Below are 144,179 nucleotides of genomic sequence, written 5' to 3' on the forward strand. Positions count from 1 at the left end.
AGGTCTAAATCATTTTTCTTAATTTATATCTCCAAGATTATAATTATTTTTTTTCATTTCATCATTAAAGTATTAATTTATTATATTTAGTTTTTAAAATTTTTAATTTTAGTTAATGTGATCTAATTGGAGATGAGTGTCCAAACTAATAACAGTTAAAACCTAATTAAATGAGTAAAAATGTCATTTTAAAATTTAAACAATTTAAACTAAACGACTAGATATTCAATTTTTTTTACTCACTATTTTGAGATGAGAGGTGAAGAAGAATATAGGTTTATGATTGTACGTTATAAGTCATCTGATATAGCTTGTATGATTTAAGTTGTTTTAATTGTAGAATTATCATTTGTGTTCATTAGTTTAGATTTCCATCATTAATAGTTTGAATGGACTATCTTGAATTAGATTATGAGTAATACGGGTCCACACCCATGTGAGACATTTGGTAAAACTTTTGGTAGAATTTTTGGACCTCTAACATTTTTGTTAGATTATATAAACTAGAATTTACGGACTAAATAGGTAAAATTAATAATTTAGAGATGAAATATATAAATAAAAAAATTAGCAACAGTTAAAAGAGAATAAAAATGAAATTAACCCTTTTCCAAATGTCTATCTTATATGAATAATGCTTGGGACCCCCTTTTGGGGTCACCCCCTCACCCCCCTTTGCCACGTGGCAGGGGGTGATTGGTGGAGCAGGAAAAAAAAGAAAAAGAAAAAGAAAAGGTAACCAATGAGAGAGAGAGGGGGTCAAAGGGGGGTGGGGAGAAAAGGGGGATGAATCATTACTCATCTTATATTCCTATCTTAACCCTTTAGTTTAGTAACACCTTTCACTTCGTTTTTCCCATTTTAGTAAAATTAGGTTTCAAAAATTTGTAAAAAAAATTATAATGTTTTCTACAAAAAAAAAAAATGTGTTAAGAGCTTTTCTTTTTCAAAAAATATTTTCAAAAATAATTTACCAAATAAATTTTTTACATCAATTGATAATTTTTCTATTTTTGGGAATAGAATAGGTGCTCAAAATGTTTTTTTTTTTTTTTTGTTTTTCTCTCAATGCTTTAGCTATTCTATTTTATTTCATTTTTTTCAATACAAATTGTATTGATCTACTACTTCATTCGTTGAGTACTAAACAATAATATATTTATTAAGAAATAATTATACATTATTACATTACAAAATCATGTTACTGCCATTTATTTATGCTGTGCACTATTATCAAGTGTTACAAAATATTAAAACACAAAAATATTGGGGTACGGCCCACATGTTTTTTTCTTGATCGACGAAACCAATCCAATGTCATTAAATCACAAGCCTCTCTATAAGCGCCAATAAAAGACAAGACACCCACTCGAAAGGCAAAACCTCGTGTAGACAGCTACGGCCCACATGTTTAACCAACCAACTTAACTCAATTAGCTACTCTTGCCCATCATATTTGTTTGGCAGATTAAATTAGATAAAATTATAAATACGATAAGGTTGAGTGATAGAATTATTAATGTGATAGTATTAAATTAAAAATATAAAATAAAATATATGTGTTTATATACTAGTGTGAGTATTATCTGATTGAGATTAAATGTATAAAATTATATAAAAATTCACATTTCACATTTTATAAAAATATGATTTTATTGATTTTTGTAAAGTGGGGCAAATTTTTTTACCCTCAATCCCTCCATTGGGTGTCGACTTTCTTTGTCATTATTGGACTATTTATTGTATTGGTTTTGAGTGGAAAGCACAACACTTATTGTTGTACGATTAATGGGAGTTCATTCTGAACGATTTGAATCATCGAAATAAGATCTTACATAATTAATTAGTCAAATTAATGTAATTTCTCTTAATATTTATATTAATCATTGACCCAAAAAAAAGACCCACATGTTTAAGGCCTGACACTAACCACGTTACAAGCCTAATCCAAGGGTTGAAATTTGAAAATACAGAAGTTCAAACATGTATGGTTGTTTATGATATAACAAGAATTTATTCCATGGAGATCAACACCAATTAGGTTGAGAGCTTGCACTCTCTCCTTATCTCCCTACTTACAATGGTAGAGATGCACCCTAAGATGATGTAACGGTTTAGATTTGACTATTTTAAGTAGGGAGGGAAGGAGAGAGCCCGTAGAGGATTCTGATTCTACTCCTGCCTGCCCACCATTGCACTATAAGAATGCATTGAATTTGAAAGAGGGCCCAAATCTAGAAACCAATGGACAATGGTCATTATTTGGTCTGAAGGCCTAATCAAAAGAGCACTTTCAATTAGTAATTCATAGCGAAAGCTATTTATTTGATTAGATGTTTCGAAAAAATCAACTGCGGCTAAACTAATAGTGAAAGTGATTAGCAATGTAATTCCCTCTCTCTCCTGCAAACCATTTGAACAGCGTTGAACTTCTATGGCTAAATTAATAGTGAAGAGTAAATTATGGCTAAAATAAACATTATAGTATCGTCGAATCTTTTACTGAATAAAACATAAAGTTTGGCACACGTAGAATTTTCTTTCTATCGCATTGCGATGAGGGTTCACAAAAATAGCAATATAACTCTCCTTTGCACCATTTGAACAACATTGCTAAAAATAACATTTTAACTCTTTAACAAGCCAAAAATTACTTTGGCATACCATTTCAACAATAACACTTGTGTTATATTTGGTTCATTTGAACAAAAATGAATAGCATGATAATTTCAGCAAGTATGAAAACATACATCGCAAATAAAATTGTCATTTATCATTATAAATGAATAATCATTCTGTAAGAAAGATAAAGAATGATCCCATTTTCAATTGACCTCCATTCCAATGAACCCAAGAAACAAAAAGGCTTTTGGAACACAAGAAGTTCCTCTTCCACTACAGCTTGAATTCTTATTGCCAAGTGTGCTCTTGAATGAATGCTCAGCATTTCTTATAAAAATTCAATACAAAAGACCGAAGATATATTACCAGTGCGCTCCTGAATGATTGCTCAGCGACAAAATTCAATACAAAATACCAAGGATTATTAAGTTCACAATGAAAAAATTGTAAGACGGATTGTGAAATTGTCGACAGCCAACAAAAAAAAATTATAGAACTAGTAGTATATCCGAATGGGAAAACATGCATCACTAGTTTCTTCATTCCAAGCTCATCTGTGCAACCCCAACTTACATTCTTCACATTGCTACTATTAAGTGAAAATCACATAAATGCTCGAAGCAAATCACACAGTATGCAACTATTTCATCGCATCCCATTCCCGATCACACATGGAAAAACTCATCAGAGTCGTGGACAAGTATGGTGCACCAATTCCTGCAAGACAGGAGTATGGTCTAAAAAGGCCAAATAACTATGGAGCCTGTCATCGAAACCGTTTGTTCTTTCTCTACTCCAATCTATATCCGGCTTATATCACGGCCAAAAACAAAAGTTGTAGCCCAGTTGATTGCCACATAGAATCGGTTTCTCCAGCTTAAGACACGCGTGAGATACGCAGAGCGCCAAATAAACCAACTAACAAACCCTGCCATAGATAACCCTTTCCCCTCCTACAGAAAGTGCTCCATAATTCAGCAACACTACGTTTGTTAATAGCATAAAGAGAGTGAAGGCTGTGAGGTGTCACGAATTTACCTTGCTCTGCCTGAGGTCCACGAGAGCCTTGAAACTGCCAATAGTTGCCATGCTCCCCAAATGCTTGTAGACAAACGGTTCTCCTAATTCATTATCTTTTGCCGCATTTGCATGTCCCCCACCAGCTTTACCAATCTTGTTCAGTTGACTTGCTAGATATTTTCCTTGCCGCTCTGCAACCTGTTTCAAGCACCCAAATGGAAGATCAGAGAACCAGAAATAGCTGCAACGAGTCTGCTGAAAATTACACCTGAAGCAACTGTCACTAAAAAATGTCTGATGCAGGGGGGAAAAAAAAATCACATTCAAAATAGTCTGCCAGAATAATATTTGTCTGTATTGCAAATCATTGTTTAGGATATCCACTGATCACCATCGCAAAGGGAGTCAATGTTTGTAATACTCGAGCTCGGCTTGTTTGTTTATCAAGCTCAATCTCCGCTTAAAAATTAGTCCAGCTCGAGTTTCCCTTGAAGCTCAATAATGAAGAAAAAGTTTGCCTATATAATCAAGCTCAGGCTTGTTAAAGTATTATTCTACATTAAATATACATATATAACACATTTTATATTATTTAATACATAAAAAATATATTTATCCAATTATTTAAATAAATAATAAACGAGCCGAACTTATTGTAGCTCAAGCTCGGCTCGTTTATTAAATGATCCCAAAAATCAGGCTCAGGTTCATTTATATACATAATGTTAGAATTTACCATTCACACTCACCTACTACACTCCACCTACCACCAATTTACCCTCACCTACTCCTCACCTACTACCCAAACCCTCTCCTATATAATGCCCCTCTGATTTGTAATACAATATATCAAGATCAAACAATCAATAATACAGTATTTTTAAAATGGTATCAGAGCGGGTTTAGAACCTAGTATTTTTCGCTTCACCGGCGGGCGGCAACCTCACCTTAGCCGTCCGCCGGACCTCCATCTAGTCCACAAGAATTTTCTACACATACCTTCACTCTTCGTCATCACCTCGCCGAACAAACCCAAAATTTCTTCTTCAATGGCAGATTCTTCAACAACACCACCAACAGGCACTCCATTCTCCTCCTCATGTACTCATATTCCTCCTACCCTTACAGGGGCCTGTAAACTCCATGCTGAAGCTAGCAAAACTTCTATGCCTATCCGGACTCCACGTCACCTTCCTGGTCACCGACCACATCCGCAGTCGTCTCCTCCGATTCATCAACATCCCTTGACACAGATTATCCAAGTGGTGGTTGCGTCCATAATAACATCTACTGTAAAAGTTCCTGACGATAAGTCTCTTCTTTATGAGACTGCAGATGAGGAATGTAACATCAAAGGAAGCCGCAAGCTCAAGCACACTGAAAAGTTTAGATTTTTCGACAAGGCTGCTGTTGAGACCGAAGCTGACCGTGTCAAAAACTCCGCAGATCCATGGCAACTCTGCACCGTAACCCAAGTCGAGGAGCTCAAGTCCATCATCGTTTGCTGCCGTACTATCCGCCCTTGTTCTCTCTGGCTTTTCTTCTGCCTTCCCATCCTCCTTCAATCTGGAGAATTTCCTTTCCAAGAAAATGAGTTGGATGCGCTGACATCACGCATGCCGGGCATGGAAGGTGTTCTCCGGCGTCGAGATCTTCCGAGCTTCTGCCGAAGAGGCGACCTCGATGACCCAAACATCCGACTCTACATGACCGGAGACATCAAGTTCCTCGAGCTGACGGCCTCATACTCAACACATTTGAAGACTTACTCTCTCAGATACACACTCTCTGCCCAAATCTCTCTCTCTCCATGGCCCATTATCACAATTCGAATGATAGACATAGCTGTGAACTTCACAGATAACATGTTCAGAGGTATCTACAATGGCAAGCAATGCCACATACCTGATATTGCAGCAGTTTTGACTAGGGCTTGGAGTGCTGGTGTTGACCGAATCATCGTCACTGACGGGTCACTTGAGGAATCAAAGGAAGCTCTTGCTATTGCAAAAACAGATGCAAGGCTTTTCTGTACCGTTGGTGTGCACCCGACAAGATGCAAAGAATTTGATGAGAGTGGGGATCCAGAAAAGCATTTTCAGGAACTTTTGAGTGTTGAAAATGTAAAGAAATACACATGCAGCACCTCCTCTCTCTCTCGGCTGAACCACAGGGGGACATAGCACACACTTTCTCTCTCTTTTTTTAAAAAAAATATTTTCCAACCCACCGCCCCACATGGGCATGTCTCTCTCCACCTTTCTTTATTTTATATATATATATATATATATATATATATTTTTATTATATTACTCCACCAGCGTTGTTCTCAATTTTTTTTATTCTCTCAGTGCTTAGTCCACCAACTCACTTCCCTCTTTTCTTTATTTCTTTTAAACACTTTTCCACGAACAGTGAGCCAGCTTTTTTTCAAATAATTTTTCATTCCATTTTTTTTTTAAAACAAAAAAAAAAAAAAAAAAAAAAAATTACAGATTTGCACAACACTTTGTTTTATTTATATTAGGGATCAACCCCGATCACCATTTTACACCAAAAAAAAAAAAAAAAAAAAAAAAAAAAAATACAAACACACACACCCACACCCACAGTGGGATTTTTCTTCTCTACTCTGCTGCAGGTCTCTTCTTCTTACCTCCGTCCTGCGCGGCCCTTGACGGTGCTGCCTCCGTGTTTTCTACGCCACCGAGCACGTTCACTCCCCCATACTCCTCCACTGCAGCATATGGAGGACCTCCAAATCGGAACATCACGGTGGCCTTCCGCTTCAGCTCCTTGTTTTCTGCCCTTAGCACGCTTATCTCTGTTCGCGCATCCTTATACATGCGTTGGAGCAGAGCCAGCTGGGAGTTTACATGCTGCACCTCATTTGTCCTACTCTGCAGCCGGTTCGACAAATTTGTGACCGCCGTCATGGTTTCCACGCATGACTTCAGAGTATACTGATTAGCCTCAATATCAGTTTGCATCGCCATTTTTTGCTCCACCGACCGCATCGGAAAGTTCAATGGAGCAAAACCAGAGGTGTTTGGTTGCGGTTCACTGGCCACCGCACCAGTTATTTCTCTTGTGGGCTCGTTCAGTTCTGGAAAGAGCGTGAGCAGGTTCTGGGTAGCTGGACGGGAAGAAGAGGCCATGTTTTTGAGTTGCTAAGTGTTTCAGAGAAGGGTTAGTTTCCGGGTGTTTCAAGATTTGCAGAGACAAGCTCTCCGAGCGTTCAGAGGTTTCAGACTCGTATGCACAGCCTTCGCCTCAACCTTGTTTTAAATAGCCAGGGCCAGCCACGCGCATTGCGCGCCTCTTGCCGCCCGACAAACTGGCACGCCTTTTCATGGCACATCTTTTGATAAAGTGGGCACGCCTTTTGATGGCACGCCTTTTGATGGCACGCCTTTTGAAAAAATTGGGCACACCTTTTGAGGGTGCAACTTTTACAACGGTCCGACATGACCCTATAAACTGTCCCGACATTTGATTCCGGTTAGTTTTTTCAACGGTCCGACAAGACCCCATAAACTGTCCCGACATTGATTCCGGTTAGCTCCTTTATGGGTCCGACAAGACTCTGTAAACTGTCCCGACATAGATTCCGGTTAGTTTCTACATGGGTCCGACAAGACTCTGTAAACTGTCCCGACATTGATTCCGGTTAGTTTCTACAAGGGTCCAGCAAGACTCCGTAAACTGTCACAACATTGTCTTCTACAACGGTCCGACATGACCCCATAAACTGTCTTCTACATCGGTTTGACACCCCCATACAGTGTCCTCTACAACGTTATGACACCACCATTCAGTGTCTTCACCAATGGTCTGACACGACCCTACAGTGTCTCCTATCCTTTTTTATTATTTTTATGTATTTTCTTGTTTTGTAACTCTCTCCAAACTCAAGTTGGTTAGTTTCTATCCTCCTTGAGTTTGCAGGGGGCTGTTAGAATTTACCATTCACACTCACCTACTACACTCCACCTACCACCAATTTACCCTCACCTACTCCTCACCTACTACCCAAACCCTCTCCTATATAATCAAGCTCAGGCTTGTTAAAGTATTATTCTACATTAAATATACATATATAACACATTTTATATTATTTAATACATAAAAAATATATTTATCCAATTATTTAAATAAATAATAAACGAGCCGAACTTATTGTAGCTCAAGCTCGGCTCGTTTATTAAATGATCCCAAAAATCAGGCTCAGGTTCATTTATATACATAACAAACTGAGTCAAACCAAACCAAACCGAGCCGAGCTCGCAAGCAGCTCAATTCATTTGCAGCCCCTATCCACAATGTCCTTTCACTATAAGGGCCAGTTGTCAGTTGTCACAACAAAAAGCATTGAAGAGTTCATTTGACTTTCAAAGTATGACCTAAAACAAATGTATGGTTATTGTCATTATAAACTTTTGTTGCTTTAAAATGTGAGATCAGACAAACCAAGAAATTGAATAAGCTGATATAAGCTATTGTCAGTTGTCACAACGAAGAGCATTGAAGAGTTCATTTTATTTTCAGGGTATGACCTAAAACAAATGTATGTTTATTGTCATCATAATTATGTTGCTTTAGAATATGAGATCAGACAAACCATGAAATTGAATAAGTTGGTATAAGGAAAGATATAAAATGGATTGAAATTTCCAATAAAACAACAGTAATTAAAAACTTTTAGAATGATAACTAAGAAGCTACAATGCAATTTCCATAAGGCAACATCTAATTTGAAGATTTTAATTTGTTTCTCATAAACTTATAACTTGATGCCTCAACCCACTGGTTTAGAATGTGAGATCTGAAATTTTGCTATTTTAGCATCAGGCATCAAGTTATAAGAATTAACTCGTAATTTTCAGAGAGAGGATGTTTTCTTTGGCCCTGATGAGCAAACTAATTTGTGCTCTCAAATTCGCCAATTGACATAATTCAAGGGATTATCACTCGTCAAACAATAGACCGCATTTGTAAAGTAGAGAGCAGGCCTTCGTGCAACAATAAGGTTGCGGACATCTGACCCCTCTGGAGTCCTTGACCCTGCAGTGGCAGTAGCCTTTTGCATTGGGCTTCCCTTTACCATATTTTTAATGTACACTAATTTAAACACCTCAGTTTCAAATATTAAAATATTTAAAATTTCATCAACTGGTAGAAAATCTGATGAGCTGAATTTCTTCACAACTTACCTGGGCCAAAGCTGGAAGGGTTGGTCTGCCCGTACTTTCAAGGAACCCACTACAGTCGCCAATTGAGAACACATCCTGAACAGAAGGGACACGTAGCCACTCATCAACACCAATCCTGTAAACATGAATGTTTTATTATTCTCTTCCAGTGAACACCAACAAAAATCCATTTCATCAGACAAAGCATAATGTTTGGAAACTAATCCGGCAAACAGTAAAGGCAGAAAAGGAGTTTACAAGAACATACTGATGTTCAAGTGTTCAACAGTTGGATGGAAAAAGTAGGCATGAAATTTGGACTGAAGCCCAGCCCAATTATTTAGAAAAATTTTGAAAAGAAAAAGAAGCGTGTGCCCAGAAAAACACCAAGTTCCTTGGGTTGGGCCCAGGATTTTGAGATTGACTCGGCCTGGCTGGGCTGAGTCTGACCCAGCCCAGGAGAAGCTAGGATGAGCCAGCCCATTTTGGATGCCTAACAAAAAGTACGGCAAATATGAATAGCTGAAAACAGAACTTATAATTTACCTGCCACCAGGAGCTTTGGGAAGTTCAAGATTGTTTACGAAATCTGAGGGACCAACACCAGTAGACCATACTAATAGCCCATAGGGAACGTCAGTACCATCATTAAGTATTATCTTCTCAGATTGAACATCCTTCACAATACCACGAACAAGTCGAACTCCTGACTGAGAGAAACTTACAGATTAAAATGAAACACTCCGAAAAAAAGAAGAAGAAGAAGAAGAATTTTTTAACATGTGATGCAAGGATGACATAAATATGACCAGTTAATAGATAAAGGCTTTGTTCTCGTAACACATGTCAAGTTATGGTAGCAAAGCATAGAAATCACAAGGAAAGATGTCATAGTATGTCATAGGAAGCAGAAGACATCCAAATGGTACAAGATGAGCAGAGACTGCGAGAGTAAAAATGATCTTGTGTCCAGAGCAATGTGACTGCCACAGCATCATGTACAAACTATCCAAAGTAGACCTTACTGGGGCAGGAAAGTGTTGCTCTGGCAATAGTAGTTCTGCTTAACTTTCTTCCTGGATTTATGTTTCCTGTCTCATGACTCCAACTTAAGTTCATAGTTTTTGAACTTAATGACTCATCTGCTTGATCAAAAAAAAAAAAGGACTCATCTGCAAAAATGACTCTACCAACTAGAAGAGACCTTGAAAAAAATATGTAAACCCTCTTAAGAACTCTTGGTTTGATAAGTAAGTTACCCAAACACTAAAGAGCACAGTGCCCAAAGTCAAACAATGACATGCATGTCACCTCTGACACTTCCACTTTAGGACAGTCCCAAAATGATGTGTACACTGTAGAAACAAAAGGAAAAATAGTTTACACAAATTTTGAAGAATAACTTCTAAATTTGTTCCTCTAGTACATAGATAACTAAAATAACCCAAATCAAACAAGGATGCATAGACTTCAGTCAATCGATGAAAGCCAAAGATGAAGAAAACCCCGTCTTCATGCCCTCAGATTTACCCAAAGACACACCAACTACGAAGCACGAGTACGGGTATGAGTACTGGTACTAGTACCGATACAATACAGGTACGTTGATACGGTAAAATTCAAAAAAAATAGGGTACGGGTACGGGTACGGCTTGGTACGCTTGTAAAAAAATATTTATTTTTAATTTAGAGTAATGCAAAAATTAATTAAATGGTTTAATTGTTAAGGTCTAACCTATAATTAACATTTAATGTCAAAAGTAAAGATATAAATCAGAATTAAATGTCAATATATTAAATAACTTCCAAATTATAGTTTAATTTTAAAATCATGCTAAGCATAAAACAAAAAATAATAAAAAAAAATTAGTGAAAGGAATTTTATCTGTATAGTAAAAGAAAATATTATTTCAACTGAGGTATGGTACGGTACAGCTTGGGTATATACTAGGTACATCTAGGTATGCCAAAAATTAAAAAGAAAAAATTTGAGTACGTGTTTCGAGTATCTTGTACATATGCAGAAGTACCATACGCCGGTAAATACCCGGTACGGGTACGGCATGTTTTTTGAAGTATCCATGCTTCATAACACACCAACAATGTAGGACATGTAATGCTTGTAATTTTCTGTTTCCTCAAGAAAAACTGAGGTCAATAGAAATGGTGAGTGGATGTTCAGCACGTTCATCTCTTGTACCAAATTAAGGATAATTTCATCTCAAAGGTGTGTATATCTAAAGTTCTCAACGCACAATTAAGAGAGGGTAGGCATTTTTCCTATCACACTAGTACATAAAATTCATGCCCATACAGTAGCAAAACTCCATTAAAACAATTGAGTAACTAATTTCTAGTTGTAGCCACCCCATGACAAACATTGCACATTAAAACATGTTTATTTCCCAAAATATATAGCACAATCACCACTTCAATTATTGACACACTAATTACTCACAGTAGGAATCTGTGCCTAGCAAACCATGTCATCACCCACAGTATAAGGCATACCTTGGAACCTCACGTTGACTCTCTGCTCCTCCCATGACTAGGTGCTGCACATCTTGCCTCAGCTTGCCTCATCCTCTCACCGGCACACCTCGCCTAACCTCTGATCAAATTCAGAATCTCACTGTGATGCTATATAGTCTGCTTAGGCAGGTCAGTGCCTCAGGATGCCGAAACAACCCATCACCCATGTGGGATTACCAAAGACTTGTGGATGCCTAGAGTTGAAGGGATCATCAATATTGTTTGTTCCACCCCCTTGTGACGACTCCACTTTGACTAGTGTCAGACAATATCAAGACCTCTACAAGAAGATAACCATACCTTAATCAAGACATGTGATACCTCATAGGGTTTATCACACCTACCCACTATATCTACTTGATACAACTCCCAAGGTTTGATCATTGGTGCAGTTGGGTCGGGCCAACGCCCCTGCACACAAATTAGAGTTCCTCTCTTCCAACAAGCTCTTTGGCACTTTTTAGTGAAACAATTTATTCATCAACAATTTTTTCTTAAAAAGAGAAGTCAGTTAACAACCTGATCAGAGTGTACAGCAATATGCTAAGCAGCAAGGATGTGATCTCTCTCTCTCTCTCTCTCTCTACAGGTTATTTCAGCTACGATGCAGCTTGTGTAACAGCATCCATGCAGCAATCATAAAACAGCAGCACAAGACATGAATGACAGAAACAGCCATAAACAGACTACTAACCATGATAAAAAGCAAATCAAATCTGCCCTATGCAGGATGATATTTTTTAGACCAACTGATATAGAATGTGCAATGAATGCTGTCCTACATGCCTTAATGCCAAAGTTGGAGGTAAAATATGGGCTTGCCTGGCACTGCATGGTACAGCTGTGGTTCCTCCGTATCCACGAATTAAAAAAAATAAAAAAATAAAAAAGTTGTGCGTTTGAAAATTTAAAGCTAGATGATATAATGACTTCAAAATTATTATTTTCCAGATAAGAGTGAATGCATCTATTATGCTGAACAAAGTGGTAGTCTCAGAAATTAGTACTTTTTTTACTTGAGTGAATGCATTAAATTATTGTCATCTTATCTTAAAGGTTAAAATCTCAAAGATGCAATAAAACAAAAAAAAAAAAAAACCAGAGAGAGAGAGAGAGAGAGTGTGTGTGTTTGTTCTGGGTTGACAAAATGAAAAGGTCCTTTATATGTGGCACACTAGAATGGAGATATTTCAAGTTCCAATATGAAACTATGCAGTAAAATCAACTTCTAAGACAGCCAATTGTAGTCTTCGCAAATCCTTCTACCCAGTCAATTATCTCTCACCTTTACTAACTGCTTTGTCGCATATTTCCGGAGGCGATCATCGAAAGAAGATAATATCTCGTTTGCCTGTAAAGACGATGGTATTCAAAACATTATCAGCACAGCTGTGGTATGTCACAAATAAGTAGTAATAACATCATTCCCTTATGGCTCCCAAAACAAATTAACAATATTGGGGGCCAGCAACTCTAGTGAAGGTAGCAACCCAATGCAATAAAATAGGTTAATGATAAATTCACAACCAAACTCGATTGAGGGTTGTGCAAGCATCAAATTTGGCTGTAGATTTAGTGCCCTCATAAAAATATTAACAAGATCAGTTTGATCAATTCCATTGCAAAAATTTCCAACTGACTAACCTCAATCAACGTAACATGAATATAATTTTTCACATGGGCATATCTTTGATGTACATCCTTGATGATAAAATCACTAAGTTCACCACTGAACTCCACTCCCGTTGGACCACCACCAACAACAACACAGTGTAGAAGTCTACGCTTTTCTTCCTCAGTAACTCCTGTCTCAACTCACACCAATTAGAAGAAGTTACCATAAGAGTCTACATTAGATGAAAGAATTCTCAATGTTATCAATATCTTAGTAGCATACCAGGCACGTCAGACAACATCAAGTTTAGGAGTAATTTCCTCCGGATTTCCTGAGCATGATAAACTTCACGAAGGAAAACTGCATGCTCAGTTACACCCTTAATTCCAAAAGTCAAAGGTTGAGATCCAGCCGCAATGACTAACTTGTCATAAGAGATTTTAAAATCCCATGGATCCAAGCTATCTGCTCCATCAGTGACAGTTTGGCAATGCACCTAGTATAGAAAACTTAAATTGCGTCATCATTATTTTCAGGACTGAAAACAAAATGGCCATTTGTTGTGCCGGTTGCCAAGAAATTATAGAAAAATAAAACCTGGTATCTCAAAACTACTTGCCGCTAATTTTTATTTTCTTTAAATTGGGTTCTTTTTTTATACCAATTTCTTATATAATAAACTCTTTTATCTTTTGTTTTCTCTCCACCATCTATCTCAAACCAGAGGAAAGGATAGCACTATATTTTCTTCTCTTTTGTCCCCTTTCATTATCCAAACAAGACAGAATAATAACAATCTCCTTTTTCTTCTTTTCTTCTCTCCTAATTTCCCAACCGGGGGAAGTTTTTGGGTGTTGTAAGGTATTTGCAGTACTCAAAGCTCTAAAGGCATTATTGAGGCACCCCTTGAGATGAGGCAAAAGTATAACACATTGAGACTTATTTTTGAAGGAATACTCCCCAAAGTCTTCCGCATCACAGTCTGAGGAGGCGTGCCCCTCAATTGCACTTTTTGCGCATAAATAATATGAGGAGTACGCATGTAGAGTGTTTGTCTTGGATTATTGTTAAGCTAGTCTAATACATGGTTTATACAATAAAAAGAAAAATATCTTTTGTATTTGTAAAAAAATAAATAAATAAATAATAAAATAAATTAACTAACCAACAAAGAAAATAGGTACTTACCAATTAATCCTATTAACTAGACTTATTTACCTCCAGGTTAGGACTGATAAATTTATCACTGTAAATTTATTCATAAAGATCAGAGAGACTACTAAATTTATCAATAGGACTTAATGGATAATAAGGCCAAGTTTGGCATCTCCCCAAAAAAATAAAAAGTCAAAAAGTTACTCAAAAAGTTAAAAAGTTATCACTATTCACTAAAAAAAAAAATTAAAAAATTAATTTTTCACACAAAAGTACAACTGCAATCACTGTTGTTCAGCTCTGTGCTGCGTGTGGCCGAACAAAATTGCACAGTTTGAGTGCAATTTTCACGCAGTGTTGTTCGGCCCGTGGGGACCCATCACGGGTCCCATTTTGATTATCTGAACCGTTCAATGTGTAGAACTCGTCGAGTACTATATGTCTGTAAAAAATCACATTGATCGGATATCAATAACATCATGATCAAATCAGTTTTGTATAAAAAAAAATAGATGGTGTTATAAGTAACGATTGAAAAAAAAATAAAGCTGATCAGATAGCTATCAATATCTGATCAATATGATTTTTTATAGGTATATAGTACTCGACGAGTTCTACACATGGAACAGTTCAGATTATCAAAATGGGACCCGTGATGGGCCCCACGGGCCGAATAAAACCGTCCAGTGCAATGCCCGAAAGTAGCCAATAATTTCTTACCACCAATTCGGCTCAACAGATTGTACGGCTGTACAACACACATCTCTAATCTTCTCCTACACACTTCTTTATATAATTTTTTAATACACATTTTTCTATAAAAAGTCAAAAAGTTAACTCAAACATCCATATATTTTTTCCTCAACTTTTTAGTCTAAAAAGACAAAAAGTGTACTTATTTAAGACACCCCAAACAACCCCTAAGTCTCAAACGTAGGATCTATTGGTAATTTACCCCAAAGAAAAAACAAAAAACTAAGGCTCAAGTAAGAAGCTCAATAATTGAAGCAAAGAAGGTCAATTTCACCTTCGATGGGACATGTTTCCTTCTTTGCATTGAAATGTTCAACACCTTGAGAAGAAAAGTATTTAGATCTTTATATTTCATTTATAATAATTTTTTCTGTTTTAAAATATTTTATTTAATTACTAAATATAAAAATTCAAAATTCGCAATACTTACAGTTTGACTTGTAGAGGTTGTCTCACCTCACATGGGGTAAAATGACTTGCGTTACACATTTGCCTTTAAATACTTTGGTGGTGTCCAACTTGAATGTGATTGGTTTATATAGTCTGATCCATCACTTTTATGCTATTATTTTACCTAACAATATGAGGGATGACAATTGATGATTGGTGTGGGGGCAATGACATGTGGTGCCATATGGGAACCTTAAAAAAAATCCTTTTCCCAAAGCAAAATCAAAGATTTGCAAATTACGAAGAAAAGGTTCCCGTCACAATGATAATCATGAAACTCTAATTTGTTCACTTATTAGTAAAACTGTCATACCTAATTCACAAGACTCCCACTTATGGCAGGGGTTGAGGAGAGGTTATAGGTGCACAAATTTATACCATTTTTGTAGATATGTTGATTCCATGGATCGAACCCACACCAAAGGACTCAGGACGAATAGCACTAGCCATTGTGCCGCCAAGTGACAATTTTCTATTCATTCACTTTATTAGTGCTACCCATAAAATGTCCCCAATCACCCTAGCTTTCCCCTCCAACCAATTCACAAGAAAATTAAGCAAAAGAAAAAGAAAAAGAAAAAGAAAAGGAAAAGGTTCACTGTGCCATGACTTGATTTTATTTTCAGAAAAATTAAAAGCCAATACAATTAGTATCATGTATGTTAGCGTTTTACACTTGTTTACTGATTTATGAAGCTTCTGAAAAGTCAAAAGCAATGTCAATAGTTGTCTGTTTACCCAATTTCACTGTAACAAAACATTAAAAATTCAGAACCAATTTATTTTCTTTTCTTTTCTTTTCCTTTCCCACACTACAGAATCACCGCTACCAAACAGACTTTCAAAACAAAACAAAACAAAAAAAAAAAAAAAACACACAAAAGGGGCAAAATTGGGATTACCGCGTGGTTATGGGGATCAAGGCCAGTGCAATTAGCGAGAAGGAAGTAAGAACCGGGTTCAGAAGAAATGGCAGGCTGAATCCGGCCAATGGGCTCGGCGACGGAGCGGAACTCGAGAGTGCCAACGCAGGTGGAAGCCAAAAGGGGAGTGAAAACCATATGGTTCCTAGGTGATACGCAAACCACGTCGTAGAGATTGGTGTCAATCCCCTTCATGAACCTACAACCGGCCCACCCGGATCCCAACACCACCACCCTCGGCTTCTCGTCGGGCTTCGTCGGACCCAACCCGGCTTGCCTACTCGTCGTGCTGAACCCCCAAAACGAACCGGCTAGGGCTAGAGAAGGTGTCACACTCAACTTGGGCTTAAGTGATGATGATTGTCTGGCTGTGGAGGAGAGTTGGATGAGCTTTCTGAACAAAGCCATTCTATCTCTCTCGAATTGAATTGAATGGAATTGTGTGTGTTTCTCTCTCTCTCTCTCTCTCTCTAGAAAAAAGAAGAGAGACAATAATGAGGTGAGTTTGTGGGGAGGGAGATCGTTGACTCGGTCGAAAACGAAGAAGAGCGAAGCGCCGATGGCTCGCTGAGATGGTCACAGGTGGAGTTGTCGTTGAGTCGTGTGACTTGATTTCGTACGCTGCCCAACCATGACGCCCACAGCGACTTCTTGAAGTTAAGGCTCTGTTTGTTTATGTTTTCAACTAGTTTTTTGCATACAGGTTTGAGCATGATGTTTAGATGGAGTTGTCGAATTAATTTTTCACAACTCTGTAAAGAACTCTGTCAAATAGAGCGTGTTTTTCAAATTTTTTTTTAAAATTTGGCTTAACCGGTCGTTCGGCCGGTTAATCGAAATAGTGAATTTTTTTTTTTTTTTTTTGCAATTGATATATTAATATTTATATATTCGAAAAAAATATTTTTTGAATTTTTTAAAAAAAATTATGTGTTTTAAAATAATTTTGAGTTGTATGTTTAGTTATGTGTTGTAAGTTTGTGTATCAAATATCAAATGTTACATCAAATATTCTCTACTCAATACAAAACTCTTTTCAAAACTCTTACCAAACAAATTTTCTACACTCAAATCATAATTTCAAACCTCACAAACTCAAAATACAACTCATACTCTCAAATCATAATTACAAAACTCTATCAAACGCAACCTCCTCCTACACGCAGGGCCGGCCCTGAGTTATTAGAGGTTTAAGGCGAATTTTTTAAATTGAACCCTTTATGTATCATTATCTTAAAAAAAATATATTTGGATAAAATAAAAAGGATAAAAATTTATTTCTATTGCATTATAATTTAACAAAATTTAGATAATATATATATATATATATAAAATAGTTGAAGTTCAATTAGTTGAATTGAATATTACTTTTTTACCTTGCCAATGCTATAAGAACTAAAATTAATTGGGGGTAAAGATGAGAATTTTTTACACAACTCAAGCAATATATAAAATTAGTAAGTTAGGATTGATTATTTTTTAACATGAATCTAAGTATGACATGACTCAATAATATGACTTATTAATTATATATTTTAATGTTCACTAAGGGATGCCATGACATTTTTTTAATCTTTTATTTAACTCCATTTAACTGAATAAAAAAATATGTAAAATAATAATTAAGGCTCATATCTTTTTTTCATTTAAGATATGTATTTGTTTGTTATCTATTTTAGAATCAATCTAATAAAAAATATATAGTAATAAGGTACAATTTTTTTAATTAGAAAAATGCAATTGAATTAAAATCAAACATTCTATAAATAATTTCATTTAGTAGAAATAAATTTTATAATATTCAACTTATGGGAAAAATTTTAATCTCTTCATACACTTGCTAAGTTATTTTTAATTAAAAATAAAAATTTTCACATTAAATATTAATCAGACATGAATCAAAATAATACCATACAATAACATGAAAATAAATAAATTAAATTAATATTAAAATAATTATGAAATAATACAACAAGATATATTGAAGACCCCAAACTTTGTTCAAAATTAAAAGACCGAAGAGACGGCCTTAGTGACCTCACTAGGCCGGCCCTGCCTGCACGTGCAAACTCCCTAGGCAATTTTTTTTTTTTTTTTCATGTGCAGCCAGCCACACATTTTGGGTTGTTTTGGGAAGATGGTAAAAAGTGACTTTTTAACTTTTAATCAAGTTTTTAGCTTTTTTAGATAAATGATTTGAAAAGTTGGTAAAAAGTGACTTTTTGAGTTTTTTAGTTAATAATTTTTTATGTTGTCATATCATCATGGCATAGTGTAAAATGACCAAAATACCCCCTTCTCATTTGCAAATTACAGAATTTCACATGCTCTAACTCCTTGTACTGTCACATACTCATCTCATGGATATGCAACGTTTTTTTTTTTTTGTTTTTTTTTATTTTTACATAAAATAAAATAAAAAATTCAAAATATTTCATTTTTACCTTTAAATGTCTTCCTAAAAAATAAAAATACAAATTGTATAAAAATTCACCAAGGATAAAAAATTTTTTAAAAAAAAAAAAAAAAAACAATTGTCTTATGATATTCAGCTTCCAGCTTCCCAAATGGGTTTCAAAACAGAAGTAACTCCTCATATGTAAATTAAAAATAAATAAATAAATAATTTTAAAAAATAAAAATTGTATATATAACTCATCATAAAAATATTAAGAAAAATAAAAAAAAAAAAAAAGCTTCACTAGGCCAAAATAACTCCTCATATGTAACCGTATATATTATTCGTACAGATTGATTACAGCCGTAGCTCACGGCGATTTTGCACCAACACATTTCTAATAGATTTTCTAAATTCGTTCATTTCTATATCATCATCACCCACTGGGTCAAGCTCATCATCATCACCAACACCTGCTGCGTTGGGCATGTCGCTAAAAATAAAATGTTCCGCATTAGCAACCCTGTTGAATGCTTCATCTTCGTTTGAGTTGCGGCGTATGAAATTATGTAGTGCCATTGAAGCCCCAACCAATGGCACTTGCACTTTCCCAAAATCATACCGAGGCATGTTATGTAGAAAACCCCAGCGTGCTTTCCACACTCCGAATGTACGTTCAATTGCACTCCTTAATGAGGAGTGCACTGTGTTAAAAACTTCGTTCGCGTTGCGTGCTCGTCCAGTCACACGGAACTGTTCTTGGTGATACCGACATCCTTTAAACGGTGCAAGAAAGCCTTTCTGATTCTTGTACCCTGCATCAACAAGGTAATACTTTCCTATGTGTGTCCAAATAATTTTAATTAGTAAGAAATGTTAATAACAAGACAATAAATCAGTCATGATATTGAACAATGCCACTTCATTTTACCTTCTACTGGGTGTGGAAATTTTTTCACCGGATCTTCGGTAACTTCGTTAAATACTCTACTGTCATGCATACTACCCTTCCAGCCGCAAGAGATGAACGTAAAACACAAGTCAAAATCGCAAACTGCAAGGATATTTTGCGTGTGTTGTCCTTTACGACCAAAATATGGCGGTGCCTCACGCGGATTCAAATTTGCCTCCACATGCGTCCCATCCAACGCCCCAATACAGTCCTGCATGCTCATATAATGCAAACATGCCATAAGTGACTAGTAAAATTACATTTTGGACATACACAACTATTTTGACACATGGCAAATTAACGAACGTGTTACACCTCACCCTGAATGGCAAATATTTTGGTTGCGACTCCAAGTATGGATGTCTACTATTTTGAGGCCTTGTCGGTCGACAGTGGGCTCATGTAAATTCCTTCATTGCTCTAAGAACACGCTTAAAATGACGCCACAACTCCCCTGAGTGTTGGAAGCGGTCTTCAATATCCCAACTTGGGAAGCCTCGCAACACGTATATAAACATCCCCACACTCTCAACTACATCAATACCATGCGGACGCTGCGGGAGTTCGAGACCAAAATCGGCTACTAATGTGTTACACAATTTTATGAACACATCCCTTGGCATCCTAAAATTACGCTGAAACGCTTCTTCTCGGCCTGTAAGCATCTCCTGCATCCATAATCTCCCAGTCAACGCAGATGTGTGAAATGGAGTCCTGTCAACGTATGCGTACTCATTGGCCACGCGTGCAATTTCTAGCCATATCATTGATGTTGTCATTTCCATCTCCCCGATTGTCTCGCGTATCCACGTATTAATTTGGCCATTGCACACAACACCCGCGCTACTACCCTCTTGCGGATCCATTGATGCTGTATAACAAATTCAACCAAGAACACAAAAAAAAAAAACAAAAAACAAAAACAAAACAAAAAAAAACAAAAACAAAGAAAAAAAAAGAGGTGATTCAAATGCATAACGTATGTTACTCTTGCAACCATGCAAGCCTATTGGAATCAAATTTGAATAACAAGAACACACCTTTACTAGGGGACGTCAGCTGAAGTGTGAATATCTGAACTGCTACTGAAATTGCTTACTCTTGTGATGCGCATGTATTGGACACCCCTGTGTACAAATAAATAGGTAGGCTTCCCCAACTACAAATTCATTCCCGTGGGCACGTGAATACCTTGGCCAAGTATTTGTACACCATCACATGGGCAAGTGTATCCCCCTTTAGCAGAAATATCAATTCACATAACTTTTACAAAAAGTATAAGATTCCAATTGCAGTCAGCATGTACAAATAGGTTTCACTTTTTGGATTTATATTAGTTTTTTAATTGAGAACATGTCTGTTTTTTTTTTTTTTTTTTTTTTTTATGGGAAACCCATAACAACTGGAAAAAATTAAAAAAATAGAAAAAAGCTTATAAATAAAAACATCCCAAGTTCAGAAACATAAGTAAATAAGCAAAACAAAAGTTAAAAAAAATAAAAAAATTGTAACTAAAAAAAAATGATCATACTCTACTGTCCATGCATAAGCTCCTAATTTTTGGAATGGTCACACACCTACCATTCAAACGTGTTTAACGTTCAACACTGCATAACAGCTGGGTTTTACACACCATAATAGGAAACACAAAAATAAAGAAAATAAATAAACATATCCCAAGTTCACAAATAGAAGTAAATAAGAACAGAGAAAAAAAAAAAAAAAAAAAAGCACAAAGTAGTTAACATTGCACTTGTTCCTTCCAAGCTTTAATTAAGGTCAAGCACCCCATCCCGCCCAAATAAAAATACACCGCGGGTTCCACTGACAACAGTTGGATGACATATGGCACGCTTCTCTTTTAACCACGCAACAATGCAATCAACGGGGAGGCCCATCATGACGTCGCGGTTGTCCGGTGAATCCATTAGCGAGCATGCAAACGAAAATAACGGACCACCCAACTCCAATCCTGAAACATTCATAAGCCTCGCAAGACAATCCCCAACAGTGTTCTCGCCCCTTCCTGTCACAACATATTGGGTGACTTTCAGCTCCCTGCTTTGTTTGCTAACAGCCTCCACAAGGTTGTCCATGCTACTGGCCACTGTACTAGGGGCTGCCCTCTTTCAACGCTTTGCGTTGGCTGATCCATCTGCAGTGGACTGTGGGGGAGCATCATCAAATAGCGAAGAATCGACCACGTTTTCGCCGCCTCTATCAGGCACAGTAATAGGTGGTGTGCCATCACTAAGAGGTGCCATGCCACTGTCAGCGTCTGCATCATTGGCGACCACATCATCATCACGGATTTCAGTTGGGGTCCATGCATGTTTTCCTGTTGCAGAAGCGCCCGAGTACACCATTTCCATAAGCTCCAAGTGCTCCAAGGGCTTTGTCTTGAACTTTGCACATCGCTGGTTCATCTAACAGAGTTAAAAAAAAAATGTCAAGCAACCCAACAACAATTACTTTGTAAACAATAAAATGAAGAAGGCAGCTATTATTTGGAAAAGTAAAGTACGTCATACCGCTTCCATTTTCTCCCACCAATGCTCAGGTGCTGTGAACAAACCCGTGGCCTGGTCATATCCTATTCCTGTGAAGCCTTGACTAGCATCTTGCAACTTTTTCCAGGCAACCCAATCTTTTTTCAGATTGTCATATTTGTTTTTAATTTGTTTGGCCGAATGTCGCATTCCGGTTTTCTCATAGAACTTGTTGGCAATATTCTTACACCCAGTGCTAGATAAGGCACATAGTTGTCGGTTACCTTTCTTCATTTCACCAAGGACAAGTTGTAGGTACAGCTTAGTGTTGTCACTATCCCAAGTGCATTTGTGGACAGGTGACTTTTGGCTTGATGTCACACCCTTGCCATGTGTTTTTGAAGGGGTACGGGGTGAAGTACGAGTGGTTGCCATCACACTACGAGTGGGTCATAAGTGTAGTTCACAAGAAAATGAGCATACAGCGCAAGACAATTCATTACATGTATAGAAGTAGCAATACAACAACGCATGCAATCCAATTAGTTAATTTCTTTACAGTACAGCAACGTAGCAGTGGTCGTAGACAACAAAAAATAAGGTTTCTTGAATATGAAAATACATACAGTCATACAAAAGTTCATAATGCATTACATCGACATGTCTAATACAGTGAAAGAGGCATAATATGCAAGTTACACATATAACTACGTCCAACGTCAGGGTGTCCGGTCTTGAAAATAATACAGAAACCCACAAAATGAGCATGACTCACATACGAAACAACAAGGCAATCACTATGACGCTCAACGCACCGACGACTGTCCAAAGCAAACGTAGGCTCTGATCTATGCGATCAACGTCACTACGTAACCCCAGATCGACGTCATTCGGAGGGAGGTCATTAGCAACCCTTTCTCCGCGAAACTCGTCACACCAACCTACCCATGAAACACATTTCTGGCATACACAAGTTCAGTAGTTAGAGTCATTTATTTATGACATAACCGTAAATGACAAGTACAGGAGTACATGCATTGAATAGCGGTAATACGCACCGTTGGACTAGGGCAAACATAGTATGCACGACCTGGGTTTTTGTTAGATCTAGAAATCTTTACAAAGCAGTGTCCAAAGCCACATGCACACATCCTTCGTGGCCATGAAGAAGTGGCAGTTGACATCGAGGAAGCCATTTCTGTGGTGTGTAGTGGAATAAGAAATGTTAACATGTCTCCTTATAGTGGTGTGGAACAAGAAATGTCAATGGATGTGTTTCTTAAACCCCAAATGCATGTGTCATCATATGGGTGTCGGAAAAATGTAACCCATGGACAACTTGTGACTTATTACATGTAGAGAACACCTAATACAGATAATCTGAAAATGAAATTTGTGGCTTTTTTGGCTGTTATACCATTTCCTCAATTCATGTGAAAAATGGAAACATGCAAGCCATCTTTGCACTTCCCAACAGTACTACCACATCCACCATATGACAAAAAATTGAAAGAACTAGTTGGGAGCATAAGGACCAATTTCAACATCAGCTTTTCCCGAAAAAATAAAAAGGGAATGGAGGATAAGATTTTTAAACTATTTGAAGCAATTGTTTTCTAATTGCAGGATAACACATACTCATCTTATGAAGTTCCACTGTTTTCTAATTGCAGGATAACATTTGATCTCTTAAATGGTTTAGAGCTTATAAAAATAATGGTTTTAAGGTTTGTGAAGACAAAAGAACAAATAATGGGCTTTGAATGATTTTTTTTTTTTTTTTAGAACGGATGACACTTGGTGGATTATAAACTGTAATTTTGCTGGAAAAATATCTTCGTGGGGGTTTTCTGACAGCAATAAAGAGAAGTAGAATAACAAGGACAAGGAATGGAAGCGAACAAAAAGCACACTCTTTGTCAACCAAACTTTTCAAACTTCATCAAATTACTGCAATATCATTTGGCATGGTAGCTTCAATAAGAGATGTAACATAAGGAGGAAAATTTGAGGATGTAAGATAACTAACTTAAAATTTTGAAGAAAAAAAAAAAAAAAAACAAACCACCAAGTAACAGATTCATGAGGCCACCTAATCATATAACATCTGGAAAAAAAAAATTCCAAGTATTGAAGCTTGTGATCAACCACAAAACAAATAAAAAAACAATAACAAGAACAAAAACACACAGAAGTAAAAGTGTTATGAGGTCAACATAATCAAATATAACTCCAGGCAATCCAAGTAGGTAAGCTTGTGATCAACCACAAAGGCAGGAGATTGGAGAAGATGACTCATCTCAAAGCTGTTTGGCAGTACAATGCCTATGTATGAACCTTCCTTGTTTATTACATTCATTTTTTTCAGCACATTATGAGAAATTAAAGCATATGATCCATACAGAAAACCCAGTAGAAGAACCAAACATCCCAATGACATTAACCTTATATGAGTATCCATGTCTCTGTCTCTCTCTGGAAATTGAAAAGCTTTGGAGAGCATTCAATGGTGGAGACACAGACAGATTTGTGAATCTAATCAATGTGAAATTAACGAAAAAGAATATAAAATTTGTTTTGCACCATCTATAAAAAAAAAAAAAAATTAAAAACAAAAATCTTTATTCATCAACTCTGTTTTTCCTGTGGTTGGAGATGCAGTTCAGTGGCTATCAATACCAACAGGCCTTTTTTTTTTTTTGGGTGTAGTCGATAGATGCAGCCATGTACACAAGCAGAATGAGTCATTGGTTTTGTACAGAACCAGGTATATAAGCAGAATGAGTCATTGTAAGCTTCCCCAACTCATTGTTTTTTGTTGTTCAAAAGCAAAATAAGCAAATCTGAAAGGGGTATCCATAGGTCGCAATTAACAAATTTCTACTAAATTTGTTTCATCGCAAAATAAGGCCAGCAGAAGTAGTAAAAATAAAAATGAAAAATAAATACATAAAAAAATAAAGCACACAGTGGGTAAGAAGATGGCAATCAGACCAGTGTTTACCCAAAAAATCCCAAAAAAACAAAAAGAATAGCAGATGGTAGTCAGAAAGCCAAATAACACTTGTAATGTCATCAACGGAACTGAAAATTAACAGATCTATTTGTAATTTAATAGTTTCTACACATGTTGCAAATCACGGGTAGCAGATTTGCAGCAGAGGGAAGAGGCTTACATGATTGTGTAGATCAACCGAGGAAGACGACTTTGGTAGAGGGAATTCAGTGGCGATGTCGATGGCCGACGCTAGGAACACGTCTTACGCGGCGTCCACAGCAGCGGTGCAACGGAGCGAAGACGATCTGAGAAGGGGAGAAGAACAAGAGGCGTGAGATGCAAAATGGTGAAATGTTTTGACGAAACAAACCCTAAAGTGAATGGAGGGTATATTCGTAAATACCCCCTCCTGCGTTTATCCAGCTTCCCAAATGAGTTTGACGAACAAAAAAGCCACGTTTAACGTTTTCATCAGACGCCCAAACGCGGCTTTTAACCACGTTGCCAAAACATGATGTTTATTTATTTTAATAATTTATATTTATTTCATATAAAAATGAATTAACAATTTCTATATTAATAATTATCAAAATAAATAAAATTTTACTTAATTTTTTCGCTAATAATCTACTCATAACTTTTTTGTTAAGAAAATAGTGAAAAAAAGATGTATGTTTAGAATAATTTTTTGACTTTTTATAAAAAGATATGTAATAAAATATTGTAAAAAAATTAAAATGACAATTTTACCCATTTAACTTTTTGACTTTTTGAGTAGTTCAATTCAAATGACAAAATAATAATTTTACCCTAGTGATTTCTCTACAAGCTACTCTTGAATAATATAGACTTTTTAATTTTTTTAATAATTTTTTTTATTTTTTAACTTTTTTAATTTATCTCAAACAAGGCCTAACAAACTCTTTCATTGTATCTCTGAAAACAAACCGTATCTAAATCATTATATCAAAACTCTCCAAAGTGAAGTGAGTTGACATAAAATATAATGTCATTTTTTAATGTAAGATTTTTTTTTTTGTATTTTTTTGGTACAAATTTTAGGAATGGCTTCCTCTGGTGTAAGATTTTTTATTTTATTCTTTTGGTACAAATTTTAGGAATGGTTTCCTTCGGTCCGTGATTGAATTGGAAGATATTGTTGAACTTATGGAGGGTAACCACGAGTCTCGTTTTAATAATCTAAACTATTTAATGTGTAGAACTCGTTGAGTATTGTATGTTTGTAAAAAATCACTTCAATCGGATATCGATAGTTATGTGATCAAATCAGATTTTTGTAAGTCATTTATTTTTCACGGTCTATTTTTTCATACAAAATTGATTCGATCACATACCTATCGATATCAGATCAATATGATTTTTTTACAAACATATAATACTCAATAAATTTTACATATTAATAATTTAAATTATCAAAATAAAACATGTGATATACCTCCTTAAATCTCACCCTCCCGTGTGATTGGATTGGAGGAAGCCATTCCCCAAATTTTAACATACGATTTGACAAACGAGTAAAGTGAACTTTTTTAAAAGTTACACAGTAGGCAAAATGAAAATGACTTGGCTATATCACTCACAAAATCAGTAGTTAGGATAATATAGCAAATCAAAAGGCAAAATCAATCACACAAAGATACAACCACAAAATCTCTGGATTATTAAATAGGGCTATGCTTTCCTCTAGTTGGATCGCCGCTTAGAGGATACTGTTGAACTTATAAGGGTTTATCATAGGTCTCGTTTTGATAATTTGAACCGTTCAATATGTAGAACTTATCAAGCACTATATGTTTATAAAAATTCACATTGATCGGATATCGATAGCTATTTTATCAGATTAGATTTCTGTCAATCGTTTATTTTTTATCGTTCATTTTTTTTATACAAAACTGATTTGATCACATAGCTATCGATATCCGATCAACGTGATTTTTTATAGACATATAATATTCGATGAGTTCTACACATTGAACAGTTCAGATTATCAAAATGGAGCCCGTGACAAGCCTCCACAGGCCCAACAGTACCTTCCAATCACCGACCGTAAGGAAGCCAGCCCCTATTAAATAATAGTCTTGAAAAGTTAACTATTTTAGTAAGTTATTTTAATTTTTGATTATTTTAATAGATTAAAATTTGTGTGTTTAAAAAAGTGATTAACTTTTTTTATAATTAGATATAATGTTTGTAAGAGAAAAAATAAAATAATTATAAATAAAATGTAACTTTTTATCTTATTGACTATTTTAATCTATTTTATTATTTCATAAATTTTAAGGAAAGTTACCCATAAATCCTAAATGTTGAACTTGTGTTCCATTTAGTCCCAAAATTTTTCTTGTGATCCATTTAGTCCTTTGTGTTGGAAAAAGACGGAATTGCCACTAGTTTTTGTTTATTAGTGTTACAGCTGTGATTTACGTGATATTTGAGCCCCGCGTTTATTGAGAATGTGCAACGGTGTACGCGTGGATTTGTGACACACATTGTGAAAGTACACTAAGGGCTTTTATACTTTTGTATTGTTTTTGTTTTAGTGGGCTAGTAGAAGGCGCGTGGTACACAAAGCAATGGACCACTTTTTACCCGGATTCGACCCGTAACACACGCAAATAAACGGGTACGCGTATATGAACCGTTCCCACATTGAATGTGTGTTGTTGTTTGAAACCCTATTTTGTTGGGATTTACATTATCGAATTCCCCCAAATCTGCGAAAATACCAAATTGAGCTTGGTTGTCGTTTTTGACTGGAGGTTTATATGTGAGTCAGTGACAGGAGGATCATGTGACTATCATACAGTGGGGCATTTTGATTTTGGTTTTCAGAGAAGGTGCTGCAAGGGGACCACACCGTACGAGGGATTTGTTGCGTGTCATTATTAGTGGTCGTTGCTGGAACGATGAAGACGACAGGTTCTATATCACCCATCCCTGTGTATTGATCATATGTTTTCGTGTGTTAGGGTAAAAGATTTTGGGGTTTTTACGATTAAGATGTGTGTGTATAATCGTCGTGACACATTCATTTGTGTTACCATGTTTGGTCATGTTATGCATCGTGTATGTTCGTCGTGGTTTGGGTTTGTGTGTTGGTTTTTTGCTTGTGGTTGTGCGACAGTTATTTGTTTGTTGTGTTGCGTGTAATCGTGGGTGTAACCCATAATGTTCTAATTTGTTTTTTGTTTTTCTTGCGTTGGGGTCTAGTAGTTGTTTTTGGATTGTACATTGGGAAAAAATGGAAAACTGTGGTCCTTGTGTTGGTGTGTGTGTCCTACGTGGGTGTGTGTTTTGTTGTGTGTATGTTGACCAGTCTGGTTTGTAGTCATTGGTGGGTGTGTGTTGCGTCATGATTGGGGTTTGTCTGTAGGTTTATGTCTGTGGTTGTGTGACAGTCATTGGGTTGTTGGATTGCACGCAACTGTGGGGGTAAACCTTAATGTTTTAAGTTGATATTGTTTTGTTGCGTTGGGGTGAAGTAGTTGTTATCGGAACCGCGTAGTGTGGTAATGTGTGTGTTTTACGTTTGGTTGACGTATGCTGTGTTTTGTTAAGTAGGTTTTTAATTTTTGTTTGTTTGTATTGTAGGTACTGACATTCAACGAAGCCCATAGACACGTTCATGTGAGCGAAAACGAATTGATGGGGTGGGGGGCCAAAGATGAACAACATGGGTGTGAACAAGATGCAGGGTCCCATATTGTTTAAGCAGATGAAGGTCATTAATAATACCGGCAGCGAAGGGAATAGCAAAGCTGCAGCTGTTGTGCCATGCACTACGACAACACGGATTAATTTTCGTTCGAATATTGCGGGCATTGTGAAGATTGTGACAATGTCCCCGTTGAGGGCGGGCCATTTCGAACAGTTGAGAAGAACCCCTTTTTGGATAATGATCGAGGCAATCAGTGTTAACAAGCTCAATCATAATAGTTTTAGAAAGTACGATGAGCTTGTATCGAACATTATTCGGACCTATGATGAAGAGTGTAATGCATTCAAGGTTGGTGAGAAGCATGTAAAAATTGGTAGAGGTGACATAAGGCTGTTATTTGGAATACAATGCGGGATTAGGCGCCTTGATTTGTCTCCTTGCCAAAGGCCGGTATCGGATTTTGTACAACATAGATGCCACAACGCCGTTCGTATATCCTCGAAGCTGGTAAAAACGTTGTTTGAAGAAGCTGTGCGTGGTCGGACTCGGGTGGACGAAGAGGACACGGTGAAATTGCTGGTGCTGTATATGTGTGGGAAATTGTTTTTTTCTAATTCAGGTGAGACGATAAGTTGGGCCTTTGTGCGATATATTGATGACTTGCATCATATACGGACATATGATTGGACCGGGGCAATATTGCAAACACTGATGGGTTCGATCAAAGATTCCTATCGTACGCCAAAGAAGGTGACCGGATGTGTGGTCTCCTTGTTGGTATGTCAGTCATCCCTATATGTATGCATTAATTATTTTATCACGTTGTTGGTTGTTGTATGTAGGTAACTGTTCTGTTAAATTGGTTGTTTGCCATCCAGTACTGGTTTTGTGAACATTCAACAATATGTAAACCCGAAACAGAGAATATGTTCCCTCGGTTCCGCAAATGGGATATAGGGAATTTGCTGTCCAGGTCACGGGGTTTTGATTTTGCTGCACCAGGCAAATTCGAGGTACGTTATACGTAGTTGGTTGTGGTTTGTGTATCTGTACATGTATTGGGTTGTATATTTTTATATTTGGTTGTAAGTTATATTAATGTGTGGTATGACCTGGACAGGTACGTGTCGACCGGTTGAGGTCGTTGGAGTTTGAGCGTGACATGTTGGCAACAGACATTGAAGTACAGGGTGGGAATGGAGAAAAAATAAATGACACTACGTTAAACAATGGTCCTGGTTGTGGTGAAGCTGAAGCAGTGAAAAGTGGGAAAAATGAGGGCTTGAGGGAGGGAAATGTAGGGCTGTCAGAGGATGTTCTTTGTGGTAGTGGTGGTGGGGTTGGCGTGAGGTATGCGGTAGGGACTGTAATGGGGGGGCAGGATAGTGATACGCGTGGCGAATTACATTCGTTGAAGGGAGGTGTTGGTTATGCAATAGCGCTGGAGGATGCGTTGAATGCAAATGCAGCACTTGAAATGCAAAACAAAAACAAAGATGTTACAATAACAAAACTGGAGGAAAAAGTTGAAAATTTGAGGAAAAAATTGGAGATACAAGCTATCAACATTGTTAGCGGGTTCGGGTGTGTGTTGAAGGTAAAGGATGATGAAATACATAAGTTGACAACTGAAAATAAGGAATTGAGGGAGGCAATATCAGTACTTGAAGATTAGCTGGCTGATCAACAGGTTCACTGTGTTACGCAAGCGTACCGTAACGTTAACACTGGCGATGATGATGGGGTTAACTTTTTTGGTGGAAGTGGGATTGGTGGGACGGTGGTTCACGATGTCACGCCGATTGCAGCTGCTAAAACTGAAAATGCTGAACAAGCATTTGCTCTCGTACACACGTTATCAGATTCTAGCCCGGTGAATGTTTGTGGACCAAGTGCTGTAGATGTGTCAGATACTGAAATGGAAGTTGTACCGTACATGGTGGAAGGCGTCCAAGGTATGGGTATACACAATTCGTTCGTCCGCAACATCAAGAACAAAGTCAGAAAAGAACGAAAATTGTCAGATTATGAGTATCCTTTGGCTTGTGAGCGTGGGAGAGAGTCTGGTACACACGTGGATGCTATTGGGGTCAGTGACAAATGCAGTGTGAATGATGTCGTCGTTGATGTGGAAACCGTTGTGCTTCCTGAGAAAAATGGTCTGGTTTTGACATGAACAACCGGTTTAGGGCTTGGAAAATGATGACGACAGACGAAAAAACAAAAATAACCAAAGCGTACGAGCAGGATAGTGACGGGTATGCATTTGTGTGTAACCATGTTTTTGTGTTTAATTTTTTTTAACGTCATTATGTTGATTTGTTGTGTGGTTTGTGTGTAGGGCCGTAATGTGGGCTGGCAAGTCGAGTGGTGTTGTTGTTTACTTCACTGATGTTAAAGATCTTGTACAGGGGGACAGCCTATGTGGCAATGTAAGTTGGGTTCGATGTTTTGTTTTGTTTGTTTTTTATTTTACTTGTTTTTGTTGTATGAATATAACCTATAGTTGTGGTATTAAAATCTTGTGAGATTGTGGTCAATGTGTATTGAATATGGTGAGATGTTGTGGCAGGTGATTGATGTGTATGCAGAAATGTTGTTTATGAACCAGTCAAAGGTAGATGGAAGGGGAAGATGTGGTTGACAAATCGTATTTTTTTAGCAGTGTGTGCATGGTTAGTTATTTTGTTTTGTTGGTAAACAGCATAGTATTGTGTGAACTGTTAAATGCGTATGAATTGGCTGTGTTGCAGGACATGTTGTGGAATAGCAACATGAAGTCAGTTGAGAAGTATGTGCTGAAAAAAATTTTAGCATCGAAGGAATGTCGGTACATACATTTTCCTGTGTACCACAACACGCACTGGACTCTTGTGGTGTATGACACGGAGGATGGAAGTTGGCAACATTTTAATCCAATGAGACAACGTTCATCAGCTCGAACAGATGTGCATCATAATGAAGCACTTGTTTTGGTAATGTCAACGTTGCATTTGATTGTGAATTTTGTTGGTTGGGAATGAGTGATGAAGAAAAGTAATTATGTATGTAATTTGTTTGGTTAATTTGTTGTGTGACAGAAAGAGCGTGTGTCAAATGTCATGAAGGGATCGTTACGTAAGGATGGGATAGACGAGATGAGCATTGCGGAAACTTTCAACCACCCTTTGGAGGCTGTTGCAAACTGCCCCCAACAGAAAGTGGACTTGTACGTATATTTAAATTTGTTACAACAACCAGATAGATTGATTTTTTTATTTTTTTTTTGGAAGATTGATGGTTGTCACACTGACATTATATTATTTGCTTTCCCCCTCCACCCACCCCCCTGCGTAGGCTAGATTGTGCAGTCATTGTCTGTGTTATTATGAGGCAGTACGTGTACCATGCGGATGTGGGCCGTTCTCTGCAAGGTAACAATGGCTGTGTTTTACGAGCGAATATGGTTAAGGGGTTCATCAATGATCCGGTTATGGGGCTGAAAGATTGAAGATGTGAAGCTGCTATAACAATCTCTTTTTGAAAGTAGGAAGTTAATATTAATATCGAAAACTTTATTTTTGGTTTTAGAAGTTTGATTATGCTTTTTGTTTTTGTTATGTGCACAAGATGTGCCAAATTATAGTTTAGTGGTATTTATGACGTTGATACGCGGTTGGCATGCTTAGTTCTTTTTGGGTTGCTGTGTGTCAGTAAATATGGCTTTGGAGAAGTCTAATAAGAATTACATTTTTGGATGCACATTATGTTTGCTGTGTGTTTCGGTGTGGGTTGCGGATGTGTTTATGTTGGTGGGCGTAATGTTGTTCTATTTGTGGATGACTTATGTAAATATGCGAACATGGTTTTTGTGGTTATGTGATGTCTTAACAATCAATGTATTAGCCATTGATGTGGAGACTGTTATTGTTTGTTAATGGCCCGATAATATGGGCATATATACTTTTCATTGTTGTGTAATTAAACATGTCGTAATGACGAAGTAGTGGAGGGACGTTTGCATTTTATGACAAACAATTAGCGAGGCGAAGTACGTTTGGAAATGAAATAAGAAGCATTTAAAAACACACAGACACGAAGTGTAATGCAGTTAAAGTAAGCATTGTGATTTGGACGACCTGCAATCAGGGTTTGGATGTAATTGTTACGTATAAAAATGAGAGTTGGTTGTAATTGATGACGAGGAATTATTGAGAAGAACAATACATTAGTGTTGATAGTTAAATGGTCGGGTATGATATGTGTTACACAATGTTGTTTGTAAAATTTGCACAAAAATTGAGCATGTAAACGGACAAACAAACACATGTTGATATGGTTTTCATTGTTGTGTAAGAAAACGTTTGGCAATGACGAAGTACTACATGAAAATTTTCCTTGTATGCCATAAAAGTGACGAGGTAAAATGCGTTAATAAATAAAGTAGGAAACATAAAAAAATGCACAACAATGAAATGAAATGACCTGTAATAAGCATTTGGATTGAAGGGATCTGAAATAAGCATTTGGATGTAAAAATAGTATGTGAAAATTGAGAAATGATTGTAATGTAGAACAAGACATTATTGCGAGTGACAGGACAAGAAGGCTGTGTGATGCACACAGGAGTTGAAAAATGTTCGTAAAGTAGAGGACAGGTAGGTATGTGTGACATACCTTTATTTGCAAATGTTCATAAAAATCAAACATGTAAATGGGAAAAACAAACACATAACCATGTGGTAGGTGTTGTGGAGGTGGCACAACATTATTAATGGTGCAAAAGTTTAGACTACGATAAGTGTTTATAACTTCCAAAACTTAAAAGATGCGTCAATGTTCGGTATGCTAAATTGGTTATTTGCATGTCTTCTTGTTGTGTTCCCCATGCGTTGACAACGTCCGCAACGAATTAACTGCACTTCTTCCCCCCTAGAAAGCATACGTTTTTTCTTTGGCCTCCCTGGCGGTCGTTTTATAACGGGTGGATGTATGGAAAAGTCGTCCAGCTGGAATGATGGTTTTTCAACAGTAGGAATAGCGGTTATGCTTGAAGCGTATGACAGTCGGTATGTTGATGCATGGTAAAATGACTCAACCAAGTCATATAAATCTCTACCACTGTTACGTATTGCAACCATTGCGTGTGTACATGGTAACTGATTAATTTGCCACTGAAAACACGAGCACGTACGCCTGTCAACATCAACCAACACTGATGGATACGAATGGACCTCGTACACATTATCATTTGATTGGCTTACAATCCATACCCTTCCTTTGTTATATGCTTTCACCAAACGAGCCTCCATCTTGGGACATAGAACTCCAGGCCATGCTGCTGACTTGCGTCTGCGCTTCGGCATTTGGTTCATGATTTTTGTCCGAATACTATCAACCATTTGGGTGATGGGAAGATGTCGTGCTTCGAGGATCCATGAGTTGAATGACTCAGCAGCATTAGAACACATCTCACCGTAACGTGCACCCCTGTTACACAGTTCAACTAAATGTTACGTATTTGCACGTATGTTGTTTGTTAGAATGTGAAACCGTTATGTTGTAATAGTTGTGCTGTGTGTAACTGTTTATGTATAAAGAGAGTGTGCGTACATGAAATAAGCATTTGCCCAATACTGTGGGGGTATATCTTTCAGAAAAGATGTTGCCACATTCCTCCCAGACTTGATGAATGTCTCGATGCTGGCATTGAATCCTGTTACAGTAGGTGTATATGCACATGCCCGGAATTTATTTAGCAATCCCGCTCGGTACGAACTGTTGACGTACCTCATCTTGTCCTGCAGATTCCGTTGCAAATGTTGTAAGCAAAACGCGTGGTATGCTGGCGGGAATATTTTGGGTATTGAGTTGATGAGGCCTGTGTGACGGTCAGGCAAGAATGTAAGTGTCCTGTCATTGCTAACAACGTTGGCAAGGTGTTGCAAGAACCAGAACCAGTTTGCAACGTTTTCAGAATCCACAATTGCTATTGCCAATGGAAATAAACCTGTGTACAAAGCTGTTAGTTGGCAAGCATGACGAACATGACAAAATTATGCGACTAACCCATATAACAGTCATACAAGCGTGACATTATTATGCCACAAACCCATACAAATTGTGACAAACCAAAAAAATAATGTATTACGGGTGCAGAACTGAAAACGAACCTTGGTTGCCATCCTTCACGCTGGCAGCTAGCAAGTTGCCCTTAAATTTACCCTTCAAAAAAGGACCATCCAAAAATAATAAAAGGCGACAATGGTTGAACCCATCAATACATGCTTTAAATGATATGAAAAACCGTTCAAACCGGTGATTTTGTTCATCATAGTCAATGTTTATGTAGCTGCCTGGATTGTTGACCATAACGACATTACTATACCACCGCAACTGATCGAATGAAATGGAATGTGCACCAAACATTTCGCCACGCGCTTTCTTAACGCCCAACCATGCGACCCGGTAGCTAATTTCTAATCCATAATCTTTCTTCAGGTTGTACACCACATCGGTCGAACGTGTGAGCGATCTGTCACGTACCTGTTCGGATATAACATCACACACTAATTCAGACCCAGCCCTTAGGTTTTTTGCTGTCCAGACGGCAATACCGCAACTGTGCTCCCTATTCCACTTGCGAATGTAGAAAAACTCATCAGCGCGTAATACTCGTGCATGTATAGACCACATGCAGTTTTTCGATTCCCTTATCATGCAAACCGCTGTGATCCATACAGAGTCATTCTTCAAAAATTTAAAGTGAAATCCACACTCAACCGCATATTTGCGAAGGACAGAACGAAATTCATTGGCTCCCCCCTCGAAACTTTGTTCGATATGTGTCATACCATGAACCCATTGGGCAGATAGGAAAACCTTATCAGCATGGGGACAAAATTTGGGAAGCAAATCTTGTTGGTCATCATCAATGTCTGACTCATCTGCAAGCACATGTAAGTTACACGTATCGGCTAGTGGGATTGGAGTTGCGTCACCAATGTCGTCGGCACCTTGCGTTATCCGAGATTGAATGATGACATCAATGTGGTCTAATCGGAAAGACCATGCAAGGCAAACCATGTTGTCTATATCGATGTCATTTTGTAATGTAAAGTTATTGTATCCCGACATCTTAAAAACATGGACACATTAGCATCTATTAAACCATCAAATTTCCCGCACACACAATTCAGAAGATCGTCAAATCGATACGGGAAATACAACTTGATCGCAGCATTCATGTTGCAATAACAACACACCAACAAAATATGCGTGTCCATACCTATGAAAAGATAACTACGTCATGCCGAAAATCTACGATTACTGCCAATACCGACCTACATAACTGAAAATGCGAATTCGCTTATACCCATGGAATTGGAATGTGCTTAACGTGACATTGTGGCGTCGGAAACTTGGTCATGGTTACCCGTGTTTTACATTATAACATCGCTATTACAAAACAATACAAGAAATCACCAACCACAGTAGTGTAAGTAGAGAACATATTGACAGAAAAATATAGTGACACATAGCAGTTCGTCACATTGATTACAAAGCAAAATGATTAACAGACACAGACCAAACCACATACCAAGATACAGACACCAAACCGAAGACCACAATTCCATTTTGCCCAATGGATATTTCTGAAACTTGGTTATGGTTACTCTTGTTTTACATTATAACAACATCGCCATTACAAAAGAAAACAAAAAATCATCAACCACACAAACGCGCAACAACAGAAACACACAAACATACCTTGGCAACTCGGCATTACCGACGACAAAATTCTGCAGAGCCGTCCGTGTGTCACACTAAGAAAACAAACACACAACCTCTCACGCCTCTCCCAAAACCCTAACGTAACACTCCGAATGTCTTACCAATAGAAATATACGAAATACCAAAATTTGTGCAATTAATCCCTACAAAATGGGTAATACGTGAAAGGAAAGGCTGCGTGAAAGGAAGGGTATAATTGTCCCACTAAATGAATAAAAACAAATGAATAGGATAAAAAATGAATATATTTCCTTACTGATAGGACTAATGAGAACAATAGAATAAAAATGGGACCAATTGATAAAACTGTTTGTAGGATAAGATTTATCAGTAAATATCCCTAAATTGTAACTTAAAAAATAACCCACTTGCCAAACGTATTGCCATCAGTGATGAGAAATAATCGGTTGCTCACTAGGACAGAAGAAGAAATAATATTTTAATCCTGCACTGTCAACAATACTCATTCAACATGATTGCTCACAACCATCAATATTTAAATCTCTAATGTTTTATTAAATTTAAATTTAATAAAAAAGATATACATTTCACTGTTTCAAAAATTTACTAAATCTTTCATCAATTTCAGAATTTTTCAAATCTTTAATCAGATTAAAAATAAATGTATCTTTTATCAAATCACTATTTATAACCGTTAAATTTTTATCATCGAATGTTCCCCAAATGGCCATCTCAAAACAAAAATTTATAAAAAATTTACACTGACCAATCAATCAGCCAAACATTCGCCCAATCGTCCCCCACCTCTAGGCAAAAAATTTGTGCAAAATTTACATTGACCGATCAACTGGCCGAACATCCGCCCGATCATCCGCCCAGTCGACTGATGTTCTAGTGAAATTTCAAAAACCTCTATTGGAATCAAATAGACCTTTTACTCAAATTTAATGAAAAATTTAATACACCGTTGAAGATATTCTTAATAGATGTTATATAAAAACCTACACAACCAAGAATCATTTGCTATAAATTGCATCAAGAGAGACCAACAAAGATGATTTGTAGGCCTAGATGCAAATTCAACAATGTTTCCATTCAAATAGAGTTTTAATGTTAGCTTGTCCATCACCCCTCTTCATTTTCAGGAACAAAAACCTGATAATAATCCCCAAATACAAATCGTAAGACCTAGGACCCTATGTCGTCATCTCCAAGTATATTACTACATAATGAAACAAACTTGGGAAGAAAATAATTCAATACCATCACCTTTTCTTAAACCCATATTTTTTTCGTTCATAGAACAGGTCTGTTTTGGCACTCCCCAAATTGACAATTTTTGGACAACCGTCCCTATCTTTCTCCTGCTGCGTGCACTCTTTGCAATAGTAGGCATCAGAAATTCCCACTCCTCCACAGATAACACAGCGGCCCTGAAACGATCCATAGTTGCATTCATCACAAACTCGCACGAGTGTGCAAGGACGCACATAGGAGTCACAAATTACGCACTTCCCATCACACTTCTCACATAATCGTCCTATGGCAATACCTGGTTGCTTCCTGCACATAATCAAATCAGGGTGATGCTTAGCCATGCTTTCTGCAACAAGTTGATAGATCCCGAACTTGATGGTAACCTGCGACAAACTACCAAACAATTAATTAACAATAAGTCAGGAAAGAAGACAAAGGTAAATAAGGTGTTGGTCATCAAACAGAATCAAATATAAAAATTTTGGTAGATGCTCTTCCAATGATGGCAAACACAACACTAGGATAGTTATCATTTCTCCCTTCCTCTACCACAAAAAGATTCAATGCTATTGCTAGGAGTCTGGGACCTAACAATTGTCACTCAAAAGTTCAGTGAGAATTCAGAGTCTGTAGACAAGCAAGTCATTTTAAGCCTTGCACCTGCCACACTTCAGGATAATAAATGCTCAACTCATAGTTCAGGATCATGACCTGTCCTACTATGTCAGATCTATCAATATAAATATTCTTTTTGACCAAATAAAGAACATAGGGAAAAGAAGCAAACACTCCACAATTTAAGTCATATTAATCTTGCCCTTTTTTCATAGTTTTCTTCAAACTGAACTTTAATTATCAACCAATCCTTCCATATAATTGGGACGAATCAAGATTAAACATAAACTTCTCTAAATGCTTATACACTCTACAGTAGTATTTGGTTCACTGGAATAAAGCAGAATGGAATGATCATTCTAACAAATTGTCCATTCTCTGTTTGGTTAGACTAAAAAAGTGATGACAAATGTATTACAAATGAAATAATCTTTCTCCATTTTAAAGGAATAGTTATTCCATAGGAAAACCTAAAGAATCACTATTTCATTCCATCCCTTCTCATTCCAACTAACCAAATAGAGCATAAAGGCAAAGAATATGAGAAGAAACCTAAGAAGCATGGACATAGACACACGACACGGATACAACATGGATAGGCCAACATGTCAATTTAAAAAAAAAAAAATAGGATATGACATGTGAGGATCAAGCATAAAATATATAAATTTATATATTTATTGTATGTCGTATATTTATGAATATAATGTTCAAGGACAATAAAAAAAAAAAAAAAAAAGAGGACAATATGACCCTAATTCCTATAAATTTATATGGTTTTTCTTTTATTATTGTTTCTTAAGTTATTTTGTTCAAACTTATAATTAGTTATTAGACACGTGTGTCCTCCAAGTGCCCGAGGTTTTCATAAAGAATTAAAAAATAGGGACACATTTTGACTAGTGTCAAAGAGTGTTGGTGTCCGACATAGACACATCACCTTCTTAAAAGTGTCCGTACTTCTTAGGAAGAAACTAAATCCAAATTGTGTCCATAGTTGGTCTCTACACAAATTTCAGTTCCTACAATTAAGAATGAAAAATAGATCACAAAAAATTGGGTAGAATGAAACAATTCTCTGCAGTTTTATATTGATTACAAAGGCAAACCTCTTATTCAATCATCTGATCTAGTTGAAGTTCAACATAGGGTCGCCAATGAGGCAGGTTTGGTAAGGGTTTGCCTTGACCATACCCAGCCCCTAAAAGGAAAACCCTCCCTCATCCCTACACAAAACCCATGATAGTTGGGACCCAATACCCCATCACCGTAAATGAAACAAGCTAGGGCACAGGGAGGGGGTTTACCTCATTTAAATCTCAGGAAACTAGCAGAAATTTTACAAGATTATATGGTATTCAAGATGGGAATAAACAAACTGCAATATTTTGGATACACATTATTGCAATATCAATCAACATGGGAATAATCAAACTCTCTAACACAAACTTTTGTCCCACAGGTGGACACAAGCAAAACCAAGTCCAAAAAACCAATTACCAGGCTCGACTCAAGCATAGTTTGTCACTTCATCCTACCAGAAATTTATTTATTTTAAAAAAAATGCAAATAAACTCATATGCTATTAAAAGTTACAACAACTTAGCCAATTTATACTAGCAAACTTATTTCTAATTTGCAAAATTCAATCACAAAGCCTTACATCAAGCTACAATTATCGAGCTAAGCATTTTCATATTGTTAAATCTATCTTTAAACCCCAAGGGGTTGGCCGAATGGTAAAGACTTGAGAATAAGTTCCAAAATTTTGAGTACAAGTCACCCAAGGGCCACTGGAGGTTCACCTGGTCATTAACTTCTGGGCCCTGGGATTAGTCGAAGTGCGTGTAAGCTGGCCTAGACCGCCAGTTATCAAAAAAAAAAATTTGTTGTTAAATATATCTTTGAAATCAAGCTTGCCATTGATAGGGTACTGGGTGAGATGAAGTACGCTAAGCTTGAGCCAAATTCAAGAAGTATGAATTATTCTATAGTCCTACTTGTACCATTGAACTTGATCCCACCGAAAAGGGCCAACAACTATAAATAAACTACAATATAAACCACAGGCTTTTCGACTTTCCAAAATGACACCACCCCAAACACATCCCACAATTTGTATCTCAATAAAAATAAATAAATAGACATCACTTTTAAATTTTAACTTACTCCCTATGTGGTACATTGTGCGTACTATTATTAAGTAAAAAGAAAAACTAGGGTGCTTCAATGTATACAGTTAACAAGTCATTGCATTCAATAGGAGTGTTCAAGAAAACTAGTAAACCAATTCGAACATATCCAAACGGTATGGTGTGGTCCATTTTTTTAGGAATAGTTTGGTTTTGGTTCTCAAAAGTTAAGAATTGTTTATTATGGTTCGGATCACGGATAAAGGGTCAAAAGAACCAAATAAAACCGAACCGAACCATTCGATATATTTTATTAATTTTAATGTGTATGGTGTTCAACAAGGTACTTAATTTTCGTCTCATCGACTTCTTTGAATTTCAATCTCATCTCGACTTTAATGAGGTCTTCATTCATCCTATTCACAAAGTACTCTCTTTATACAAAAATGTGTTTTTTTTCCACTTTTTATATGATTTCTACACTTTTTTTATTATTGAAAATTGCATTTGATAGTAATTACTTTATGAAGAATTTGTTTTTCTTTACATATTTTATAAAAAAAATACTATGGAGATATTCTAAAAGCTGGAAGTATGCTGATGAGTTTTTTGAAATATTTGTGTAGGTAGAACCAATTTTAATGAACTAGATAGTCTAGATATACTGATGAATTTTCTAGCCTAAAACGTGCAACCGCTAATTGCAGTATGGTTCTGGTTCTATTCCAAAGGTTTTATGATTCGGTTTGGTTCATTCCTAAATTTATGGACCCATAGAATCTGGTTTGATTATTGAATATACCCTAGAACCAAACCAAATAGTCCATGAACAGCCAATGGTTCAAACAATATGCTTGTAATGTAACAATGGATGCACATTGTTATGTTGTTCAACAAAACCACAAAGTCTAATAAGTGCCTAAAAAAGGACAGAAAAATCCTCCAGACCAACACATAAGGATAAAGGCTGAGAATTGCACCAACAATCAAGATATCAAAGTATGACTTACTATAGAGCTCCAAGAAGAAAAAAATCATGGATTACAAGTCAAGAGAAGGAACGTCAGTTTGACTCCATGCCATGGAGATGGACATAGAAAACTAGCTCTTTACTTAAAAGACAGACGGAGAAGTTCACAGAAGAGGAGTAAAAAAAATGGAAGACGAAGAAGCAAAAAGAAAGCCCCCCTATTAGAATTAGAATTCACAAAAGAAAATGATAGAAGGAGAAGTTCACAGAAGGAAAAGACAGACGGACAACAAGCATACATACTGACTAAGTAACAATGACGCAATAATAAGAAAGAATTAATTGAAATTCTTTGTTTTAAAACCTAAAACACTTTTAAAGGTATGCATGCTTATTATTCCAATATTTATAAATAAAAATAAAAACTTATGGAATCATTAGGTTTAATGGAACTCACCCACGTAACATTGAAATATATTTATTTCAATAAAATAGTAACAAATAATTTACGCTGCACATTATTTAACCTTAAACATCTTTAGAAGATATATCGTGATTTTTGTCAAGGAAAAAAATGAGAGAAAAAAAAAAGGTTACAAATATGTTGGTTCTAATTAAATCTGATTAGATTCTATTAAAAACTATCTAAACACCAAAATAACAACAAATCATATATATATATATATATATTGGTTATTAGAAGTTGTATATCATGTCATTTTCACTAAAAAGAGGAAGAAAAAAATAATCAAAATATGTCGGATACGATAGTGTTAGAATTTCCCATCTTTACCTTCACCTACTCCACTACACACTCCACTTCACCTACCTCCACTTCACCACACACTCCACTTCACCTAACCCACTATCACCTCCACTACACCTACTACCACATTTTCTTCTATATATAGATTGTATAGGAATTGTAATTAATCAATCATGTAATAACAACACAATACATCAATCAATAATACATTTCTCTATTTCTTTTTATACATTGCATTTTCTACATGGTATCAGAGCATAAGATTTAAGCCTGTATTTCTTTGTCACCGGCGGGCAGCCGGCCGGCAACTTTGCCTTTGCTGCCCGCTGGAATTTTCTACACATACCTTCCACTCTCCGCAGCGTCTTCGGACCCCTCTCTCACCTGCCACACTTCCAAGGTCACTTTCGCAACTGGGTTTTTTTTTCTTCGTTCCTCTGACCCAAGAGAAGAAGGGTCAGAACCTTGCTATAGCCAGCAGCTGTCTTCATAGACAATATATCCTCTCATATATCATCAAAAGTACTTTTGAGTGATTTAAGTGAAAAATGAAGGCTTCATACATTGCAGTGTGCTCAGTGCTGGTTCTGATCCTACTGGCCTATGAAGCACAAGTCTCCATGGCAGTGACATGCAACCCAACAGAGCTGAACTCTTGCGTGGGTGCAATCACATCAGGCACACCTCCATCAAAGCTGTGCTGCTCTAAGATCAAGGAGCAAAAGCCTTGCCTTTGCCAGTATGTCAAGAACCCCAACCTCAAGAAGTATATTACCTCTCCTAATGCCAGGAAAGTAGCTACCACTTGTGGGGTTCCCATCCCCAAGTGCTAAGACACTTTCTCTCTCTATATATATCATGCTTCTTGTACACCATATAACAAATATACTAAAATAAACAATACCCACACTACACTGCTACACTATTCTGCCACACACTCCCACTTTCTATATTTTAATAAGATGAATGCCTCACTTTTCCACCACACATACATGCACGACATCCACTATCTCACCTTTATTTTCATTATTATAAAACACTACCCCAATTTTATATAAACTTTTCTATTCTCACTTTTCTCCACCACCCAACACCATCATCACATTTTCCACCGCCCAACTTTCTTTATTTTATATATATATATATATATCTCTTTTTATTATATTCTATTTAAAAACAAAAAAAACAAAAACAACAACAAAAAAAAAAAAAAAAAAAAAAAAAAAAAAGGCCACCAAACAAACACAACCCCGTTTACCAATTTGCACAACCACCCATCTTTTATTCATCTCAGGGATCAACCTCGCTCACATTTTTACAACACAAACAAAAAAAAAAAAAACAAAACACACACAAAAAAAAAAAAACCAAAAATACAACCAAACACATCCACAGGCGGGATTTTTCTTCTCTACTCTGCTGCCGGTCTCTTCTTCTTGCCTCCGTCCTGGGCGGCCCTTGACGGTGTTGCCTCCATGTTTCCCACTCCACTGGGCACGATCACTACTCCCTGCTCCTCCACTGCAGCATATGGCGGACCTCCAAATCGGAACATCACGGTGGCCTTCCGCTTCAGCTCCTTGTTTTCTGCCCTTAGCACGCTTATCTCTGCTCGCGCATCCTTATACATGCGTTGGAGCAGAGCCAGTTGGGCGTTTAATTGCTGCACCTCGTTTGTCCTACTCTGCAGCCGGTGCGACAAGTTTGTGACCGCCGTCATGCTTTCCACACATGCCTTCAGAGTATACTGATTGGCCTCCACATCCGACTGCACTGCCATTCTTTGCTCCACCGACCGCATCGGAAAGTTCAACGGAGCAAACTCCGGGGCGCTTGGTTGAGTTTCCAGTGCCACCGCACCAGTTCTCTCTCTTGTTGACTCGTTGAGGTCGGGAAAGAGGGTGAGCAGTCCACGGGAAGACGAAGACGAAGCCATTTTCTGGGCAACAGAGTGTTACAGAATATCTCTCGCAACAGAGTGTTACAGACTCTCTCTCTCAGCACAACGAAGAGTTTTTCAGACTCTCTCTCAGCACAACGAAGAGTTTTTCAGACTCTCTCTCAGCATCAACCTTGGTTAAATAGCCAAGGCAGCCACGCGCATCGCGCGCCTCTTGCCACCAGCCGACAAACGGGCACGCAAGCCAAGGCGCCCACGTGCCTCGCCATCATGTCTGGCACACCTTTTGATGAATTGGGCACGCCTTTTGATGGCACGCCTTTTTATGGATTGGGCACGCCTTTTGATGGCACGCCTTTTTATGGATTGGGCACGCCTTTTGATGGCACGCCTTTTTTGAAAAATTGGGCGCACCTTTTGAGGATGCGATTTTTTATGGGTCCGACAAGACTCTGTAAACTGTCCCGACATTGATTCCGGTTAGCTCCTTTATGGGTCCGACAAGACTCTGTAAACTGTCCCGACATAGATTCCGGTTAGTTTCTACAAGGGTCCGACAAGACTCTGTAAACTGTCCCGACATTGATTCCGGTTAGTTTCTACAAGGGTCCAGCAAGACTCCGTAAACTGTCACAACATTGTCTTCTACAACGGTCCGACATGACCCCATAAACTGTCTTCTACAACGGTCCGACATGACCCCATAAACTGTCTTCTACAAACGGTCCGACATGACCCCATAAACTGTCTTCTACAACGGTCCGACATGACCCCATAAACTGTCTTCTACATCGGTCTGACACCACCATACAGTGTCCTCTACAACGTTATGACACCCCATACAGTGTCTTCACCAACGGTCTGACACGACCATACAGTGTCTCCTATCCTTTTTTATTTTTATGTATTTTCTTGTTTTGTTACTCTCTCCAAACTCAAGTTGGTTAGTTTCTCTCCTCCTTGAGTTTGCGGGGGGCTGTTAGAATTTCCCATCTTTACCTTCACCTACTCCACTACACACTCCACTTCACCTACCTCCACTTCACTACACACTCCACTTCACCTAACCCACTATCACCTCCACTACACCTACTACCACATTTTCTTCTATATATAGATTGTATAGGAATTGTAATTAATCAATCATGTAATAACAACACAATACATCAATCAATAATACATTTCTCTATTTCTTTTTATACATTGCATTTTCTACAGATAGTTTCAAGAATTGCATGAATCCTAAAAAGTGAATCAATTATAAATCATGCGATTCACCATAGATCCACTTTGAAAATAGCTTCACCCATAGATTCGTATCGAAATTACATAAATTGCGATTATAAAAACAGAAAGTAATTGGATGGAAAAAAAGAAACAACTCTCAATCACAATAGAACAAAAGAGGCATAAGCCTACATCCTTAAATTTTCAAATGATTAGATATAGAAATCCATAAAGTCTGATTGCATATAGAAGTCAACCAAAAGTGAAAGTAACTGAATAAAATGATAATTATAAACCTAAACATATAACAGACACCATAAATAAAGAAGAATAAAAGGTTACTGTTGTTTAAACCAAAAAAAAGAAGGCATACTTCTGTGTACACCAACTATTCAGCTCTATAATATGATTTTCCTATCCAAATTTTCGTTTTCACAAACACTATTGAGTTCTTAGGCTTGAGCATTCTATAAATCAATCAAATTGTCCAAAATCAATGACTATATTTGAAAACAATTATCAAAAATTAACAAATTAAAGAGAAATCTTCAAAGTAGACCCAAAACCACACATCTCTACAGCATTTGCCAACATTACTTCGTTCCACCTACAAAAATTTGTCACTCACATCCAAACCCTATATTCCAAAATTCTCTTTCTACGGTCAAATCCAGTCATCCCCAATCAAATATTCTTAACTTAACCTAGTTTCCATATTCATAACCATGAAGAAAATCTTCCATGAATAAACAAGAATGTTAAGCTATAAACCCTAGAAAGTAGAATCAAAATTTGCTAAAAAAATAAACCCTAGAAAAAGCACAGATTTGAATAATCTTCATGGTAATACATACAGAGAAAGAGCTAAGTTGCAACAAAAGTACAAGATTCAAGGTTTTTCAAATATCCTAAATTCCGTCGAGAGTGTGAAGAACGAAGACTGATACGACAAACCTAGATGAAGGCTTTATCTAGGGGTGCTTGCAAGTTAAGTTGGGTTGGCTGACAACCCATCCACCATTTGTCTGAACTTAAGCGAATTGGAAAAAAATCAATCTGCATCAATCCGCTTAGCACATATGGACGCAAATCGGTTTGGCAGTTTAGGCTTTATTGTTTTGGGCCCTTTTTGACTTATTTTTCAAGTAGGTCTTTACTGTTTTGGGCCTTATTTGGGTCCAAAATTTATGATTCCTCATTTTTTAATTAAAAAAATAAAGACCCAACTTTTTTTTTTTTTGTTGTTGAGGGAAACCATAACACCAATATATTAATGTCATTTTTTTTATTTTCTTAAATTCTATTTGTTATATTTTAATTGATATTTTGAAATGTAAATGCATTTTTTTACTAAAAGGGAAATGTGCACATCCACCATTTAAACATCATAGATACAGGTTCAGGTGAGAGAAAAAGCATCCCCATAATACGCCACAATACAATTACAGACACAGCACCTTTATTTACACAACAAACAGTCAAAATAGAGTGGAATAAGTAGAGGCATAAAAAAAAAAAAGAGAGTTCTTTTATCCAAATTGATCCAAAACAGTCTAAAACAAACAGTTCTTTTATCCAGAAGAAAGATTCAACCAATAAATTTAGGCACCTAGATTTAAATACATAAGTAGGAAGAGTGGAATAATCCAAAATAGCCCTAAAAGACAGAATAGGAGATTTATGTTCTTCCTTCATCAGGCATTTTCATTCAAAGCTATGAAGCATGGGTACTTCGACAAACAGGACGTACCCGTACTGGGTACTTACCGGCACATGGTATTTTGTATAGTACTTCTACATACATAACACATACACGAAACACGTACCTAAATTTTTTCTTCTTAATTTTTGGCGTATCCAAACGTACCTAATATATACTCAAGCCGTAACGTACCTCAATCGAAACAATATTTTTTTCTACTAATAGAGATAAAATTCCTTTCAATAGGCTTCTTTTTTATTTTTAGTTTTTTGCTAAGGATGATTTTAAAATTAAGTTATGGTTTGTAAGTTATTTAATATAATGACATTTAATTTTGGTATATACCGTTACTTTTGACATTAAATGTTAATTGTAGGTTGGATCTTAACAAATTAAACCATTTAATCAATTTTTGCATTACTCCAAATTAAAAATAAATATTTTTTTACAAATGTATCAAGTCGTACTCGGACCTTAATTTTTTTAGATTTTATTGCATCAAAGTACCCATATCATACCAATACCAGTACTCATACTCGTACTTGCACCCGTACCCGTACCCATACCCATGCTTCATAGATCTAGTGTCATCCACTTAGCATGTATCGTCTGGCATCGCCCGTGCATCCTCTATCTCTCAAACATTTAAATAGAAAAATATTTGCCCTAATTATTGTAAGTGTTATGCCCTAATTGTTTTTAGGTTATGGGTTAATTTAATATAACTCTTTGTTTCAATGTTTCTATAGAACCTTTATATTTTAGGTTTCGATTCAATTTTGATGAAGAATTAAGTGGGTTGAATTTATGTGGATTCTGAATTTATGTGGGTTAAAAGTTTTATGTTCCAATTTTCGTTTTAACCATACTTTTATCCATGAAGAGAGTGAACACATTTTTATTTTTAATAAAATAATATTAGGGGCACTAAGAATCTTGCTAACATATATTAACAAGGCTTCAATTTTTTAGTCAGAGTTTTAAGCAATCAAAAGTGATTGACCCACAAAATATGCAATGGTTTTTCTAGATATTTGTTATTGAACTATAAATTTTTAATTTGATGTAATTGTTATAATATTTACATATAAGCTCCTACCATTAATATATATATATATTATTACTTTAACCAAGTAACAGAAAAATAGATATATAACAAAGACCAATCACTTAAGCTACTACATCCAATCTGAAACTAAGCATTAGAAAAAACACCTTAGCCCACACAAAATAGGATCTAGCTTCCAAAGATACTTTAAAACGGCATCACCACAATATTCAAGTGTAGCCAACCTTCATTGTCGTACTTATGAGAATCTCTTGAGCACCTAACAAAAAAGTAACTTACAATTATATTTGAATTATTTGATATTTTTTCTTTTTTGTTTGATGATAAAGTTAATCTCATTTGTTTGCTTTACTCAGTTTTGAAGTAGTTTTTGTTAAATAATATTTTTAAATATGTTTTTGATGAAAATATTTTTAAATATGATATAAATATTAATTATGCTTACATGTTTGATGTTGCAGATGCCCAATATAGAAATACTAAAAAATGCCTAATATCAAGGTCTAAAAACGCCTGTTGATATGATTTGCTAATTTTTTAGTTTTTGAACTTCATAATGCATTTGATGTACTGATGTCTAGAATTTGGGTAAAGGCCCTCACTACTTCTTGCAATAAATCCTAGCCTGCCGTGTTTTGTACATGTTGTAGTCAGGTCATATGCATGGAGTGATTGATTATGACATTAAACTTTTTTTTTTTTTTTTTTTTTTTGGGGGGGGGGGGGGGGGGGTGGTTGATCTAGAAGGGATCCCAACCCCAATACATGGCTCCCAAAGTTCTAAAATACAATATGGTCCAGTGGTAAAGGCCTCTAGCGTCCTGGAGTAATCCTCTACATTATATTTTGTGTTGCTCCACCGGCAAGTATGCATCTCTTTTATGAAATTGGCGCGTTTCTATATCTCTACTACTTTTTTTTTTTGATCGGTAAATGTTAATTGTTAGATTAGCACCTATGGGAGAAAATCTCCCAATCCTTGGCAAAACACCTGAGTGCTTGCACTCCCTTAATTCAACCCCCTAAAGGGAATTGAACCCATGATCTCCTTGGGACTAAACCCTAAAGAATACTTTAAAAGTGCAGAAGACCTTCAAATGTTTTCTACTTTTTATTATTCCACAAATGTCCCTAATAAAAATATAAAATTACATTACATAACTACTTAATTTATTTTGAAACCCAACGGCTCATGCTTCAAGAATTATATGGAAGAGTTGTGTCTAAATTCAAATACCCAAAGACACAACTCTTTGGTAAAGATTGTGTCTGATGGATTCTTAGAGACATTGTATAGTTGCGACTATTCAAACACATCACTTCAGTGCTTATAAATATGTGGGTTACAGAACCGGTTTCACACAATGAAAACAAATCCTTGTGGATCTCTAACTCTTTTGAAGAAAATTCTTTTCCTACGTGATACATGCCAGGATATTCACCAATTTTGTAATCAACTCAATTGTTAGTCACTGTTGCTCATATAGTTACTTCTATTGGCTTCATAATGTTCAATTCACCAATTTCGTAATCACCTCGATTGTTAGTCACTGTTGCTCATATAGTAAGTAACTTCTATTGGCTTCATAATGTTCAATTTACGCATGTGTAAAGACAGACACAAGTTCTTTTTTCCTACTCTTTTCTTCCTTGGGATATTTTTTTTTTTTTTTTTTTTTGGGTCTCACTGTTACACAGGTTTCTCATTGAAAAAAGCCATGTTATTTAACAGCCTTTCCTCTTTATTTTTCCCTTTGTCTTATGGGAATGCTACTTCATTATGCAAATTTAAACAATCAATATTAGAATTTTTGATTATTTGATATAAACTATAAAAAAAATAATAATAATTAATTAATTAATTACTAAGAATATACATGTCAGTATAATTGGGCCCACAAAAAATATTCTCATTCGCCATTTTCCTTATTTATTTTATAGGATTCATTGTACTAACATTTACATTCTTAATTTAATTTTTTGGATGTAAACTTAATCATATACTCAACACATTACTTTAAAATTATTGAGTGGAGCCCTAGGCAAGAACCTCACTTGCCTATGAGTTAAGCTGCTACTGAGAATTTGGTAAGTTACTGTGAAAAAAAAGAAGAAGATAATTTTAATTGTTTTTTAGCTTGTTCAGGATTGATTGGCAACCAAACAAAATATTTTATGCTTTAATAGATATGGTGTTTTGGTCAATAAATTTCAATTACAAAAAATCAAAAATTATTAGCGTATTTGTTAGATTTTGTTTCATTCTATGATTAAATCAGTTTTTTTATCAATAGATTTGTTTAGATGTAATTATCATTATTATGTTATATATCCTAGCCTAGGCATACTTCATTCATGTGCATAATTTGAAACTTGAACGATTTAAAAAGTCATTTGAAGTAACTTAGCAATGTCAATATCGGGATCTATTTCTACAATTTTTAGAAACATATATTTCACGGAAGTGATGGGATTGATCGACGAAGTGGTAGCCTTTAAACAATATGGATGGATGCTTGAGATTGTTTGTCATGAGAGTTATCCACAATATTATGAATCAGCCATCGGTGACTCAAGTGGTGTATATATTCTATGAACAATTCTAGTATTTCCAGGATTCAAACATAGGTAATAATTCACAATTAGTTGTGATGAATAATGCTAAATGTATGAGCAGTGGAGTTTGCACTGATCTTGCAATTTGGTCACAAGTAGATTATCTTACCGTAACTAATTTACACCCATTTTGGGCTTAAAATCCTATCTCTAAAATTGAATATGATAGATTTTTGTAAAGATTAAAAGTTGAGATTGCTAATGACTTGTTTGTTTTTAATGATTTTTTATTTTTTATTTTTTTTATTTTTTATGAAGGCAACAATATGCAAATCAATTGATATGCGACATGCAACGCATGTGCTTCCTCATTAGCGTTTTTAAATGTAAGAACATAAAGTGGAATTGCAAAATTTAATCCATGTATCAACCTGAACAATTTATTTTAATAGTTTATCCATGTTCTTCAAATTTAAATCTCATTTTGGTTGTTTGTAAAGCTAAGAAAAGTCAAATAAGTTGAAATATTGAGCTTTATGTGATTTGTCTTAACTTATGTTTTGTTTTAGCAATGAATTATCCAAAACTTAACTACGTCCAATCATAGAATGTCGATTATAGATATTTTTGTATGTATTTGTTAATGTCTTCATAAAATATTATTGACATTGTACTGTGAAATCCAAAAAAAGCAAACAAAACAAATAAAATAGAACACCTACCAGTGCCCTACTATCAATTGAAAGCAATCAAATAAATTGGCACACCTGCCAATGCCTTGCTACCATTTAAAAGCAAGCAAACAAATAAATTGGCACGTTGCCTAGTGCCCTGCTATCAATTAAAAGGAAACAAACAAATTGGCACACCCACCAGTGCCCTACTATCAATTAAGAGAACTGCTATCAATGAAATACTTTGATTTGATGGAATGATCATTTAAGGTAGTCTTTTATTCCATCAAAGTATTTCATTCCCATGTTTGATTAGACAACATATAATGACAAATACATTACAAATGGAATACTCTTTCACCATTTTAAGGGCATGGTTATTCCATGAGAAAGTCTAAGGAATCACCATTCCATTCCATTTCATCTTATTTCAATGATCCAAATAAAACATAAGTACTCTTTCTTTCAATAGAACAATTGGCCAAACTATCTTATTGCCTCATTGGTATATTTCAATCATAATGAAATGATGAATACCTAAATCGTTTCAGTTTGGAATGGCGCAATCAAGCATCTCAACCAAAGCTTACCTTAATAATAATTTTAATAAAAAAAAAAAAAAAAAAAGATCAAGACAACACGAACAGAAAAGATAACTTGAATATTATGTGAATAAAGATTTGCCAGAGAATTTTAACTATAAAGACAGAAAAATAGTTTAAAAAGGGAGGGAAATTCAACATAACATTTTATAAGGACAATGATTTCACCCGATTTTTTTTTAAAGGTACAATTTACAATAATTTGTGTTTGGATCTTGAATTTATAGAGGAAATATGTGAAGAAAAAATTGAATGAAATATAATTTGAATTTTTCACAATGCTATCACACCATAAATATAGAAACAAATGCATCCAAATATTCCACCCAAGCATCAAAAGAGAAATGTTGACAGAACAAATACAGATGAAGAAGTTCAGAATTATCATGTCATTGGATTATTTTGTCTCTCCAAACAGAAAATTTGCAAACCGAATATATCTCGCCATTTGTGATTGTCATAGTTTCTATGCTTGCTCTCTTCTTCCCACCTTGTAAGTTATCTAACGACCAAGATAAAGAGCTCCAAGAAGAAAACTATGGGCCAACAATTGATTAGCACCACCACTGTACCATAACCGCCGCAACTCCACCACCATCACCTAATGTTATTTGTACTTTTATTCATTGTGTTCATTTATTCAACTTGAACCTAATTCAACTCAATTCGTTTAAACCCATTTACTAAAAAGGAGCCGCAATCGGATGGGAGTGTCATTAAATAGACATTTTCATGAAGAAAAAAAAATATTTTGGCGATAATGCCACAAATAAAAATGATGGTACCACATATATTTATACAAAACGACATCTTTACAAGAAATTATTTGGTGGTCTTAAAACATTACTCCAGACCTACACTTGTCATACGATCCCAAAAGAGACACAAAAGTGGTGTGCTCTACTACTTTAGCCAATAATTCAAGTTTTGGCATTGAATTGATTTGCCCCTAAAGAAAAATATAATTTTTTAATATTTATCCTTCAAATAAAAATGTTTGGATTATCAAAAAATCTTCTCTACTTTCACTGGTGTTCATTTCACCCATCAATTGATCACTATGATTCACGGTCTCTGTTTTACATTCTGATCTTCTCTCTCTACTCTATCTTTCTCTATATACCATCACATGCCTATATATTTTTCTTCTTTCTCTACTCTTTTTTCTTTCCACACTCTCTACAGGCCATCACTCACCTCTCTATTTTTCTTCTTCTCTTTTCTCTTCCACATCTCTTGAAGAACCTATTACTCACCATGAGGGATCTTCACATCATCAAAAGTCATAACATACCAAACCAAACCAAACCAAACCAAACTAAGCCTAAGTCACATCAAATGGGGTTGGCTACAATCAAAAGTCATAACATAATCGCAGAATTTCCTCAACCACCCAAGTCAATTTTCCATGTAAAGCCTTGTAATGGACACACCACCAAGCAATAGTCACAAAACTTCAACACACTACGTTCTATAAAACAAATTGCAAAAGCTAAGCACTTCCACACATCACTGGAACAACAACACATCAATGGAACTACTGTAGCTAGTTCTAATGATGATATTCAACAAAATACACACACAAAACCAAAAAGAAGGAAAATGATAATGATGATGTAAGAAAAGAAGAGACACAAATGAGAGGAGAGAGAAAATCTACGAGAAAATTAGGAACAAATGAAGAGTTGTGTCAGTTGGGTTACCGAAAGTGTATTTTTGTACATTGAGATTGTAGTTATATACATGCATTTCGAAAAATCCGAACTGCATTCCAATAGACGTGTCTCTTGGATTGCTAGTTACAAGTATATATAACGTTAAGTAAGGGTTATTTTGTGCAATAAAAAAAAATTGTAGAAAACACCATCAAGCCCTTCACTCTTTTATAGTAGTAGAGATAGACAAGGATATATATATATATATATATCATTTGATTGAATAAAAGTTATCTTTACTATTAATAAGTTATTAAACTTAACTCTTAGACCAAACCTTTTATCCAACCCAACCCCAATTGTTGGCCTACTTGAAGCATTTCATCAAGAAGTTCAATCACATCGAGCAATTCATTTGAAATCAAGAAAAATTCAAACCCCATTTGAAATCAAGAACATTAAACCCTCTGTTTGAGGGTTTTTTAAAGGTGAAAAAGTTTGACCCAATTGAATTTTGCAATCTTTTCACAGCAAAATAAATAAATGAATAAAAAAGCTTGCTACGTATGTGCATAGAAAATACTAAAGAGAGAAGACCACATAAACAACAACTCAGGGGAAATTTATATTATAGTCTCCAAAATCACAATTTCATACTAATAAAAATCAGGGTTTAGGGATTTCAGGCCATACCTCTTCAATGAGAACTCTTTCGAACCAATAAGCTACTAGAGAAGACAGAGCTCTCAAAGAACCCTTCAAATCAAGAGACGAAAGTGAGAGATGATAAAGAGCAAAAGAACGGACAGAGAAATCAGAGAGAGAGAGACCATAGATTCGGAGCAAATAGGAGAAAAATTTAGGGTTTTAAGAGCTATACCTGGTCTCTTCAATCCTTGCGACTTCGATCTCCACGAATGGAAACAGGAAAGAGACGACCCGAGAAGACGGGCGCTTTTCGTGAGGGAGTGAAGCAAACAAACGAGAGAGAGAGACGGCGGGGAGGTGTGGTCTATATTATTGGGAGCCATATGTAATGCACACTTTTGCTGTTTAATAATATAATTCAGCATTTAAAATTAAATTAATTAAATCATAATATATTTGATAAATATAATTGATATTACTTAAATGGGCCATTTTTTGATAAATCCTATTTATAACTGTTTTGTTTCATAAAATCCAAACTATTTCTGAATATTCCATTAGGTCCATTAATTGTTAAAGGACGAAATAACCCTCTCCGCCTCTCCCGCGTGAAACCGATTCTGCAAAAACCCATTCATATTCGAAATATTCAATCCACAAAATTTCCAAAACAAAAACTCAATCGACGAAACGATACTGATATTGCCTCCAGTAGCCCTAGATTCACATCGCCTCACCAACGTCCTCGTCGTCCACCGTCAACCATCGACCCCAGATTCCTCTTCGTCTCACCACTGCGAAGCTTCACATCGGAAGATTCTTGTCGCCCCATTGAGTTTATTTTATCCACTGAGTGTGATCCATACCCACCAACCATGACGAACAAAAGTAAGGAATACCATTCCACCTTCTGCTTTTCAATCATAATGTCATCATTGATGTATACATACACCTTCTGGTTTTCGGATTTGAATTTGTAAACATAGATGTTTTCGGAATTAATTTTGTAAAAATAGATGATGTGAATATTCACATTAGTGTTGATTACTCGCTAAACTTACAGTAGTAGACATTGATGTGAATATTTACAGCAGTGTATAATGATGTGAACATTCACATCAGTGTATGATGATGTGAATGTTCATATTACTATCACTGTTGATATTGTTCATTTTTAATGTCCACAGAACCCCCAAACTTCACTCAACAATGTGATGGAATGTGATGTAAATATTCACAGTGTGACATCAATGTTGGACTTGTTTGTGTTGTTGGGTGTTGTTTGGTGCAGTTGGTTCCCCCCTATGATTTTTAGCAAATTATTACATAATGTGATCACCCATGTAAACATTCACATTGCCCTCTAACTGTTGTAGTTTTCGGGATTTGTTTTTGCACACATGAATGATGTGAACATTCACATTACTATTGAGTACTGGGTAAACTTAGAGTAGTACACACATTAATGTTAGAACCCACAAACTTCACTCAACACTGTGATGGAGTATGATGTAAACATTCACATTGTGACATCAATGCCCAAGTTGTTTGTGTTATTGGGTGTAGTTTGGCGCTTTTGGTTCTCCCCTTTGATTTTTAGCAAATTATAACATAATGTGATCACCCATGTAAGCATTCACATTGGCCAGTAACTGTTGGCGTGTTCGAAATTTACTTTTCAAACATGGATGATGTGAACATTCACATTACTATTGAGTACTGGGTAAACTTAGAGTAGTACATACTGATGTCAACATTCACATAATGTGAATGTTCACATTAATGTCAGAACCTCCAAACTTCACTCAACACTGTGATGGAGTATGATGTAAACATTCACATTGTGACATCAATGCCCAAGTTGTTTGTGTTATTAGGTGTAGTTTGGCGCTGTTGGTTCCCCCCTTTGATTTTTAGCAAATTATAACATAATGTGATCACCCATGTAAGCATTCACATTGGGCAGTAACTGTTGTCGTGTTAGAAATTTATTTCTCAAACATGGATGATGTGAACATTCACATTACTATTGAGTACTGGGTAAACTTAGAGTAGTACACACTGATGTGAACATTCACATCATGTGAATGTTCACATTAATGTCAGAACCCCCAAACTTCACTCAACACTGTGATGGAGTATGATGTAAACATTCACATTGTGACATCAATGCCCAAGTTGTTTGTGTTATTGGGTGTAGTTTGGCGCTGTTGGTTCCCCCCTTTGATTTTTAGCAAATTATAACATAATGTGATCACCCATGTAAGCATTCACATTGGCCAGTAACTGTTGTCGTGTTCGAAATTTATTTCTCAAACATGGATGATGTGAACATTCACATTACTATTGAGTACTGGGTAAACTTAGAGTAGTACACACTGATGTGAACATTCACATGTGAATGTTCACATCAATGTCAGAACCCCCAAACTTCACTGAACGCTGTGATGGAGTATGATGTAAACATTCACATTTTGACATCAATGCCCAAGTTGTTTGTGTTATTGGGTGTAGTTTGGCGTTGTTGGTTCTCCCCTTTGATTTTTAGCAAATTATAACATAATGTGATCACCCATGTAAGCATTCACATTGGCCAGTAACTGTTGTCATGTTCGAAATTTATTTCTCAGACATGGATGATGTGAACATTCACATTACTATTGAGTACTGGGTAAACTTAGAGTAGTACACACTGTGTTCCAATTACTGTCAATGCTGGTTGTTGAATGTTGTTTGGTGCTTCGGGTTCCATCCTCTGTGTTTCAACCAATTATATGTGCTCATTTGAACACACAGGTCTTCCCCATAAAGTTGATGGCAAGCGAAAGCGAGGGGAATCCCGTTCCAAAACCAAGCCTGATCAAACAGCTGTTCCTGAAGAAGTGAACATGAAAAAAGTAAACTACCGGTCAAATATAACTGGATTGATCAAACTGTTAAAGGATACAAAATTTACAAGTGGCCAATTGAAGTGCCTTAGAAAAACACCGTTCTGGCCATTATTTGATAGCTTGATCAGTAACGAAATCGACCTCAACCACTGCATGAAATATGATGATGTCATTGTACGTATAGTACAAACATTCAAGCAATCTAGTGGAAGGTTTTACATTGGGGATAAGAACATCCAGATTTTTAGAAGCGACGTATCACTGATTTTTGGGGTGGACTGCGGCACCAAGTCGATGGACCTCTCTTATGGTGCAAAACCAACAACCGGCATCATACACCGAATGTGCAAGGATGTTAGTCGGTTAAGTGCTGCCAAAATACGAGAAATTCTGAGGGAAGCATTGAAGGGCACAAAGAAACATGACGATGAGGAGGTCGCAAGATTAGTTTGCATGTATGCATGCGTCAAGCTATTCTTTTCTACATCCGGAGAAACAATTGGATGGGTTTTCTACTCATACATGGACCCATTACACAAGATGATCGAGTATGATTGGGCTGAGAGCATCCGGGCAACCTTGATGGGTTCATTGGGCCAAAACTGTGGAAAACCAGGACGAGTCACCGGATGTGTGATGTTGTTAATGGTAAATCTCATAAAACTTATTCTATGTTTAATATGAACATATACGGGCTTTGAACACTCTGATGTGAATGTTCACATTTCTCAGCTTTGGTGTGGAAGTTGACAACATTGATGAAAACATTCGCATTACTGTTTCAGTAATGTACAAACACACATTAGTAGATGCTGGTGTAAACATTCACATTAACAGATGTGAACATTCACATCAGTTGTACCACTCACATTACCAGATGTGAATATTCACATCAGTAACATCACTCACCATTAGCAAAATGTGAGCATTCACATAGTAATAGCACTGACATGAACAGATGTGAACATTCACATCAGTATCATCACCCACCATTAGCAAATGTGAACATTCACATCAGTAATAGCACTGACACTAACAGTTGTGAACATTCACGTCAGTAATATCACTCACATTAACAGTTGTGAACATTCACATCAGTAGTATCACTCAACATTAGGAAATGTGAACATTCACATCAGTAACATTACTCCACATTAGCAGATGTGAACATTCACATCAACGGATGTGAACATTCACATCAGTTTTAAGTGATGTAAACATTCACATTACTGGCCTAGTGGTGCACTGTGAATATTTACATTACTGCACCAGTGGTGTAAACATTCACATCAATGTTAATTCATATGAACATTCAAATTACTGATATTTGTTATTTGTTTCAGTATTGGCTGTGTGAGCATACAACAATCTTACAACCCCGCAACCCCAATGCCATTCCACGATGCGTAAAATGGGACCTCACAGCCTTACATAGCAACATGAAGTCCATAACTTTGGCTAAGCTAGGTTTAAATGAGGTAGAAGTACAACCAAATATATTGTGCTTATTCACATAGTGAGACGAGGAACTATCTAACTAACATACTGTCTCGAAATGCAAGTATATGGCGGCGAGCTAATGGCATCACCAACTGAAGCGAAGATGTATCGTCATACAAAATTGAATGTGGAGCCAAAACCTGAGATTTTGTCAAGTGCAGTAGCAAAGAAAGATGAAAGCAATGAGGATCAAAGCAAAGACAGTCAACGCAGTGATGACAGGGATGCATTTTCTGTCGATGCAGTGGACCTGAATGATGTTGGACATTATATCAACCCCAGCTGTAGCACCCCCAATGTTGAGAAAGGAATCATCATAGCACAACCAACTGAGCCCGACATTGTGGAAGTACTCATAAAAGAAAACCAAAAAGCTTGGGCTCTTGTACAGCAATGGGAAGCGAAATATAAACAGTTGGAAGAATCATGGGAGTTGAGGGCAAGGGTGATTGCTGCCCTTGAAGCCAAACTATTTGACCAATCGGGATCATCCAATGTAGACATGGACATGAAGACTTGCATGGAATGGAAAGATACAGAAATTCAGCAGCTGACCAAGTTGGTCATCAACTTGGAATGTGAAAAAACAATACTTCAAGACCTTTTTGACGATCAGTCCGTCCACATCATCACTCAAGTTGAAGCACAAAAGGCTCATGACAGCCTTAACAAGAATCCCACTGCAGCATTGGAACACATTACCAGCCCCCCATCAAGGGTAAAGCGCATAAAGCAGAAGGAAAGGAAAGAACACAGGTTGGACGAGTTTGAATACCCCAACCTGCCTGGTCAGAAGAAAGGGAAAGAGGGAGCCGAACAGCAATCACATGCAGTCCAAATTGCACAAGATTTAGACAAGCAACCACCAAAAAAGCAGCCAACAAAGTCCAAGAAGTTAACCTTGAACAACAAACTGAAGGTCTGGGCTAACATGAACAAACTCAACAAGCAAAAAGTCCAAAATTTGCACAAGAACGGCGGTGATGAGTAAGTGATCTTACATATCCCCAACTATTTTTTTTTTCCATCATGTTCAGTTCACATACATACTTAATAAATTAGATCATTTCATAAATGTGCAATGTTGACATTAACATTTTCTGTAATCACAATGCACAGGTTGCTAGTGTGGCGAGGGGACTCAAAGACTAAACATGTGTATTTTGATGACATCATACACCTCATCAAGGAAGAATCAATAACCAACAACGTATGGCAACTGTAAATGTGTACAAAACACACACACACACACACACATACACACAGAGTAAAGACACTGTAAATAATGTACTGCCACCCCTCCGGTTCTGCAGGTGATAGATGCTTATGGTGAAATTCTACTTGAACTACAAGGGCTAGTCAACCCAAGTTTGGAAGATTCATCATTCATCTTTACAAGCACATGTTTGGTAACCACTAGACTTTAATTTTGATTATGTTTCAATACATGTGGATGTTCTTCTCAGAATTACATGCTTACATTGTTAACTTAAATAATAGGCAGATGTGAATGTTAACAACAACATAAAATGACCTTTGAGAAGAATCACATTGACAGATGTGAACATTCACATCATTCGCATTGAAGATTATATGCTTATTATGTTGATAAACTTAAATGATACACACATGTGAACATTCACATCAGTAATATAACTCACAGTAACAGATGTGAACATTCACGTCAGCAGTATTACTCATATTAACAGATGTGAACATTCACATCAGTAACATCACCCACCATTAGCAAATGGGAACATTCACATCAGTAATAGCACTGACATTAACAGATGTGAACATTCACATCAGTAGCATTACTCACACTAACAGATGTGAACATTCACATCAGTAACATCACCCACCATTAGCAAATGGGAACATTCACACCAGTAATATCACTGACATTAACAGATGTGAACATTCACATCAGTAGTATCACTCACCATTAGGAAATGTGAACATTCACATCAGTAACATAACTCCCCATTAGTAGATGAACATTCAAATCAGTAACACCAAACATTGATATAAATACTTGGTACATCATTGTATGCCCTTTGTGTGCAGAAAATCATTGAACAGTACCCCCCCACAAGAGGAATAAACTAATTGATGTACACATCAAGTAGTATCAAGGCCAGAGATTCTTAATCTTCCCAATACACGACAACTTTCACTGGACAACTGTTGTGTACGACGTGAAAAAGAATGTATGGAGGCATTATAATTCACTGCGCCCAAGAGAAGGCATACATGACCCACATATTGACAAAGCACAAATACTGGTAAGTGGCTGACAAAAATAATACTTGTCGTGATGTGTAATATTTGAACTTGGACGTATGCCCTATGTTGGTTGGTGCCTAATATGAAATTTCATTGTTGGCAGAGGGACTACATCACAGCATTGGTCCACAACATTGGACCATCATCACCATTATGGACCAATTTATCAAGCCAAAATACTTCGAAAACAATCATATCAGTGGACATCTGTCCTCAGCAAGCATCAAATTCGTAAGCCTAAAATCGATTTCTACACATGTTCCACAACCTTTACCCACCTAAATTTCAAAATCTAACAAGAAGTTTGCATTTTCAGGGTGGATTGTGGGCCTGCAGTTTGTTACATCATGAGGGCGCATGTATATCGTGAAGACATTGTTGCCAGCCTAGATCACTTTGAATGGTGTCAAATAAGAGACTCATTAGTACACCTTTTTCTGAACCACAGAAAGACAGTGCAATGTGAAAACCTATAGGTGGGGGGTGTCCACCTATCACTGTTACCCAAATCTGTTATCCACATTTAAGACAATTTAGTTTCAATAGATTTTTCATATTGGAGCAGACTAGCTTAATTGTAAATCAAGTCTATATCACTGCTTGTACAGATATTTTCCAGTCAATATATGTATATGCATTTTGCGTTGGTCATGCACATTGAGATTGTATTTTCTTTTTATTTTTTTGAATACACATGACATGATGTCAATGTTCACATCACAGAATGATCGTACACTTTCTTCTATTTTAAACCATACTACATGGATGTGAAAATTGCTTAAAGTGTTCATGTAACACAATATGACAGGTGTGAGTGTGATATTTCTTAACACAAGTCAATATTCACATCTAACAATTTGATGATGTGAATATTCACATCATAACTTCTGATTATGCGAATGGCAACAATGATGTCATGAATATTCACATCTTATGAGTTGATGATGCGGATGTTTACATTGATGTAAACATTGCTGTTGACAGTAACAACAATGTGAACATTCCCACCACAGAAATGTTTGAAAGTTGAACAATATGAACATTCACATAATGTGATTATATTACATAAGTGTGAATGTTAATAGCATGCATTCATCCAAAACACAACCAACATAAATGTCACATTGGTACCTTAAAAAAGTAAAAATAAAACACAAATCAAACACTAATGCATTATTATGTTTGCCAATGCAACGTAATCTTATTGCAACCCAATATTTCCCAACACAACACAATCTTATTTCAAAAATGAATATAAGAATCCAATGTAAAATACAATGTTGAAATGAAAAAAGGTACATCTTATATCCGCTCCGTGCATGATTTTCGATTATGGCTCCCCAACTTATCACATCTCCCGCACCTTATTTGCTTCAGTTTCTCACCCCTTGATGGGATCCTATTCTTTTTCGGCCTTCCAGGTGGTCTTTTCACGGTTGGCGGGTATATAGTGAAGTCCGTGGGATCAAAAGGCGGCTTCTCCACCGATGGTATAGGGAATATGGCTCCCGAATAGGCTGCACGATATGTCTCTACATGAAAGTAATGTTCTACACAATCATTGAGATTGTAGCGGCTCTTCTGAATGGCAATAACAGCATGGTCACACGGGAGTCCGTTAATTTGCCATTTGAAGCAAGAACATGAACGCCTCGCAACATCAACTGTAACAGATGGTATCGAATGAACTTCAAACACATCCTCGTTGGCTTTGCTAACTTGCCAAGACTTGCTGTCTTTGAACGAATCCATAAGCCTTGTTTCGAATGTCGGACAAATAATCTCATTCCATTTGTTTGCTTGGTCACGCCGTGCAGACATTTGCCGCATCAACTGAGTACGAATTTTGTCCACCATTTGAGTGATAGGAAGATTACGTGCTTCTTTAATCCAGTTATTAAATGACTCCGCCGCATTGGATGTCATCTCCCCATAACGCATGCCCCTGCACAATATATCACAAACATTGTACAATACGGAATTTAACAGGCCTGACCATTCACGTTGACAGATGTGAACGTTCACAGTACTGCCATTAGTATACACTGATGTGAACATTCACATCAGGGTATAATAATGTGAATGTTCACATCTGCTACCAGGTTTTAATAATGTGAATGTTCACATTATATGCTTATTACGTTGTCAACTTAAATGATAGACAGATGTGAATGTTAACAACAACAACAAAATATGACACGTGTCAACATTCAAATCTGTAATACATTGCATGACTATTTGACAAATTAACAGATGTGAACATGACATCAGTCATCATTAGCAGATGTGAGCATTCACATCATTTACATTGAAGATGAAACACAATTCGAAGATTGTTACCATTCTAAACTGAAAATTCACATCACTACCATTCTAAACTTCAAAAATGGAACACCTTAGGAAACTATTATTACCTGAAGTATGAATTTGCCCAGTGCTCAGGTGCTAAGTCCTTGAAAAAATTATGAGCTCGTTGTTTACCCTCCTCTTTTAATTTTGCAAGCTTTTCATGGAACCCTACCACAGTTGGCTCGTAGGCACAGTCACCCAAACTACTTACTAGGTGATCCCTGAATCCATTATCAATTCCTTTCATCCGGTCTCTTAAATTGCTCTTCAAGTGTTGTAAGCAATAACCGTGATGAGCCGATGGGAACACCTTTGGCATAGCTTCTAACAGACCAAGATTACGATCCGAAATAAAAGTAATATGGCGCTTCCCATCAACAACCTTCCCAAGTTCATGCAAGAACCACGACCAATTAGCCGTGGTCTCCGAATCAACAATTGCAAATGCAACAGGAAACAGACCTACAACACAACACCAATACACAACTGTTCACAATATTCTAAAGTGAATAGAAAAACAGTATAAACGAAACAGGTCATGTGAATGTTCATATGTACATTGCCCTTTTTACTATTGCTGGTTTCGGATTCATAAACATCAACGATGGGAACATTCACATTAACGACCATTAATAATTCATTGTTGATTGTTGAGTCACTGACAATGTTAACATTCACAGTATTGTTCATTAATAGATCAACTAACATTAGTATACACTGATGTGAACATTTACATCAGTCTGTAATAATGTGAATGTTCACATTTCTGTCATTAGCATACAAAGATGTGAACATTCACATCAGTGCATACTAATGTCAATGTTCACATTACTTATAATTTAGCAATCACTCTTTTGTCCAAACTACGCTGCTCAGAGTGAATATTGACATGAATAGACAGGTAAAAAAAACTTCTAACCATTGTTCCCGTCTTTCACCGTTGCCTCAAGTAGCTGACCTTTGTACTTTCCTTTGACGAATGTTCCATCCAGGAATAATAAAGGCCGACAAGCATTGAACCCAGAAATACACGCAGCGAATGACACAAAGAAGCGACAAAACTGTTGACTACTCGCATCATAGTCAATATTGACATAACTCCCCGGATTGTACCGCATCACAGCATCCGAATACCACCGCAACTGGTCAAACGATAACGAGTGATCTCCATGGATACCAGCCTTTGCTTTCTCTACACCCAACCATACGACATGGTAACTCACATCTAGCCCATAATCCCTCTTCAAAATAGTCACCACTTCACACGGCCGAGTCAACGGCTTGTCCTTCACAATTTCAGATATGGTACTCGACACCAAATCCGAACTAACTCGCGGATTCTTCGATGTTCGAACATCCTTACCACAAGTATGCACATCACTAAACCTCTTGATGTAGAAAAAATCATTTGCTCGTTGTGCTCTACAATGTATAGCCCACAAGCACCCCCTCTCCTCCCGCATCGCACACACAGCAGTAACTCTTGTTGTCTCGTTCTTCACGTATGTGAACTTAAACCCACATTGGATGGCATACTTACATAAAACGTCACGAAATTCTTGTGCACCTCCAACAAACCGTTGTCCTACATGCGTAATACCATTTGCCCAAGGGGCTGACAACAACACATTCTCCTTATGGTGGCAAAATCTCCGTAGTGCATCAATTTCATCCTCAACCCCCACACGCAGCAATCCCAAACTACTTGACTGACCAATATCACCCTTCAACTCAACCATAACTTCTACATGTTGTACCCCCATTGATTTAGCAAGCAGTACCATGTTCTGAAATTCTTTCTCATTGTCCAAATGACACTTATTAATCCCAGGTAGTTTACAGAACAATGGAATAGAACCAGCAGACAACTCATCCCATTTCTCACACAAACACTCCACCAAACGAGAATAACACATTGCGCGGGCAACATTTATTACAGTTGTACTACAACCATATGTACACACCAATAGCATAAAGGTATCAATCTCCTGTAAAAACACAAAAACACAACAATGAACAGTAATGAAAATCGATATGAAAATTCACATTGTGCAAAAAATAGATGACTACGTGTACAGTTCAACTGCTAAATCCATAATTCACAATATGAAGATGTGAACATTCACATTACTATTAACAAGATGTCAACATTAAGCAAACATCAAAGTACAATGACAACATCAACAATCTTCACATAATATAATGATGTGAACATTCACATCAATGTATGATGATGTAAACATTCACATCAGTGTATAATGATGTGAACATTCACATCAGTATATGATGATGTAAACATTCACATTGATATTAACAAGATGTTAACATTAAGCAAGCATCAAAGTAAAATGAGAACATTAACAATCTTCACAGAGCCTCATTCAGCAAACATCAATTTAAAATGAGAACATCCACATTCTTCACATATTCCATATTCACAAAATGTGAAGACTCACATTGATATATATACTGATAATCAAATCATCCACACAGAGCCTCATTACGCATGCATCAAAGTCAAATGAGAACTACACATTCTTCACATAATACGAATGAACTCTCCTCCACATAACCACGTAAAATGCATATAATTGAAAAAACAGAGCATTCAATCCATATAAATCCAAAAACAGAGCATCTGATCCATTATACGAATGAAACCATAAACTGAACATGTATTCATAACCAAATTGATACTAACCTTGATCATGCAATCCTACAATCGTACAGAAAGTTGAAAAAAACTGATTTGAACTAGTTATAATCCGGCAAATGTAACAACTGAACACCCTCCACTTCGTCGTCTTCACTCGCAAACCACAGAACCAGACTACAACAGCAAAGATGAAACCCTAGCACAACCAATCCTTGTAACGAGCATGCAAAACATAAACGTATCTCTCGGAATTGGATTGATGATGAAAAACGTAAAATAGAAACTACCAAACTACATGAGCGAAGAAACAGGCACCTATTACGTATTAACACTGTCCATATATGTATACAGGGGCAAAATAGTCCAAGAAATTATATTAAATTAGAAAAATGGACCTTATGGAATAAAAAGAAAAGTTTATGGGACTAATTAGGTTATAATATTCTTTAGTGGACCTAATGGGTTATAACAACTCTAGAATGGATTTATCAATAAAAATCCCTACTTAAATTTGAAATATTTTTTAAAATATAAGTTAAAATTTAAAAAAATTTAAATCATATAAAACTTATTTAATTTTAACTTAATTTATAAATACTAAACGTAAATGTTAATATATACTGTTATAAACTTATCACCACCATTACTACCATTACCACCACCATTATCATTTTACTGCCACTATTACTATGATTATCATTTCCACTACCATCATCACTACCACCATGCCACTACCAATATTACCACTATTATCACCTTTACTACCACCATCACCACTGCGTCACCACCACCACTATTGCTGCAGTTACTATTACCATCATCTTCATCACCATTGTTATTATTGTCATAAATATCACCATCATTTACTACCATTACTATCTTTACCACCACTACCATCACCAATATGCCACTACCACTGTTACTACCACCACCACTATTATAATACAAAAATTAAAATATTTAATTTAAAAAAAAATAAATTTAAAATTTGATTTTATACATATCAAATAATTTATTTTTAATTCAATACTTCAATTTTTGTACAGTTTTTCAACTTAAAAAATTCAATATTCAGCTTTTAATACTTAATTTTCAGTTTTATCAAATAACACCTAACATATACACTTTCTAACTTTAAAAAATTGACATAATTTTAATTTGTTTAGTCATAATTAAAAATATATATATTATAACTAAAAAGAGCATAACTAAAATAATATTATAACTAAAGAAAAAAAATTACATAATTAGAATGTATATAGTACACATTTAACAAAATGTCAATGCACCATTGTACATATCAAAAATAAATACTAAACTATACCAAAATTCTTTAGAATAACAGTAAGTCCAAATATCGATTCGTAGAAACAAATGTGAAATTAAACTAATTTAATTATTAAATTCATAAATTAATTTTGATAACAAGATGGATGATTCATAGAGTTACAATAATTATAAAAAAAAAAAAACTAATAATTTAAATTGAAGTTGGAGATACTAATTTTAGGAAAATCCTAAGGTAATGAATTCACCACTAGATACATAAATAGGGTTTCAAGTTGGAAATCATTTGTGTTATGGTTCGAACCAAGTAATCCTTCACAATTACAAGTTTGAAGCATTGATTCGGAGAATTATCACGTTCAATATATAGGCACAAACCATTTCACGTAGCACAAGTCATTCGCTTTAAGTTAGGGTAGCAACACGACTCGTCCCTCGTAGTATAGCTAATCTCATACTTTGAATATGAAATAATAGAAAATCATTGCATGAAAAGTATTCAACAATGACAGAAGTATAATACCTGAAGAAAAGAATGGAAAATATATTTAAAAACTTCTTAAACATCATACAACTCGTTCAAACCATTACAACAATGAAAACCAAAGAGAAAATCCTATTTACTTGATTAGGGTTTCATCAAAACCATAGAAAGAGAAGAACTAGCCACTCATGGTGGAGTGGAAAAAGGTAGAGGAAGAGGAAGCCACCATGGGAGATATTCTTGAAACTTAAGAACCCTTCTCTTCAAACCCTAGCCTCTCTTATCCTTTGGAAAATTCTAGAACCCTATTCCAGCCTTTTTTTCTTCCTTCTATACTTCTAGCTTTTCAAAACAGGCTTAAAACATCGTACACAAATTTCTAGGTACGACCGCACGTGTGGTAAAAACCCTTCACATATGTGATTTTTGCAGTCTCTGTTTGGCTCCAATGGATGGGTCACACGTAGGGGAATGGTCCTTTGCACGTACAGGAAGTACTTTTCTACATAAGATGTTGTGTTTTTGCTCATTTTGTGCTTCCATCGCATCCAACCTTATTGATATTAAATAGGCATAAAATGTACAAATTGACTGAAGAATAAGGTTAAGAGATCCTAGCTATCGACCTCAATGATATACAATTCAACCTCAATCACATCCCCTAACTTACAACTTGCTAACTACTTCACCCAATAATTAACTTATGTGCCAACTACAGTGCGATATTAAGACATGATGAGTCATTGAAGGCACAGTGGACAAGTATGAAGGAATCTATTGAGCAAAAACCACAATTTCATATTACAAAAGTTAAGTCTCTTGTACTTGTGAATGCTAGTAAAAACACATCATTAGTGCCCTCAGTGTAAAATGTAATCCCCATAACTAGTTAACTGTCCACTAGGGGTGTAAATTAGGCCCGGGCCGGCTCATGTTGGGCTGCCCAGACTTCCACAAAAAATCGGATCGGGCCAAGCTAGCCCACAACCCAGAAAATTAGGGTTAGGTCCAAGGGGTATTTAGGCCTAGGCTAGGGCTTGAGCTTGGGCGGGCTTGAACAATTTTTTTTTTTTTTTTTCTATTTTTTCTACCAAAATTTTATTTTTTTCCACTAAAAATGACACTGGGCCATGGACAGGCTAGGCCTTAGGCCGGGCTTTGAGTAGGCCTTAAGTGGGTTGATAGACCAAGTTAGGCAGGTCTAGCTTCAAAATGACGGCCCAAGCCTAAGGTCAAGGGCTAGGCTTGGGCCCGGGCCCAAGCCCACCCAGGGCTTCGGGCTGTCCACGGGTCGCAAGCCATTTTTACACCCCTACTGTCCACTATAATAGCCCAGTATAACTCACAATAACACCCAACGCATACAGAATAAAAAGATAAACCTTTTGCAATAAGGATTCTCAATTTTTTTGTTTTTTTTTTTCAAGGTTGTGTAATCTCCTGATCCATTAAGCCTTGTAATCAACCCATGTAACAACCATTAGGCCAATGGTGGAAACACTCCTACAAGCTTAATAACTCTAGCTAATTAATTAAAGCCGAATTGTATAACTCAAGCTAATTAATTATATTCTTAATTAGCTATAAGGATTAATAACTCAGGCTAATTAATTAATTAGAGTGTATATAGTACATCTTTTTAAGGGGTGTTTATTAGAATTTTCTTATATTGTTAGCTCTTTCTTATTTATTATTATCTTCTTTTCATTTAATTTAAATATTTTGTTAATAGCGTAAATTTTGTTTTTAGTTATAATTCTCAATCTCTAATTAGTAATTTACGGATATCAGTGATTGTTGTGTAGTCCATAGGACTCATTTTAGGTTCTATTTTGATAATATAAACTGTTCAAAATTTAGAAAACATCGAGAACAATATACGTGTAAAAAATCAAGTTAATCAGATATCAATAATTTTTTCATCAAATCACATCTTTATATAAACAAAACAAATATGTATGTATCAAACTAAATGCAAATGTAATTTGATGAATGGTTATTGATATCCAATCAACTTAATTTTTGAAAAATTTACCCATAAATCCCATATGAAGGAATGTTGATCTATTTAGGCTTATTTGAGATGTAGGAAAAAAGCTAACTTATTGACTTTTTTTTGAAAAAATGTGCAAAAAAATAAAGAGGTGATGTGACTTAAATAAGCTAATAAGCTGACTTTTTTCCACGCACCCAAAAGAGGCCTTAGTCTTAAAAGTTTTCTTATGAACCAATTAGTCCTTTTGTTTTGGAAAATTATATTTATTTGATTTGTTGCCATTTGAGTTTAAGTGAGCGTCCTTCTGTGATTCATTTTTTCAATTTTCTAATTCGTTTTTCAGATGGGAATGGTAATATGAGACGTGAAAAATTCTTTTTGGGAGATTGGTGGCTGAAGTGTTGTCGAACGTGAAAATCTACATTTCTGTTAGCATGTTTTTCTAGATTTACATTAGACTATTGCATTAGAGTGCTACGTTTGGAAAAAAAAAAAAATACACTAAGGAGTTTTTTTGGAATGTTACGTTATTACTGTTAATGTATACTTATCTATATTATACTCATCTATCTGTATCTCTATCTCTTTGTATCTCTATCTCCTTCTATACTTATCTAGGTTTCTTTTCAGCCTATAAATACAAGCTTCTGCTATTGTATTAATCATTCAATTCAATAATACAGATACACAATTTTCCCTTTCTTTCAACCATTCTAACATGATATCAGAGCATAGGTCTTGAATCCTAGCTTTTTTTTTCTCTCCTGATTATTGCCCGTACATAGTGGCATTATAGCATCTCTCTTCTTTTTTATCAATACACTATTCTTTGTTCCACAACACTATTTCGTCACTGTTCCATCATCATTTTTGACCAAAATTTTATAATTTTTTTTTACCACAGTGCTCGGAATTGTGCCCTGGTTCCAACGCTACCAGACCCGTCGCCACATACCTCTGTACGCGTTCTCACGCGCCTTCCGCTGCCACTCTCCCATGCATAAACATGCACCCTGTTACCACTCTTGCTAAAGACATTTAGGACTTTTTGAAAAAACGATACCAGACTACCGGTCTTGCCCATCAGTATCAACTTCAGAGTCAGCTTCATTGCATGCGCCAAGAACCTGATCTGTCTATTAATGACTTTCTTTCTCAAATGTATTCTGTTTGGGACCAGCTTGCTCTCTCAGAACCTCCATGGCTTCACCTTGAAGATGTTACTTTATTCATTACATATTTTAATCAGCAGCGATTGGTTTAATTTCTCATGGCTCTTACTACCTATTTTTAGCCCGTGCGTGCATCCCTCCTTCATCGCACTCCACTGCCTACTCTTGAGTAGGCTATTTTAGAGCTGTTATCTAAGGAAACTTGTCCTGATACTCTCCAGACTCATCATGTAGACTCTATTCTTGCCACTCCTTAGTCACGACCTTATTTTGCAGAGTCATATAAGTTGAAGGTGAAACCGAAGTCATGAATGGTGGAATTGAATTTAGCAAATCAAGCTCGTGGGGCTTATTTGAGACCATAGAGAGCACACTGTAGTTTACAAACCTTATGAGCCGGATAAGCAGACCCAGGAGAAGGTTGTATGTAGACTTCCTTAAGAAGATCACCATTAAGAAAGACATTTTTGACATCCAGCTAAAAGAGATCCCAGTGACGAGCAACAGCATCAGCATCAGCAATTAAGCTACGCACAAAGCTAAGCCAAGAAACCAGAGCGAAAGTCTCCTCATAATCAATGCCATATTCCTGGATGAAGCCATTTGCAACAAGATAGGCTTTGTAGCGCTCAATAGAGGCATCAGAATGGGTCTTGATTTTGTATACCCATTTGCAGCCAATCGCAGTCTTTCCAGGAGGAAGATCAACAACATCCCAGGTATGAGTTTTGTCTAAAGCCTATAGTTCATCAGTTATAGCTTGCTGCCAAAGCGGATTAGTACAAGCCTTATGATAGGAGGTAGGTTCACAAACAGAAAAGGCATTAAACCCAACAATATAATCACGAAGATGAACATGTGGTTGAGTTGCCCGATGTGGACGATCGGTGGGAAGAGCTGTGGGGGAATGTTTGATGGAAAGATAGAAGATGAGCTAGAAGGCACAATGGGCAGCAGACCATCAAAGAAAGCATCTGGATAGGATTAGAGGTCAGCAAAGGTGTCTCTACAAATGAGGAATCTGCATCAAACGCATTAGAGAAGAGATCTATGGAAGGATTATTAAACATGATGGAAGTAGAGGGTGAGGGTGAGGGTGAAGGTAAGGGTGAGTGAAACGACGATAGGGATGAAAACATTTTATGCTCCCAGAAAATCACATGACGGGATAGACGAAGACGCTTAGAAATAGGATCCCAACAACGATAACCTTTATGTTTGATCTTATACCCGACAAAGTAACAAAGACAAGAACGAGGTTCAAGTTTGGTGTGTTCATGAGGTTGAAGGAGGACAAAACATACAGACCTAAAAACTCGAAGATGTGTGTATGGAGGGCTAGTGCCATGCAGACGTTCAAAGAGAGTTTGATTATGGATGACAGGAGTGAGAACATAATTAATAGTATACACAATAGTAAGTGCAGCTTCCTCTCAAAAGTTTTCAGGATAGGAAAAAGAGAGAATGAGAGCTCGAGTAGTGTCGAGAATATGCCGATGTTCTCGTTCAACACGTCCATTTTGCTAGGACGTGACAGCACAGGAACGATGAGGCTAAGTTCCATGACATTGAAGAAAAAAGAGGAAATCTGAATCCTGATACTCCATAGCATTGTCAGAGCGAAATTTTTTAATGTTGTTTGAAAATTAGTTTTGGACCATTGTTGCAAAGATATAATAAAATTGTTTAAGTTCAGATCGATTTTTCATGAGAAACAGCCAAGTAATTCGTGAAAAATCATCAACAAAGATAACAAAATAACGAGATTCCCCTATGGTAATAGTAAGTGATGGGCCCCAGATATCAGAATGTATGAGATCAAAAGATGCATAGGAAACAAAAGTACTTTTATTAAAAGATAAAGCAGGTTGTTTTGCAAGTTGACAAGGCAAACAATCAAAATGATCAGGAAGTACATGACGCAATTGACCACTAGAAATCAAAGACTTTAACCTACTAACAGAAATATGCCCTAAGCGACAATGCCAAAAATAAAAAGGAGACAAAGAAGAATCTAATGCAGAAGTAGCTAACTGTATGGAATCCGGAACATAAATATGAATGAGCTTCTAGAGACGTTCATGCTTACGACCGATCCCAAGAGTCTGTCTCGTCTGAGGGTCCTACACCAAACAACCATTAGCAGAAAATGTAATAGTTAGACCAAGCTCACATATTTGACTAATGGAGATAAGGTTTAAGGTAAGAGCAGGGATATGACAAACATGTGGTAAAGACAAATGAGAGGTAGAAATAAAGCCAACATGACTTATTGACATGAGAAAACCATCAGCAGTATGAATAGAGGGAATATGAGCCGAGGGAGAAATGAAAGAAAATATAGTAGAACTGGAAGTCATATGATTTTGCTCTATTTGTTCGGACCACTCCTCATGGCACCACTCTTCTACTTCTTTACGTGGATGATATAATTATCATCGATGATGATGTGGTTGGTATTCTTAGCATTAAACACTTTCTCAATCGTCAGTTTGAGATGAAGGACCTTGGTACTCTCAATTATTTCTTAGGGATTGAAATCTTTCATGATTCCATTGGTTATTATTTGTCACTGTAGACACCCCATTTTGTACCGTCCTTAAGACTTGGGCATCTCAGGTTAATCACTTGATGATGAAAGTTATGCTGACGTTCGATTTCTTCTGCAAGAAGAGCTTCTAAATCCCAACCTTACACTCCATTTTTGACCAAAAATATTTTAACCAAAACTATTTTAGATCTTAAAACTCTCTTTTTCAAAATATTTTTCCAAATATTTCTACGATGTTCCGAGGCTCGTATTTCATTCAAAATATTGCACTTTTCGGTAAACCGAGTAAGGACAAAGTGGAAATAAATAAAAAGGAGGTGAAATATTTGAAAATTGTTTAAAAACATCTTATTTAGAGGTTTGGAGTTGAAGAAAATATGAGGGGAGGGAAGAAAACTAGTTGGGGAAGAAGTTGGGCATCAATCCGTTAGGAAAGAAATGAACAGCCTTCACTAAAATAGGAATATCTCTTTTCACACTTATAATTGAGATATGAGGCCACCTCCATTGGAAATTAGACTTCCGAGGCTTCAATTTAGACTCAAGAATGACTAAAAACCGAGTCTGAAAGAAGGAAATATGCCCATTTGAAATTGGGTCTAGAAATAGATTTTTGTTTGACCAGCCACTTGTGTAAGAAATCATATATTTTTGCCAGCTGTCTCCACAGATGCATGCACCACTCCAGCTGTATGTATACAGATATTTTCGAGATAGACACATGTTTTTCTATATATAGATGACCTCTCCTCTTGGTTTTAAGGTTAGAAAAAATTCCAAAAGCACCAAAACTTGAAATTCTCTCTCTATCTCTATCTTGCAATACACACACCTTACCCAAACACTTCCTAAACCAATATTGGAGCTCTCCTTGCTGAGATTATTGAGTCTAAATTTCAGCCCTTGAGAGTGAGAACTTGTGGATTTGTTAACAAAAGAGTTACCTTGCTTCAAGAGGTATAATTTTGGGCATCTCTATATTACTTATTTCCTATCTTTTCTTACTATTTTTGGGTTGTTTTTACACTGTTTTTATGGGTTGAAACTTGTGGTTTAAAGATACCAAAGGTGGAAGGATTAATCACCCTTTTTTGAACCTTATTTCCTAAGCTTTTGCCCTTGTGTTTCCCATCCTCTCATCAACTTTTTTTGAGCTTTTTACCACTGATTTTCAGAGTTTTTTAGAAGCTAAAAATCATGTTTTGAGGTCCCAAAAATAGAGGGGTTAGCCACCTCTCCCTTGGCTTGTTTGCTAGCTTAAATTCTTCAATATTGTAGTTAACTCTTTTAGCTCTTTTGACTTCAATTTCAGCACTGTTTTAGCTTAATTTATGACTGTTTTTATGTGTTAGTTTCATTTATGTTTTGTATAGCATGCTTGTAATGTAACGGTCCTCATAGGTTTGGTGTTTTAGGCATTAGACACCAACCTATTTGAGTTGATAGCATTTATTTCAAACTTTCCATACTCGTGTTCATCTGTAATCATCTCTACAACCTCCCTCATTTCTTGACTTTTCCTTTGCTTAAGAGTCATTTCAAACCGATGGTTTGTTTATGCTTGAGATAGAGATCGTTGTGCTTAATGGTTTAATCTCTTCGGAGGTTCATTACCAACGGTATGACATCTCTCTCATGCCTGAAACAACATTTGGTTTGACACTTCTCTCTAATAGTGGACTTAAAGCTCATTATTGGACTCAATTGACTAAAGAATGGAAGGTAATTAAAAGAGGTAATAAAACTTGAACTAAAATGGAGCAAGATAATAAAATGGTTTGGGTTCAATCAAATGTTAATTGAACCCGTTGAGTCTTGAAGCATTTCATACTAACTAGTGATGAAAATGGTTCAAGTTTCAACGTCAACCGTTTCCCTTGATCAATATCATGATAGGGAGGAGGTTCACAAGTCTTTCATTATGCATTTATTGAAATTGTATCCCTTGGTTCACAAGTCATCACGCAATGAATTTGCGCTAATTGATGGCTTGCAAATCAAGCCTACCACTCCTTTGAGCTGTTTGATGATAAAGAGGGGTAGGGTGGACAAATATCCTCTGAGGATGCTCTGTTTGTTGTCTGTTGCAGCAAAAGAAACCCAACATTAGTGGCCGGCAGGTCATTATTAGTAGGCAGCCACCATTTCTGGCCTGCCGGTCACTTTTGTCCACCACGCAGTACTTTATTTTTTTTTACAGAACAGAGCAGAGGCTGAGACAAAACAGTGCAAGTTTCTGGTTACAAAACAGAACCTTCTTGGTAGCAAAACAGAGGCATTCTCGAGGGAAAAATTCATGTGCATGCATAAGGCATTGCCTTTCTCCTTGGGACCCGTCAGATTTATGTTGTTAATAGTAGTATGTTGTACAATTTGTAATTAATTACTTAGATAATTAATTCCGTAATGTAACTAATTAGTTAGTTTAATTAGTTAGAGTGCGTTGTAATTATTAAATTAGTTAGAATAGTTAATTAAAATGCGGCGTTGTAATAATTAGTTAAAGTAGCTTAGCCAGTTCATTTATTCGGACCCTCCTGCGTGGGGACAAATTGTAATAATGTGTATGTCTTCCAACCCCACGTCTTTCTCTATGTTATTTCCCCGCTTATGATGGATAATGTGGCACATCATATTTTGTTTAAGCATTTTTCATGATTTGCTTCCATTCGTTTTGCATGCATAAGGCTCGGTTCATCATTCTAACAAATCATTGCTATTTATTACCTCTTTGAAAACGTGCTTAAACCGCATGTTATCAAATTGATTCACATGTTATATTAGTAGCCGAGCCTATTAATTGCATCTTTCATGTGTTACATTAGTCATATTGCATTAATTAGGGACTGTAGACACGCCCGAACGTCCCGGAAAAATCCCGTTTTGTTCATTGGGCTCACTACAGTTCGGACTCAAATGTCATGATTCTTAATCTGATCTCACAATGTGCAATGTGAGATTGATAAATCACCAAAGAGTCAAAATCCGGCAAATCGTTTTGAAAAACTGATTTTTAGAAAGAAGTGCCAAACATGGACTGCTTTGCCAGATACAGAGTCGCCACCTAAATATTTTATTTTTGGGAAATTTAGGAAACCTTGACTCGTGCCTAAGGCCACGTGTCCGTCATCACTAAAGTTGCCTCAGCTCGGGAAATTGGGTACGAGAGGGGAAGGTCATGCAATGAGCACCCCCGCTCGCCCGATCAAAGATCGGCCTTTACTAACATGATATCTTGTTTTTTTGAAAACACATGTGCTCTTATTCCGGTTATTAACCTAGAATTACTATGTGACGCGCACAACATACAAGTATAGACTAGATCGCCTAAGTTGGAACAAAACATCTCATGTTTGTTTTTGAAAGTGGTTTGCTACTCACAAGTAGGCTAAAATGCGGATTTTGCCACCCTCAAGTGGGCTTAGAAAACATGGTGATTTGCCACTCTCAAATGGGCTTAAAACTCACAATCAATGAATTGTTCCAATTCAAGTAATCCAACCTTCACCCACAGGCATTCAGGCAGTTATATCACATAAGCAGTTAACCTCATGGCATGCATGCTATCATGGCAGTCACTCACACACATGCAAGGATGCTAAAGCATAAACACTTACTGAGTACTCCGAGCCAAAACAAAAGCTATATTAGAAATCAATGCATGATCCTAGCTACGTCAAGAAAGCCTAATGCAACACATACAAAATGCAACTAAGATAGGCTCGGCTATTCTAAAAATATCATGTGAAATGCAATTTGATACATGTATACCAATAGGAATTGAAATACAATGTAGTTAGCATGATGCGCCGAGCCCAGTGCATACAGGACAAATGAATGGATGCAAACATGCGAGCATAAAAATGCTAATTGAAACATGCCCTAAGACTAACCATCGTAAGCTGGCAAATAAAAGGGAGAAAGAAATGGGGGTTGGAAGACATGCATCACACACAAGCACACTTATTTACAACAGTTATGCCCTCTCGACGGAGGGTCCGAATAAATAATACAAATCACTTAATTAACTAACTAACAAGCTAATTAATTATTACAAAACGAATTGAAACAAACAACTATTCTAAGTTAACAAAAGCACTGAAATGGCCTCATGACGAGAGATGCATGCATGCTTGAATCGCCTCGCTCGGAAATTCATCGCGATGCCCCGACTTGCTTCTGTTTGCACTTGTTTCCAGAACACTGCAAAAAGCTCCAGGAGGCTGAAACTCCATCATGGGAATCTGTAGGAGGGAGGCTGACTAGTTGTTGGCATTGGAGACCACCTGCCGACCACTTTCTGTGCTAAAAACCAGAAAAAGTGGTCGGCCAGCCACTTTATCTGGTCAGCCGACCAGTTTTTGCTGCTGGTTTCTGGTTTGCTGCAACAAAGAGCAAGAAAGGGGCATGGCAAAGTATTTGCAATACATGTATGCATAACCACCCTCCCTATCATTACGTAAGCCCAAGGGAGTATGGTTCTTGACCCTCGGGCCATTAACTACGCATCTCGATGCATGATGATCGAGAAGTGAAGTTGCACAATTCAATATGAAAATGAATGCACAAGTAAACACATAAGGCCTAGAACTCTATCATGTATGATCAAGAGCGTCGACGACCGAGAATTGAGACATGTTTCATCACTGGAAGTATGAAACGTCCCTTGTTCCTCGTGCTCGAATTAACACTTAATCTAAACAAAAGCAACACATAACATGGCATGCTCAATGCAATGTAATGCAACCTTAACATGCAAACGTGCAATGAAATGAAACAAGCTTGCAACCATAACATGAATAGCCTCACAAGGCTAATGGCATGCACAATGCACCATGCTAAGACCAACAACTAGCATACACAATGCTAAACATCAATTAGCATGCACAATGCAATAATGTAACCTAAGCATACACAATGCAAAGTATAAGGCATACACCATGCGATGAAACATAAACATGCAAACAACATACAACAAAACATGCTTAATGGACTTAAACTAAAATAGACAGACCTCAGTCATGCCCAAACAGTGGCCATTGTACCAAAACTAAGGCACCAAAAGGCAAGAAATGCACATTTAACTCATGGCTCGCAAGCAAAGCATAAAGGCACAACTCTTAAGCGCAATTAAAGAGTGACATGCATGAGAATGTGGCAATGCTACATGCTCTGAAATGAAGTGTCAAATGATGCCAAATCATCCAAACAACACAAATGAGGCATGTTAGGAGGCCTAGAGCATGAGGCTAGTTAAGAGCAATACACAAGGAGCATGCAATATCAAGCTTAAACCACTAAACCAGCTCTGGACAGAGCTTAACCATACCAAATTAAGGGTCAAGAACATGCTGAAATGGAGCTCAAGAGCTTAGGCAAACATGTATACACAATGGCTCAGTTTTAAGGCATAGAGCACAACTCACCAAAAGCATTGAAATAGTGAAACATGAGAGAGTATGGCCACATTACACAAACTGAAATCATGTTAGAGATGAGGCCAAAGCATGTAAACAACTCAAGTAAGCCATGTTAGGGACCATGAAACTCAAAGCTAGTGAGCAAAAATGCACTAAGGCTATACAAAGCAAGGCATGCATGACCTAAGGCACTTAAAATAGAGCTTAAGCATGGAAAAACATGGACAAAATCATGCTGGAGTGTGGTCAAAATAGGCTAAAATGATGGTCCAAAGTATAGAGCATGTTAGGCTAGCAATGTGGAATTACACTACAAGTGTATGAACCACTCAAGAGACAATCAAACCAGCCAAAAATAGAGTCATATCTGGTTCCAAAAGTCACCAAAACAAGCTTAAACAAAGCCACAAAGAAGTGTAAAAACATGCTCATTTGATAGACCCTCTATGCATACAAATAACACAAGAGGAGGGGGGACCACCCCCTCTCATTTCAGGCCTTAAAACCACATTTCCCCCACTAAAAATCCACTGGATTTTAGTGGTTAAAAGGCCAAGAGAAGGTGATCTGAAAGGCTTAAAGAGATGGCTCAAAACAATACAAAATAAGGCACAAAATGGGGTGGACCAACGCCGACACCAAAGAGGCCTTAAACAAGTATTTCAAGCACTAGAAATAAAGCTTTTTACAGTTGAGCACTAAGCCAAACAAAGCATGCAAAGATGGCTCAAAGAGTAACCAAAACAAAGCTTAAAAAGGGAAAAATGGGTTACCCTTGAAGCACTACAACAACAGCACTTGCTCCAGCCCAAAACCCACTTTTTGAAGTCTCCACAAGACCCTCCAGCAACTTAGCAACAAGGCAAGAGTGTTTGGATAGGAAGTTGTGTACAAAAGTGTGAAGAAAATGCACTTTAAGGCTTCAATATAGAGAGGGAAAGGGGGATATAGAGAGAGAGAGAGAGAGAGTATGTATGGCCCTTAGCCAATTTTCAGAACCTCTGGAGTGGAGAGGGAGCCCCTCTCTTGTAGAAAAACCAAAGTTAAAGCTTCTTAGAGAAGATACAACTTGGATACAATCTCTCCATACACGTGTATGGAGGATACAGTCTGTGCCCTTCAGCTGGCACACTGGCATCCACACAGTCTGCCAAAACAGGGGGGAGAGGTGGTCGGCCTGCTACTTGCAATGGTCGGCCGACCACTTCAAGTGGTCTTCCAGAAAAAAGTGGTCGGCCAGGGGAATTGGTGGACTCCACACTGAAAGCAAGCCAATGGTGGGGAAGAGACCAGGAAAGGTGGCCTAAAAACCAAGAAAAACCAGTTTCCCGACCAGAAAACTGGCTGGCGGGAAGGAAAGTGGTCTCCAAGGGAAAAACTAGTCTCCCACCCTCGTACCACCTTCCAAACAAGGAATACAAGATTTGTACCAAAAACAAGCCAAAACGGATGCAAGACGGACGAGAGCTCGAAAGGCAAAGCGTGCAGCCGGGAGCCTCGAAAACAAGCTGTCAAGCACCAAAAAGTGGTACACGACCACAACAGTGGTCCCTCGGACCCCAGTGTCCCTCTAGGGAGAGGAAGCAAGGTGTGGTTTGAAAACCAAGCCAAACAAAGAACATTAAGCGGTCCCGAGACAAGGCGCACGACCGAAAGTTCCAAAAATCAAAAACTAGTCTCCAAACGGAAAAAGTGGCCTACGACCACGAAAAGTAGTCTACGACCATAGAGAGATGGTCTACAAGACCTCTCCCTCCCTCCGGGAAGGGAAACAAGGCTTTGGTCTGCAAGCCGAGCCGAAGCACAAAGAGTTCAGAGACCCGGAGGCAAGGCTCTCAGCCAAAACTCCGAAGCTTGAAAAGAGCACAACATGCACTATCACCGAGTGCTCAATCGATGACGTCTGAGTCTTAAGGTTGGTCAAAATGGGGTGTCTACGGGGACATACATGTTTTCTAATTATTTTTCTTGTTTTGGCTCACCTCGATATACTAGGTGGGCATTTTATTGCTTTAGCATATTGCATAAGTGTGATTGTCGCCATAATAAGCATGATTACCATGAGGCTAAGTGCTTAAATGCTATACTTGTTTGAATGCCTATGGTTAAAAGCTAACTTCTTAAATTAGAATAATTTGCTTAATGTACATATGAGATCACTTTTTCAAGTGGTACATATTCAAACACTTCTTAAACAAACTTGAAATCAAATGTTCCAATTTTTGCAAATTAGTCTATACTTATGTGCAACACATAGTAAAGTTAGTCTAATAATCAGAACAAAAACATATAATGTAAATAAGAATCACATCATGATTAGTAGAGGTCGATCTTTGATCGGGTAAGCAGGGGTGCTCAATTCATGACCTTCCCCTCTCATACCTAAGTTCCCGAGCCGAGATAATCTTGGTGATGACGGACACGTGGCCTTTAGCACGAGTCATGAGTTTTCTAAATTTTTCCAAAAATATTTAGGTAGCGACTCTGTATCTGGCAAAGCAGTCCATTTTTGGCATTTTGATTCAAAATCGATTTTCCAAAATAATTGTCGAATTTGGACTCATTTTTGTTTATCTATTTCACATTGCACTTGTGGAATTAGATTCAGAACCACAAGAGTCCAAACTGTTACTACAAGAATTCGCACTTTTGCCAACTAAAAATTTAGTTGGCAAAAGTCCATTTTTAGTCGGCAAAAGTTATCCGCGACTAATTTTTTTGGTCGCCACTTTGGTCGCCAATTGAGGGTCGCGAAAAGTAATTAGCGACTAAAAAGTTATATTTGCCAACTAAATTTTTAGTCGCTAAATATATAATTACTGCGACTAATCCATTTAGTAGCTAAAACACTTTAGTCGCAAAAAGTCATATTTTCCCGACCAAACATGTTAGTCGCCAATTCGCACATTCAACGACCAAATAGTTTGGTCAGCAATTGTGGCCTATTTCCACGACCAACAAATTTGGTCGCCAATTGTCACATTCCGCGACCAAAAAGTTTGGTCGGCAATACATTCCATAACCAAAAAGATTGGTTGGCAATTGTCACATTCCACCACCAAACATGTTAGTCGTGAAAAAGAATGTTTGTGCAGCTAAAACTTTAGTCGGCAATTGACCTATTAGCGACGAATTCCTTTTTGGTCACCAAAATTAATGACTTTAATGACTAATTATTTAGTTAGCAAAAGTATCAGTTATCTTTCCCAACTAATTAATTGGTCGCCAAAACAGGAAAAAAAAAAAAAAAAAAAGATCAACATTTGGTCGCCAACATCCAACAAAATAAACCTGTAATTCATAATAATTCATCCAATCCATTCAATATAATATGTAATTTACAAGCATCATTCAATTCAACTGAATCATGAACATTCGACAAAATATAAATCATCCAAACTGAACCTGTTTAATGAAAGTCATCAACTATTATAAATTTTCATCCATAAGCAATTTCAAACTACATATTCCTCCAATTAAAAATCCACTTGTAATCTATATAATCATCCAAGTCACATCCATCTAGCATAATAATTTAAAACATAACAATTAGTTATTATTATGTTTTAAATTGTTATCCATGCGCATCTATCAAAAAATATACATACTAGTAGTCTATCCAAATATTTTCCATACACATTCATCCAAAAAATATACAAAAATATAACTACTAGTCCGCCTAAACTTTTCCATACACATCTATCCAAAAATATATATTCCTTTCAAAAATGCTTATAGTGCCAATTAGTCATGTGCAATTTAGCTTTGTGCACGAGATAATCCATCTGTACCAAAGAAAATGAGAAATAATGTCAGGTAAATTTTTGTTGAAAATATTTGCACAACACTTTATTGTAAAATTGGACAAAAAATGTAAATTCTACATGGAAAGTAAAGGAAACATTAACAAATTAAATGATTATCAATACCATTTTGTAAATAAAACATCATTCATATGTATATATCAATTCTAACTATTGTTCCACGATATGCCAATATTGACCTATGTTTCAACAATGGAAACTAAGTTAAAATAGTCTTCCTACTTCTGAATAGTGTATATGCTTTGGTTGAACTTTTACTTGGAGGAGGGTAAGTGTGAGAACAGAATGGAAGATACGAGGTTGGGATTATCAACACAAGCTCCAGCAAAACCATTTAAACAGGTAGAACTACTAATCAGGAAATGTGGTTAGACTAGTCAAATTTCTTCATATTCACAGCCTGAACAAAGTATTTTAAAAACCATTTAAACAAGTAGAACTACTAATCTACACTCCAACCACTGTGAAGAGGACCAGCAAGTTAAGTGATCTCAAGCTTCATGCTTGCTTCTCACTGATCATTTAATACAGAGATCTAAGCCTAGTTACAATTATCATGAACCCAAGATCACCCTTCTCTTTCTTCTTGGAAGTGATAGGGGAAAAGATCTAATACTTCAGGAAAAATCAAACGTCTATTGAATCTACCTTATTGGTATAAATAGTCCAATTAGTAAGTAGCTCAGATAGCATCGCTCCAAGAAGTCCAAATAGAGCACCAGAAGCACCACAAGAAATTCTGTGTTGAATGAAAAGGGCAGAGAGTATGCTCCCACCAAATCCTGACAACAGGTAGATTGCCCTAACTCGCACTGACACATACCAAAAATAACAAATTAAGGAAGAAGAAGATTATATGGATGTAAGAGAAACATAGCAAAATTGTTAAGACAATAACACTGCAGGAACAAGAACCTCACAATGGATCAATTATGGTAGAACAAGGTGCCCAAAATATCCATGTGGTAAATTAGCTTTGCTTTTATTAGATTTTTTTGGCAGAAATCCGTCCAACTATGAGAATCCATTGGAAGGCGTGCTTGCTAAAAAGGAGAGTGAAAAATGAAAAGAAAGTCTAATGCATAATGCTAAACACTACAATTGTCACATAATACTCAAAAGGACTCATTTCGAAGCTCAGCATAGATTTCATTCCCATAGGACACCCTAAACACCCACATCTCCATCTCTTCAACAAGTTACCATGGAAAAGTATAATAAAACTTCTTTTTCACATGCTAATTTGAATTAGGGATAAGTTTAGGCTTCAACAAGATGAAAGAACATAACATACCAAACCCAAATTGATGTTCAAGTCGGATCCCAATAAATACCAAGCTCAACATGTTTGCTAGCAGATGAATAACACCAGCATGTAACTAGATATATAGCGATCCCGGTTTTCCCTCTCATGTTTACTGTATTCCGGACTCGGTTCCGTTGATAGTTGTTGTTGTCTATACTTCATTTTCGTCCTTTAACTCTTTGCATTTGAGTTTAGAATTGTCTTTTGTCCCAACTCTTGTTGCCCAGTTTTTTAGTGATCCGCTCGAGCGGGTATTCTTGCGCTCGAGCGGGGTTTGCATACCTTCAGTAGTTTGTCCGTCTGCAAAAATATTGCAGATGTGCTTTTCACGCTCGAGTTGATTTATTTACGCTCGAGCGGGTATCCTTGCGCTCGAGCAGGTGTTCGATGTCTGTAAAAGTACTGGAAGAGTGTAATCTACGCTCGAGCAGGTGTTCCTTTGCGCTCGAGCGGGTGGAGTTTTGCAGTTGTGTCTTGGCGCTCGAACGGGTATTCTTGAGCTCGAGCGGGTCCAGTTTTTGTGTTTGACACTCGAGGGTCCTATTCTCTGCTTGAGCGGGTCATACGTATATCAGTTGGCAGCTGGGTCATTTTAGGTCACTTTCTCAACTCTCACTCTCCCTCTTACTTTTCAAAAACCTATTTTGAGAGCTTCTCTCACTACATTTCACATTCTCTCTAAGGTTTGATCTAGTTCTAGTGTGTTTCTAGCCTTGTCCCTTTGCAAAAAGTGTAGAGCTTGGCTTGGGCTACCTATCAATCCGAAAATCTTGGGATTTGGAGCACTTTCGATTTTCTTCACCTCCTCCTTTGAGCTTCGAATTTGAGGTAGAGATAATAACTCATTTTTATGGTCTTTGATATAAACTTTTAGTCATTTTGATATGATGTTGAAGTTGGGTAACTATGGGTCTTAGGGTTTCAATTGTTTAAAGCGGGGTTTTGTTCTTTGGACCATTACATGTGTATTTGGGGTCTCAAGTGAGGTCATTGTTGATAATCGAGCCTTTTGGTCAATGTTGAGAAAGAGGGGAGAAAGCCCTAATTTTTGTTATGAATTAATTTATATAATAAATTTGGAAATGTTATGGAAATATGAAATTGAGTTGGGAATAATAAAATTGGCTCATTATGTAGTAGAATGGTGGAGTTGGACTTAATAATCACTTACCTTTGAGAATTATTGATAATTTATCTGTTGGTGCATTTATTATCTGTTTAGAAATAACTGCTTTGGGCTATCGATGGAGGATAGTCTTGATTATTATAAACACTACATGATGATTAGGTGAATTAAAACTAATCAATTTGAGTATGTCATTGAGTATGACGGTTGGAATAATACAACGAATATGTGTATTGATTGGTCATTGTATATAATGAGTATTTGAATACATGGGTGTCGAATCCCGTGGATGAAATTTTCGTAAAATGGCAATTCGAAAATAATTGTACATGGGTGCCGAATCCCACGGATGCAATTTTCGTAAAATGGCAATTCGAAAATATCTATACATGGGTGCCGAGTCTCGCGGATGAAATTTCCGTAAAATGGCCACAAGAAAATAATTACACACGGGTGCCGAATCCCGCGGACGCAATTTCCATGAAATGGCAGTTTGAAGTATTGTTGGCATGAGATGTAGTCTCATTTAAGTTGTTTGGCCAGGTTCTGAGCCGTGTTTACAAGTTGAGAATTGGTTAAGTAAAGGATTATGGAACTGGATTGTACTGTATGTTGGTTTTTATGAGTTAAACATTTATCAAGTGCTAATGTTTTAGTTATTGCTCATACTATGTTTAGCATATCTCTACTGGGCGTTGGCTCACCCTATTTGGGATATCATTTTCAGGTGTAGGTGACATGCCACCTCCAAGGACGTAGCTTGGGAGGCTTAGTGGTTGAGAAACCTTTTTGATTACTTTTTGTATTACATGTATATCAAGCTAAAGGTTTATTTTGTGTAAAGTTAGTACTCTCTTTTTTTGTAACCAAGTGTTGACTTGGAAAGTTGTAAGCCCGCAGGGTATTTACTTTTGTTGTCAACATATAATACATTCTGTAAGAATACTCTGATTTATGAAATGTGATATCTCTTTCTTGTATCATGGATGTCTGTTTTTGGGTTTTTTTTTTTTTTGAGGGCGTTATAAGATACAAGTGATAAGTCTCCATGCTTCATGTCCATGTACTACCTTGTCCCACCCTAAAGGTCCCAATTTTTCCAATCTGCAAAAGTAAGGGTATATTGAAAATTAAGAATATCTATAAGTCTGTAACTACAATTTTATTTATTTATGTATTCACGGTAAAAGAGAACAATAAATTTTGCTTGGTCTGGGGGGGAGCATAAGAGTGAACCCTATGCACATACAAATCATTGAATTCCAGTATATATATTACCATTTCTACACAAATATAGTACAAGAATGAAAATATTTCGCAGTTTCTTCCTATTGAAATCATGTCCTGTGATACATTTTCGACAGTGGCAGTTAAAACAATTAGATTTTATGATTACAGCTAACTTAGAAATTGAAATTAAGAAGAGAAAATGGAAATATTAAGGAAAAAAATGTGATGAGAATATCATCACATCCACAAAAGTTTCCCAGCAAGAAACCACAATACCCGGTCAACACGACTATCCTAGACACCCATGACATTCTTTTAATGATATCTATGTGTGAAATCCTTTTACCAATTCAAAATCACCCAAGTTTCTGTTTAATTAAAATATCATATTCCATGAAACCACTTGCATTATTCAACCAAACTTTTCTTCCAACTTCACTTTAGAACCAATGTGTTTACAACAATAAGCAACAAGATTTCTAAAGGCTATCCAGAACCTTTCTCATCAAACGCAATTAGTTTGAGAGGAAAAAGAGACCATGAACTGATCATCATGTATTTTAGAAATGGCACACAAACAAACACCATAGAGAAGGAAAAGAATAGCACAATACTTCAAAAAAAAAAAATTAATTAACATCAATATGGAAATAGCTAGACTAGTACCTTGTATGCTTAATTCATGATGTCTTGGATAGTTCTAACAATTTTCAGCCTCTTCAGGTTCATTAAGGACAGCGTTTATAAATAACAACATTACGTTTCACTAAAACTAAAAGATGAAAAATGCATATATGATGGTCCTAAAGATGATAACAATCAAGATAACAACACAAAATAAATGCACTCAAAAAATATCCAACCTATGAGAAATTTGAAATTGAAAGAAAATCCCAGCATTCCACAAAGGGGAAAAAATTACCAGAGCCCTCAAGCACAAGATGTTTAGAGGATTGCAATGAATGGATTTTAATCGACACAACAAGACATGGCTAGGTACAAATAAATAAATAAAAAAGAGAGGGTAAATTACACTTTGTATCCTTGCACTACACATAAAATTATGACAGTCAACCTCCTGCACTTCTGGTCAAATCGCACTTTGATCCCTGCATATAAAATTGTGACAGTCAACCCTCTTTACTTTGATCAAATCTCACTTTAGTCCCTATACAAGTGTTGTTGTGCCCTTTCTATTATTCAATTGTTTAAATCTTTAACAGAATCTAATCATATGATAAAAAAATGTGACTACAAAATGAGGGTAAAAAAGGAAAATCATATGCTAGTGGAATAATAATTATCAAAACTTTACTAAAAATGTTAATCAAGGAAAGCCCTTTCAAGTGGATCATCATATTATATATGTAATAAAGACCACTAGTTCTGGCCAAGAAAATGCGTCATAAACTAACCTAGTTGGATGATGACTCTAAAATATCTCATTTATCAATTTCTTTTTCAGAATAGTTGCAATTACTAAAACAGCCATAGTTGCTGTCAAACTTCCGATTGGTGTTACATCTAACTTCATCCTAATGTATTCATTTCTTTTTTTTTTTCTAACACTACTCATCCATCTCAATATTCTCATTTCAATTACACTCATTTTCAAAGCAGGTCCTATAGCAATCCTAAAAAAAAATTCCCTTTAACTTAATAGGAATTCTACAAATTAAACAACATTCCTATTGCTCTCCTCTATTTTTTTCATCCCGTTCTAATTCTATAAAGCAAGAATGTGAAGCATAGATCCAAAGAAACTAACCATATAATGACAATAATAACAATATTAATCAAATCATAAACGTGCATACATTTAGTCTTATCAACTGAAAGCCTAATTTATTATGCATGCAAATCATATATTGAAACAAAGAAACTAACCATGGTTGCCTGGGGGAAAACACCTAGTGAATGATGACCAACATTATCATATAATGACAAGCACCATCTTTTCTTTGCATGCGGGGAGTAGTACTCTGCGACAAACTTCCTCCAGTAGGCAATAATATGGGTCTGTTAAATTAAATAGTGCCATGACAAAGTCAAGCCAAAACATAGAGCTCAATAAAAAATTATGTATCTAAATGAACAAAGATTGCATTAGCCGACGAGAACATACACCATTATCATTGGGCCGCTTTATGGAAGACATAGGTTGCATACCCTGTTGTTGAAGTTGTTGTCTCAACTACAGCTGCTGCTGCTGTTGTTGCTGTTGTTGTAGTGTGTGGGCTCGCTGCACTGGTGGTATAGACTATAGAAACTGTTGCTGCTGTTGCCGCATTCTCTGCTGTTGAATTAAAGCTTGCAACTGAGGATTGTGGGTTTGTAATTGCATGGATTCCTATCGCTATAGTAGTTGTTGCAGGACCTGTTGTTGCATAATGTCTTCCTCCTTGATATCCAATTGCGGTTTTTTCTGCAGCTGGGCTATATTATTGGGATCCTGTATGAAAGAGCCAGGGACACGTGGGCTAAGGGGAAGTGAGACTTGGCCTATTCTTGACGTGGGCAACGTTGTAGCACTGGAAGCCCCTTGTTGCTGCTGACCTTGTGGCACCTGTTGGGAGCTTGGGTCTTGATTGGAGCTCTTCTGCACTACAGAGAAGCCGTCCATAACTGAAGAGCCTGAAATGCTTATATAGGTGTGGAAGCATAAAAAATGGGTGTGGAAGCATAAAAAATCAGATTCAATTAAATCATATCAATTCTTGAGGTCTAAGCCTCATGATGCTAAATGGCACAGCCAGTTTAGCCTTCGGCCTAGTTTTCAATGTTTAGAAAATAGGAAAAAAATGACACAGCCAGTTTGATATTTTTTTACTTGTTATGAATTTAAGTGTTATGAATTTCAGGCTTTCACAACCCAAAAAAAGAAAAACAAGAAATTACATGTTCCTTGAATCATTTTAAGTATAAGATGAAGATCACAGAAGCAAAGTTCAGCAAGGCAGCTTTAAGAACCTCACATGTCAAGATATCACCCACTGATAGTAAATAATAGAGAGTGAACCTCACATGTCAAATGTAACTAACAATCCAATAAATTTCATATATTTATAGTGAGATTTTTATAGTTGCATATCACTAATAATGGCATCGCCGTTACGTTAAAAAAATTTCATAGCTAATATGGTTTATTTATAGTAGTCTCTTCATTTTTAATCAAAATAACCATTATTGTTCTCATAATTTTTAAAATTTCATTGACATTTTACTCTAATAATATTTTTGTAATTTTTTATTTAAAATATTTTCTCTATGTTTGCAAAAAAAAAAAAAATTATTCCCAAAATCCAAGGGGGGCACTTGACCCCCCTGGTTCCATGCTCCCTCTGCCACTGGTTACCAGTATAAATTAAGTATAAGATGAAACTATAAGATAAAATCTAAGTGTTATGAATTTCAGGCTTTCACAACCCAAAAAAAAAAAAAACAAGAAATTACATGTTCCTTGAATCATTTTAAGTATAAGATGAAGATCACAGAAGCAAAGTTCAGCAAGGCAACTTCAAGAACCTCACATGTCAAGATATCACCCACTGATGGTAAATAATAGAGAGTGAACCTCACATGTCAAATGTAACTAACAATCCAATAAATTTCATATATTTATAATGAGATTATTTATACTTGCATATCACTAATAATGGCATCGCCGTTACATTAAAAAAATTTCATAGCTAATATGGTTTATTTATAGTAGTCTCTTTATTTTCAATCAAAATAACCATTATTGTTCTCATAATTTTTAAAATTTCATTGACATTTTACTCTAATAATATTTTTATAATTTTTTATTTAAAATATTTTCTCTATGTTTGCAAAAAAAAAAAAAAAAAAAAAAAATCCCAAAATCCAAGGGGGGCACGTGACGCCCCTGGTTCCATGCTCCCTCTACCACTGGCTACCAATATAAATTAAGTATAAGATGAAACTATAAGATAAAATTTAAGTGTTATGAATTTTAGGCTTTCACAACCCAAAAAAAGAAAAACAAGAAATTACATGTTTCTTGAATCATTTTATAGAAAGAGAGGGATATTTATACGTCAAATTGTTTTTAGGGAGAGTTGAAGATGCTCTAGAAAATGGGGATGGTGAAGGCCCTGGTGGGTGAGACATTGTAGAACAAAATTACTTTAGTCAAACATAATACAAAGACAGAGAGAGTCACAGAGTAAGAGAGACAGATATTAGGGAAAAAGAGACAGAGAGAGGGACAGAGAGAAGGCAAAATAGAGAGGACATACTGGGGTAATGCTCCAATAGTGGATTGACGGTAGTGTTTGATGGCAGCGATGCTCCTTACCCGACGGCGATGGAAACAAAGCGACATAGATACAATATTAGAAGGATGACAGTAATGGAATGAGAGAGATAGAGGTGTGAGAGAATCGGAAAAGGGCAGATGCGAAAGAGAGAGAGAGAGAGAGAGAGACGTATTTAAGCCCTAACTCATTTTAGTTTGTTTGAAATCCCTCCAGAGTTCCTCACCAAATTAATTTAAAAATCCATCCAAACTGATAATAAATAAAAAATAAAATTATAATAATAAATAATAATGATAATAATGATAATAATAATAATAAAATTAAACATCAACTCAAATTGGGCGGTATGTGTTCCCACCAAAAAAATTGAGTTTTATTGCCGACTAAATGTGTTTTAGTCACCAAAAATGTATATTTGCCAACCAAATGAGGTAGTCACCAAAGATGAAAAATAAAACTATACCAGATATTTGGCGACTAAATAAATCTAAAATTTATTTAGTCGCTAAAAAGAAATTTTTGGCGACCAAACTTTTAGTCGCAAAAAATAAAAGTAAATTTTTGTTTTTCATTCAGAAACTAAATAAATTTAGCCAAAAGTAACTATACAATGACTAAAATATTTATTTAGTCATTGAAAATAATTTTTTGGCGACCAAACTTTTGGTCACCAAAGATAAAAAGTAAATTTTTATTTTTCATTTAGCGACTAAATTATTTTAGTTGCCAAAACTATCTATACAAATTAAATTTTTGCCGACCAAACTTCTGGTCACAAAAGATAAAAGTAAATTTTTATTTTTCATTTAGCGATTAAATTATTTTAGTTGCCAAAACTATCTATACAGCGACTAAAATATTTTTTAGTCGTTGAAATTAAATTTTTGCCGACCAAACTTTTGGTCGCAAAAGATAAAAAGTAAATTTTTATTTTTCATTCAGCGACTAAATTATTTTAGTTGCCAAAACTATCTATACAGCGACTAAAATATTTTTTAGTCGTTGAAATTAAATTTTTGCCGACCAAACTTTTGGTCGCAAAAGATAAAAAGTAAATTTTTATTTTTCATTTAGCGACTAAATTATTTTAGTTGCCAAAACTATCTATACAGCGACTAAAATATTTTTTAGTCGTTGGAATTAAATTTTTGACAACCAAACTTTTGGTCGCAAAAGATAAAAAGTAAATTTTTATTTTTCATTTAGCGACTAAATTATTTTAGTTGCCAAGACTATCTATACAGCGACTAAAATATTTTTTAGTTGCTGAAATTAATTTTTGCCAACCAAACTTTTGGTCGCAAAAGATAAAAAGTAAATTTTTATTTTTCATTCAGCGACTAAATTATTTTAGTTGCCAAAACTATCTATACAGCGACAAAAATATTTTTTAGTCGTTGAAATTAAATTTTTGCCACCAAACTTTTGGTCGCAAAAGATAAAAAGTAAATTTTTATTTTTCATTTAGCGACTAAATTATTTTAGTTGCCAAAACTATCTATACAGCGACTAAAATATTTTTTAGTTGTTGAAATTAATTTTTGCCGACCAAACTTTTGGTCGCAAAAGATAAAAAATAAATATTTATTTTTCATTTAGCGACTAAATTATTTTAGTTGCCAAAACTATCTATACAGCGACTAAAATATTTTTAGTCGCTGAAATTAAATTTTTGCCAACCAAACTTTTGGTCGCAAAAGATAAAAAGTAATTTTTTATTTTTGATTCGGTGACTAAATAATTTTAGTTGCCAAAACTATCTATACAACGACTAAAATAGTTTTTAGTTGCTGAAATTAAATTTCTGCCGACCAAACTTTTGGTTGCAAAAGATAAAAAGTAAATTTTTATTTTTCATTAAGCGACTAAATTATTTTAGTTGCCAAAACTATCTCTACAACGACTAAAATATTTTTTTAGTCACCAATTGTTGCAAATTTAGCGACTAAATTTTTTTAGTCGTCAATTGTGACATTTTTAGCGACTAAATTTTTTTTTAGTCGCCAATAATCAATATACCCCAACTAAAAAAATTTAGTAGCTAAACATTGTACTTTTACCGACTAACATAATTTTTGGTCGCCAATTCCACAACTTTTGGCAACCAAAATATTTTTAGTCGGCAAAAGTGGTCGCCAAAAGTGTATTTTCTTGTAGTGTGTAAGGCTAGTCGTATCTGAAAGAAGCACAAAAAGTCAAGCTACAGTCACAAGCCAAATATGCATCCGATCTTTTGGCATGTGCTTGTTGTACCAATGACAAGACTACCTCTACTCCCGTTGATCCTCAGACTCGTCTCACTTCTTTAGACGAGGATTTTCTCTCTGATGCTACTCTTTATCGCCAGCTGGTAAGTAGTATTGTCTATCTCATTGTGACTCATCTTAACATTGCCTATGTTGTCTATCTAGTTAGTCAATACATGTCGGCTCCCCGCACCCTGCATTACACTGTTGTACTTCACATATTTCGCTACCTCAAAGGCACTATGTTCCATGGACTCCACTACTCTGCTCACTCTTCTCTCGAGCTTTGTACTTTTCTAATGTTGATTGGGCTGGGGATCCTACTGATCAATGCTCCACCACGAGTTTCTATTTCTTCTCAGGGGATTCTCTTCTTACTTGGCGTAACAAGAAACAGTCTCTCACTTCTCGTTCTAGTACTGAAGCTGAATACTGCTCTCTTGCTGATACTACTCAGGAACTTTTGTGGCTTCGCTGGATCCTTGCTGATATGGGTGTTTCTTCCTCTGGTGCTACCTCTCTCTATTGTGACAATCAGAGTGCCATCCAGATTGCTCACAATGATGTCTTCCATGATCGCACCAAACATATTGAGATTGATTATCATTTCATTCGATAGCGTGTTACACGTGGCACTGTTCATCTTCTCTCTATTTTTTCTGCTGATCAACATGTTGATATTTTCACCAAAGCTCATTTTCCTGGTCGTTTCAGTGATCTAGTTTCCAAACTAAAGTTGGTCGATGCTTATCCACCTTGAGTTTAAGGGGGCTGTTAATATATACTTATATATATTATACTTACTTATCTGTGTCTGTGTCTGTATCTGTATCTGTTTCTGTATCTATATCTCTTTGTATCTCTATCTCCTTTTATACTTATCTAGGTTTCTTTTTAGCCTATAAATATAAGCTTCTTCTATTGTATTAATCATTCAATTCAATAATATAGATACACAATTTTCCCTTTCTTTCAATCATTCAAACAGTTACGTTTGAGAACAAGTACACTAAGGAGTTTTTGTGTCTTACATTGGTTGGAGTATTACGTTTGGAGAAAATACCCTAAAGAGTTTTTTAGTGTGTTACATTTGAGTGTTATATTTTTTGAGTGTTACGTTGGAGAGCTACATTTGAGAATTTGAAGTGTTACATTTAGTAATTTCAACATTATGAAAAAATCCACATTTGTCCCTCAACACATAACACATGTGCATTTATACTTAACATTTTATGTAATTCACACTAGAATGAAATCTTTAGGTCTATGAGAAAACATGGAGGACCAAACAATTCATAAGATCACTATTTGAGATTTATTAGTGCTTCACCCTTAATTTTTTTACAGATATATTGTTCTCAATATTTCTTAAAATTTGAACGATTTCAATCATCAAAATAGGATTCGAAATGAGTCCCACAGGCTGCATAATAGTCACTGATATGCTTCACCCATAGCACAACAGTGGCACTGTATCCGCAATATACATGTTTTGAAATTATCATTTTATTTTTTATCGACAACTTAGATTATTGTTTGTAAGTGATTATTTTTCCAAAACTATATTATTATCTATATATGAACACAAAATATTATTTTGTTCAAAATGTTTTAAGAGCTTCAAAATATTAATTTTAATTTATAAAAATTAATAAATACATGTCACATAAAATTACTAACCTATCCAAACCTATCTAAATTTTTAAAAAATTAAAATTTAGATGAAAAGTTCATATGTAAATCAAATCTAATTTAAGTCATAATTGATAGATTTTGGAGTTCTACTTTAAGTTCAAGAAGAATATGAAAAAAAAAAAAGAAGAAAGAAATTATCCTTTATCTAAATATTCTAACATAAATGACATTTTTATATGAAAAACATTATAGAAATTCTGTATGCATAGTGTGTGGGTAATTTTTTGACCACACTGCCCGCCTAGTAATCAGCTGGAGAGCACCGGCAGAATAGATGGCTTCAACAAACCTGTAACAGAAAGAAAAGGCTCCGGTGGTGGCTCTTCCACCCGGGGGCACTCCGACGATCAAGTCAGTATATCTCTCAAAGATAATCAAGTGCTAAACTCACAAGCTTGAGTATAAAACTGCATACCTTAGACCCACGGGGCTGCCTCTTTTTTATAGTTTACTCAATCCAAGTCCTACTAGAAGCCTGACTTCTATGGACTCCAATTTAGTACTGACTTTGGACTCTTCAAGAGATAAAAACAAACTCCCTAAGAGTTTTATCCTTATCTTTAGCAAAGTCTTCTCTTTACTCTAGGACTCTTGTCCCCTATCCGCCTATCTCGGATTTCAATATCTTCGGAGATAACCTCAGCCTCGCCAAGATAACCTCGGCACAACTACCACAACACGTGGCACGTTGGCTGACACGTCGGCTGACACGTCGGCGTCACCATGCCACGTTTTGGTACTCAGAAAATATATCCCCACAACTGCCCCCGAGGTTCTATTACCTCGGTATCCTGAGGTGATGGAACCTATATCTGTATTTTCTTCCATTACCTCGGTGTAAGAACTCTTCGACCGAGATTGTCAAGCTGATATGTCTTGTTTTCAAGAACAAGAACTCGAATGATCTTTCCCACGCGCATGAGCTGTCATGCATCACTTCTTAACCGTTTCCTGCATGCGTTTTATTTGTACTGGCCCGTGCATGTGACGCGCTTGTTAGCCGTCTTAATCTGTTTGTGCCGTCTGACGCATGCGGTTTTCTAGGCGCAATAAATGCCCTGTTTTGCCGCCGTTTCAAGTTTTTGATTAAAACTTTTTTTCCTCTCCTTACTTCTTTACTTTTGCACTCGATTTTCTGGCTTTCTCTCTCTCTTAAACTTTCTCAAATCCGTCATTATTCTAGCTTCAAGCTCTGCAACCGTCTTCATTCTTCCATTTTAGCGAGGGTTTCGCCGTTCCGTCGTGTCTGTAACCGTTGCCTTATCTCGGCGACTTTCATTCCGGCTTCATTTGTTCTGGTAAGCCTCTGTTCCTCTCACTCCTAATTTCTTCTATGTGCTTTTGTTTACTTACTGTCATTTATTACTCTGTTAAAACCTTTGATTTGCTGAACTATTGATCTGGATGCGTCTATTCCACGATTTCACTCATATTTTGAACACTTGCACTGTTTCAACACTTTTCTTGCCACTGTTCTTGACCTTTTACTTCTGTATTTCTTTTGCTTCTGAGAACCATACCTCTATTCTTTGATTCTGAAACGTCGTTCTTTGTTTCTTGTTTTCCAGATTTCTGCCTTTAATTTGTGCTTTCAATCTTTGCCTTCATAGATTTAGGTTTGGGTTTTGTCCATAGAACCTTCAATTTTTAGGGAAAACTGAAACAATCCTTACCAGTATATACCTAAGGTTTCGCCGAGGTCCCGATAACCCCTTAAGAGCACCTTCCTTCTGAAGCCTAGCCTTCTGTCTTCAGGCCGACGTTATGGGTATGTGGAGACATAGGGTTGATACCCCGACCAAACTTGAGTATTTTAGACAGGAGTTCTCCGTCCCTGCCGATGTCCACCTGAGACTGGCTGGGGATGATGACTCCATCATGCCTATCGAAAACACCATGCCTCTTCCTATTGTAGCCTTTACTGAGTGTGGACTTCAGCTTCCACTTAACATTCTTTTTCGCGAGATTCTGCATTATTATAGGTTGAACCCTATGCAACTTGCCATAAACTCTTATCGAGTGATTTTTGGTATTATCGCCTTAGCCAGACAAGAAAACGTTAGAATCACCCTAGCCGACATACAGTATTGTTACACCATGTGCCCCCTTAGCCTGAAGGAAAAAGGTTACGTCTACTACCTCAAGCCGAGGTCCACTGAATTCAAAATCGTAGCCGACCTCTCAGACTCCAACAAGGGGGCTGGAGATGACTACTTCATTGTCTTTGGAAATTGGGAATTTGCCTCAGACGAAGATGTCCATCTATACCCTCTTCCTCGAACGGTTAAAGAAGGCAAGGGTAAGAGCTCAGTGTTATTTACTTAGTTGTTCCTTTTCAAGTCTTCAATATTTTATCTGTTTCTAATGTCTGTTTCTTCTTGCAGACGTTCGCAAACCAGCGAAAGACTTTCGCCAATCTTACGTTCTTAGCAAGGATCTGAAAAAGCTCCTGGACTTGCCTATCCACAAAAGGAAAGCACCTCTCCTTCTGAACTTTATTCCTACGTACAAATCCACTCTGTCTGACGTCCCGAAGAAGAAGAAGAAGAGTCTTTCTCCACCTTCTGCCACAGCTCTTCCCACTGCTTCCACATCACGAGTAGACCAAGGATCCACCTCTGACCCAGTAGATCTGCCATCTACTTCAGCGCCATACTTAACCCCGATACCAGAAAGAAGACGTCGGCGTCGACTTGTCAAGACTGCTGAGATGGGTCGCCCGAAGCCTGTTGCCCAAGATCTCCTTGCCGACCTCCCAGTTGATGCTGATGCCAATCCAACCCAATCCATGCCCCCACCAAAGCCAAAAAGAACCAAAAAGGCTCAGCCAAAGGCCAAAGCCACTGTAGTTGAGAATGAAGATGCTCTGCCAATTTCACAATTGGCTGGGAGTGAGAAGACTGTTTCTACAAAAAGGTCGGCTGAAACACAGCCAGTAGAATCTTCAAAGTCAAAGAAAGCGAGGTCGTCTTCTGCAACGGCTTCGGGGTCCAAAAAACCCGACGTCCCCTGGGCCCCAAAGATTACCTTGGAGGACAGGCCAATCATGTCTAGTGAAAGCGCCAATGACATTAATGTCGGCGTCGCCCTTAGCACCGCTTTTCTCCTTCCAGGGGACCTGGAGCGAAATGCTGAGTATAGTGAGTATGAGAACTACGCTTTAATGCTCCAGCACTCCGTTCAAGTAAGTGCTCCTGCTTTGAACTTTTGACTTTCTTTCTGTTTTATACTTAAAATATTTTCCAACACTTCTATTTTCTTTCAGGCCATCCAGCATGCCCACTCGTTTTCAATGCAATCTTTTAAGAATCGGGAAAGAATGACCGAGATGAAGAAGGAATTTTCTGCCTTGCAGAAGAACAACAAAAGTCTTCAACTAAAAATAAAGAAGCTGGAAGACCAGGCCAAGGTTGCAACTAAGGCCCAACAGATAGCCGAGGAAAAAGTTGAATCAACCGAGGCCATAAGGAAGGTCGCCGAAGCAGAGAAGATAGAGGCCGAGGACAGAAAGGCCCAAGTCGAAAAGGAACTACAGGAGGCCCTCGCCACCAAGGATGTTGAAATCAAGGAGGCTGATGAAAAGGCATACGTCCAGGGTATGGCTGACATTACTGAAGAATACAAACTTCAGGTCAGGCAGGCATGCAACAGGGGCTTCTTCCTTGGTTGGATGTCCCTGATAAAGAAACTTGATCTTCCTGCTAACTCACCCTTCCGCAATGCCGATGCTATCCCTCTTCCCTTCCCACCACCTCCACCTCCAAGTCAACCTGAGGATGCTTCTGAATCTGAGGATGAAGATGGAGGTGAGGACGAGGATGAGGCTGAAATTTTGGTAAGGAAACCCAGGGAGGCTGTTGGGGCTAAGTCTCATTCTCTGAATGAGCAGGTCTTGGACCTGACTTAAGATGAAGATGGTGATGCAGTTGCCAAGGAAGTTACCCCCGAGCAGGGTTCGTCTGATGTTCCCCAGGTCAACAAGAGTATTGATGAAACTCTTGCCGAGATTGATGCCGAAATTGCTGCAGATAAGGAAGCCGAGGTATCTCTTCAGGAGACCTTTGAAGTTCAGATCCAACCAGATGCTGATGTTGAGAAGTCTTGACTTTCATGTTTTTTCTTTTGCACCCTTGTACTTTGTTTTGTTTTCTGGACAATGTAAGCTTCTTCTCATGGCCGATGTGCCTTTCTTTGTTACTTCGAAACAATTTACTTGTGGTAGGCCGTAGTGCCTTCTTTTGTATACAACTGCAATTGTTTTTCTATGGATGCTTCAATCTTTTAATTTCTCTTGATTTGCTTCTGCATGGTTCTATACTTAGAATATTTTGTATGCCTTTCATATCTTACCACCTTTGTGAAATCTTCTCGGGGTCTGTAACAAGCTCGCGAGGGACCCGCGCTACAGTTCGGACTCTCGATTTGTATCACGGTTCTTAATCTGAACCAAAGAGTCCAAATCCGGCAAATCGTTTTGAGAAACAGATTTTTTGAAAAGAAGTGCCAAACATGGACTGCTTTGCCAGATACAGAGTCGCCACCTAAATATTTTAAAATGGGGAAATTTAGGAAACCCTGACTCGGTGCCGAAGGCCACGTGTCCGTCATCACCGGAGTTGTCTCGGCTTGGGAGCTTGGGTACGATCGGGGAAGGTCAGCTATGAGCACCCGCTTTCGCCCGGTCCGAAGACCGGCCTCTACTAACCGTGATATCTGTTTTTGAAAACTTTATGTGTTCTTAAACCAATTGTTAGCCTAGAATTACTATGTTATGCGCGCAGCAAACAAGTATAGACCAAATCGCCCAAATTGGAACAAAACATTTCATGTTTGTTTTGAAAATGGTTTGCTACTCGCAAGTAGGCTAAAATGCAGATTTTGCCGCCCTCAAGTGGGCTTTTAGAAAAGATGATTTTGCCACTATCTAGTGGGCTTAAAACTCACAGTTTTAATGCATTATTCCAATTTAGGTAATTCAACCTCCATCCACAGGCATTCAAGCAGTTATATCACATAAGCAGCTAGCCTCATGGTAATCATACTGTCATGGCAACACTCACATGCATGCGATATGCTAAAGCATAAAAGCTTACCTAGTACTCCGAGCCAAAACAGAAACTAGTCAGTAATCATATGCATGATCCTAGTTCATGTTAAAAATGGCTAATGCAACACATGCGAAGATGCAATCTAAACAGGCTCGGCTATCCTAAAGATGGCATGTGAAATGCTGCAACTAACAAGTTCTCAACTTGGAATTGAAATACAAGTGCAGTTAGCATGATGTGCCGAGCCCGGTGCATGTAAGACAGATGTATGGATGCACGCATGCTATAATACTGTTATGCTAATTTAAATATGCCCTAGTCTACCATCATAAGCAGGTAAATAAAAAGGGAGAAAGAAGTGGGGGTTGGAAGACATGCACACACGCACCCACACTTATTACAAGTTTGCCCTCGCTCGGAGGGACCAAATAAATATTACAGTCCAAATGATAAGCGAATAAATTATTACAGACTTTCTAATTAATTAACAAAATAAATGCAGCAAGAAGGTGGCCGCAGCCCTGCCTTGGGATGCGTGAGTGATGCATGCTCGGAAATTGGCTCGCCCGAAAAACCCGTATCGTACCCCTGCCACCTCTGTTTGTACTGCCTTGTCTCTCTGAAAATTGCCCAAGTCCTGGAGCAGGTTCCTTACATGCTATAGAGCACCACCGGCCAGACAGAATTCCTACCGGCACTCCAGAATTTCCATCGGCATTTATTGGATTCATCGGCACTCCAGAGATTGCCGGTCGGCACTAAATTCTGCCGGTCGGCAGAAACCTCCTGCAGAAGACAAATTGACAGCAAACAGAGAACAGACAGTGCATGGCATAGGGTTTTCAGGTACATGTGAGCATGGTTATGCTTCCTATCATGTTTTGAACTCAAGGAAGCATGCCCTTCGATCTTTGAACCATCAATGGTGCATGGTGGCTCAAAGAATCAAATTTTCCATTTGATATAAAGATGCATGCGACAAACAAAATGAAAACCGAAGCCTTATCAAGTTGGAATCAAAGGCCCCGGTGACCGGGAATCGAGGCACACTACATCACTTGAAGTATGAATGTTCCTTGATTCCCACACTTGGTTTGACACCCCAAACCAAGTAAATGCAATGCATGTTATGCAAACATGGCTCAACATGCAACATGATACCAAGATGCAAGGCACAACAAGTACTATGCAACCAACATGACAAATGTGCAATGCCAAGCATGCAAGGTGCAAATGTGATGCAAACGTAGACCAATTTGGGAATGGGATTAGCATGCTACGAGGCTTAATGAAGCAACCATGCAATACACATGAAACAAGCATGCAATGGGGCCTTGAACCATAAAGGGACAGACCTCAGTCCACCCCAAAACAGCACCAAAAAGTGCTCAAAATGACGGGCAACATCTCATGTTAACAAGCAAACTTATGGTCCCAAGGTTAAGGCACAAAAAGGAGACAACCTACCCCCACCAACATGACCTCTCATGGCATGATTAAAACAAGTAAAAACAGAATTTTGCAGACCAAGATAGGACTCCAAACCCTCCTAAAATGGCAGCTAAGATGATTCCCAAGAGGCATATGCACCAAGGCTCATTCCTAGGCATAAGAGGGTACACCCTCAAGGTATAAAAGAGGTCATGCATGCACACATACAAACATGATTCTTGGACTAAAAATGTGGTCCTAAATGATGTTAAATCATGAGGGTGATCACAACCATGCATGCTAGAGGTCAACATGCTCAAAGCTTTCAAGCCAAAATACATAGCACCTATAACAAACATGCCAAGCATGACCAAATGGATAACTAACAGACTTTAACCATGGAAAAACAATACTAAAAGCTTCATGGAACTAAGCCAACACACAAGAATCGTGGCCTAATCATGAGATGCACTTCTTAAGCAAAATGGAGCAATACAAAGCAAGTGCTACAAGCATACAAGGAGGCACAAATCCGGCCAAAAACAGAGGTTACACACGACCTAAAACACCTAAAAAACTTCTGAAATGAGGCCAAGAATGATCAAGCACACATGCTACCCTTTTAAGCCAAAAAAGCAAGGAAACAAAACAAAGAAGGGAGAGGGGTGTCCCTCCCCTATGTAAGACTTCAAACCACATTTTTTAACACTGAAAATCAACTGGTTTTTAGTGGTCAAAGGACCAAAATACTGAAGTGAACAAAGCCTTACCAAAGAGGCACCAAAATGGACCAAACAAGGCCTAGAAGGGTGAGTTTGCACTCAAACCACAAAATGACCTTAATGAAAGTTCTAAAGCATGAAAATATAAGCCCTTTTCATGTTATACACAAGAGCTAAAACAGCAAGCAAGATAGGTAGAAAACTATTGCAAGTTTGGGGAATAAAAAGCAAGATGCTCACCCTTGAAGAACCCTTGAAGAACAAATGGTCTAGCCCTCTTCTTTTGATCAAAACCAGTCCAAAAACTCAAGAAACAACCCTCCAAGTCCCTCAATCTCGGAGTAAGGTGTAATGGTGTGTGTAATGGTGCAAAAGTAAGGTAAAAACACACTTTTGAGCTAAGGAACACACACAAAGGAGGAGAGAGATGGAGATATAGAGATAATATGTATCTATATCTCTAAGCTCTGGTTTTTGGTTCTAACTTTCTAACCTAGATCAAAGAGGAAGGCCCTCCCTCTTATAAGACTCCCTCTTGCAAAGCTTATACAACAAGCTTGCTTAGAGGGAGATCCCTCCATACACGTGTATGGAGGGAGGCAGAGTTGGTGCCAGCTATCACAGCTGGCACAAAATATCTCCATAAAGTGGATGAACAGTGGTCGGCTGCCCAAAAAAGTTGTTTCGACAAAAAAGAGTGCCGACCGGCAACAAAATATGCCGACCGGCAATAAAATGTGCCGACCGGCAACAAAATGTGCCGATGGAAGCAAAAGACCGGCCGGTGGCCTCTAGCCACTGCCGGTGGTGTGTGGGGATGCCTCACAAGGCATTCCCTGCCCTTCCAAGGTAAAACACAAGTGTTCGGTGTGAAACCAGACACTAAACGGTCAAGTTCGGAGATCCTGAGGCAGGGCGCGCGAGCCGAAACCTCCGGGAACTCTAAACGAACACATACATGAATAATCACCGAGTGTTCCAAGCGGTGACGTCCAAGTCTCAAGGACGGTCAAAAATGGGGTGTCTACAGTTGCCCCTCTTTGATAGAACTCGAAAGTCATAACAGTGACGAGAGTGAATGTCAAAGCCCAGAGACGACCCATTTTTGACAAGGCCGAAGACTTAGACAAATATGCAAGACAAACAAGATATGCGCCCGAAGGCAGGGGCAAAATGCAAGACAATGCAGAGAGCCGGACATAACTTATGATCATGCAAAGAAAGCTGTAACGAAGCATACATGCGACAGTTTTAAGCTAGCACACATCAAACTACACTATAATGCAGAAAAGGATGTAAGAGAATTATGCCATTCTCAATACGTCTCACTCGGGAGATACAATACCTGTGCGGCTCGTCTGGTTGCACCAACCTCAAATGAACCGTACATACAATATCGTGCCTGCAAAGAAAACAAACCTAACAGGTACAAAATTGTTAACAACATGCATAGTGGTATACTCGAAATGCGTGACAGCGCAAAGCAAGTGGGGAGCATAACAATGCTGTGGAAATACGAACATGTAAGTGGAGCATGCGGTCTATGCTGGTAATGAAATTGATCATAAGCATGCGGTCTACGCAAGCAATGAAATTAACGAGAATGCGATCTACGCAATCAACACATGCGGTCTACGCAGGTGATGAAATTAAAATAATCATGCGGTCTACGCAATCAAAACATGCGGTCTACGTAGGTAATAAAGTTAATCAAGATGCGGTCCACGCAATCAAGACATGCGGTCTACGCAGGTAATGACATTAAGATGCGGTCTACGCAATCAAAACATGCGGTCTACGCAGGTAATGAAATAAATATGCGGTCTATGCAAGCAAAGCATGCGGTCTACGCAAGTAATGAAATTAAGATGCGGTCTACGCAATCAAAGCATGCGGTCTACGCAGGTAATGGAATTAAGATGCGGTCTACGCAATCAAAGCATGCGGTCTACGCAAGTAATGAAATTAAGATGCGGTCTACGCAATCAAAGCATGCGGTCTACGCAGGTGATGAAAATAGTAATGCGGTCTACGCAATCAAAACATGCGGTCTACGCAGGTAATGAAATTAAATAATCATGCGGTCTACGCAACGAAAGAAATTGAATAATTATGCGGTCTACGCAAGCAATACATGCGGTCTACGCAGGTGATGAAAATAGTAATGCGGTCTACGCAATCAAAACATGCGTTCTACGCAGGTAATGAAATTAAATAATCATGCGGTCTATGCAATCAGAACATGCGGTCTACGCAAGCAAAACATGCGGTCTACGCAGGTGATGAAAATAATAATGCGGTCAACGCAAGCAAAGCATGCGGTCTACGCAAGTAATGAAATTAAGATACGGTCTACGCAATCAAAGCATGCGGTCTACGCAGGTAATGGAATTAAGATGCGGTCTACGCAATCAAAGCATGCGGTCTACGCAGGTGATGAAAATAGTAATGCGGTCTACGCAATCAAAACATGCGGTCTACGCAGGTAATGAAATTAAATAATCATGCGGTCTACGCAAGGAAAGAAATTGAACAATTATGCGGTCTACGCAAGCAATACATGCGGTCTACGCAGGTGATGAAAATAGTAATGCGGTCTACGCAATCAAAACATGCGTTCTACACAGGTAATGAAATTAAATAATCATGCGGTCTACGCAATCAGAACATGCGGTCTACGCAAGCAAAACATGCGGTCTACGCAGGTGATGAAAATAATAATGCGGTCTACGCAAGCAAAGCATGCGGTCTACGCAAGTAATGAAATTAAGATGCGGTCTACGCAATCAAAGCATGCGGTCTACGCAGGTAATGGAATTAAGATGCGGTCTACGCAATCAAAGCATGCGGTCTACGCAGGTGATGAAAATAGTAATGCGGTCTACGCAATCAAAACATGCGGTCTACGCAGGTAATGAAATTAAATAATCATGCGGTCTACGCAAGGAAAGAAATTGAACAATTATGCGGTCTACGCAAGCAATACATGCGGTCTACGCAGGTAAAGAAATTGAACAATTATGCGGTCTACGCAAGCAAAACATGCGGTCTACGCAGGTAAAGAAATTGAACAATAAATGCGGTCTACGCAAGGAAAGAAATTGAACAAACATGCGGTCTACGCAGGTAAAGAAATTGAACAAATATGCGGTCTACGCAGGTAATACATGCGGTCTACGCAAGTAGAGAAATGATTACAAACGTGCGGTCTACGCAGGTAATGTAATTAACATGCGGTCTACGCAAGGAAAGAAATGATTACAAACATGCGGTCTATGCAGGTAACGTAATTGACATGCGGTCTACGCAAGTAAAGAAATTGATTACAAACATGCGGTCTACGCAGGTAATGTAATTAACATGCGGTCTACGCAAATAAAGAAAGTGATTACAAACATGCGGTCTACGCAGGTAATGTAATTAACATGCGGTCTACGCAAGTAAAGAAAGAAATGATTACAAACATGCGGTCTACGCAGGTAACGTAATTGACATGCGGTCTACGCAAGTAAAGAAAGAAATGATTACAATCATGCGGTCTACGCAGGTAATGTAATTAACATGCGGTCTACGCAAATAAAGAAAGTGATTACAAACATGCGGTCTACGCAGGTAATGTAATTAACATGCGGTCTACGCAAGTAAAGAAAGAAATGATTACAAACATGCGGTCTACGCAGGTAACGTAATTGACATGCGGTCTACGCAAGTAAAGAAATTGATTACAAACATGCGGTCTACGTAGGTAACGTAATTGACATGCGGTCTACGCAAGTAAAGAAAGAAATGATTACAAACATGCGGTCTACGCAGGTAATGTAATTAACATGCGGTCTACGCAAGTAAAGAAAGTGATTACAAACATGCGGTCTACGCAGGTAACGTAATTGACATACGGTCTACGCAAGTAAAGAAATTGATTACAAACATGCGGTCTACGCAGGTAATGTAATGAGATGCGCAAAACCGCGCAACGGAATGCAATGCACAAAACAGTGTGACGATTTGAAATGCACAAAACAGTGCGATAGTTTGAAATGCACATATACATGGGGCAACTTTTGGACCTTTGCAAAAGTCAAAAGGATACGAAAAGGATACACCTTGCATGGGTTGAAGTGCTACGCACGGCAGATGCAGTCCGAAGTCAGAACGGAGGCCGGTTGAGCGTCGGGAATGCACTTTCTTGCACTTCCTTGAGCTATGAAGACCAAAAACTCCTCATATGGCCTAAACAAGGCTGTGGGAACATCACCGGCCGGGAGGGGAGGCCACCGGCTGTCCACCGGCTGAAAAACAATCACATCGGCATAAAAAAGTGCCGGCCGGCACAAAACATTGCCGACCGGCAAACAGTTGCTGAGTCGGGGCAGATTCGACTTTTCACTCTGGGCATTATAAAATAGGGTTTCAAAACCCTATTCCTCACTTCTCCACCGCCGAAAACTCTTGCCCTCTCTCTCTAGAGTGTTTTTCTCTCATTTTTCGCCCGTTTCTTCGCGTTCTACGCCCGTTTCGTCGTCGGATTCGCGATTTCCTTCGCGTTTCGGACATTTTCAACCGATCACATTTTTGTTTCGGTGCCTCGTTTGGCGTTCCCGCCTTTTCGGGGTTTGTTCCCCTTGTTTTCATCTTCATTCCTGTGCCTTTTCACAATCTGGCCTTCCCGGCCATTTCCGACCCTCTCGGGAGTCGACTTTTCGGTTGACTCTTCGTATTCCGGCCCGGTTTTCCTTCCTCCGGCCATTTTCTCATCATTTCTGATATGGCGGACGATATTCCACGTGGCGGGACTCCCCCGGACCACGAGATGGATCCCGGGGTCGAGCTCCTACCACTGAGCGAGCGCCCGTTCGACCCGGCGACCTACCGACCGGCGATCCATGTTCTGCCCCCCGACGGCCTGCGTCAGTTCCGGAGCTTCGAGAGGCACGTGGTGCCTGAGCTACTACTGCGTGAGCCTACCTCCCACCTTTCATTCGGCACTTCCGAGGTAATTCTTTGTCTTCTGCTTTACTTTTCGCAATGTAGGATACAAAAAAAACTGTCATAGCTAGTTGTATTCTTTAACTGCTGAAAACTGATATGCTGTAGACTGTAGTTGACTGTAAACATACATACAACTGATATCTGCTTGAGACTGACACATGCACACACACTGCACTGGCCCTGAATTACTCAAACACATTGCACTCACTGTAGTTCACTGCATACACACTGGCACCTAGTATTCGTCTGAATCCGTTAGATTTGCACACATGCTATATCTGTTCTGAAACATCCAAACACGCTGACACATCGCACGTATTTCACTGCAAGCACACCGGCACCCGGTATTTGCCTGAATCTGTCAAACTTGCACACATGCTTTATCTGCTTTTTCAAAACTGCATTTTGAATGTTGTCTTGCAATTGTTATTTTCTGTTTGCAGGAGGGTTCCCATACCATTCGGGGGTATGGGAATACTGGCGCTCGGGAGTGGTACGGTGAGCTCCCTGATGCAGTCCGACGCATCGTGGATCGAGCGGGTTTCGGCGCCTTCTGCCGAGGACTCTCTAGGCTCTCCACTTGCAGGCCTCTCCTTGCCGCTCTGGCGGAGAGGTGGTGGGACACCACCGACTCTTTTCATTTCTCTGCTGCAGGGGATATGACGATGACCCCTCATGATTTCTCGATGCTCACAGGCATCGGGGTGGGGGGTGATCCGATCCCTTTCGACATCGCGATGGATGAGTGGACCGCCGCTCAGGTCCATCTACTGGGAGAGGCCCCGCCTCTTGCTCGTCCAGGCTTCGTTCGATACTCCTGGTTCGAGGTCCAGTTTCGGGTCCAGCCCGTGTTGGAGGAGGAAGCGCAGATGACCCCGGAGGACGTGGAGAGGTATGCTCGCGGCTTTCTCATGTTCCTGTTCGGGACTACCATCTTCGCCGACCAGGCGAACACCGTGCCTCTCTGCTTACTCAGCGCACTGGTGGACGTCCGGGACATCCTGCACTATGATTGGGGCGGCGCTGCTCTGGCCACCCTTTATGGATATATGAGCTCGGCTTCGCGCGGCAGCGGCCAGCTACTCGGAGGTTACTGGCGGGCTTGGGAGGTACATTTCTTCTCCGCTTTTTTCATTTCTGTCTCGTACTTTCTGTACTCTGTACACTGCACACACTGTAGTCTGTTTTACACTTGCTGTATACTGTACACACGGCACACACATACATTCTGCTTTACACTGACTGTACACTGCTCACACTGTACACTGCACAACACACGGCTCTGTCATTTCTGCTTTATTCTGTATTCTGCTTCATCTGATGGTCATACTGACATCTGTTTTGCAGTTGTGGGTTTACGCCTACTTTCCTAGGCTTGCCCCTGTACCAGTTGCGGAGACTCCTCCGGCCATCCTGTTTTCGAGTCGCTTCGACGGGAGATGCACCCGGCGACCACGGGAGACATTCGGCTTCTTCCGCCGATACTTTGATACCATTACCCCTGCCGAGGTATGTTTTACTTACAGTTCATTTAAGCTTCGCTTTTCCACTGTATATTTTCAAAACAGTAGATAACAAACTGTTTGTCACTTTCAGATCACATGGCGGCCGTGGGCTCCCTTGCCGGCGGCGATGCGGGATCGGTTCCCTGGTGCGGAGGAGACCTCGCGTTTTCGGATTTTGCTTGAGGGCCCGGTCTCTCTGGCTTGGTACCTGGGGGAGCGTTTTCTACGCCAGACCCTAGGGTTACCTGAGCAGATAGTCCCGGTTCACCTTCCTGCGGATATGAGGGAGACCGAGGGGCTCACGACTGAGCAGATGGACGACTACACCATCGGCTGGGAGGAGGCCGGCTTTAGAGGCACCGGAGACTATCAGGAGTATGTGTGGACATACCTGATGCGACCTTTGAGCGACCGTCGAGTAGAGGGGGCCAGGCCTGTGGCATCGGCGGTTGGGGCCGGAGCGGGAGTTGGAGTAGGGGCTGCGAGGAGGGCCCGGGTCCGTGGTAGAGGCGGAGCGCAGGGAGGACGGGGAGCTGGCTGGCCTGCCCTGCCCGCTGTACTGACTTTCCAGGGGGCAGGGTGGGTCGACCTATCAGATCCCCTTTGCCCCTCCGTCGGCTGGTCACGAGTTCATCGATGTCCCCGACTTACCTCCGGTATGTATTACTGCATTTCGTACAGTTATTCATTTCAGTTTATTTGATATTCCACAGAATATTGATGCATCTGATACTTTTGCAGGCTTCTTCTGGGTACACCCGTCAGTCGTTGGCGATGAATGCCTCGATGATGGGGATGCTCCAGTGGACTTTTGATCTCCTAGCCCTCTACAGCATACCGGTACGTCCTTCTGACACTGGCCTCAAACCATTCATACACTGATTCACATAATCTGATGCACGGCATGACACCTGATACACTGATCTCACAGTACCTGAACACTGCATACACTGCATTCTGCACCGTACTCTGTACTGATAAACTGCTCACGGCATTCTCATACTGCACTCATATACTGCATTCTCATACTGCACTCATATACTGCATTCTGCACTGTTAAACTGCTCACGGCATTCATACACTATACTCGGCATTGCATTCTGCACCTTTAAACTGTTCACAGTATACTGATGCATTTCCCTTTTTATGTACTTTTTCAGCCTCCTTTCCAGATTCCCATGGCAGGAGGTGCTCCAGCTGGGCCTTCTGTCCTTGCTCGGGGGAGAGATGAGGAGGGCCGAGTATTTCCCCGTACCAGGGGAGGGCGTACTCATGTCGGGAGTAGCTCGCGAGCTCCAGTCCCGGACGATGATGATGATGACGAGGAGTCAGAGGTGGAGGCAGAGGCGGAGTTAGAGTCATCAAAGGAGGAGACCGGAGGCGGTTCTAGCTCAGGCTCTGACGACGATGCTGATGACGCTCCTGGACCCTCGTCCAGGAAGAGGACTAGGACAGACTGACGGCCCTTGGAGTGCTCGATACAGATGCGAATTTTTGTCATCTTCTTCTTTTTGTACTTTTCCTTTTTTTGTCGGTAGATAGATTACCTTGTACTGCCGCAGGCAGATTTTGTTTTCTTCAAAGTTTTGTACTTGAAAAAGATTATGAAATGAACAGATTTTTGCTTAAAAAGTGTTACATTTACATATCTCATGTATTGCATCGCATTCCATCATGTTACACCTCAATGTAAATGAAATTTATCTGAAAATTGAACACTTGCACTATAATAATCAGATAATTAAACAGCCAACAGCAAAATAACCCAAGCAATCCACTGCCTGATTCTTGGACACACAGCCCTTACTCTGTTGGGGATTAATCTGCATATAGCCCATAACACAGCATTCGGTTCATTCTGCACATAGCACACCCCGAACAAACAGCCCAATCTGACAAGACGGAGCTCAAAGATGGAACCGGTTGGAGTCGAAACACGTTCAAATGTAGAGAATGGCACAGCATTCCGAGTGTAAATGATTTTTGAAATCGAATGAGGGTTTTTCAAACCGGGATATCGAGCCTACAACTGAACGCAGCGGGGAGGACTCATTTATAGGTACACAACCTAAACACAACGAGACACGCTCGAAAAAGACCTAAAACAAAGGTTGAGGTAAATAAAACCGAAGACACGACATACAGACGCGTTAGCGAAGATGGGGGACCTCGGACCACGAGGAGCCAGTTTCTCTAGGCATTGTTTCCCACCCTTTCTGATTTGTGATTCTCACATCACTCGGCTCTCGAGCTCGAATTTTCTCTCAAAAACCCTTTTCCTCACTTTTCTCTCAACTTACACCTCTCTATTCTTCATTCTCTCATTTTCCATCCCTCCCCGGGGTGATTGATGGATAAATAGAAAGTTGCGGGTTCATGCTCAACACCGTTAGCTCACAGCCATTTCTTCTGACGGGTAGAGCGCTCTTCTGGCAAGTACGTCGATGACGGGGGAAAGACAGAACGCCTGGCTCAACTGTGCCCCTAGTTCATCATTTTAACCATTCTTTGTTTTTGCTTTCCATTAAAACAATTTTGATCAAAATGAGAGTCGGATTAACGTACTTGTTCGCTTTTTGATTTGAAAACCATGCAAGTCAGGCTGCAAGCACTGAAAATTTTCCTTTTTGGGTCCAAGACAATGGTCCAGTTTTGGAAAATGGAATAGTTTTCGAGAAAATAGTCAACCTCAGTAAAAATTTTCAAAAACTATTTTTCAAACAGCTGATGCTCAACAAGCATAGAACTTACCCTTCGAGATGCGCAACCTCGGATCGGAGGCAATGGAAAATTGCCCCTGGTTTGAAGGGGGTGGGAGGCAACGGAAAGTTGCCCCTGGTTTGAATGGCGTCTCACGACGGCTCGTGGCAACGGAAAGTTGCCCCTTGTTTTGGCTGGTGCCGCAGCAATCTGTAAACAGTCTTCATTGGCGATGGTCGAACTCTCAGACACAGAGATGACGAAGACGGTCACAACACATATATGGACACAATCACCTTGAAGGGTGTCGGCCACTGGACTTTGGGATGAAATCGAAACCATTGCATGGACTGAGACGCTATGAAAGCGTTGGGGGCTGGACTTCACGATGAAGTTGCCTACGTATCCCAAACATGGGAATCAAGCCTTACGTAGTTCCGGTTAAGGTACTCTCGGGTATTTTAACCTTCACTTTGTTTGGCTCTCACTTTTGCCAAGGCACCCAATGCGGGTTTTCGACCTTGCGAGCTTCTTTTCATTTTCTATTTCTTTTTTCTTTCTTCTTTTTTTTTGCTCTTCTTTTTTGTCTTTTTTGTATTTTTCTCTTTTTTCTTTTCATCATTTTTTTTTCTTCTTTTTTGTCTTTTTTGTATTTTTCTCTTGCTCTAACTTTTGCCTGGGTCACCCTTCTGGGTTTTCGGCCCAGCGAGCCTCTCAAAGGGTAAAAGTGTAGCAAGTCCATGCCAAATGGTTCCTGAACTGGAAGCCCCTCCGTGTCTAGGAGAACGGCTGTTGCAATGATTTATAGGAGAATCCATCCTGGTTACTCCACGAGCTTCTTCCGGTGAGATCTACTCCTTCTGATTCGACTTTGATGCTTCTTGATCGAAGGCTATTTCAAAACTGGCCACACGGGCCTTTCATGGCGTTTGTCCGTTGAATTTTCTGAACGGGTTCAAGGTTCGAAGCGGGCGGGTTAAATCTTGAGGCTGAGAGAGATCCTAGGCTGTGCAATCTCAAGAGCGATCCCACATAGGTCTTCGCAGGGCTGTGTAAAATATTTGTTTTTGAAAGTTTTTAAGAAAGCGACAAATCGCTCGCGCCGAAGATAGTGTGGAACCAATCTGGATCAGGCCAGGATCCTTCTCAGTACTCACGCCGACAAGCATGATTTTACTCATAAAAAGGCTTAGCACGCTTCTCTTTCTCTCAAAATGATCAAAATTTGCAAAACCCGAGGAATTCCTTCCTCTTCGTTTTTATCACCGCAGTGTTCAAAAGGTTTGTTTTTTGAAAAACTTAGGTTAATGCAATGAGTTTGGCGCGCAGGAGAGCAGGCGAGATGTACTGTCAGCCCGATCAAATTCTCTGGCACTTATGCTGAAAGCAAGCACGAAGTTTAGATAGCAACAGCTGTTTCATCCGGATCTGTTGGTGCAACTGGCCCCTCGGCAGGAACAGACTCAAAAACCAAAACAGGTAATTACAGAACAAAACGGTGTTCGAGGCAACAACCCCAGAATCACCTGGTATTATATACAACGGGGACTGACTCGATACAACCAGACAGACCCTTAAGCAAAAAAGACTGACTCAAGACAAAGAGACTGACTCAAGACAAAGAGACAGACTCAAAACAAAAGACTGACTCGATATCCAAGCCAGGATTTACAAAACTCGGTTTCACCGATGCTCAAAAATGTGTGCCAGACGCTTCATCCAAAATATACCAAATGTCGCCCGCAGGCGGTCCACTTTACATACTCGCAGTATCTGAGCCCTCGAAATCCAACAACTGAGTGGTGACGGGCTTGCCTGAGGTGGGTGGTAGGATAACCTTATTATCGATCAAATCCTGCACTTCATGACGAAGGCGGGAACATCCATCGGTACTGTGACCGGACTGTTGGTGGTACGCGCAGTATAAGGTAGCATCGTGCGTGGCGGGGAGATTCTTCGGGAGTGGCCGAGGCTCCAAAGGTTTAAGATGCCCATTCTTCGCCAATATTAGCAATGCCCTAGACAAAGGCATGTGGAGGTCGTGAAAGACCCTGCGCCCTCGGGGCAGGTACTTTGAGGTTTGGGGATTCTTGCCAGATGCGCTAGCGAAAGGATCGGCTGGCGCTGCCTTGGCTTTTTGACCTCTTCCCAGTGCAGGGTTGGGAACTACAGGCATTGTCTGGGCATGACGGGGCCCATCCCGATTTTCTACCTGGCTTGAACTGCCTTTGATTGGAGCGGGGAAAGCATCATCCACAGCTTTGATCACGATTGCAGATGTTTGTTGCTTGTTCATCCTTCTGGCTTTCAGAGCCTCGACTGCCCACAGCAGTTGTTCAATAGGGTCAGCGTCTACCTTTGCCTTGTCTTTTCCTCTGGCCTCAGCCTGATCAAGGGTCTGGGTTGGTGCTAGCATGTCGTGGCTGTAGCTGGAAGCCACCTCTGGCTGGCTGAGCTCTATCACAATCTGCCCCAGTAGCGGGGGCTCCTGTGGTATGAAATTCCCGGCATATGGCGCCGCTGGCGATGAAGCCGACATTCCATAGGCCAGATCGGCCACGGACCTCTGGAGGTCCCCCATCATTCCCATCAATTCGAAGGTGGTGGGCTCACGAGCCTGATATAACTGGGGAGCCCAAACCGGGTGCACAACGGGCGACCTGGGCGGGTGTGACATACTGATGCTGGCCTCACTCTGCGGAGCGGTCCCCTGCTCCAATGCAGCCATCATGACCACAATTTCTTCTGAATTTTGTGCCGCCATAAATCCTGCCTCAGCAAAGGGGAGACACTGACTATTCTGTATCAACTCTGCGACTCTCTGAACTGAAAGGAGAAACAAACAGCATTTCAGCCCCAATTGGATCAAATACAGGTGTAGCCGAACAACTGTACCCTACTGCTGATCACTGTTCCCAAAAAACTGAACCCGATACCCGCAGATAACTGATCCTTATAACTGACACTGATACTGGTGTCCTCAGGTTTGATACTCAAACTTGCAAACTGACATGTACTTTCCCTGTAGAAATACATTCTAGAAGCACATAGCAGATAAAGAGAACCAAAACACCCCTATGTTGGGGTAGGGTTTCCCTGTCCTATTTTGTCAGGAGCTAGGGTTTCACTATGCACGCAGCAGTTTTCAAACAACCTAACATCGGGTAAGCAACCTGTCCTAACTTGGAATGGTCACTATGGATTCCGAATATGCACTAGGTCGAATGGTCGAAAGGGGTGCCCCGGTAAACCGGGGTTTGTGTTCCCATACTGTCAGAGCCTATAGCCGGTCAGCCTTATGGACATGCCTTGACAAGACAAGCCTCCGGCAAACCGTTCAGGAATGGCAAATGGCAAACACTGTGTTCCTAGGCACACCAATGCACATGCAATGCAAAGAAACATATAAGCGAAATCAAAACAGGATATCATGAGTTCGAGTCAAGCTCTCTAAAAACTCCCCAGCAGAGTCGCCAGAAACTGTAACAAGCTCGCGAGGGACCCGCGCTACAGTTCGGACTCTCGATTTGTATCACGGTTCTTAATCTGAACCAAAGAGTCCAAATCCGGCAAATCGTTTTGAGAAACAGATTTTTTGAAAAGAAGTGCCAAACATGGACTGCTTTGCCAGATACAGAGTCGCCACCTTAATATTTTAAAATGGGGAAATTTAGGAAACCCTGACTCGGTGCCGAAGGCCACGTGTCCGTCATCACCGGAGTTGTCTCAGCTCGGGAGCTTGGGTACGATCGGGGAAGGTCAGCTATGAGCACCCGCTTTCGCCCGGTCCGAAGACCGGCCTCTACTAACCGTGATATCTGTTTTTGAAAACTTTATGTGTTCTTAAACCAATTGTTAGCCTAAAATTACTATGTTATGCGCCCAAATTGGAACAAAACATTTCATGTTTGTTTTGAAAATGGTTTGCTACTCGCAAGTAGGCTAAAATGCAGATTTTGCCGCCCTCAAGTGGGCTTTTAGAAAAGATGATTTTGCCACTATCTAGTGGGCTTAAAACTCACAGTTTTAATGCATTATTCCAATTTAGGTAATTCAACCTCCATCCACAGGCATTCAAACAGTTATATCACATAAGCAGCTAGCCTCATGGTAATCATACTGTCATGGCAACACTCACACGCATGCGATATGCTAAAGCATAAAAGCTTACCTAGTACTCCGAGCCAAAACAGAAACTAGTCAGTAATCATATGCATGATCCTAGTTCATGTTAAAAATGGCTAATGCAACACATGCGAAGATGCAATCTAAACAGGCTCGGCTATCCTAAAGATGGCATGTGAAATGCTGCAACTAACAAGTTCTCAACTTGGAATTGAAATACAAGTGCAGTTAGCATGATGTGCCGAGCCCGGTGCATGTAAGACAGATGTATGGATGCACGCATGCTATAATACTGTTATGCTAATTTAAATATGCCCTAGTCTACCATCATAAGCAGGTAAATAAAAAGGGAGAAAGAAGTGGGGGTTGGAAGACATGCACACACGCACCCACACTTATTACAAGTTTGCCCTCGCTCGGAGGGACCAAATAAATATTACAGTCCAAATGATAAGCGAATAAATTATTACAGACTTTCTAATTAATTAACAAAATAAATGCAGCAAGAAGGTGGCCGCAGCCCTGCCTTGGGATGCGTGAGTGATGCATGCTCGGAAATTGGCTCGCCCGAAAAACCCGTACCGTACCCCTGCCACCTCTGTTTGTACTGCCTTGTCTCTCTGAAAATTGCCCAAGTCCTGGAGCAGGTTCCTTACATGCTACAGAGCACCACCGGCCAGACAGAATTCCTACCGGCACTCCAGAATTTCCATCGGCATTTATTGGATTCATCGGCACTCCAGAGATTACCGGTCGGCACTAAATTCTGCCGGTCGGCAGAAACCTCCTGCAGAAGACAAATTGACAGCAAACAGAGAACAGACAGTGCATGGCATGGGGTTTTCAGGTACATGTGAGCATGGTTATGCTTCCTATCATGTTTTGAACTCAAGGAAGCATGCCCTTCGATCTTTGAACCATCAATGGTGCATGGTGGCTCAAAGAATCAAATTTGCCATTTGATATAAAGATGCATGCGACAAACAAAATGCAAACCGAAGCCTTATCAAGTTGGAATCAAAGGCCCCGGTGACTGGGAATCGAGGCACATTACATCACTTGAAGTATGAATGTTCCTTGATTCCCACACTTGGTTTGACACCCCAAACCAAGTAAATGCAATGCATGTTATGCAAACATGGCTCAACATGCAACATGATACCAAGATGCAAGGCACAACAAGTACTATGCAACCAACATGACAAATGTGCAATGCCAAGCATGCAAGGTGCAAATGTGATGCAAACGTAGACCAATTTGGGAATGGGATTAGCATGCTACGAGGCTTAATGAAGCAACCATGCAATACACATGAAACAAGCATGCAATGGGGCCTTGAACCATAAAGGGACAGACCTCAGTCCACCCCAAAACAGCACCAAAAAGTGCTCAAAATGACGGGCAACATCTCATGTTAACAAGCAAACTTATGGTCCCAAGGTTAAGGCACAAAAAGGAGACAACCTACCCCCACCAACATGACCTCTCATGGCATGATTAAAACAAGTAAAAACAGAATTTTGCAGACCAAGATAGGACTCCAAACCCTCCTAAAATGGCAGCTAAGATGATTCCCAAGAGGCATATGCACCAAGGCTCATTCCTAGGCATAAGAGGGTACACCCTCAAGGTATAAAAGAGGTCATGCATGCACACATACAAACATGATTCTTGGACTAAAAATGTGGTCATAAATGATGTTAAATCATGAGGGTGATCACAACCATGCATGCTAGAGGTCAACATGCTCAAAGCTTTCAAGCCAAAATACATAGCACCTATAACAAACATGCCAAGCATGACCAAATGGATAACTAACAGACTTTAAGCATGGAAAAACAATACTAAAAGCTTCATGGAACTAAGCCAACACACACAAGAATCATGGCCTAATCATGAGATGCACTTCTTAAGCAAAGTGGAGCAATACAAAGCAAGTGCTACAAGCATACAAGGAGGCACAAATCTGGCCAAAAATAGAGGTTACACACGACCAAAAACACCTAAAAACCTTCTGAAATGAGGCCAAGAATGATCAAGCACACATGCTACTCTTTTAAGCCAAAAAAGCAAGGAAACAAAACAAAGAAGGGAGAGGGGTGTCCCTCCCCTATGTAAGACTTCAAACCACCTTTTTTAACACTGAAAATCAACTGGTTTTTAGTGGTCAAAGGACCAAAATACTGAAGTGAACAAAGCCTTACCAAAGAGGCACCAAAATGGACCAAACAAGGCCTAGAAGGGTGAGTTTGCACTCAAACCACAAAATGACCTTAATGAAAGTTCTAAAGCATGAAAATATAAGCCCTTTTCATGTTATACACAAGAGCTAAAACAGCAAGCAAGATAGGTAGAAAACTATTGCAAGTTTGGGGAATAAAAAGCAAGATGCTCACCCTTGAAGAACCCTTGAAGAACAAATGGTCTAGCCCTCTTCTTTTGATCAAAACCAATCCAAAAACTCAAGAAACAACCCTCCAAGTCCCTCAATCTCGGAGTAAGGTGTAATGGTGTGTGTAATGGTGCAAAAGTAAGGTAAAAACACACTTTTGAGCTAAGGAACACACACAAAGGAGGAGAGAGAGGGAGATATAGAAATAATATGTATCTATATCTCTAAGCTCTGGTTTTTGGTTCTAACTTTCTAACCTAGATCAAAGAGGAAGGCCCTCCCTCTTATAAGACTCCCTCTTGCAAAGCTTATACAACAAGCTTGCTTAGAGGGAGATCCCTCCATACGTGTATGGAGGGAGGCAGAGTTGGTGCCAGCTATCACAGCTGGCACAAAATATCTCCATAAAGTGGATGAACAGTGGTCGGCTGCCCAAAAAAGTTGTTTCGACAAAAAAGAGTGCCGACCGGCAATAAAATGTGCCGACCGGCAACAAAATGTGCCGATGGAAGCAAAAGACCGGCCGGTGGCCTCTAGCCACTGCCGGTGGTGTGTGGGGATGCCTCACAAGGCATTCCCTGCCCTTCCAAGGCAAAACACAAGTGTTCGGTGTGAAACCAGACACTAAACGGTCAAGTTCGGAGATCCTGAGGCAGGGCCCGCGAGCCGAAACCTCCGGGAACTCTAAACGAACACATACATGAATAATCACCGAGTGTTCCAAGCGGTGACGTCCAAGTCTCAAGGACGGTCAAAAATGGGGTGTCTACAGGGTCACATATCTCGGGTTTAATAACTACAAGTTTTACTTCGGCAAGATACTGTCCTCAACCTGTAAATTGCTGCAAATTTCAACCGATGATCATATGTCGACTTAACGTTATCTTGTAAATTGCTACAAATTTCAACAAGTGTTAAGCATCTTCTTTGGTTGGACCAACCTGTAGATTGCTATAAGTGTGCAAATTATAACCTCGGTTTCACTTCGACTTGTAAATTGCTACAAATTTCAACAAGTGAAAAGAAACAGTAATCTCGGCTTAACTTTAACTTGTAAATTGCTACAAATTTCAACAAGTGAAGATAAGGAATCAGCTTAATTCCAACTTGTAAATTGCTACAAATTTCAACAAGTGAATTAAGGAATAATCTCGGCTTAACTTCGACTTGTAAATTGTTACAAATTTCAACAAGTGAAGATAAGGAATCAGCTTAATTCCAACTTGTAAATTGCTACAAATTTCAACAAGTGAATTAAGAAATAATCTCGGCTTAACTTCGACTTGTAAATTGCTACAAATTTCAATAAGTAAAGATAAGGAATCAGCTTAATTCCAACTTGTAAATTGCTACAAATTTCAACAAGTGAATTAAGGAATAATCTCGGCTTAACTTCGACTTGTAAATTGCTACAAATTTCAACAAGTGAAGATACGGAATTAGCTTAATTCCAACTTGTAAATTGCTACAAATTTCAACAAGTGAATTAAGTATCTCTGTCTTCTCTCTGCCCCCAATGTGAACCTGAGTTCTACTTGGGTTCTTATTATTCATGTCTCAAAAACACCAATATGTAACTTTATCAATCGTATGTGTTTTAAAGAAAAAAAAGAAAAGATTTTATTGATGACATTGGCAAAAAATTCTCCACATCTAATGATAGAAGAATTTCAAATTACAAGTGTTCCAAGGTCTTGGCAGTGCTTTGCCCTCGTTATCTTCAAGCCGATAAGCTCCATTGCCTAATATCGAAGTAATTCTGTAGGGTCCTTCCCAGTTTGGGCCAAGCTTGCCCTCTCTGGGATCTTTCTTGTTGCCAACAACTTTTCTCAGGACTAGGTCGCTGACTTGAAAATCTCTTGGATTGACCTTCTTGTTGTAAGCTCTAGCAAGCTGTTGCTGGTATACTGTAAGCTGAATTGCAGCTTTCTCTCTTCGTTCTTCCAAAAGATCCAGATCTCGGGCTAAGATTATATCATTGGTGCCATTCTCTACTCCCTGGGTTCTGATCCCTGGGATGCCGATCTCCAATGGGATGACTGCTTCTGTGCCATAAGCCATGGCAAAGGGAGATTCCCTTGTTGATCTTCTCGGCGTAGTCCGATACGCCCAAAGTACGTTGGGCAACTCGTCTATCCACTTTCCTTTTGCTGCCTACAGCCTCTTCTTTATTCCATCCAAAATTATTTTGTTGGATGCTTCTGCTTGCCCATTGCTTTAGGGAAAACTTGGTGTTGAAAAGTAATTCTTGATCTTGAATTTCGCACAAAAATTCTTGATGAGTTTGCTGTCAAACTGTGTTCCGTTGTCGGTAACTATTGCTCTTTGAATCCCAAATCTGGTGATGATGTTTCTCCATATAAAGTTCTTGACGTCCATATCTCGGATTTTGGCAAGAGGTTCTGCCTCTATCCACTTCGTAAAGTAATTTGTTGCTACCAGCAAGTATTTTCTCTGCCCAGTTGTCTGGGGAAGTTGCCCAACAAGGTCCATGCCCCATTGGGCAAACGACTAAGGGCTGGATACTGGGTTCAGGTCAACAGCTGGCTGATGTATCAAAGGTGCAAACCTTTGGCATTGTTCACACTTCTTCACGTAGGCTTCAGCATCCTTTTGCATGTAGGGCCACCAATACCCCTGGGTAATGGCCCTGTGGGCTAATGATCTGCCCCCAGCGTGGCTTCCATAAATTCCTTCATGAATTTCATATAGGAAATCTTCAACCTGCAAAGGGTGTACACACCTTAAAAGGGGTCCAGTGGAGGACCTTCTGTAGAGGTGTCCATCTGCTGTTAAACAGAATCTTGCCGATTTCAATCTGACTTTGTGTGCCTCCTTATGATCTTTTGGTAGCTTTCTTTCTTTCAGGAATGCAACAATTGCATCCATCTAGCTTGGCCCCATGTCCACACACATTGCTTCATGTTCTGTGCTCTCTGGTTCTATGCTCGGGCCCGACATATGGTCGATCATAATTGTCCTTGTTTTTCCAGTCTGCATTGAACTTGCCAGGTTAGCCAACGCGTCGGTGTGGGTGTTGTCATCTCGGCTAACTTGGAGTAGTCGGCAGTTTTGAAATAGGACTGCCAATCTGATGACCTCTTTTGCATATGCCGACATCCTTTCGCTCCTGGCTGCAAATTCACCTGTGGACTGGTTAACAATAAGTTATGAATCACAAAAAACTATTACCTCATCTGCTTCTGCTGCTGCTGCTGCCAGTTTTAGCCCTGCAATTAATGCTTCGTATTCCTCTTCATTGTTTGAGGCCTTGAACCCTAAACGGATGGACTGTTCTATTATTTCTCCATTTGGAGATATCAGTAGTACTCCTGCCCCCGCTCCTTGTCGGTTCGAACTTCCATCGACAAACAATCTGAATGAGTCGCCGATGTAGATGCTGCAGGGTCTGAGTTTTTCCTTCCTTTGCTCTTTTGCCCTTGGCTGGGATTCTTCTTGCTTGTTGGGACAATGCTCATCCTGGCTCAACAGAGCCCGATGTTCGATGGTTTCGGGCGTGAATTCTGCCACGAAGTCGGCCAAAACTTGGCCTTTAATTGCTATTCTCGGCCTGAACTCCAGGTCATACTGGCCCAGGGCTACTGCCCATCTTGCTATCCTTCCTGTTAAGTCTCCTTGCTGCAACAAAGACTTCAGTGGGTGCTCCGTTAAGACCACAATTTTATGCACCTAAAAGTAATGGTTCAACTTCTTTGAAGCCATTACTAAGGCTAGCATTAATTTCTCCAGTGGTAGATACCTTGTTTCTGCGCTGGCCAAGGTTTTGCTTACATAGTAAACAGCCTTTTGCTCCCCTTTTTTTTCTCGGATTAGTACTGCACTGACTGCATGTTCTGAAACTGCCAAGTACAAATATAGTTCTTCCCCTGGTTCTGGATTGGAAAGAACCGGAGTTGTGGTCAAGTACTTCTTCAGGTCGGTCAAAGCGGCTTCGCATTCTTCTGTCCACAAAAAGTCTGTGGCTTTTTTCACCAAGTTGAAGAAGGGTCTGCACTTATTTGAGCTTCTGCTGATGAATCTGTTTAGGGTTGCGGCCCTTCCAGTAAGCATCTGAACCTGTTTTGCCGACGTCGGGCTCTGCAGCTCTAGGATGGCCTTGATTTGGTCTGGGCTGGCCTCAATGCCTTTTCTCGTTACCAGATACCCTAAAAACTTACCTGATCCAACTCCAAACGCGCACTTTGATGCGTTGAGTCGGAGCCGGTATGTTTTGAGTATATCAAAGACCTCTTTTAGGTTGGCAAGATGACCCTTAGATTCCTTGGTCTTCACGACCATGTCATCGATGTAGACTTCTACCATTTTGCCAATCAGGTGCTTGAACATCTTTGTTACTAACCTTTGGTAAGTTGCTCCTGCGTTTTTCAACTCAAAAGGCATTACCTTGTAACAGTACAGGCCTTTAGGGGTGATGAACGCGGTCTTCTCCTCGTTTGGAGGGTACATGGCAATCTGGTGGTACCCCCTGTATGTATCCAAAAAACTCATTCTTTCATGCCCTGAAGTAGCATCTACGAGCTGGTCAATCTTGGGCAGAGGAAAGCTGTCTTTGGGGCAGGCTTTGTTGAGGCTGGTAAAGTCTACACAAACCCTCAATTTGCCGTTCTTCTTCTTCACCACTACTGTGTTGGATAGCCATGTTGGGTAGTGAACTTCTCGGATGGCCCTGGCCTCCAGAAGTTTATCTACTTCTTCTTCTACTGCTTCGACGTGCATCAACGTCGGTCTTCTGGCTCGTTGAATCACAGGTTTTTCCAACCTGTCGACATTCAGTCTGTGGCAAGTGACCTCGGGGTCAATGCCAGGCATCTTGTAAGGTGTCCAGGCGAACACCTCAATGTTGGTTCTCAAAAAATCTTCCAGTTCTCTTTCTTCTTCTTCGGCTAAGCCTGAGCCGAGAAGAAAGAAGCGTTCTTCGTCGCCCTCCTGGACAAGGATTTTCTTTAGTGTCTCTTCACTCTTTTCGGTTGGCTCCTTGCCGACATCATCTAGGACCTTCATGTCCTCGTCTTCAATCTCTGCCTCTTTTGGTTTTCGAATGCTGCAAGTAGTCTTCATTGCTGCCATGGAGCAATTTTTTGCCTGCAGTTGATCTCCTCTGACTTCTTCAATCCCATGCTCTGTTGGGAAACGTAGTAGTTGATGCAGTGTTGAGGGAATTGTCCATATTGCATGTAACCATGGTCTTCCCAAGATGATGTTATATGGCGAGGGTGTGTCAATCACCATAAATTCTGTCTTGATCTTCTTAGTACTAGCTTGTACTTCCACGCTTGCTGCGCCCAGTGGCCATGTCGGCGTTCCATTGAAGCTGACCATAGGGTTACTGGATTGTTCCAGGTCGTCAGGGTGAAGGCCCAGCTCCTTGTAACATCTGACGTACATGATGTCACAAGAGCTGCCTTGATCTATTAGGATGCGTTTTACTTGGCACTCCCCAACCTGGAGGGATACTACTGAGGCATCATTATGCGGATCTTGGACCATCTCTAGGTTGGCTTCAGTGAAAGTTATCATCGGTCCTTGGCATTCTTCAGGCCGAGGTCTCTTGTATACGACCTGGTTCACGTGCTGCAGGTGTTTTACTCTTTGGGTTTCTCCCTGAATGTTGTTTTCGTTCACCTTTGAGTGGATGACATTAACCACCCGTGGTCTTCCTGCCTATGGTTGTTGTGCTGGGGGAGGCGGAGCTGCAAGTGCTTGAGGCAATCTTGCCTGTTCTTCTCTTGTCCTGGCTTCATCAATAAGGTCCCTCAGATGGCCTTGCCTTACTAGGTCTTCTAAGTGTGCTTTTAAGGCTCTGCAACCCTGAGTTGGGTGTCCTTCTTCATTGTGGTAAGCACAGCGCCTACCAACGTTTCTTCCCATAAATTCCCCTGGTGCTCTTGCCGGTGCCCTGAAATAGGGTTAATTTCGTATTTGATCCAGGATTTTATGGATAGGGATTCGGAACACCGTCGTCACTGCCTGTTTACCCTTCAACTCTGTTTCTTGTTTGGTCGGCCCGTTGGTACCTCGGCCTCGCTTCGGCGAGCCGTTTCCCTTCTCCTGCTTCATCTCTTTGTTTCCCGACGTATCTTCCTCAGCTCTGGCGTACTTTTCGATTCTCGCCATGAGTTCCTCCATGCTTTTTGGCAATGTTTTTGCCAAAGACTTCAATAGTGGGCAGTCATCTTTCAGGCCGTTCTTGAAAGACATGACCGCCACTTCTTGGTTGCATTCGGGTATTCGATTGAACACCTCGTAGTACCTCTTCGCGTAGGCCCTAAGGCCTTCTTCCTTGGTGATTCTTAAAGCCATCAGGGCGTCGACCCTCAAGGGCTGTAGTTTGTTCGTTACAAACCTGGCCACAAACATCTCGGCCAGGCCTTCCCATGTTTTTACGCTTCCCTTCGGTAGTTTATGGAACCAATCGGATGCAATTTCCCCAAAGGATGAGGGAAATACTTTGCAGAGCAACGGCTCGTTCCCATTGTATAATGCCATTGAGTTCAGGTATAGTCCAACATGAAAGTTGGGATCTGACTTACCATCATAAATTTGGAACCTCGGCATACTGAATCTTTTTAGTGCTTCAAATTTGTCCAGTTCCACCGAGAACGGTGTTCTCGGCTTAACTGGGGAAGTCACCTTGGCTTCAACATTCTGCTGCCTCCTTTTGAGATAATCCCTCAAGTCTTCCTTACTCCTACCTGGAGCTCGGCTATCTCTGGACTTCAATCTTTTTGGCACACTACTTTCGGCCTCGTGGTGGGCCCTTTTCGATCTTTCTCCGTGGGTTGTGTCAAAGCAGAGTGCTTGCCCTTGAACATGCCGATGTTCTTTAGGCCTTGGATCCTTCATGCGATGTGTCCTTCGGGACTCTTCTTGCCTCGGCTCCTCTTGTCCGACTTCCCTGGAAGGTTGGTGAGAGTACCTTCCACTCCTGGTGTGCTGAAGGGCTTCGGGGATTGCTTTCCTTCCTCCCTTCTGGGTACTAATTGCTGGCATTGGCGTATCTTGCAGCGGGTATGGTGGCTGCATAACATTGTTTTGCATCATGAAGTTGACCACTGACTGTAGGTCTGCCAACTTGTTTACCAAGTCTTTTACTTCCTCATCTCTCCGTAGGCACCTATCCCTCCATACCTGAAGTTTATCTTCGTTATAATACTTGCTTTGGTCTGTTAGCTTCGAAGTACCGCCCTCCTGGCCGACGTCTTTCTCTCCATGGCCCTGGTCATGATTTTCTGTACTGTGGTTGTCTCCCTCAACGTCATGATCAATTGGTCTGCCACTCCTAGCAGGAGTGTCGCCCCCAATGTTTTCCCTCTGTCCGTCATTGGCCATCTATTCTTCTAAGATTCCCACAGACGGCGCCAAATTGTGTGGGTAATTTTCTGACCACACTACCTGCCTAGTAATCAACTGGAGAGCACCGGCAGAATAGATGGCTTCAACAAACCTGTAACAGAAAGAAAAGGCTCCGGCGGTGGCTCTTCCAGCCGGGGGCACTCCGACGATCAAGTCAGTATATCTCTCAAAGATAATCAAGTGCTAAACTCACAAGATTGAGTATAAAACTGCATACCTTAGACCCACGGGGGTGCCTCTCTTTTATAGTTTACTCAATCCAAGTCCTACTAGAAACCTGACTTCTATGGACTCCAATTTAGTACTGACTTTGGACTCTTCAAGAGATAAAAACAAACTCCCTAAGAGTTTTATCCTTATCTTTAGCAAAGTCTTCTCTTTACTCTAGGACTCTTGTCCCCTATCCGCCTATCTCGGATTCCAATATCTTCGGAGATAACCTCGGCCTCATCAAGATAACCTCGGCACAACTACCACAACACGTGGCACGTCGGCTGACACGTCGGCGTCACCATGCCACGTGTTGGTATTCAGAAAATATATCCCCACACATAGCGTAGTAATATATACCTCTTCTTAGTTAAAGTTTAATTATTTAAATTTGTAATATTTAAAAACAATGTATAAAATAAATTTTTAATAGTTTATTGCTGACCACATTTAATATTGTACTTTAAATGACACTAATCACATGTATCATGTCAAACCTATCAAATGATATAATTAGTATCATGTAAAACATCATGTCATATGAAAGTTAATATAATATATGATCATTCTAAAATTACTCAATTCAAAAATTGTTGGAAATATGATTTTTTATAGGCTTATTTTGGGCCAACTTTGAGCCTGAATTTGAGTGTGACCCACACGTCTTTTGGGGTGGTCCAAAGAGGTAACGTGTTCCTTGCCGCATGGTAAGTCACACAATGCAAACAGTTCGTCAAAACAATTTATGAGTGAATGAGAAGTTGACGCCGTTTTCGGTTTCGTGGAATGGACAATTAAAGAAGTAGAATGTGGGTTTTATTGAAATGGTTGTCCCACATTGAAACTTAAAAAGAACTTATGTGTGTATATAAGTTCTAGGTGGGAATACTTAGGTAAGAAATTAAGGGGCACCCTATTTTTGTAGAATGGATGAGTTATGGACAAAGTGAGTCTTGGCTCAAACCACCACACACGCGCGCCGCCGCCGGCCGAGCTGAGCCGAGTTGGGCGTGGTTGTGGGTTGTGGGTCGGGTTAGTCATAATATTAATTTTTTGGACAAAATTTTTTTGAATTTTTTTTCCAAAAATTCTTGGGGGAAAGTTATCTTTTTTGAACGAAATTAATTCAAATTTTGAACCAAATTTGAATTCAAATTTCGAACAAAATTTGAATTCAAATTTCTTATCCAATCAGTGCCTCTTCTGGTTCCATTTCCAGTAGGTTCAAACTGTTTTTAACATATTTAAACTGCCTAGCAGTTTTGGATAGATTCAGTTTGTTCCTAGATAGATTTAAAACTATTTTGTACCTGTTCAATTCAAATTCAGACCTGTTCAGGTTTGAAATGCATACCTGTTCGACCCTGTAAATACCAGGACATTTCCAACGGTTTAATCATTCCGAAAATCGTTTTTCTTGCCTTCCTTTGTGCTTTCTTGCATATATATTCTACATATTATTTTAGGAAAATTTTTGAGAGTATAGAACACAGGTTTTGTTCGCCAAACAGATTGTTTGAAGTACTACTACAATCTGTGTAAAGACCATTGTATCCTAGGAGATAAAAGCCATTTATCCATAAGCACCGAAGTGGGGCGAATCTGTCTTAAGGACAAAGTGTCACACACTTGACTTCATCATCTTTGGACTTATTCATTTTGGTAAATAAATTTTGTAAGTAATTTATTTTTATTTGTTTGATTTGTTTCAAGTTGTTTATTTTATACAGAAGATTGTTCCAACAATCTCAAGACAGATTCGAATTATTCTGTTTAAACAGAATTTTTCGTTTATTTCCTTTTCTTCCTTTCTTCTTCTTACAAAAATTATTTTTCTGTGCTTATTCAAAATAATATTCTGGTTGGATAATACAAATAGTAGTATTATACTATTTATTTTCTTTGACGACTAATAGTAATATACTGGTAGTCATTAACAATTCAAAATATTTATTTGTGAAATTTGTCAGAATTTAATTTTGGTTTTCATAAATAATTTCTGAGTTTTCATTAACTAGAATTCTGTTTTCAGTATTTTAATTTTTGAAGTGTTACAGAAATATTTTTCTATGTAGAATTAATTTGTTTAAATAAAATTTTATTTTCAAATTAATTGACAATAAAAGTTACAATTCTTATTTCTTTTATTTTTTACAGAATTTAAATTATGTGTTTATGATTTAATTTTTTGTGTAGTATAAATTCTAATTATAATTTTGTTTTATAATTTAGAATTCATGACTACTGAAACTAATACTCAAACAAGTACTGGTATGGTGACTACAATTGCTCCAACCCCTCTTCCTGTTGTGACTGTGCCAGTCAATCACGGTGAAAAGCCAAAAAAGTTCTTTGGGACTGATTTAAAAAGATGGTAGCAGAAAATTTTGTTCTATCTTACTACTCTAAACCTGGCGCGTTTCCTCTGTAAGAATACTCCTACTCTGAACTAGGATGAAATCGACCAACAAGCGGTTGTCGCTTTCGATGCCTGGACACATTTCCTTTGCCAGAATTGCATGTTGGATGGACTTGATAACATATTGTACAACATCTATAGTCCTATTAAGACAACAAAGGAATTTTGGAAGTCTTTGGAAAAAAAGTACAAACCAGAAGATGCTGGCTCGAAGAAATTCATAGTAGGCAAATTTATGGACTTTGTGATGATTAATTCTAAGACTGTGATCAACCAAGTTCAAGATCTCCAACTCATTTTGCAAGACATTCATGCAGAAGGCATGTCTCTTAATGAATCCTTCCAAGTTGCTACCTTAATTGAAAAATTACCCCAAGGTTGGAAGGAATTCAAGAACTAAGTCAAACACAAGCGCAAAGAAATGAATTTGGAGGAATTGATTATGCATTTGAGGATTGAGGAGAACAACCGTAATTCTGAGAAACGAGCTGGTAAGCATCTAATGGAGTCTGAGGTAAATGTGGTGAAACATGCTCCAAAAGCAAAGAAATAGAAGTATTCTGGAGAAAGTTTTGCACAAGGCTCTAAAGGAGGGAAAATTAAGAAGTACAAGTTCAATGGCAAGTGTTACATCTATGACAAAGAGGGACTCGGGCCAGAGATTGCCGTAGCAAGCGGAAAGGCAAAGGAAGGTCAAGCAAGAAGCCTGATCAAACCAATGTGACCGAAGTGGACAAAATTTCCAATGGTGTAGATGACATAAGTCTTTCTACAGTTGTTTCCGAGGAAAATTTTGTCGAAAATCCTAAAGAATAGTGGGTGGGCACTGGTACTACTTGCCACATCTGTGCCGACAAAAAGATGTTCACATCTTATTCTATGGTGGATAACGATGAACAACTTTTTATGGGTAACTACTCGACTTCTAAAGTTGAAGGATAAGGAAAGATTATTCTGAAGATGACATCTGGAAAGGAACTCACTCTCAACAATGTGTTATATGTACCGAACATTCGCAAGAATTTAGTCCCCAAATCTTTGTTGAGTAAAAATGGGTTTAGGCTAGTTTTTGAAAATGACAAATTTGTACTTACCCAAAACGGGATGTATGTAGGACAAGGTTACATGTCTGATGGCCTTTTCAAAATAAATGTAATGATTGTTGTACTCTTTGTAATTAATAATAATACGTCTTCTTCTTACTTGCTTGAGTCTTCAAATTTGTGGCATGGTAGACTAGGACATGTTAATTATGGATCTTTGCATAGATTAATTAATATGGAATGTTTACCTAAATTTGACATTAATTTAAATCATAAATGTGAAATTTGTGTTGAAGCAAAATTAACTAAAACTCCTTTTCATTTAATTGAACGAAGTACGGAGCCACTTGAATTAATTCATAATGACATTTGTGATTTTAAATCAATTCAAACTAGAGGTGGGAAAAAATATTTTATCACTTTCATAGATGACTATACTAGATATAGTCATGTTTATTTAATTCGAACCAAGGATGAAGCTTTGGAAACTTTCATTAAATATAAGAATAAAGTTGAAACTCAACTTGGTAAAAAAATTAAAAAAAAAAAAACTAAGAAGTGATAAAGGTGGTGAATATGAGTTACCTTTTAGTGAGTTTTGTAAGGAACATGGAATAATTCATCAAACCATCACTCCTTACTCACCTCAGCAAAATGGAGTTGCTGAAAGGAAAAATAGGACTTTAAAAAAATGTTGAATACCATGTTAATAATTTCTGGATTACCTCATAACTTGTGGGGAGAAGCAATACTTTCTGCTAATTATATTATTAATAAAGTATCCCAAAAGAAAGTAAATCAAACACTTTATGAAATGTGGCTTGGGAGAGTACCATCTTACAAATACTTAAAAGTGTGGGGGTGTTTGGATAAAGTGGCTATTCTCAATCCTAAAAAGACTAAGATAGGTCCTAAAACTATTGATTGCATTCATTGGTTATGCCATGAATAGTAGCGCATATCGGTTTTTGATTTATAAGTCAGAACATTCCGAAATGCATGTAGATATTATTATTGAATCTTGGAATGCATCTTTTTTTGAATATATTTTCCTAACAAGACTAGACAAAAGACTAGTACTAACAAAAAATCTTATGATGCTATTACTAGACACGATCAAGAACAATAGCAAAAGTTAGATCAAAATGAGGAAGAGGAACCTAGGCGTAGTAAATGTGCTAGAACCTTAAAATCTTTTGGTTCAGATTTTCTAACATTTTTGTTAGAAAATGAGCCTTTAACTTTTAAAGAAGTTATGTCCAGTCATGAGGCTCCTTTATGGAAAGAGGCTATTAATAGTGAAGTTAAATTCATCTTGCAAAATCACACGTGGGAATTGGTGGATCTGTCACCAGGTTGTAAACCTGTTGGGTACAAACAAGTGGATTTTCAAGAAAAAAATGAAAGCGGATGGATCAATTGACAAATACAAGACAAGACTTGTGATTAAAGGATATAGACAAAAAGAAAGTCTTGATTACTTTGACACATACTCACCAGGTACTAGAATGACATCTATTAGAATACTAATTGCCATTGCATCTTTGAACAATCTAGAAACTCATCAAATAGATTTGAAAATAGTTTTCTTAAATGGTAAGTTAAATGAAGAAATTTACATGGAACAACCAGAAGGTTTTTCTGTTCGAGGAAAATGGAAAAAAGTGTATAAATTGGTTAAATCATTATATGGTTTAAAACAAGTGCCAAAGCAATGGCATGAGAAATTTGACAAGGCAATGATGTCAAATAGAGTTAAGGTTAATGAATGTGACAAATGTGTTTATATTAAAAACACAAATAAAGGTTATGTTATAGTATGTCTTTATGTGGATGATATGCTTGTCATATGTAGTAATAATGACATGATTAAAACTACCAAGAAAATATTGAATAAATATTTTGACATGAAAGACATGGGAATTGCTGATGTAATACTTGGTATGAAAATTACCAAAACATCAAAAGGTTATGCTTTGTTACAATCATATTACATTGAGAAAATAATTGACAAATTCATCAAAGATGATGATCATCTTGCTAGAATACCTGTGGATGTTAATTTATTCCTTTCTAAAAATGTACAAGAAAGTATTTCTCAATTAGAGTATGCCCAAATTATTTGAAGCTTAATGTACTTGACGAACTGCACTCCCTCGGATATAGCTTATGCAATAAGTAAATTAAGTAGATATACGAGTAATCTAAGAGTAGAACACTAGAAAGCTATTATAAGGGTTTTGAGATATCTCTGATTTACTCATAACATTAGGCTAAATTATAATAGATATCCAGCAGTACTTGAAGGATACTGTGATGCAAATTGGCTATCGGATATTAGAGATTCAAAATCCACCAGTGGGTATGTCTTTACGCTTGGTAGGGCGGCTGTATCTTGGAAATCTTTTAAACAGACTTGCATTGCTAGGTCTACTATGGAATCAGAATTTATAGCTTTAGATAAAGTTGGGGAAGAAGTAGAATGGCTTCGTCATTTCCTTGAAGATATTCTAATGTGGCCAAAACTGGTGCCTGCTATATGCACACATTGTGATAGTCAATCAGCAATAAGTAGAGCACATAGTCATATGTAAAACGGTAAGTCACAATACATTCGTCGTCGACATAACATCGTGAGACAACTACTCTCTAGTGGAATTATTTCCATTGAATATGTAAAGTCTAAAGACAACATAGCGGATCCATTGAGCAAAGGGTTAGCAAGAGAGTTAGTTAAGAATTCTTCGAGGGAAATGGGACTCAAGCATATTAGATAAGAGTTACCACAACGGCAATCCAACCTAGTTGACTGGAGATCCCAAGATCTAGGTTCAAAGGGACAATTGAGTTGTGTATGACTCATAAGGATCATTGAGGAATCAAACTCCTACCAATTTCTATGATGAAATAGTGATGTTTGCAGTGTTTTATAATACTTTTAATGATTCTTATATCTATGAATACCTAGTGGAGTATAGTAGGATACTTTTCATAAAAATCACCTATATGAGTGTGAATTGGGCTGATTCTATCAGATTTGTGAAAGGCTACAATTCTTTAGAGCACTCATGAAGGACCAGATTGTTCAGGGCCAAAATGAACAGAATAGTGAGAACTAAATTGTGTCTGGTAATATAATGTGTAAGTTCTATTGTCTTGGTTTACACAAATGGCTGAACAGTTCAAGACATCATGTTCACTGGTTAGGTAGTAAATCCAATAGTGTCTTACAAGGGAAGGTTCAAAGCCAAAAGCTACCTATCCTTTGCAGAATATTTTTAATTTCTGTACTCTCTATAATTAGATCATGTTGTTGTATTTTCTCTCCGTCAAATTCCATTCATGTGGGGGATTATTGGAAATATGGTTTTTTATAGGCTTATTTTGGGCTAAATTTGAGCCCAAATTTGAATGGATCCCACACATCTTTTGGGATGGGTTCAAAGAGGTGACGTGTTCCTTGTTGCATGGTAAGTCACATGATGCAAACGATTCGTCAAAACCATTTATGAGTGAATGGAATGTCAATTAAAGAAGTAAAATGTAGGTTTCCTTGAAATGGTTGTCCCACTTTGAAACTTAAAGAGAACTTATGTGTGGATATAAGTTCTAGGTGGGAATACTTGGGTTGGGCCCCATGGGGCACCCCAAGTTTGTAGAAATGAGGAGTTATGAACAAAGTAAGCCTTGGCTGAAACCACCACACACGCGCGCACACCGTTGCCGCCATTCGTTTGACCGGCCGGCTAAGCCATGTCAGGCGCGGGTGTAGGTGTGGGTTGGGTCGGTCCTAATATTATTTTTTTGGGCAAAATTTATTTAAATTTTTTTTTTCAAAAATTCTTAAGAGAAAATTATCTTTTCTGAATGAAATTAATTCAATTTTTGCGCCAAATTTGAATTCAAATTTCTTGTTCAATCAGTGCCTCTTCCGGTTCCATTTCCAGCAAGTTCAAACTGTTTTTAACAGATTTAAACTGCCTAGTAGTTCTAGACAGATTCAGTTTGTTCCCAGACAGATTTAAAACTGCTTTACACCTGTTCAATTCGAATTCAGACCTGTTCAGGTTTGAAATTCATACCTGTTTAGCCCTATAAATACCAGGACATTTCCAGCAGTTTAATTATTCCAAAAATCTTTTTTCTTGCCTTCCTTTGTACTCTCTTGCATATATATTCTACATATTATTTTAGAAAAATTTCTGAGAGTATAAAACACAGGTTTTGTTCGTCGTACAGATTGTTTGGAGTGCTACTACAATCTGTGTAAAAATCACTATATCCTGGGAGATAGACGTCATTTATCCATATACTGAAGCGGGGCGAATCTGTCTTAAGGACAAAGTGTCACACACTCGACTTGATCATTTTGTACTTATTCATTTCGGTAAATAAATTTTGTAAGTAATTTATTTTTATTTGTTTGATTTGTTTCACGTTGTTTATTTTACATAGAAAATTGTTCCAACAAAAATTTATAAAAAATGGTGGCTAGCCAAATTTAATATTTTATAAACAATTACAAATGGGCTTAGGGGCTTAGCAAAATAATGGAGACAAGGCAAGGGCAACTAATAAAGAGAAGTTAACATGCCTAGCAGAAGAAAGGTTAAAGGATGATTGGAGTTGTGAAAATTGTGAGGTGGGTTGAAGAACAAGAAAAGGGCACAATGTGGACTGCCAAAACTAGCAAGAGTTAGAAAAATCCAAAGCTCATTTGAGGAATGACATGAGATACGAGTCATTGGTACTTCATTGTTTGTCCTTTTCATTACATTATTCAATTTTTTTTATTTAATAAATTATGCTTGATTGAGTTTCAAAAAAAAAAAAAAACAACAACAAAAGGAAAACAAATAAAACTAATTATTATATATACACAAAGTTTTGCTATATCATTAGATAAATCTAACATATGGCAAATTAAAATTATGAAACACTTAAGAAAAAATAATGTATTTATATTTTATCATAACGGTAGTAATTGTTCGTAAAAATAAAAATAAAAGAGTGCAATTTTTGTAATTATCATATTTGCTATTTATTCTAATAATTACGTTATGATTCATGTATTTGTTATTTACAATTCGAAACATAACATCACTACAACAAAAAAAGGTTTTTATGGCGTGCCATGCACGTCGTAAAAACCATTCTACGACGTGCAGCGCGCGTCATATTATGACCAGTCATGGAAAGTCATTTACTTTCAACGACATGCTTCGTACGCTGTTAAAAACTATTTAACGGCAGATTTTGTGTGTCGTTGTTACTTTTTCTATGACATCCTACACCACGCCGTTAAAAACTATTTAACGGCAGATTTTGTGCGTCATCGTTGCTTTTTCTACGACTACTTTTACACGCCGTTAATTAGTAAGACAAATAATGACGCTGATTGCGCGCCGTAAAATATGTAATACAACAACTTATTATGCCCGCTGTAGAATATGCAGTTTTTTTTTTTTTTTAAATTCAGCAGGTTCTATTTGACCAATTTTGTACAATCTAGCAAATATTACAAACAAGCATCACAAAAAATAATCAGCCGCAAAAATATTGTTTGAAACATAAAAAAGAAACTATATAAATAAATTATAAACATTCAACAATTGTCTATACATTCCAAACATTCGAAAACTATATCCTTAAGTTTTAAACTGTACAAAAAGTTTAAACCATCCAAAACTATGCATATCTAACTTTATAAACTTATTGACAACTATCAAGAGATTATCTAAAACTACCAACAACAGTTCCTATAGCAATTGCAGCTGCAGCTGTAGCAAATCCACTTGCTCCTATCACAAGGACGAGGGTACCCAATGTATGTGTTAAGGCACCTAAACCCGCGGCAATAGCTGAAGCAACTAACCCTGTTGCATTTCTTATCTGCATAACAAAGGAAACTTCACATAAGTATAAAAACCAACTCCTCAGGGACAAAAATATTTCTTGAGGTATTAAGAAATGATCAAGAAATTTTAAAACATCAACAAAACATTTTCAAAATTAATAAGATAATTCAATGGCCCCATAAAAGCAATGTCATAATAAAAAAATAGCAAAAAATCAAGATCTTAATAGTCTCAACGCATATGCAAATAAATCCACAAAAAACAAAACCTTTTGTTATCCAAAAAGCAACCTAAGAGAGGGGTGAATTAGGTTTCTACAAATTAAAATTAATAATACAACAATAAAATTAACTACTAGTACAACAAATTATTAACAAGCACAATAATAAACTTAGTAGTAAATGATCAAGCAAAATAACAACAGGGTAAATCAAATGATTAACACATGAATATTAGATAGCTATAGCAGTAGTAGGAAAGTAAAGAGATTAGGGAAGATGAAACAAACAGATTTATAGTGGTTCGACTTCAACCAAGCCTACATCCACTCCTCAAGTTTTACTTGAGATTTTCCACTATCTTCTACCTTCACAGGGGTGCTAGCACCCTCTTTACAAATGGAGCAATCCTCCATAGATTTTACACAGACTTCACAAGCCCAAACTATTGCAAATCTTAGGTGATTCACAATCACTCTCAAGATTTCAAGAACACAGTGTTTGCAACACTTTTACAAGATGAAATGGTATTTTTACTTTCAAATAAAGCTTACAATAAATATCTCTCAAAGATAGATATATAAAATGAAGCTTTGATTTTTCTGTAAATCTCGCACAGGAAAGATAGGCTTAAAGCTATAAGGCTTAGTGTATAATTTTTAAGAAAAGATGTGAGTGATTATAGGTCAAAGAATATTTTCAGTTTTTTTTGTAATTTGTTTACATTAGAGGCTTTGGTATATATAATGAAAATTATAGCCGTTTATAGCCGTTGTATTCATTTGAATTTATGGCCGTTTATAGCCGTTGTAGTCATTTGAATTTATAACTGTTTATAGCCGTTGTACTTCCATAATTACCAATTTCAATATCTTCCACTCCATCATTACAAATTTAAATATCTTCCACTTTAACCTTTTAAACCTGTTGGCCTTTTGAATCTTTATAGCCGTTTATAGCTGTTGTACTTCCATCATTACTAATTTGCATATCTTCCGCTTGAACCTTTTGAATCTTTTGGCCTGCTGCTGTGCTAGGCTATTTGAACCTTTGTTTTGGACTGTTTGAACTCCTGATTTAATCAAATATTAAATACATTCTAACAACATTTAGGATAGAGGTTTAGGTGAGAAATAATGGGACAAAATAAAATTTGATTTTATTAAAACATAAAATCATCAAAATAAATGTTGATTCTATTTTTTTCTTTCAAATAAATCATCAAAATAAATTTTGATTCTATTTTTCTCTTCCAAATAAATTAAAACATAATTAAATAAATCTTCAAAATAAATAAGTCTAACAATCTCCTCCTTTTTGATGATGGCACACAATGATGTTTTGATTTGATTTGGGAATAAGAAAAGCTCCCCCTCAAGTCATGCTCCCTGAATTCATTTCTAAATACATAGGTTAGCACATGTGTAATAAATAAGCTTTAATTAGAGACATGATATGAGACTAAGATATCAAACTATAAATATATAATCATCAGATTAGTTTTCAAGTAATACCATAATTTGAAAATGTTGGAACAATCTTCTGTGTAAATAAAATAAACTGAAATAAATTCAAACAAAACAAATAAATAACATACCAGATTTATTTATTGAACCCAAATAAAATTAAGACCAAGTCGAGTGTGTGACACTCTGTCCTTAAGACAGATTCGCCCCGCTATGGTACTTACGGTTGAGTGGCGTCTATCTCCCAGGATACAATGATCTTCACAAATTTATAGAAGTACTTCAAATAAATTTGTTCGGCGAACCAAACCTTGTATTCTAATACTCTCTGAAAATTTTTCCTAAAACTAAATATGAAGAATAATGCACTAAAAGAAATGAACAGCAAAGGGACCAAATATCAGACTGAATTTCCGGATTGAACTTTTATATCTCAGACTGAATTTTTGGGATCTTTTAAACTGCTAGAATAAGCTCTATTTATAGGCAAAAAAATACACAATCCGAACAGGTACTGATAGACAGAACCGGTGCAACAGTTTTCAAATTCAAAAAAAAAGAGATTCTAACTGAAGCTCATTTGAATACAAATATTCAAACCAATTGTCCGCTAGTGGAAATTTTGTCCGTTAGTGCAACTGATACAAACTATTGCATCTTTTATTTATATAAACTATTTTGAACAAATTGAATAGTTTACTAAATAAATAAAGAGGTACAAACTTTAAGAAATCACTTAAGAACTTAAAATTTGAATTTAGAATTAAATTAAATTCTCATAATTACAATTTTTAAGAAACCACTCAGGAATCCAAAATTTGAATTTTTAGAATTAAATTAAATTCCCACAATAATTTTTTATTGAAAAAATTCAAATGAATTTTATCTAAAAAATTAATGTAAAACCCGAAAACGACGTCAACTTCCCATTCACTCATAAATGGTTTTGACGTACCGTCTTCACCGTGTGACTTGCCACGCGGCAAGGAACACGTCACCTCTTCGGACCCACCCCAAAAGACGTTTGGGGCCCACCCAAAATGGGCTCAAAATTATGCCTATATAAAACCATTTTCCAACAATCCCCCACATGAATGGAATTTGACGGAGAGAAAATGCAACAACATGATCTAATTACAGAGAGTACAGAAAATGAAAATATTCTGCAAAGGATAGGTAGCTTTTGGCTTTGAACCTTCCCTTGTGAGACACTATCGGATTTACTAGCTAACCAGTGAACATGATGTCTTGAACTGTTCAGCCGTTTGTGTAAACCAAGACAATAGAACTCACACAGTATATTTCCAGACACAGTTTAGTTCTCACTATTGTGTTCATTTTGGCCCTGAACAACCTGGTCTTTCATGAGTGCTCTAAAGACTTGTAGCCCTTCACAAATCTTATAGAACCGGCCCAGTTCACACTCACATAGGTGATTCTTATGAAAAGTATCCTGCCATACTCCACTAGGTTTACCTAGATATAAGAATCATTAAAAGTATTACTTAACCTAAATCGCTGCAGACATCACTTATTTCATCATAGAAATGGGTAGGAGTTGGACTCCACAGTGATCCTTCTGAGTCAATCACAACTCGGTTGTCCCTTTGAACCTAGATCTTGGGATCTCCAGTCAACTAGGTTGGGTTGCCGTTGTGGTAACTCTTATTTAATAGGCTTTAGTCTCATTCCCCTCGACGAATTCTCAACTAACTCTCTTGCTAACCCTTTGGTTAGTGGATCCGCTATGTTGTCTTTAGACTTAACATATTCTATGGAAATAATTCCATTAGAGAGTAGTTGTCGTATGGTGTTATGTCGACGACGAATGTGTCGTGACTTACCGTTATACATATGACTCTGTGCTCTACCAATTGCTGATTGACTATCACAATGTATGCATATAGCAGGCACCGGTTTTGGCCATATTGGAATATCTTCAAGGAAGTGGCGAAGCCATTCTGCCTCTTCCCCTGCTTTGTCTAAAGCTATGAATTCAGATTCCATAGTAGACCTAGCAATACAAGTCTGTTTGGAAGATTTCCAAGATACAGCCGCCCCACCAAGAGTAAAGACATACCCACTGGTGGACTTCGAGTCTCTAGTATCCGATATCCAATTTGCATCACAGTATCCTTCAAGTACTGCTGGATATCTAGTATAGTTAAGCCCAATATTACGAGTAAATCGGAGATATCTTAGAACCCTTATCATTGCTTTCCAGTGTTCTACTCCCGGATTACTCGTATATCTACTTAATTTACTTACTGCATAAGCTATATCTGGGCGAGTGCAGTTCATCAAGTACATTAAGCTTCCAATAATTTGGGCATACTCTAATTGAGAAATACTTTCCTGTACATTTTTAGAAAGATACAAATTAACATCTACAGGAGTTCTAGCAAGATGATCATCATCTTTGCTGAATTTGTCAAGTATTTTCTCAATGTAATGAGATTGTGACAAAGCATATCCTTCTGATGTTTTGGTAATTTTCATACCAAGTATTACATCAGCAATGCCCATGTCCTTCATGTCAAAATGTTTATTCAACATTTTCTTGGTAGTTTTAATCATGTCATTATTACTACCAATGATGAGCATATCATCTACATAAAGACATACAATGACATAACCTTTATCTGTGTTTTTATTATAAACACATTTGTCACACTCATTAATTTTAAATCCATTTGACATCATTGCCTTGTCAAATTTCTCATGCCATTGCTTTGGCGCTTGTTTTAAACCATATAATGATTTAACCAATTTACACACTTTCTTTTCTTTCCCTGGAACAGAAAACCCTTCTGGTTGTTCCATGTAAATTTCTTCATTTAACTCACCATTTAAGAAAGCGGTTTTAACATCCATTTGATGAATTTCTAGATTGTATAGAGATGCAATGGCAATTAGCATTCTAATGGATGTGATTCTAGTAACCGGTGAGTATGTGTCAAAGTAATCTAGACCTTCTTTCTGTCTAAAACCTTTGACTACAAGTCTTGCCTTGTATTTATCTATTGATCCATCCGCTTTCAATTTTCTTTTGAAAATCCACTTGTACCCAAGAGGTTTACAACCTGGTGGCAAGTCCACTAATTCCCAAGTGTGATTTTGCAAGATGGATTCAACTTCACTGTTGACAGCTTCTTTCCATAAAGGAGCTTCAGGACTGGACATAGCCTCTTTAAAAGTTAAAGGCTCATTTTCTAACAAATATGTTAGAAAATCTGGACCAAAAGATTTTGAGGTTCTAGCACGTTTACTACGCCTAAGTTCCTCTTCCTCATTTTGATCTAACTCTTGTTCTTGATCATGTTCTTGATCCTGACTAGTAATAGCATCAAAAGATCTTTTATTAGTACTAGTCTCTTGTCCAATCTTCTTTGGAAATACATGTTCAAAGAAAGATGCATTCCGAGATACAATAATAGTATTTACATGCATTTCGGAATGTTCTGATTTATGAATCAAAAACCGATATGCACTACTATTCTTAGCATAACCAATGAAAATGCAATCAATGGTCTTAGGACCTATCTTAGTCTTTTTAGGACTAGGAATAGCCACTTTAGCCAAACACCCCCACACTTTTAAGTATTTGTAGGATGGTACTCTTCCATACCACAATTCGTAAGGTGTTTGATTCACTTTCTTTCGGGGTACTTTATTAAGTATATAATTAGCAGAAAGTATTGCTTCCCCCCACAAGTTCTGAGGTAATCCAGAACTTATTAACATGGCATTCATCATTTCTTTTAAAGTCCTATTTTTCCTTTCAGCAATTCCATTTTGCTGAGGTGAGTAAGGAGCAGTGGTTTGATGAATTATTCCATGTTCTTTACAAAACTCACCAAAAGGTGATTCATATTCACCACCTCTATCACTTCTAAGTTTCTTGATTTTCTTACCAAGTTGATTTTCAACTTCATTCTTATATTGAATGAAAGTTTCCAAAGCTTCATCCTTGGTTCGAATTAAATAAATATAACTATATCTAGTATAGTCATCTATAAAAGTGATTACATACTTTTTTCCACCTCTGGTTTGAATTGATTTAAAATCACAAATGTCACTATGAATTAATTCAAGTGGTTCCGTACTTCTTTCAATTGAATGAAAAGGAGTTCTAGATAATTTTGCCTCAACACAAATTTCACATTTATGATTTGAATCAATGTCAAATTTAGGTAAACATTCCATATTAATTAATCTACGCAAAGATCCATAATTAACATGTCCTAGTCTACCATGCCATAAATTTGAAGACTCAAGCAAGTAAGAAGAAGATGTAGTTTTATTAATAACTGATGGTACAACGGTCATTACATTTAACTTGAAAAGGCCATCAGACATGTAACCTTTTCCTACATACATCCCATTCTTAGTAAGTACAAATTTATCACTCTCAAATACTAGCCTAAACCCATTCTTACTCAACAAAGATCCGGAAACAAGATTCTTGCGAATGTCCGGTACATGCAGCACATTGTTGAGAGTGAGTTCCTTTCCAGATGTCATCTTGAGTACAATCTTTCCTTGTCCTTCAACTTTGGAAGTTGAGGAGTTGCCCATAAAGAGTTGTTCACCATTATCCACTGTAGAATAAGATGTGAACATCTTTTTGTCGGCACAGATATGGCGAGTAGCACCAGTGTCCACCCACCATTCTTTAGGATTTCCGACAAGATTTGCCTCGGAAACGACTGCAGAAAGATTGATGTCATCGACACCATTGGAAATATTGTCCACTTCAGTCATGTGGGCTTGAGCAGGCTTCTTGCTTGTTCTTCTTTTATTTTTGCCTTTGCTACGGCAATCTTTGGCCCGATGTCCCTCTTTATCACAGATGTAACATTTGCCATTAAACTTGTACTTTTTATTTTCCCCTCCTTTAGAGCCTTGTGATGAACTTTCTCCAGAAGACTTTCGTTTCTTGGTTTTTGAAGCATGTTCCACCACATTTGCCTTAGACTCCATAGGAAGCTTACCAGCCCGCTTTTCAGAATTGCGGTTATCCTCCTCAATCCTCAAACGCACAATTAACTCATCCATAGAAATTTCTTTGCGCTTATGTTTGAGGTAGTTCTTGAATTCCTTCCAGCCTTTTGGTAATTTTTCAATTAAGGCTGCAACTTGAAAGGATTCACTGAGAGACATACCTTCTGCGTGAATGTCATGCAGAATGAGTTGGAAATCTTGAGCTTGGCTGATCACAGTTTTTGAATCAACCATGACAAAATCCAAGAATCTGCCAACCACAAATTTCTTTGAGCCGGCATCTTCCGTTTTGTACTTTTTCTCCAACGATTCCCAAAGTTCCTTTGCAGTCTTGATTGGACTGTAGACGTTGTATAATGTGTTGTCAAGTCTGTTCAAGACGTAATTCCGGCAAAGGAAATCGGCATGTTTCCAGGCATCAACCGCAGCAACCACTTGCCGGTCGGTTTCATCCTCTTTCAGGATAGGAGCATCTTCACGGAGGAAACGAGCCAGGTTTAGAGTTGTAAGATAAAACAACATTTTCTGTTGCCATCTTTTAAAGTCAGTTCCTAAGAACTTCTCTGGCTTTTCACCGTGATTTACCGGTACTGTTACAACAGGAGAGGGGGTTGGCGTCATTGCAGCCACCACAGCAGTACTTGTTTGGGCATTTGTTTCAGTAGCCATCAATTCTAATATATAAAACAAAATTATAATTAGAATTTACACTACACAGAAAATTAAACCAAATTCACAGAATTAAATTCCGTAAAAATAAAAGAAACAAGAATGTAACTTTTATTTTCCAATTAATTTGAAAATAAAATAAAATTTTATTTAAACAAATTAATTCCACAGAATATTAAATTCTGTAAAATAAAATAAATAAAAACTATAACTTTTATTTATCAATTAATTTGGAAATAAAATAAAATTTTATTTAACCAAAATAATTCCACACAAGAAATTAAATTCTGTAAAAATAAAAGAAATAAAACTATAACTTTTATTTTTCAATTAATTTGGAAATAAAATAAAAATTTATTTAACCAAATTAATTCCACACAGAAAATTAAATTTCTGTAACACTTCAATAATTAAAATACTGAAACAAAATTTTAATTAAAGAAAACTCAGAAAATAATTTCTAAAAACCAAAATTAATTTCTGAAAAAATTCCACAAAAATATATTCTGAATTGTTAATGACACCAGTATCGTACTACTAGTTGTTGTCAAAGAAAAGAGACAGTATATTACTACTATCTGTCAAATAGCATATAAACACTATTTGTTTTTCCAACCAGAATATTATTTTGTAAATTCACAGAAAATAATTTTCTTCCGAAATTATTTACGAAGAATGAAAAAGGAAAACAAACGAAAAATTCTGTAAACAGAATAATTCGAGTCTGTCTTAAGATTGTTGGAACAATCTTCTGTGTAAATAAAATAAACTGAAATAAATTCAAACAAAACAAATAAATAACATACCAGATTTATTTATTGAACCCAAATAAAATTAAGACCAAGTCGAGTGTGTGACACTCTGTCCTTAAGACAGATTCGCCCCGCTATGGTACTTACGGTTGAGTGGCGTCTATCTCCCAGGATACAATGATCTTCACAAATTTATAGAAGTACTTCAAATAAATTTGTTCGGCGAACCAAACCTTGTATTCTAATACTCTCTGAAAATTTTTCCTAAAACTAAATATGAAGAATAATGCACTAAAAGAAATGAACAGCAAAGGGACCAAATATCAGACTGAATTTCCGGATTGAACTTTTATATCTCAGACTGAATTTTTGGGATCTTTTAAACTGCTAGAATAAGCTCTATTTATAGGCAAAAAAATACACAATCCGAACAGGTACTGATAGACAGAACCGGTGCAACAGTTTTCGAATTCAAAAAAAAAGAGATTCTAACTGAAGCTCATTTGAATACAAATATTCAAACCAATTGTCCGCTAGTGGAAATTTTGTCCGTTAGTGCAACTGATACAAACTATTGCATCTTTTATTTATATAAACTATTTTGAACAAATTGAATAGTTTACTAAATAAATAAAGAGGTACAAACTTTAAGAAATCACTTAAGAACTTAAAATTTGAATTTAGAATTAAACTAAATTCTCATAATTACAATTTTTAAGAAACCACTCAGGAATCCAAAATTTGAATTTTTAGAATTAAATTAAATTCCCACAATAATTTTTTATTGAAAAAATTCAAATGAATTTTATCTAAAAAATTAATGTAAAACCCGAAAACGACGTCAACTTCCCATTCACTCATAAATGGTTTTGACGTACCGTCTTCACCGTGTGACTTGCCACGCGGCAAGGAACACGTCACCTCTTCGGACCCACCCCAAAAGACGTTTGGGGCCCACCCAAAATGGGCTCAAAATTATGCCTATATAAAACCATTTTCCAACAGAAAATAATACCATAATACATTAATACATAACATCATATAATTTCTCCCCTTATGACATTATCAAAAGGAAATCATGGGTCAGAATCTGGAGGAGGAGGAGAAGGAAAATGATAGTGATAAATGGCATCAAAAATATATATATAGCAAATATATATATATATATCAATCAACGGTCAATCAATAAATATATATATATATATATTACATATACAAGTCTCCCATGTCGCTCTCGTTTTTCGCAAAACGCGGTTGCCACGCAGCCTGGCTTTTGCTTCATTGGCCGACAAAAGCAGCGCTCCTCGATTGCCGCTCGCCTCAGTTATCTCGCCCTCCTTGTCTTCTTCTCTTCAACCTCTTCTCTTCAACCTTCTTCTAAATCACACACTCTTCCATTTTCTTCTTCACCATTCTCTTCGACATCTTCTTCACCACTCTCGTCTGTTTCTTCTTCCTCATCAAGAGACAAAAAAACTGAACGGAGGAGGCCAAACCTCAGTCTGTTCTCTTCTATTTCTCCGCAACTCATTTCGTTTACAGCTCTCACCTCTAAATCATGGCTTCTTCATCCCGCCCCCTCACTTTATTTTCGGACCTGAACGATCCCATAAGTTCTGCTGGACCGCGTGCCCCTACTCCTACTCTTCCTAACCTTCCCATGATGTTGA

General features: G+C 37.8%; 6 protein-coding genes and 1 long non-coding RNA gene across 7 annotated transcripts; 2 read left to right on the forward strand and 5 right to left on the reverse strand.

Annotated features, from left to right (window-relative positions):
• Positions 1-2,884: 2,884 nt before the first annotated feature.
• Positions 2,885-17,117, reverse strand: LOC114283959 (internal alternative NAD(P)H-ubiquinone oxidoreductase A1, mitochondrial). Its single transcript, XM_028226829.2, has 8 exons — positions 16,242-17,117; positions 13,264-13,477; positions 13,011-13,171; positions 12,652-12,717; positions 9,381-9,544; positions 8,856-8,970; positions 3,661-3,840; positions 2,885-3,575 (listed from the first exon to the last, which is right to left on the reverse strand). The coding sequence occupies exons 1-8, from the start codon at positions 16,668-16,670 to the stop codon at positions 3,423-3,425; spliced, it is 1,482 nt and encodes a 493-aa protein (XP_028082630.1). The 5' UTR covers positions 16,671-17,117; the 3' UTR covers positions 2,885-3,422.
• Positions 17,118-21,741: 4,624 nt separating this feature from the next.
• LOC145821589 (L10-interacting MYB domain-containing protein-like) lies at positions 21,742-22,536 on the reverse strand. Its single transcript, XM_082918119.1, has 2 exons — positions 22,144-22,536; positions 21,742-22,038 (listed from the first exon to the last, which is right to left on the reverse strand). The coding sequence occupies exons 1-2, from the start codon at positions 22,534-22,536 to the stop codon at positions 21,742-21,744; spliced, it is 690 nt and encodes a 229-aa protein (XP_082774245.1).
• Positions 22,537-33,288: 10,752 nt separating this feature from the next.
• LOC114283957 (uncharacterized) lies at positions 33,289-54,681 on the reverse strand. The gene is made up of 5 exons (XM_028226827.2): positions 54,518-54,681; positions 54,331-54,393; positions 34,931-38,152; positions 34,371-34,767; positions 33,289-34,247 (listed from the first exon to the last, which is right to left on the reverse strand). Exons 3-5 carry the CDS (start codon positions 35,892-35,894, stop codon positions 33,563-33,565), a joined length of 2,046 nt encoding a protein of 681 aa, XP_028082628.2. The 5' UTR covers positions 35,895-38,152; positions 54,331-54,393; positions 54,518-54,681; the 3' UTR covers positions 33,289-33,562.
• A 2,338-nt stretch (positions 54,682-57,019) lies between these two features.
• Positions 57,020-58,699, forward strand: LOC145821026 (uncharacterized). The gene is made up of 2 exons (XM_082917643.1): positions 57,020-57,824; positions 58,520-58,699. Exons 1-2 carry the CDS (start codon positions 57,060-57,062, stop codon positions 58,691-58,693), a joined length of 939 nt encoding a protein of 312 aa, XP_082773769.1. The 5' UTR covers positions 57,020-57,059; the 3' UTR covers positions 58,694-58,699.
• A 32-nt stretch (positions 58,700-58,731) lies between these two features.
• Positions 58,732-60,802, forward strand: LOC145821590 (uncharacterized). Its single transcript, XM_082918120.1, has 4 exons — positions 58,732-59,663; positions 59,796-59,886; positions 59,990-60,085; positions 60,744-60,802. Exons 1-4 carry the CDS (start codon positions 58,732-58,734, stop codon positions 60,783-60,785), a joined length of 1,161 nt encoding a protein of 386 aa, XP_082774246.1. The 3' UTR covers positions 60,786-60,802.
• Positions 60,803-62,264: 1,462 nt separating this feature from the next.
• Positions 62,265-66,840, reverse strand: LOC145821591 (uncharacterized). Its single transcript, XM_082918121.1, has 8 exons — positions 66,724-66,840; positions 65,249-65,299; positions 65,017-65,128; positions 64,784-64,896; positions 64,231-64,669; positions 63,884-64,012; positions 63,377-63,797; positions 62,265-62,907 (listed from the first exon to the last, which is right to left on the reverse strand). The coding sequence occupies exons 1-8, from the start codon at positions 66,838-66,840 to the stop codon at positions 62,265-62,267; spliced, it is 2,025 nt and encodes a 674-aa protein (XP_082774247.1).
• Positions 66,841-82,344: 15,504 nt separating this feature from the next.
• Positions 82,345-83,514, reverse strand: LOC145821027 (uncharacterized). The gene is made up of 2 exons (XR_014363066.1): positions 83,350-83,514; positions 82,345-82,662 (listed from the first exon to the last, which is right to left on the reverse strand). It is a non-coding gene; the product is annotated as an uncharacterized LOC145821027 (long non-coding RNA).
• Between the last annotated feature and the right edge of the window lie 60,665 nt (positions 83,515-144,179).

The sequence above is a fragment of the Camellia sinensis genome, chromosome 3 (assembly GCF_055761805.1).
Source record: "Camellia sinensis isolate YWXY chromosome 3, ASM5576180v1, whole genome shotgun sequence".
In the NCBI taxonomy this organism is placed as follows: domain Eukaryota; kingdom Viridiplantae; phylum Streptophyta; class Magnoliopsida; order Ericales; family Theaceae; genus Camellia; species Camellia sinensis.

Coding starts and splice junctions, on each gene's coding strand:
- LOC145821589 (XM_082918119.1), bottom strand. CDS start 22,536: ATGGCAACCACTCGTACTTCACCCCGTACCCCTTCAAAAACACATGGC. Junction 22,039..22,143: donor GGTGGGAGAAAATGGAAGCG/GTATGACGTACT, acceptor TAACTCTGTTAG/ATGAACCAGCGATGTGCAAA.
- LOC145821591 (XM_082918121.1), bottom strand. CDS start 66,840: ATGGTAGTAAATGATGGTGATATTTATGACAATAATAACAATGGTGAT. Junction 65,129..65,248: donor CATATGGTTGTAGTACAACT/GTAATAAATGTT, acceptor GGGATTAATAAG/TGTCATTTGGACAATGAGAA. Junction 64,897..65,016: donor GGGTGATATTGGTCAGTCAA/GTAGTTTGGGAT, acceptor TTACGCATGTAG/GACAACGGTTTGTTGGAGGT.
- LOC145821026 (XM_082917643.1), top strand. CDS start 57,060: ATGTGCTCATTTGAACACACAGGTCTTCCCCATAAAGTTGATGGCAAG. Junction 57,825..58,519: donor GATGTGTGATGTTGTTAATG/GTAAATCTCATA, acceptor TATTTGTTTCAG/TATTGGCTGTGTGAGCATAC.
- LOC114283957 (XM_028226827.2), bottom strand. CDS start 35,894: ATGTCGGGATACAATAACTTTACATTACAAAATGACATCGATATAGAC. Junction 34,768..34,930: donor CGTGAAGGATGGCAACCAAG/GTTCGTTTTCAG, acceptor CTTTGTACACAG/GTTTATTTCCATTGGCAATA. Junction 34,248..34,370: donor TGGGCAAATGCTTATTTCAT/GTACGCACACTC, acceptor ACTGTGTAACAG/GGGTGCACGTTACGGTGAGA.
- LOC145821590 (XM_082918120.1), top strand. CDS start 58,732: ATGCAAGTATATGGCGGCGAGCTAATGGCATCACCAACTGAAGCGAAG. Junction 59,664..59,795: donor CACAAGAACGGCGGTGATGA/GTAAGTGATCTT, acceptor CACAATGCACAG/GTTGCTAGTGTGGCGAGGGG. Junction 59,887..59,989: donor AAGAATCAATAACCAACAAC/GTATGGCAACTG, acceptor CCGGTTCTGCAG/GTGATAGATGCTTATGGTGA.
- LOC114283959 (XM_028226829.2), bottom strand. CDS start 16,670: ATGGCTTTGTTCAGAAAGCTCATCCAACTCTCCTCCACAGCCAGACAA. Junction 13,478..16,241: donor TTGATCCCCATAACCACGCG/GTAATCCCAATT, acceptor TTTCTATACTAG/GTGCATTGCCAAACTGTCAC. Junction 8,971..9,380: donor CCCAAAGCTCCTGGTGGCAG/GTAAATTATAAG, acceptor TCATGTTTACAG/GATTGGTGTTGATGAGTGGC.